Here is a 142,176-nt window from a genome sequence, read left to right as displayed (position 1 = left end):
ACTGACTGACTGAACAGCTGGCAGAGCAATGAAAGGTGCTTGCCACTTCTGCGGAAGCCAGTCTAAGCTAGTACTATTAGTGGTTGGCATTCTTCAATAGCCAATCAAGCTTGTCGATGGATCAGTAAGTTTTTTACAGCAAGAGCCGTAATAGCACGAGGCTATATGGGATGCCTGTATGGGAGTCCTCTGGCGCACACCCTTAGAGGACAGCTTACTCTTCACTTCTGTCTTTTTAGAGTGATTGCCCGTGATCTGCCTCTAAGGAGAGGCGTCAAGAGGGAGAAGAGCAGGTCACATGGCCAGGAATGACCTTGCACTGGCGAGTGGTGTGCCTGGCTGTGGGCCTGGCAGAGGAAAAAGCGGAGCTACGCCGCTGGTAACGAGACATCCCGGCCAGCATCCAAGTTGGTGCGCGCCTCTGTTGGACAATAAACTTCGTTCTCTCCCTCTCTGTGCACTGTGCGGGCCGCGAAGCTTTTGTTCCCAGCTTGCAGCCGGGACTGATTTCGTGTTGCGTGCGGCCGGCGACAGGATGCAATCTAGGAAGTGTTGTGCACGGTGAGAGACGCACGACTTATTCATAGCGTTCTGCATCACGGACTGCCCCTCTCACTGCGTCCTTCACGGCACAGCCTCTTTTTCAACAACCAAGCAAACGGCCGATGAGGTAAGAATGGAGCCTGACCGCGCACTTTTATAGGGGTTCAAGTTAAACGATGACGCCTTACGAAAATCCTCCAGGAAAAATCTATGTAATGTGTTTGGTAGCAGCGGAGGTTTGTGTAGTAATTATTTTGTATTTTATGGAGGCAAAACGCTAAGGTGCCCGTGTGCTGTGCGATGTCAGTGCACGTTAAAGATCCCCAGGTGGTCGAAATTATTCCGGAGCCCTCCACTACGGCACCTCTTTCTTCCTTTCTTTCACACTCTCATTTATCCCTTCCCTTACGGCGCGGTTCAGGTGTCCAACGATATATGAGACAGGTACTGCGCCATTTCCTTTCCCCAAAAAAACCAATTTTGTTTGTTTCTCCATTACGGCACCTCTTCTTTCACTCCCTCCTTTACCCCTTCCCTTACGACGCGGTTCAGGTGTCCAACGATATATAATACTGATACTGCGCCATTTCCTTTCCCCAAAAAACAATTATTTTGAATTTCGGCGCCTTTGCGCTTTTCTATCTCGTCAGTTTTTGTACGCACCAAGGTGGGCGCTCTTCCGCTGGCCCAGGACCACCGCCACGCTGCCGACGCGCGCGGCAGCTAAGCTGGAGGCGGAGTTTCCTGACGCGGCGGAGCAACGTGGCTGACTGACCGCGGCAGCTGTGTGACGTCTGAAAGCATCCGACCAATGGTCGCTTCTAAACCTAGATAACGTACACGCGCGACATAGAATTTTAAAGAGAGAGAGAGAAAACTTTTATTTCTTTCCAAGAGGTTCGCGGGGATGAAGACTTCCTGGTCGTCTTGCTTGGGTGCTGGCGACTTGAGTCTTCAAGCAAGAGTGGGCCCTCAGTCCAGGGCTCCACTGAGTTGTGCCGCTTCAGTTGCGTGCTTTACCAAGGCCCTCTGGACCTCAAGCTCGCTGCTGAAGAGACAGCTCTCCCATTGCTCCGCACTCGGTGTTTGTTGATTGTGGAATGCTATGTTTCTCTTGCATTCCCAGGTGATGTGATAGAGTGTGGGCGTACTGCCGCACCAGGGGCAGTCTGGTCTGAATTGCGTTGGTGATATCTTGTTGTATGTGTGTAGGTTAGGGAAGGTGTTCGTCTGTAGCCTACGCCATCCTACAGCCTCTTCCCTATTTAGTGCTTTGTGTGGTGATGGATATCTCTTTCTGATTCCCCTATATAGTTGTAGGGTCTCTGTGTAGCCCCCCTCGCATATGAGTAGCCGTGACTCCGAGACGATCGATAAGCCTGCTCGGTAAGTGAGCCCTCGAGCTAGACTGTCCGCCCTTTCGTTTCCTGCTACGCCTGCGTGGGCTGGCACCCAGATTATATGTTGTATGGGTATTCTTTCAGCTGAGGCTGCCGCCTCGCTGATTATTCTGAGGGCAGTGCCGCTGATATTGCCCTTCGTATAGTTTCTGCATGTTTCTTTCGAGTCCGTTAGGATATTTAGGGAGCGACCTTTTCTGTAGCCTTCGGCTATCGCTAGCGCGACGGCAATTTCTTCGGCCTCTGCTATCCCTGACACCCCTACTGAAGCGCAGGTGATAGTTTCCCCTGTACCGTTGACCACCGCTACCGCGGCTGTGCGTTTCTCTGCTCTTGCGTACATAGAAGCGTCTGTGTATAGTGTGCTTTCGGATTGGCCTAGCCTTCTGTTTATCTGTTCGGCCCTGGCTCTCCGCCTTTCTTCGTGTAGGTTGGGATCCATATTTTTAGGTAAGGGTCCCACGTTGAAAGTTCTTCTGAGGTCGTCTGGAACTTCTGTGTATCTGTCAGCCAGACCACTTGCGTTCCGACCTAGCCTTTTTAGGAGCGCCCTTCCTGTGGGGGAGCCCCTGAGCCTCGTCAATTGCGCACCCATTTGAGCCTCTGCTAGCTCGTCAAAGGTGTTGCTGACTCCGAGCTGGAGTAATTTTTCATTTGACGTGTTCCTGGGTAGGTGCAGAGCGATCTTGTAGGCCTTCCTTAGTATACAGTCGGCTTGCTCTCTTTCCGCTTTTGTTGTTGCGTGGTAGGGCAGCGAGTATGTGACCCTGCTGACGATTAGGCTGTTTACGAGTCTTAGGGTGTCGTCTTCCTTCATTCCGTATCTTCTTTGGGATACTCGGCTGATCATTCTTCCTACTTGTTCCGTGGCTTTCCTGAGCAGGGTGATGGTGTGGCTGCATTTGCGGCTACTCTGTAGCCACATGCCCAGAATGCGGATTATGTTTTTCTCCGGGATCGGTTGTCCCTCGAGGACGACGTCCAGTGGGGCTTGGGTAGGGTGTCTCCCTATTCTGATGAGCTCCGATTTTTCGGTCGAGCATTTCAGGCCCCTCTCCTTCACGTAGTCTTCTACGCAGGTGGCGGCTTCCTGTAGTCGGTCTTGTTTTTCTCCTAGCGATCCTTGGGTGATCCATACGGTTATGTCGTCGGCGTACATGGCGTGTTTGATACCCGGGATCTCTTTGAGCTTTCTTGCCAGTCTTAGCATTGACATGTTGAAGAGCACCGGCGATATGACTGAGCCTTGGGGTGTTCCTTTGCAGGGTGTGGCGAAGACGTCACTTCGCAGCTCGGCTAGCCCTACGGTCGCTGTTCGGTTGCTTAGGAAGGCCCTGATGTAGTTATGGGCTCTCCTTCCGCAGTTCGTGTCGTTTATGCCTTCCATGATGGCGGCGTGGCTTACGTTGTCAAAGGCTCCTTTGATGTCGAGGGCCATGACAACGTTTTCTCCGCTTCTCGGCATTTTTTCAAGTACTTCCTCCTTTAGATGGAGGAGTACGTCTTGCGTGGACAGGTGGGCTCGAAACCCGTACATGCTATCAGGGTAGAGTTGGTTTCTCTCCAGGTGTGACTGAATTCTCTTCGTTATTATTCGTTCGTACATCTTGCCTAGGCACGATGTGAGGGATATCGGCCTGAGGTTTTCCACTTGTAGTTTTTTACCGGGCTTCGGAATCATCACCACGACCGCGTGTTTCCATTCGGCGGGTACTGTTCCTTCCTGCCATAGTTTATTGAGGTACGCGGTGAGCTGGTCAATAGCTCCGTCGCTTAAGTTTCTGATCAGTGAATTGCGGATTCTGTCTGCTCCTGCTGCCGTGTTTCTTGTTGCCGACCTGATCGCATCGACCACCTCTTCCCTGGTTATGGGCCTGTCCATGACGGGGTTCTCTTCGCCTTGATATTCCTCTTTGTAACACTCGACCTGGTCGTTGCCGTAGCATTTGACCCGGACCTCCTCCAGTAGTTGTTTATCTGTACCGGTGTATTGGTGCACCAGCCTTCGTATTGCTTTGCCGCTCTCCGACTTGTTTTTGCTTGGGTCCATGAGGGACTTGAGGATCTGCCACGTTCTGGCCGTGCTCAGGGTGCCGTTCAGCGCGTTGCTAAACTGCTGCCATCCTTGTCTGGCCAGCTGCGTCGCGTACTCCTCCGCCTGCTTGGTGATTTCAGCTATCTTGGTCTTGAGCTTCCTGTTCAGCTTTTGTCTTTTCCACCGTGCGGTGAGTCCGCGTCTCGCCTCCCATAGCTTGAGGAGTCGCTTATCCACCTCCGGGGCGTGTTCGGTTCGGTCCACTTCTTTGGTGTAGAGTTCCTGGACCTCCTTGAGCTGTTGGCTCCACTCCCCCACAGATACAATGTCGCCTCCTTGCATCTGTCTACAGTGGGCCCTGAAGGCGTCCCAGTCGACGAGACGGGTCTTGCCTATTTTTCGTTTTGTGTCTTCGGCTGTGATGCTGGTTTTCAGTATATAGTGGTCGCTTCCTAGGTTTTCGAGTAGGTTTTCCCACTCGACCTGTCTGGCGCCCCTCACAAAAGTCAGGTCGGGGCAAGTGTCTGGGCTGACGCTGTTACCCTGTCTGGTTGGTTGGGTTTCGTCAGTTAGGAGATCGCAATCCGTTTGCTCTGCAGCGTCGCTGATTGTTCTTCCTTTTTTATCGTCTTTGCTGTAACCCCATTTTGGGTGCTTGGCGTTGAAATCGCCTGCTATTATTAGGGTGTTGTTGCCCGCTAGTTTTCTAGCCTCTGTAAAAAGCCTGCTAAAGTCCCCATCCTTCTGCTTAGGCGGGCTGTATAGGTTGATAATAAAGGTGCTCTTGGATTGTGCTTTCTTTTTAGGTATAATCTCTGTGATCGTGTGGTCGATCCGAGTGTCCGTTATTTCGTCGTGTGCTGTGGCTACCAATTTCTTGCTTACGAGGGTCGCCGTACGGCGAGCTTCCTGACACGTATAGCCCCTCAGCGAAGGTGTGCAGTTGGTTTCCTGTAATATAATTACGTCTGGCGGGGTTCCTTTGGCATAAATGTACTGCTGCAGGAGGCCTTGTTTTTGCCTGTACCCCCTGCAGTTCCATTGCCATATCTCTAATTGTTGGAGGCGTTCTGCCATGATGGTGTACTAGGGTTGGAGTTGAGGGTTTCTGCGCCGAACCTGCGTTCGTTATATAGGCGTTCTCTAGCGTCGTTAGTCGTTCTCTGCGCGTTCTGATTCTTAATGTGTGTTCTAACGTTTTGCTCTAGAAGGGCAAATTTCTGCTGCATAAATTGCATCTGCTCTTGCGTCTGTTTCTGCATGTTCATTATGAGAGCCTCGAGCTGCCCATCTTGTGGCTGTGTTGCTTCCACCATTGGGGGTGATGGGGTCTGAGTTTTGGGCTGTGTCTGCCCTGTCCTGATTTCGCGGAGTTCTTTAAGGACCTCGCTCAGCTGCTTTCTGAGTTGGCCTAGTTCCTGTCTGAGGGCTTTGTTCTCTTCCATTAACTGTTTCTCGCGAGTGGATTGTGTGTTTGTGTTTGAGTGCGGAGCAAAGAGCGTTTTGGGAGGGCCGTCTCCCCAGCTCACCTTGACACCGCCGGTCTTCTTTTTCTTCTGTTGCTCTTGTCCTTGCTTCTGCTCCTGTTGCTGTTGTCCCAGGGGCGGGAAGGACTCGTCCCGCTCGGATCCTCGACTCCGGCTCCGGTTGCGGCTGCGTCCGCGGCTGCCGCTGCGCCCGGATTCCTGGCTCTCGTCTCGGAACCACCGCGGCCTTCTTCTGCGGCTGCGGTCCCGGCTCTTGCGTTGCTGCTGCAGGGGGCCCCACCGCAGCTCGCACGCTGATTTGAGTCGTTGTTTGCAGTCCCTCGTGCCCGTGATGTGGTCGCCGTCACACACTAGGCACTTGGGTGTACACTGGTGGTCCGTCGTTGGGTTCTGAAGTCCGCATTGTCTGCAGACCTTGGCGTTCGGGTTTGGGCAGACGTCCATGCGATGCCCCTGTTGGCCGCAGGTGTAGCATACCTGCCTTGTTGGCCTGTACGGGTGGCACCGGTATTCGCTGCTGTGGTAGATGACAAACTTCGGAAGAGTAGGGCCGTCGAAAGTGATGAGGGCCGTGCTTGAATTTCCAAGCATTCTTGCCGTTATGACTCTGACGCCCTTGGTGCGAAGTCGTATGTGGGCCTTGAGTTCCTCGGATGTGGTTTTCGGTGCTGGGCCGTGAATAACTCCCCGTAGCGTTCCCTCCGGGGCCGCCGCGTGTGTGTTCACTGCAAAGCTTTTGCCTCCAAAGTTGATCTGCCTGATGTGCAGAACCTTCTTGGCTGCGTCTTCGTTAGCTGTGCTCACGATTATGATGTTCGAGCCGTGGCGAAGTCGGACGAGAAGATCTTCTTCCTTGCATCCTCTTCCGGTGGCCGCAACCACCGCTTCCACCACTTTGTATTGCGGTAGATCCTTGACTGCGAGTCCCCTCGGCCGGAGGACTATCTTGATGTCGTCTTTCGGGAGAGGAGGCAGTCGCAGCCTCGGCCCTCCCTCCCATTGTTTCTTCTCCGGTGCGCCAGCTGCGCTTCTTCCCGCTTCGTCGAAAGATGGCGACCTTCCTGCGCCGTTTCCCGCCAAAATTTGCGGTTTGTCGCCGCCATTTTGGCGTCTCTTCGATTTCTTTGACTGGACGACCGCCCAGCCTTCTGCTTTGTCTGCGTCCATTCCGTTAACTTGTGGTCGTTGTAGAGTCGATGGGGTGCTGCATCCCGGGGCTTGAGTCCCTGTAGCGACGAGGCCGTCGTGGCCTCGCGGTACGTGGGTCACGTCGATGTTGTCGTGGAAGTCTTCTTCCATGTTTTCGGGCGGTTCCGTAAAAAATCCTGGTTGTCTTGTGATTGTGGGTTGTTCCTGACTCGAAGTTTTCGTTCGGGACATCGCTCCGATGCGTCTTCACCGCGGGCCGAGGCCGGGAAGGCCGTGGAGCCCCGAGCTCGTGCTAAGCCTCGTTAGGCTTAACGCCTGGCCGACCACGTGGGAACTTCAAAGTCCGATAAAATCCTAAAAAATGGACCCACCGGCTTGGAAGTGGTATCCTCGTGGTCCGCTTCACTTTCGGCGTCGGTTCCAGCAAGAATTTTGGAGATCCGTAGGGATTAACCGGGTCAGAGGACCCAAAAATCGCGGAGCGCATGTGAGGCACGTCCGTGCTCTTCGACGATCGCAGCGCCCTCTCTAGAATTTTAAAAGTCGCCGGAAGGGGATCGCCAACTTTCGAACGCGGCTGTGGGCTCTGCTGAATGTAGAAGCGTATTTTTTGGTTCAGATATTCATGACAACACCTACAGCGACTGAGCGAGTATTATATGCTCAAACGGTGTTTAAGGGCGCCTTTAAAGGCGTCGCCTTAAAAACGAAACTTTGTTCAGCCGTGCGAAGAGTCTTGCCTTACAAACGTGAGCGACCATTCTCTGCAGCATTGAATGAGCCTGCATTCCAAGTGCAGAGGCATCTGAAGGGTTGGGTAACAGCACTCCCGATTTCGAAGCCGCCGAAAGGTGAAAGCGCTCCTTTGGTGAGTTTCGCTCGGAACCGCCATGCAGCTGCGCATACGCAGAACAATAACTACTACTCCTGTATATGTAGGCCGCCGCGGTGGCTCAGTGGTTATGGCGCCCGGCTGGTGGCCCGACAGACGCGGGTTGGATCCTGGCCGCGGCGGTCGAATTTCGATGGAGGCGAAATTCTAGATGCCCATGTGCTGTGCGATGTCAGTGCACGTTAAAAAACCCCAGGCGGTCGAAATTTCCGGAGCCCTTCACTACGGCGTCTCTCATAGCCTGAGTCGCTTTGGGACGTTAAACCCCCATAAACCAATCCTCTGGCACATGCGCACTCGCGCCCCGCTGTGCCCCTATAATTGATAGGGTCACCTTATACTAAAGGTCTCTATTATTGTACGTTGGCGGCTCAGCGCTTTCCACTGGTTGACCAAACTCGACATTTGAACACTTTTTATTTCGTTTGCAACATATATCTTGCACGTGACGTCACATTACGGGCTCGCTCATGGAAGAAAGAAAAATTGGTGTCAGTGGTTAGGGCGCTCGACTACTGATCCGGAGTTCCCGGGTTCGAACCCGACCGCGGCGGCTGCGTTTTTATGGAGGAAAAACGCTAAGGCGCCCGTGTGCTGTGCGATGTCAGTGCACGTTAAAGATCCCCAGGTGGTCGAAATTATTCCGGAGCCATCCACTACGGCACCTCTTTCTTCCTTTCTTCTCTCACTCCCTCCTTTATCCCTTCCTTTACGGTGCGGTTCAGGTGTCCAACGATATATGAGACAGATACTGCGCCATTTCCTTTCCCCAAAAAACCAATTATTATATCGCCGCTGCGCGTCGGCCATGTCTATGGACCATTAGCCTGCCGCGCGCTCTTCGAGAAGCGGTCATATACCAGGTGTGTTCTGGGCTGCAAGCGGCATATTTTCCGCTTTTTGCGTGGAAAAGCCTCCTCTTCCGTGTGCCCAACCCTTTCACTAGGGCCATTTGCATGGACCACGATTGAATCGCAGCTAAGCTCATCAGCGCTTCGAAGAAAACGTTCGGCAGCGCGAACACGTCGACCGAGAACAAAGAGCGCCGGCGTCAGCTTGTTATAATAATAATTGGTTTTTGGGGAAAGCAAATGACGCAGTATCTGTCTCGTATATCGTTGGGCACCTGAACCGCGCCATAAGGGAAGGGATAAAGAAGGGAGTGAAAGAAGAAAGCAAGAGAGAGGCGCCGTAGTGGAGGGCTCCGGAATAATTTCGACCACCTGGGGATCTTTAACGTGCACTGACATCGCACACCACACGTCAGCTTGTTTCCGAACATAACATGGTGACATTGTCAGCTACTTTGTGAGCCTCGAATGAAAGAATAGCTTGCCAAAAACAAAGCTCAAAGGCTAACTCCGGGTGTAGTGTTTTCGCTATTACGGTCGACTTTGAACAACGAGACCTTAACAACTACCAATTGAGTGCGCCTCAAATAAATTTTGCACAGTTCATGCCACAAATGTGATAAATATGCATATGTTTTGTCGGTTACATGAGAATCTACTAAGCCGCAAATGTGAGTCATTGTCATTTTTGATCTCTTTTTAGAGCGCCGGCTCTGAACAACTAGTCCTGGAGCCAAACACTGGTCTGCGTATGTCGAGATTAACATTTCATTAGAGCGCTGAAGAAATAGCCTTTTTTGGTGCAGTTCTGTTTCAGAAAACTGCACGCAAGCAGGCAGGTCGAACAAAAGTACTGTTTTATGCACTACGTATTTTACCCACTATCTTCACTCGTACCAACAATTATTGCCATTAACAACGCATACCGTTGAAACGTAAATGCATTTATCTTTCAAATGAGTTAAGCCTTGTCTTTCTATCATGAGCAGGAGGACTACGGCAATTGCGCAAACATTGTAAAAAAACGACCAGTCGCGTCGAAAGTGTGATGCCCCCTCTACCCCCTTTTTTAAGCAGGTTGTACTTATCTAAGTGTGTTAAAGTAGCACTCCCGCAAGTGTTGCCTCCTTTAGAGCTTTCTGATTGTTCACAGTTCACAGCAGCTGCGGCTGAAGATCGGCGCACAGCTGGATCGCTGTATACCCGCCACGGTGATGATGATAATAATAATAATTGGTTTTGGGGGGAAAGGAAATGACGCAGTATCTGTCTCATATATCGTTGGACACCTGAACCGCGCCGTAAGGGAAGGGATAAAGGAGGGATAATAATAATAATAATAATAATAATAATAATAATAATAATTGGTTTTTGGTGGAAAGGAAATGGCGCAGTATCTGTCTCATATATCGTTGGACACCTGAACCGCGCCGTAAGGGAAGGGATAAAGGAGGGATAATAATAATAATAATAATAATAATAATAATAATAATAATAATAATTGGTTTTTGGTGGAAAGGAAATGGCGCAGTATCTGTCTCATATATCGTTGGACACCTGAACCGCGCCGTAAGGGAAGGGATAAAGGAGGGAGTGAAAGAAGAGAGGAACAAATAGGTCCGTAGTGGAGGGCTCCGGAATAATTTCGACCACCTGGGGATCTTTAACGTGCACTGACATCGCACAGCACACGGACGCCTTAGCGTTTTTCCTCCATAAAAACGCTGCCGCCGCGGTCGGGTTCGAACCCGGCAACTCCGGATCAGTAGTCGAGCTCCCTAACCACTGAGCCACCGCGGCGGGGCATTGAAAGAAGAAAGGTGCCGTAGTGGAGGGCTCCGGAATGCCGTTTCTGAGATCACCGCAAACACGAATTCGCCTATATAGAAGTAAAAAGAGTGTAATTAAGCTGTCCTGTAGCGCACTCCCTGTTGTAGAGGACTGTTTACACTATTTTTACTCCTTTTTGTTTTTATTTGGGGTGTATAGTTTCTTCCGGGGCGTTGGAGGCGTACGGAATCCACCCGCGAATCAGAAGCTACGGGGCCTAGCCAAGATTCGTCTCCTCGAGGTACTATTCTAATAGATATTTTGATTTCAACGCAATAAGTTAGGTTAAACAGAGAATCTTTACATAAGAAAATTTTTGACAATAGACTGCTTATCTTTTTTTTTCCTTTTTGTAGTGGAGGGCAACTTAACTCTGTAGTGAAGCTCCGTGCACATTCAGGACCGCCACACGGAATTTATCAGTAACAAAAAAGTTGCCTATTTTTAGAGATTTTCTTGTTACCTAAAAAGAAGCTAAACACGAGGCGAAATTATAAACTTCAGGCCTCTCGAAATAAAATGCCTCTTTCTGGTATGATATAGACAAGCATTAAAAATCATGATTTCATTTACTGTTGTGATTTGAGAGCGGAGAATAATACAGGACGCATGGAGGAAAGAAAAGTTCCTCCTTTCCTCCATGTACAGGACGCCGCGGACCATGACTCATTGTTACCAACTACCTTTCTTCTTTAAAGATATACTATTATATAATTACTATCTCTATTTATATAGTCATTGAAAGGGCTGTTAGCGCAGCGATAAACACTTTTCTCATTGGCCTTCGCCTGTTTCTGCGTATTCTGCACAAAGTGGCTGGCTTACTGCATGTGTGCAGTTCCGCTCAATGCCACATAAAACGTACACTATCCAGCGGCAGCCACACTGTACAGACTACACGGAACCAACTGACCGTTTTCCGGTAACGTCCTGCAAATGCGCCAAGCCTCCAGGTCCGCTATTTTGCCGACTATGGCATCATAGAAATGGGGAAGGAGTTCACTGAGGCGCCCGTGTGCTGTGCGATGTCAGTGCACGTTGAAGATCCCCAGGTGGTCGAAATTATTCCGGAGCCATCCACTACGGCACCTCTTTCTTCCTTTCTTCTTTCACTCCCTCCTTTATCAATTCCCTTACGGTGCGGTTCAGGTGTCCAACGATATATGAGACATACTGCGCCATTTACTTTTCCCCCAAAACCAATTATTATTATTATTCACTGCACGTATTTGACCCGTAAAAGACGTTCCCTCAGTCAACAACTAGACGAACTGTGGAACGATTACAATGTGTTTTCGGCCGTTAAAAATTAACCTTATAAAGTTTTAGCTCCATTCTACTATAGACACGGTAGCTTCGTACGGAAATTGCTACCGTGCCGCAAATGTGTCTAGGCAATCTTAGCAACGGTAGCAACGGCAACGCGTTACCGTATTGTCCGGCTCGCTAAACGGTCTTTAATTTGTTATAGGGTGGGTCCACTAGTTAGTAATAGGGTGCGGGGGAGAACGTGTCCTCCCAAAGAGAAATTTTCTTTTAAAAGCCTCATTGGCTCGTTTTTTGTACGAAAAAGTTCGAGAAATACATTGTACATGGGGTGCGGTGGTCCGGTGTGTCTTCGGAGGGGATGCACCTGCAAGGGTGTGCACCGGCTCACCGTACTGGGTGGTGGGTGACGCTCAACCCAATAGAGCATCTGCCTAGAATGCTGTCCACCGGACCAGATTCACGCCCATTGGCCAATTAAACGGCGAATGTTCCTCGAGGTTATCTCTTTCTCTACCAATATGACGTCCATGACTTAGCCGCGGCTACACTACGCCGGCAGCTTTTCAGAGCTTGTCACTCCAGCTGACTCTGCCATCCTCGGTTATATACATTACTTTCCTTCGTATATATTTGACAAATCTCGGCCGGAGTGCCTACAACTATTCGTTCTTTCCAATAAGTATTTTCTTCAACTTAATCTGAGTCAAAATATCATACAGACTTCAATTTGCTCCCTCATACGAACTGGTTTCTTTGTGTCCTTTAACCTTACACCAATCTTTTTTCTGCTGTCTATGCGACTTTGTTATTAACAAAATGTTCTGTTTCCCAGTCCTATTTGAAGCTGCCGCCTTTTCCTTGCTATTCACGTATGTAAGCTCCGCATTAAAAATATATTATTATGCCTAATTTTATAATTTATATTAAATTAAAGCTTTTGTATAATAAACTATAGGTTTTAAAATTTATAAACATGCTAAAACAGTTAAATGTTGAAATTAACGTAGACAAATCTGCGATCCAGGTGTGCGCGGTGGGATTCACTTTCGGCTTTCGGGCGAAGGGCCGTAGTTCGCGGCTTTTGTGCTTCGTTGCTTTCGTGGTCTCGTCGATCCTCGATCCTCGAAGTGCTAGCAATTTCCGGAGGTAGTTTTTCGGCACGTTTATTGTCTTTTGGTGTGACGGGACTGTCCAGATTGCATTCGTGGCGTAAGCTTCGTTTAACGTGATGGTCATCATGCCTGAATTGAGGCTCCTGGTTCCTCCAGTAGAAGCCGGGATCTTCATATCTGGGTGGCAAGTTCAGTTTCGCGTAGGCATATGAAGTCTCTGTCGCACTGCTGCTCACACTCAAGTAACTAAAACTAACAAACTGCTGAGGCAACAGCCGTACTACGTACTGATCGGGGAGGTCGTAGTTATCCTGATACAATGGCACATGCCCACAGATGGGATCGGCCAAGAATTGGGATGTGCAGAGTTTTTCAGATAATTTTTTTGCATGGATGAAAATAAAATGATTGCTGGGGAAGCGAGAAGTGAAAAAAAAAAAGAAACACCGAAATAAAACGGGAAATGCATAACGCAGGCAGGAGTTGGGTAGCTGGGAGGTCTCATATACAGGAGGCATTATCAAGTTACGTCCTCGTGAGAGCCTGAAGCAAGTGGATAATTTTTTTATGTGGGCGCTACCTCTCGCTTCCCCTTGACGCAGTCACTGAGCAGAAGCTGGCAGAAGTGTTAGTGGTTGGCTCCTTCGCCTGTTCGAGATATTTCTCTGATTCTGCCCATCTTGCAAAGCACGTACTCAACTGTCTTTTTTTTTTTTTTTTACAGCGCAGCTGTTACGGGCCCACTCCGTGGGTTGAGCGCCGGGACAGAGCGAATTAACGACGGTGACAGAGCAGTTCGCATGCTCCTCGGGGTAGATCGTGTGAGGTGATTCCTTCTACACAATGAACGATGCGGCCGCTACAAGTGCATCGTTTGGTGCGGCTGCTGAACGCGCCACCCGCACAGAGGCACAGCGCCTCCGGCGTCAGGATCCAGCGGTGCGCGCTGCCCGAACAGAGGCCCAACGCCGCCGGCGCCAGGATCCAGCTGTGCGCGCCGCCCGAGCAGAGGCCCAGCGCCGCCGGCGCCAAAATCCAGCGGTACGCGCCGCCCGAACAGAGGCTCAACGCCGCCGGCGCCACGATCGCGTGAAATCTGCCGCTGGAGAACCGTGGCGCCAGTGCCGAGAGCACCCAGGAGAGCCCGCCTCAGTAGAAGCTTGGCCCAGCTGCCGAGAGGACCATGGGCATCCCGCCGCAGAAGCAGAAGCTCAGCACTGCCTCCGAGAAGAGCCGGCCGTTCGCGCGGCTGAGGCCGAACCGCAAAGCAGTTAAGGTTCTTAAAAAGTGTGTGTGCAGTGAAGACTTTCCAGCGCCAGCTGAGAGACGAAAGTGTGTGTTCAGTGTGTGGTGGTTGTGGTCTCAAATCACCTGGAATCGCTACCAAACCGACGTGCAGGGTGCATTTCCCAACTTGTACCGATCCAGAGCAATGATTACAATTCTGTCTCAAAGCCAGCCCACGTCTTGCCACAAAACGCAGTGTGTGAGAGACTCGTGTCTCCGTGAATCTCGTTCATGCAACTCCTATGGCTTATGCACATACCTGACGGCTTATGTCTCTGCGGTACCGACGGAATTCTTTATCACGTCGGATGAAGTTGGTGAACTGTGTGCTGCAAAGTTGGATAGTGGCTTGCTCGTGGTGGCTGTGCATCTCTTGCCTACTGCATTCACCAAAGATGTCGTGGATTTCCTGCACCTCACATTAACGACAAATGTTAGTAGAGGGGTACTCAGTATAGACAAAAAGGAAAACAAGAACTTCGTGCTAGTCAAGTACAAAGTCATACCGTTCCTGTGCTTTGTAACTCCTCTCACTGTTGTGACACCCTACCAAAAGACATGCAGACCTCAGGATCAGAACTTGGTCCAGCACCTCAAACACATCTCGTGCCACTTCTCAGTTCCCAAGGCTTCCAATCCATCATGACTGCCAAAAACTGGGAGAGAAGTGCTTGTAGAAGTGCGAGTATGTCTGGGAGATTAAAAGAGTGGTCTTTAAGTGCACCTATATACATGCCTTTCTCAAATTCTTTACCTCAGTCTATTGCAATATGAAATTACCTCGACAGCTGTGCCGAAAATTTGCATTATTGAGTATTCCAATTGTCCAGTAAGTATTTTTTTTTGACAATGTGTTTTATGCTGGCAGCCAGGAGAACTTCCAGGCTGAAATTCTGCCAGAATTCACTTCTGATTGGCTTCAGAAATCCACGCAATATTTTGCTATGGAAATAGGGACCAGTTTTGTTCTGACAAATAATATCTGTGGGTTGCAGTTTTTTATAGGATGTATATAAGGGGACCAAGATGTCGGGCGCCTCTTAGTCAGGTGCCGTGCCTACATATTTTGACTTGATCCCTTCATCTGCTTGTGCTTCCATATCTGCATGCTATTCAAATGGTTTTACATGACATTCTACCAGGTGTTCGGTTTTCTTATTCACAATTGTGTTTTGAGAAAAACGATAAATGAGAATATCGAAAACCCGCCGCGGTGGCTCAGTGGTTAGGGCGCTCGACTACTGATCCGGAGTTCCCGGGTTCGAACCCGACCGCGGCGGCTGCGTTCTTATGGAGGAAAAACGCTAAGGCACCCGTGTGCTGTGCGATGTCAGTGCACGTTAAAGATCCCCAGGTGGTCGAAATTATTCCGGAGCCCTCCACTACGGCACCTCTCTCTTCCTTTCTTCTTTCACTCCCTCCTTTACCCTTCCCTTAAGGCGCGGTTCAGGTGTCCAAAGATATATGAGACAGATACTGCGCCATTTCCTTTTCCCCCAAAAACCAATTATTAATTACTATTAATATCGAAAACAGTAATATTTGCACTGACTCCCTAAGTGTACCCGCATCAGTTTACTCAAGAAATGCAGTCACACCATTACTTGGAGATATCATACGCAATACAACAAGAGCCACAACGCAAGGACATCAATTTATGCTCGATTCCGAGTCTTGTCAAATTTGTAGCCATGAGATAGTGGATTAAAACGCCACACAGGTATCAAACGGAACATTAAGAAAGGAAACATGCTCTGGTATAAAGACTGCATGAAGTTCGTGCAGTGTGAACTGAGGGGTAAGTGGTAGGTTACGTGGAATAATAAACTACACCTGGGTTAAGCCCATCTTTGGAGAATAGAAATCACGCACACACCAAGATTGTTTCAACAAAATGTAATTTTTGCATTGGAAACTCACTTTACATCAAGGTGTATTGTTAGGAAAATTGATGAGACATTCTGTAAGAAAACATCTGTGTTTCCTGCACTGTTTTCCGACAAAACTCGCTTTACACACAGGTTTATTTGCATAAAACAAAGGAAACATACATGAGAACTGAGCAGAGAAGTGGTCAGCATAAATCACTTTATTGTCGTGCATGAAACTCAAGAAACTAAAGAAGCATCATCTCTCCATCTCTCACGATTTTGGGACATTCCTTTCTACCATACCTGGCTCCTGCGCAAAAATGCACTCATTGACTGTTCCCGTGTTTTTATGTTCTTGTGAGAAGCTGCTGTTGCTGCTGCTGTTGCTGACAGGAAAAATGAAAGGAAAGTGCACGGGCAAGCCTACTGGCTCAAGCCGACACACGCTCTCGCTGCCGCGTGCTGAGAGTAGGAGAGTTAAAGGATAGGAGAGGAAAGACAGAAAGAAAAGGTGCCGCGCGGTAATAGGCCCATAAGCCCCGGGCCGATCCCGGAGACAGTGCAATACCGGGTCGACCCATGTCAGAGTGCGTATAGCACTCCGCCATATTCCAAAAAAAAAGTTTAATATCTTGGGTCCAAGGACCAGCAGCAGATGTTAAATCAGTTATCGGAAAAGCTGCTGAACAAGGATTAACATTTCATAAAATTATTTCTTTTCCAGAAAAGCAGACATATTTAACCTTGTGTCTGCAAATGATAGTGTTAGTTGCTTATGTGCCATAAAACCTAACACAACACACACTGGGGCCTTTGCAGGGACTGCAGCCATCATGTTCTACCTGAGTACAGTGGAAGCGCAATGGATAACAATGAATCCAGGCTTTTCTTTGTCCTGAATGAGTGATAGCACTAGAGTATAGCCCAAATTGCAATTTTAATTAACTGCATCAGCTAGCTGGAACAGGACATGCCCCTGTTTCCCATCCATCTGGAACAGGACTAAGCCTGGTGTCAACATTTGACAGAATGGTGGGTAGTGTTTCTTGTTCCCATCCTTTCATCTGCTATCCTGGCAAGTTTCCTTGAGGCTGCTTTTTATCTTCTCCGCAATGACTGCAGGCCACCTCATAGCTGTGGCAACTTGTGCTCAAGCAAATTATAGCTACGTGGGTTAATTGGAGAGACATGGGAGAGGCCTTTGCCCTGCAGTGGGTGCAGTAAGGTTGATGATGATGACGGCCATGCTATCACACCCGTTCTATGTCTAGGTCCTGCTGGTGGTGTCCGTCCTGGCAGCTTCCATGAAGGATGTGACCGCCGGAGTGTGCCCTTGCTCTACGATGTGGGCCAGTACCTATCTCGGCAAGCTTCGACTGGGGTGTTGATGATAGTCTGGTGTTCCTGTTTCATCACTTCCCTGCATATCCACACTGGCAACCAAGTCTGGCTGCAGCAGTGAATCTAATCTGCGAACAAGGATCCACTGGCGGCATATTATCTGAGGGGTGGATACTTAAGCGGCCTCTGCAAGACGTCCGGGGCACAGCATTTTGGTCACGTGATCACACTTGTTCTACGCCCAGGTCAGTTTTCTACAACCTGCTAAATGTTACCATAGTTCTAATAATATTAAATGTGTAATAACGGTGCCATGCGCTCTAGTGACTTCTTCATGGAAAAGTATCTTGCCCACTTGACTTCTGTTACTACCCTGTCAAAGGTTTTGTTGATGCTATCCAGAGCACTTCCGGCTTTATAGAGAGTAACCTGCTTATCAGTAGCTGTGCCAATGCCCTGGATTAATTTGTTTTGCTGCTGTTGTGCTTTAGTTCACTCAACTGCCACTGCTGCCACTAGCTCTGGAAGTGAGTCATGAGTTGAGTTGAGTTGTTGTTTGCTACAGGTGGGATTAGACTTGTAGCTCCGGAACTTACTCCTACGCTGCTGTAGTGCATTCTGTTAACATCCCTTGGCGGCCATGTTTACCAGTGTTTAATCAATTATAGTTGGCTATGGGTGCATGCTTAGTATGTTTTAATGCTACGTGATGTGGTCACCATGTTCTGAACTCGTGATATTACTAACAATTTTGTCAGCTGCGTACAATCGCACGTATTTTTATACTGCTGTGTTATGTTTTGCAAATGAAGCACCCGCACTGTGATGGGAATTCCTTTTGATGAGTCTCATACAACTGTTGTGCGAAACTGGTCGCTCAGCAAGATCTGTCGGCAAACAGAAAGTAAGCTATAGTTACCAAATATAAATGTTATGAGGTGCGAGAGAAAAATGTGCCGAAAATGGCAGCACTTGATTCAAGTTGAAAAGTACTTCCTTTGTTGTTGCCTGCGGTTTTTCTGTGCGCTCAAAACACTTTACACAACCAAGAAAAATTTTGTTTATTCCGGGTGGTTGCAGTAAAGTTGGGAGTCTTGATTTCAAGGAAGACGACATTAAGGGCAAATCCAACACTTTCCTGACATTTGCAGAGATTTTCCAGACAATAATTTCCAGATATTTCTGATTTCAACAGGATGGAAAGAAACTTGCAAATGTCTGTAGACAGATATAGCTCTTGAACAAAGTGGCAAATGTTCCTCGGAGGAGACCCTCCAACCAGTGGTAGCTGCCTATTGTCGTGACATTGCTGTCAGCTGCGTTGACCCAGCTCACACCTTATCGCAGGTGGCTAGCAGGCACAAAGCTACTGACTGCAACTTTATGATGACAGTGAGTAGCTGTCAAGGATTGGAGGGTCTCCTTTGACAGGTTTTTGCTGCTTCATTCTTGAGATTTCTTTACTTTAAATATACTTTTCAGGAGTTTAAAACTGCATAAGAACAAAGAAAAAAATTTATGGTACATAAATAACATACCCACAGCAACAATAAGAAAATAGTCAAATCAAGGTATCAAGAGCTACAATGAAAAGAAAATACCTATACAAACAGCCTTTTTACATGCTTCAAATATGCCACAAACACTTCAGCACTGGAACTATCAACAATGTGCTTCGGTAATGTATTCCACTCGCTTATAGTATTAAGAAAAGATTAACATTTAAAAGTATTGTTTACTGTTCCATACTCTCAATTTTCCTGTTATCAAAGTATGAGTTTGTACTCAAGATATGAAGGGCAATTAGGTTGTGACTGGTAATTATATAATTTGTTACTCATTGGGAACAAGTTGCACTTGGCACATCTCACTTGAACTCAATCAAGACCAAGATGATAACTTTTGTCACTTTATCAGTTCATTTTTGCCTGTTAAACAAATCTAACTGCAATCTAACTGCACTGAGACACTAAGCACTTATCAGAGTTATAGAATGTGTTCCATTTCTTGCATACACTCGAAATTTCTGTACCCTTTTCGCAGTCATCTAGTGAAAAGCTTAATCCTAATATCAGTATCTGTGATATTTTCAATATCAATAACATAAATAAGGAATAAAGTCGACCCCTAAATTGAACTTTGTACTACCCCCGATGTACCCTGCAATCTCTATGAGCAGTACTCGTCAAATTGAACATACTGATAAAGGTTTTCTAGGCAGGCCATAATAAAGTAGATGAGTCCACTGTTTATTCCAATGGTGTGAAGTTTCGGTAATAATTTAATATGAGGCACTTTGTCAATACCTTTGGCATAGTCCAGTAAAATGCTTTTTGTTATTGTCGGTGAACAGTCATGACATGTGGTATGCAGCTGTGTTGCAGTTGACAAACCCGTGCCAAACCCATTCTCGGCCTCTGATAACAGTTTTCTTTCTTCCAGTAATATGGCGAAGTGCGGGCAGATTATCTGGTCTTAATGCTTTGCAGCTTATTATTGAGGTTAGGGAAATCAGATGGTAGTCGGAAACACATGAGTGATCAGTTGACCTGAATATAAGGCATGATGCAAGCAGTCCTCTAGTGTGATGGAACAGAACATCGTGTAAGCGAAGTGCTATAAATCACAAACAGGTAGTGCCATTCTGTATGACATCAGGAATGTTTTCTTAAGGCCACCGGCTTTTTTGGTGTCAAGGTGAAGCAGCAAGTTAAAAATACCTCCCTGGCACATGACTTCTGGCACAGAAGAAAACCCTTCCGGCTTAGTAACGAAGCAAGTATATTTTCCTGGATATGCACACTGGACATATTTTTAAATTCACAAGCAACTTCTTTAACATCTGCGACTGTTCAGCTGTCAGCTATTAACAGAATACTGTTAGATTTGCTTCTGCTTATGTACCTCCAAAATTTACCTGCTGCTTGTTTGAGGAAGTTGTCTAGGCATGCGCAAAAAGAAAACTCCAGTAACACCAGTTGCAGCCCAAGAAAACTTTATTGATGCATTTAGACAAGCACCAGTACTACGCGTTTAGAAATAGTGAAAGGCATGATACAATATACAACAATTGCACAATTAAAGAAGGGGAGCACCTGTGGAGTGACCACGTGGCCGCTGCCCGACACCGGATTGTGCTCGGCAAGCGCCGCAATTGTTCTCCTGAGGGCCGCTCGCCGCCACCGGGACCGGGGTCCGATCTTTCCACACTTCTTTTCGCCTCCTGCTTGTCGACGCTTCCCGTGTGGTGCTTGAAGTAAATCGCTACTTGGCCACTCGGCGCATCTAATGACGTCGGGCACCGGCAGGTGCACCCCTGCCGCCGCACTATGACTATATCGTCATAGATATCGATACCACGACGCAGCAAATGTCACCTGACGCGCAGCTGGGCCTGCCCCTGTCAGCGATATCCCCAGCCTACAACACGCCGACGACTCGCTCGCCTTGAGGCCGCTGCCACCTAGGAAGTACGTCCAGCTGGCCGCGGAGGCAGCTGGCCTAGCAGAAAGCGAAAAAGTTGTAAAGTTTCGGTTTCGTTTGTTTGATATTTTTCGAGATTTTTACTGCTGGTGTTTAGAGTTAGTCAGCTATTACTACTTCGCATTCCACTCATATTCATTGTCCGCTGTAGTGCACTTCATCGCTCTTTTTGTATTCAGGAGATATATGCAGTACTCTTGAGTCCGAAACATGCGCAACTTCTGCAGGACATGACAGCTGCTGGCATGGGTGATTTTATTTCGGTTTCCCTTTAGTTTTTTTTACTGTTCTTATATATAGTTATTATAAGCATTTATGCTGCGCTAAATTGTTTGGTTCATGTTTCTCTCTAAAGTTTGCTCTATAAAGATACTTTTAAATATATTGAAAACAAGAGGGCGTGCTAATGGTTAATACGTCTAGCAGTGTTAGCGCTAAATATGTCTAGTAGAAGATAACCTTATTAGCATCTTACCTTCCCGGCTTTAAATCGTTGCAATCGAAATTTGTTTTTGTTTGGTGCAAGATACGGAGAGAAAACGCGTTTTCCTGTGCGTGAACCAGGCAGGATGGACCACGCGGAGGGCGACCGTGAAGTGCGTATTGAGCGTCTCTCGCCATACATGTCCGTTACCATGGGCTTGCGCTGGCGCATGCCAGTTTGAAATGATTACCCATGGATAGCTCAACAGCTCATATTGCGGCATGTACTTGCGTCTTCTTGCCTGGTGTACCGTTGTATGCGAACGAACGCCCTGCTATACCGCTCATAGTGCGACATGTCCTATGCTGTAGTATGAACGGGATGTTCAAGGCCATTCGGCCGTTCAATTATTGTTCGTTACAGCTGGACGAGCTGGACGCCGGTGCAAAGATTTGATTATAACGTGTCGATCCGCCCATGTCATCGGTAGTTTAATTCTTTCTAGCTTCTGCTTTGCTTTCCTTCTTGTTAGCATGAGCTGCCGCGGGCTCTGGACCTTGGACGCTGTGGCTAGTTTCAAACGAATTGCGCATATGTGGCCGCTGCTGCAAATTCATGTTTTTCACCGCCCAGCTATAGCACAGCGGCTAGGCTGCTAACTATATTGTCTTCGGGAATTTAGGGAGTGGACTCCTCGCCCTTGCCTTGGCCAGTGGTGTTTTTGTTTATCCATCGAGCGTCCTGACCGACCTTTTCTCTATTATACTGTCCCGGGCCGATATAACATAATTCTAAAACTGATTCCATTCCATTTTTGAATTTCCCGCCCGTGATTACTGGCCGCAGCGGAGACTTTACGAGCGGCTCCACACCACCGCTATCGCTAGGCTTGAGCCAGTAATGAATAACGTATTCCCCATGACCTACAAATTTTGGGGCATGACCTTGCGTTTTCCCCTCCGCGGTGGCTCAGTGGTTAGGGCGCTCGGCTACTGATCCGGAGTTCTCGGGTTCGAACCCGACCGCGGCGGCTGCGTTTTTATGGAGGAAAAACGCTAAGGCGCCCGTGTGCTGTGCGATGTCAGTGCACGTTAAAGATCCCCAGGTGGTCGAAATCATTCCGGAGCCCTCCACTACGGCACCTCTTTGTTCCTTTCTTCTTTCACTCCCTCCTTTATCCCTTCCCTTACGGCGCGGTTCAGGTGTCCAAAGATATACGAGACAGATACTGCGCCATTTCCTTTCCCCCAAAACCAATTATTATTATTATTATTATTATTATGACCTTGCGAGATATTTTAAGTTATTCATATCAAATGTTTGCAGATTTATGCAAGGAAAGTGTTTTTTGGCAAGATTAGAAAAATAATAAACTTAAGAACTCGGCAAAAACAACTGCAGCAACTCCACGTCAAGTGTAAATTTTTTGTAAAAAAATTTCATGTGCCTTCTTAAAATATATTTCCATTTATTCGTGACCATATTTGTCAAAAACTGCTGCCTGTGCAATTAAGCACCGACCTCCTCATGATCAAGAATTTTTTGTGCTTTGAGGTATTTTTTCCATGGCAAAAATAATTGCAGATTCATTATTCCCAATCATTATACAACAGACACAAATATCCATGACCTCATGGCCATGATGATGATGATGATTACAAAAATATTTGGTCAATGAACGTGTTTAGCAGTCAACCACTGTGTTATCTAATCTGAAATAATTCAGGGGCAGATAGGGATGAGGAGATTCTTAATAAATTGAAATTTTTTGTCTAAAAACAATGGAATACCTCATTTATGTTTTTATATTCAATGTTACACAAGGTTGAGGCATTTAAGAAAATGAAAATCTGCATTTAATGCAAAATCTAGTTAAATAGCAGAGCCAGTATTTGAGTAGCAGAGCCAAAAGCAAAGAATAGAACTCTGACAAAGTTATACAAACTAATTAATGCAATGTAGCAAGGCATAGCAGATGGCATATTTGTTTATCGACACTTCATTTGCTTTCGAACTAAAGAATGGTCATTAGTTTCTTTAAAGATCAAAATTCAAAGAATTCTAGAACAATGGCAGTAAGCTAGCACACATTATTCATTGTAGTTGGTTCTTACCTTGGCCATTAGGAAGTTATTGACAAGAGGAGAAAACTTGCAACATTCATGGCTGCGTAAACATATCAGGAGAAACAATTTACGGTACTGGCCAATGAAGAATCTTGAATAGGATGCCAATATTTCAAATATAAAGGCACAGAGGTGTTTTACTTCAACATGCGATTCAAATGCTGCTTAGTTCAGCTTTTAAACATATGTTCCCAGGTTCGAGCAGTCCTTAAAGTGGAGCTTGAAGACACGCCTTCAAGGCTCCAGACCTTCAGCCTGAAGCAAGGTGACTATTTCTGCTTTGGGAACATCTTGGGCGCCATTCTGAATGGCACTGGCATATATGTTCGTGGCACTTTGGCTGTCTTCAGCTATAGTTTAATGAGCAATTGTGGCATGAACCCTCCAGTGCAATGTGGATAATGAAGTTTCTCATGAGTTCTTTCGAGCAATTTGCTTTGGTCATCAGGATGAAAGAATCACTGTTTTAGGCTTAGGTTCAGAAATGTTTCGCAGGAAAAAGTACAGCGTGAAAATATACAGGACTAAAGGAGTGGACAGACAAAAGAGCCTTTGTCTGTGTGCTGCTTTAGTCCTATTTTCGCGCTGTACCTTTTCCGGCGAATTGTACAGACTGGCGCAGACAATAAGTACCCTTTCTTCAGAAATGTTTACACACCACCGACCTGCGAGTGCCCTAGGCAAGCCACAAGGACTAGCTGCAGTGTCTGGTATGATTCTGATACGAAGCTTTCGCTGCGTCAGTGTACAGGTCGTGAGGTGCCGTGCGTGTTACTACTAAACCCTCCTGCTCCTTCCTGACTGACCAATGCTACAATCTAATCTGGCAGTGCACTTCAGCTCATGCTCTCACATTGTAGAATTACATGGGACGCAGGAGGAGGAAAACATGTCCTGAGGATATAGACATCGAATGTCGAGGAAGTATGAGGATACCTTTGTAGCTTTATTCCGTGTTCTTGCAGTACGTGCAGTGCCAATATGGAATACTCATCTCTTGAGGCATCGAATAAATCTACTGAGAGGAAAAATTATTCACCTTGCGGAAGTGAACCATTAAACGAATTGCACAAAATGTCCAAAATTTGTGCAAATTTTCGTGTCCACATTTGCAATTTATAGTAAGCAGGAGGTGGGGGAGGAAGCACGAAGCATGCAGTTTAAAAAAAAGAAAGAAAATTTCATAGTTTTGCTGCAGACATATTCTGGCAATAGTTTACTTTCACTAATCATCTGCTGAAAAAAAAAAATGTAAATGCTTAAATAAATCTGTCGAGCCACATTACAGCTAAGGCTTCAATTTACAATCATTGTTGTAGGGTAGCATACCGGGCGCTGCCTAGTTAACCTCCCTGCCTTTCCGTTCGTCTTTCTCTATCTCTCTCTACAACCATTGTATGGAGATATGCACTAATGTGGTGGTTATAAATGTTGTAAAGCACTAGGGCTTGTTTGATCATTATAAATGTTTTTTCAGGCATTCTTTGTGAAATACAAACAAATATTTCTTCTTATATTAAATGTGTTGAATTCATTACTCTACCATAACATATTAGTTTACAACAGGTCGTGTACACTAAATTCTATCAACAGTTTAGTTTCACACATTTGCCAAGTATGATATGCAAGCTAGGGAATACTGGTAAAGTCATGGAAACGTGAATTTTTTTTAATGCATAAAAAGAAAGGCTTGGCCGCTGCTTTTCGTGAAATATGTTCTTTTTGTTTTGTAGCATCCTGTCGTATATTCATGTTGTGGCCTCCTTTTTCAGGTGACAATGTTGTAGGTCGATCCTACTCTTGCGACATCAGGATCAAAAACTCTGTGAGGCACTATTTTCATAGCACGGTAGATCGTGGTGGTTAAGCTTTTGGCTCAGCTCTCACTGTGTCCATTTACAGCTTGTTTCCAGACAACATGCATTGATCAAGCTGAGCAAGTCTGGCATCGTAATCACAGACTTTGGCAGCCGGAACAAGGTCATGATTGGCAAAGTAAGCTTTGCAAGATGTGCTTTTGGTGTGTCAACATGTTTTGTATCGCAATCGTTTTGTTTCACGTCTTAATTTCTGCCAGCGATGCTTGAATAGCCTTTCTTGGGAGTGTGGAGGGGTTTAAAACTTATGTATGGTGCTGAAAACTTTCCTTGTGAGGGCACCGTACCCCAGTCAGCATGCACCAAGATTGATAGAACATAGCAAATTTTGCTAGACATTGTGCATTGGCCACTAACACACACTTCTTTGCACTTATTCGATTAGGCACCATTAGTTAAGTGACGTCCTACTAAAGTGTTTCCAAATAAATGCCGCAAGCATCCTTTCCCTTTGCTTTTGCAAAACAAAAAAGGGACGGGAAACAGTGAAACGTAGCCTAGGGAGTGTCGTTCACCTCCACTCTTTTCGTTCCTTTACTTTCTATGCAGAAAATTCTGAAGCCCCGTGTCACATACGGTCTCAACTACAATGAGGAGTTTTTTGTGGCTGGACTCAAGGCTTGGGTGGTGCAAGACAAAGAGAATGTGAGCAGTCCAACAGTCAGGTGTTCTTTCTTTATTTTTGCATAAAGCTCGAGTTTTCGGTATATAGGTAGGAAGTTAAGGATTCATGATAACTGATACCTTAAAGGCACCAAGAGGACAGCTGTCATGTGTAATACAGAAGAGCCACTTGAGAAGCAAGGAAGAGTTAAGCGTTAGAGTGTTAACATAATATTCGCCAGTCAATAATATATGCTCGGTTCTTTGGTTAGGCATGATCAACACTATTCTGCAGTGAGTACAGTGTTGCAGATTATCCTATGAATGTTACTGATTTCGGCAGTTGTGAAAGCACATTTTTTATTGTTGTGCCATTCTTCTCACACATACTTTGCATAGATTTCCGGTGCACTTGGTGCAGGTGGTGATACTGACTTGGAAACATGCTCAATGTCACTTTTGCCAGCAGTCGAGGTAGCCGAGTTGAGATTTTTTTTTTCTTTTTGTCTCTTCGTTCATGCGGTTTAGTAGTACTTTCCCCCGAGCATACCTTCTTTTGTGCTGCTTTGTGTTCACCATCTGATTTTTGTATAGGTGATGTAACAAGTGAGCCCAGTGGCTGCGTGGGTAAGATTTCTGAACACAATTGTTCAAAGAATTAAAGTTTCTGTTTTGGTATGCTGGCCTTTTTAAAAGGCCACAGGCACATGTCAGTAAGTAGGCGGTGGAGTTTAATAATAATTAGTTTAGTAATACTTAGTGCAGACAACAGTTACGAGCACAGAGCCAGTCTTATGAAATCGTGTCTGGTGTTGGTATGTGGGAAACAAGAGTGCAAATCAAGTGATGCAGACTGGGAATAACCCCTCCTCCCCTTTTCGTTGTTCTCAAGTGCATAGAGTGGCAAACCAGTTTCAAATCCAGTAAGTCTTCCGACCATGCTATTCTGTTTTCAATAGAATGGGGACTGGTCTAATTTCACCTGGCTTTTTTTATGTTGTTTGTTTGTTTTCTTTTTTTGATGTCTTGAAAGAACAATAAGCCTGTTTTCAGGGCAAGACTGTAAGAGCCTTGAAGTTATCCTAAAGTTGAATTGAGGATAACTTGATGCATTTTGCGGGGAAAGTAGGAAAATGGTGTCATTGTCCAGCAGTAAGAACCAAGTTAGGCAGTGCCGGATGCTTCGATGAGGACATTGTTTTTGCATACTTGGTCTACAGGAAGGTGAAATACACCCCCTCATTAACTGCCAACCTTGTTATATTCGAATGCTTTACATTTAGCTCTTAGTGATATTTCGCAGGTGCCTGAGGCTCGCCTTTTAGCAGCTGTTGTTGCTTTCGAATGAAAAAAAATATTTGTGCAACACAAGAAATGAAAATGAGGCACCCTGCAGCTTGTATGTGGACATTTTCAATCTTCTTTTAATGTCGATACATTTAGCTTTCAAATTAGTGCTGTACCACTCTTTATCCTGCTCTCAGTTTAGTTGCTACGCACCAGTATGGGTCACCACAACAAACACAAACTTGCAAGAACTAGCATGTACTAGGGAAAAAAAAAGGACGCTGCGATTAATCGATGGTTTACCTCATGGACATACAACCAGGTATTTATTTGCGACATTCAGTATTGTAAACGTGCTGAATCTTTATAGTCACAGGTTAATTAAATATTACAGAACTGAACAAAAAGCCCACCTAAACGCAGTTTCCCCTTTAGCCTCGCTCCAGCATTTCTGGACTCCATACCCACAACGTTACAAGCCACACTGGACTTTACCTGCTGCATGAACTAATTGTGGCCACCAAATGCTCAGTTACCAACACCCACTACTTTTAAATAGATTCACTGATTCAAATATTGATGTCCTTCATAATTCATTTTTGACCGTTCGAAATTTCATCATTGAAAGAGTCTGTTCCAGCCATCCTTGATCATGAGCAATGCCACCACCACTTGTGTATGAAGCCTTGCATTGTGTGTTATTCTTTGTTGTATTTCCTTCTTTAGTTTTTCCTACATGTGTGAAGATGGTGTTTGTACAGAATGGAAGTGCTTCTCGCTGTATGCCACTGCTTCAAAGGTGGCGAGAACCAAATCAGGCACCTTTGCTTTTTTTCTCACCACCTCCGTCATTTCTGTGCACTATGACGCGAATAAAGATTGATAAGGTGAAAGCCTTTCTTGGCTCATGAGTGTGAGTAGGGAACTTGTACAAGAAGTGTCCACTCCACCTGTCAATCAAATGAAGTGGAAAAAAAGAATAAAATAAAAAAGTAATAAATAAATAAACATAAATGAAAAAATGAAAGAAAATATATTTTAAAAAATAAAAAGAAACTTGGGGGGTGTAACAAAAGCTTATCTTCCGGGCCCATCCATGCCTCTTCACGCACGACCAATGACGTTTGTGCATGTGCGTGTCTCTTTGGTTATGTATAGAGGAATCTCCCGGCACCGTGGTTACACTCCAGATATAGCAATGCATGTGCGCCAAAAATTTGTCTACCAAACCTAGCTGATTTTGTCATGCTGTTCCTTTTCTATCCGTCACTTGTAGTAACAGCAAAAAATTAAACCACTGTTGAAGAGCATAATGAGCGAAAACCTTGGGGAGCAAGAGGAATGTCCAAACAGAAAGAAAGTGACAGATTAAAGAGCGAAAGCGTTCACGCGAACGTAAAATGCGTTCAAGAAGCAATTACTTCAGAAGCACAGGGGGCTAAGTTTGTGCTGACAGGGAAAGGATTTTTTTCCGCTCATAAGCAGACTTAATTGCAAATGAATTATCATCATCATTATTATTGTTGTTGTTGTTATTATAGTGCTTGCCGGCAGGGTTTTGTGAAGCCTTAGTTTTTGAGATCACAAGGGCATCATCATCTCACAGACCTGCCTGTTATGAGTGACGAATAGTGTCGAACACGCATTGTCTTCTCATGCAGAGGGTTGCTCAACAATGCAAGCATGGTAGCATTTTTTGGGAACCAGTAGTGATAATTACATTCCAACCTTGCGTCACACGTGAAGGGCTTCCTGTGATATCTCTTTTAAACTCTACTTCTTTCTGCAGTCATCGCAGGATGCAAACGGTGGTGACAGCATGTTTGACTGCAGCGGAAGCTTCAGCGCGCCCGAGTTGCCAAGCCTGGACTTTGAGTCTGATGAAGAGCATGAGCTCAGTGCACCGATGCAGGGGTTTGCTGGCACTAAGCCGGTCGTTACGAGCACTGAAGGTTGTCAGGTTGTAGCTACACTACCTTATGCTGACAGTACAGATAATGCAGAGGCCCATTGTTCACTGCGTGAAGAAGTGATCGATGTTGTGTCTGACGAAGTGGATCCACTCAGTGCACCAACGCAAGGATTCAGGAATGATTTCTTTGTAGCGCTCGGCGTCACAAATGAAGAAAACCGTCTGACTGCAGCCACACAGCCTTATGCTCATGATGCAACTTGCCCTGACTTTGTAGCGGAAAGTGACTCGGAAAATAGCAATGCAAGTAGGGTCACCACCAAGCACTTGCTGTCCGCTCTTGACGTTAGTGGTAGCACACTTTACGAAGAGGGCATCATTTCGGGCAGCAACACCAGCTCACCAGTTATCGGAATGGTTGGAAGGGTTTCCGGAAAGGAGCCGGAAAGGTGGATGGCAAGCAGTGAAGCTAGGAATGCCACTGCCGGTGCTGCTGGACCGTCAGCTCGAAGAAGTAGCACCCTTCGGAGTGCCTGTTTGAAGGTGAAGTCCCTTCTTCCAAGGAGAAAAAGAAGATCCAGGCAGTCTTGGACTCGGGAGAACTCGCTTGCCGATGATGCTGTAGCAGAGAGTGGATTGATTGATAGTTGCACTGAGGCTGACTCTCGGGCCTGGACGACATCTCGGCGCAAGCGGAAGGCAGTAGCTCCATTGCCAGACAAAGATGGCAAAGCTAGCTCGGGTAAAAATGTGACTAAAGAAAGCTGTGTGGAGCACCAGCCGGAAGAAAGTGCAGGATACAAGCGAAAGCGCACAAGGCTGTGTCCGAGTAAGCAAGGTCGCCCACAAGTTGCAGATATTCCGGCAGAGATTGCGTTGGAGAGTTGTAACGCAGAAGGGGACAGGACATTGCCCCTAACTAGAAGAAGGTCTGCGAGGTTGTCACAGAAGCACAAGGCACCAGTAAAAGAAACAGCTGTCAAGGAGAAAGTCGTTGAGGTAAGTTACATCACAGTTCCTCGTTTCTTTTTTTGTTTGTTTGCTTTAACCTTTTCAAAGAATACCGTGCTCCCTAGTTGAAGTCAAGACTTTTGGAGAAGAGGGTGATACTTTCCCGAAGCTGCACCGCAGGCTTCATCAATTGCTCGTCTTGCTAGTGGCAGTAGCCAGTTTATGGGCCTTCACTTGAAATGGAAGAGCCGGTCGTTATCCAGAGCGGGCATGGGTAGGTATGCTGCATTAACAAAAGCGGCACTGGTACCAAATGGAATCAACTAAAACCCTCTGCTCTTGACAAAGGAAATGGTACACACGATTCCTCTACTATGGGGAAGCGAGTTTGCTCACAGAAAGTGGAATCTGAGTTTAGTTGAACGTGCTGAGGCCAAGCACTGAATTCCGCCACCTGCTTTTGCGTATGTGAAGATTCGCTCAATAAATGTTTTATCTGATGCGTGCACATAAAACACACGTCAATAATCACAATGTCAAAATATGTTAGCCAGTTGTTGGCGGTACAAAACACACCTCAATAATCACAATGTCAAAATATATTATCCAGTTTGCGGTACATTAATTTGCAAGCAGTTTAAAGCCACTGCGGTGGCTCAGTGATTATGGTGCTTGGCTGCTGACTTGAAAGACGCGAGTTCGATCCGGTCGCGGCAGTTGCATTTCAATGCAGGCGAAATGCTAGAGGCTGGTGTACTGCGTGATGTCAGTGCACGTTAAGGGACCCCATCGAAATTATCCGCAGCCCTCCACTGCGGTGTCCCTCATATCCTGAGTTGCTTTGAGACATTAAACCCCATAAAATCAAAGCAAGAAGTTCGAGAATCCTCATAGTTTTTATTACTGCGTACTGGCACAGTTTTTTCTTCTGAGTGCAGGTACATTTGCACTTGGGCAATATAATGTAAGATTTCTTTTTTCCTCTCTCTGTCTCGCTCTCTCCGCAAGGGACCTGCCACTATGGCTAAATGGCTACAGCATTCAGCTGCTGAACCCAAGAGGGAAAGTTGAATCCTGACCACAGCATATGCATTTCGACGGAAGTGAAAAGCAAAAATGCCCATATGCTGTGCGATGCCACTGTACATAAAAGAAGCCCGGGTGGTTTAAATGGATCTGGAGCCCTCTACTGTCTCACTCTTAGTTCACGTACAGCTGTTGGCTGTTAAACCCTACATGCCAAACCTCTGTTTACACGGTTTCGCATGCCAGTATGCCTGTGTCGCATTTTCAGGAGGTGCCAACAAGGCGGAGAAAGCACAAGAGCTTACCAGGTGTTATTCCCATGGAGCCTCGCAGATCATCAAGATTCCAACAAAATGTATGTGCATCACCGCGTCGCATAGCACAGACCCAGGATTGCAGACCCAAGGTCCTTTTCACTGGCATTGACTGCACAAATGAACAAAAGGTACGGTTTGTAATTTGGACATCAGTTTGGGCTGAGGCCAAGCACTGAATTCCGCCACCTGCTTTTGCGTATGTGAAGATTCGCTCAATAAATGTTTTATCTGATGCGTGCACACAAAACACACGTCAATAATCACAATGTCAAAATATATTATCCAGTTTGCGGTACATTAATTTGCAAGCAGTTTAAAGCCACTGCGGTGGCTCAGTGGTTATGGTGCTTGGCTGCTGACTTGAAAGACGCGAGTTCGATCCGGTCGCGGCCGTCGCATTTCAATGGAGGCAAAATGCTAGAGGCTGGTGTACTGCGTGGTGTCGGTGCACGTTAAGGGACCCCATCGAAATTATCCGCAGCCCTCCACTGCGGTGTCCCTCATATCCTGAGTTGCTTTGAGACATTAAACCCCATAAAATCAAAGCAAGCAGTTCGAGAGTCCTCATAGTTTTTATTACTGCGCACAGGCACAGTTTTTTCTTCTGAGTGCAGGTACATTTGCACTTGGGCAATATAATGTAAGATTTCTTTTTTCCTCTCTCTGTCTCGCTCTCTCCACAAGGGACCTGCCACTATGGCTAAATGGCTACAGCATTCAGCTGCTGAACCCAAGAGGGAAAGTTGAATCCTGACCACAGCATATGCATTTCGACGGAAGTGAAAAGCAAAAATGCCCATATGCTGTGCGATGCCATTGTACATAAAAGAAGCCCGGGTGGTTTAAATGGATCTGGAGCCCTCTACTGTCTCACTCTTAGTTCACGTACAGCTGTTGGCTGTTAAACCCTACATGCCAAACCTCTGTTTACAGGGTTTTGCATGCCAGTATGCCTGTGTCGCATTTTCAGGAGGTGCCAACAAGGCGGAGAAAGCACAAGAGCTTACCAGGTGTTATTCCCATGGAGCCTCGCAGATCATCAAGATTCCAACAAAATGTATGTGCATCACCGCGTCGCATAGCACAGACCCTGGAGTGCAGACCCAAGGTCCTTTTCACTGGCATTGACTGCACAAATGAACAAAAGGTATGGTTTGTAATTTGGACTTCAGTTTGGGCAGTTTGTGTGCAGATGAACTTTACTGTGTTCAACACATCTTGGCTCTTTGTCAACGTGACAGGCGGCATATCGTAGTAGAAATAAAAATGATTACCATAATGGCAGACGTGTATTTATAATGTCTCGATTAGTTTGTCTGTCCTCCTTGCTCTTTGTCTTTAGTGTTGCTCATAAATGCTAAAGGGACCCAGAAAGCGGGTCTCAATCGATATGTCAGGGATGTTAAAAGACGGCGGTTCATAATTATCCCCCAGCAAGAATTATTTCAATGCGTTTTGTGGAAGCTGAGTCATATGCAGACAAAATTTGAACTTCCGCGTCTTCGCGCCGTTTCCTCTCTTGCACGCCAAAACGGCGGTGCTCCTCCGCCAGCCCCACTCACTCGGCCCCTCCCCTACCTCCGCCGGCTGCGGAGCGCGCGGAGTGGCCGCGGTAGCGCGTGACATCTGCAAGAATTTAGCTCTGTGAACCAATGATTACGCCCGGCCGCTGACGTCATTTGCAAGACGTGACGTCGTCTGCCAGGTTTTCGCGTAAAAGCCCGGCACCGCGTGTCGCCACGAGGTGCAAAAGCAGGAATTTTTTAAAATTTATTGTAAATTTTCTGCTCGCTTTTGAGGTCTCATACGCGGCATGAACGCTCGGTGCCCTGTAAGCATTTTAAAGTCAAGCTCAAACACCCCCTTTCTGAGGCCCTTTAACTGTGCCAAATGTGTCAAATAACCATTATTAATCTTATGCGAGCAATCTTATGCGAGCAATGCACATAGCAGGGGGGGTTATGCCACAGTAGGGAATTCATTAGTGGCAACTGAATGCAAGCCCTTGTTGCATGTGTTTTATATATATTGCTTTAAATTTGCATTTTCTAATTTTCCTGGGGAATAATTTGTGTGCCTACACAGTTCAGCATACCATATATAGCCATATGCATTCGTCCCTCCCCTCCCTTACTTTCTTTTTAATAAGTGAGTGTGAGGTGTTCATCTGACAAAACAAAAATACTGCACTTCAACATGGTTTAGCTCAACAGCTTCTCCTCGTCTTTACACAGTAAGCATTGAGATGGTGGGTTTAATGTTGCAAGAGTTAGAAGCTGCATTTCCAGAAGGGGTGATACGGACGCAAACAAAAGAAATGGCTTTTATCAGTGTGCCTTGTGGCACGTACCGTATTTACTCGCGTAATTCCTTTACCTGGATTTTTGTAAAAGAAACTTTTCTCGCATATTTCGCGCTCTCTGCTGGGCCAGACCACGAGCATGTACGCGGGTGTGCACAAGGCAGACTTGGGAAGATCGGCGCAGCCATGTCGCCATCTGCGATCGCGAAAGGAACGAGTGGCAAGGGCATGAACTGTGCGTCGTTACCCAGCTCGCTTGTGCTATCGGTTGTTTTTCCGGACGAGCTGTTGCGTGCTTGCCCGAATCCCAAACCACACAGTTCGGTTTGCTGCTATTCAGCCGAGCTGCACGCGAGGGCCCTGTTTTATCGCCCATTTTCCTCCCACTGCTGGCTTCACAATTGTATCATTGCACGTTTATCTTTGAGCTGTGCACACGACGTAATGCCATCCCGTGGGGAACTAGTTAATGTGGGGTGGGGCGGCAGTGGGTATTCGTCTTCTTGGGATTCAACGTTTTGTTGACAAGCGAGGGGTGCGAGATGGGGGGTCTATGTATAGGCAGCAATGCACAGTATATATTGTGCGTAATGACCTATGTAGAGTTTTTTAGGACATGTTAAGAAAAGTTTTGCATAATTTGCTCACCTCCTTTTGAAGCCCTTTTAAAGCAAAAATGTGTGCAGAATGGGCGAGTAAATACGGTAATTGTCGTAGCATTGAAGTTGTTGACCATGCCTATGGACATATCAGCACCAGTGCTTACACTTTTGGGACCTGACTCCTTCGGCCCGTTGCTTTTCATAAATATATGGCTACTGTTGATTGTGATGGAAATTGCTGCTTCAGTGTTTTGTTGCAGCAAATTGCTGCTCAGCTTATGAGATCAAACAAAAGTTTGTGTTTGCAGGCCTGATGCAGCCTATTAGAGCTTTTTTTTTTTCACGACCAGGTCGTAAAAGAACTGGGTGGTGCCGTGGTGACTACGGCATCGGCTTGCACACACCTCGTCACTGACAAGGTGGGGAACTGTGCAGATTTATGTATCAATCCTGCTTTGCCATATTCCGTGTGTTGCTGAAAGGCATGCACACACTCATGCTAAGGCCTTGTATTTTGGCCTGCACATGCCTGCAGCTCTCAGGGCAGCCTGCCAAATTATCTGTGGCCCTTATATTTGATTCTGATATCCTTTTCTTTCTTTTACTTTATTTCTTTATCCCAATTATCATCTGTGTGAACTGCTTGTCGCAACAGGTCAGCAGTTGCGGTGGTCTACTGCTGAAAGCAAGGTCACCGGCTTAGTGCATACTTACCCCACGCCTACCCATTAGCCTTAAGCACTAGCCACACCTACTAGCTTAATCAGTCTTCAGCACTCTTTTGGAAGGTCACCGGCTTAGTGCATACTTACCCCACGCCTACCCATTAGCCTAAGCACTAGCTACACCCACTAGCTTAACCAGTCTGCAGCACTCTTTTGGAAGGTCACCGGCTTAGTGCATACTTACCCCACGCCTACCCATTAGCCTAAGCACTAGCCACACCTACTAGCTTAATCAGTCTTCAGCACTCTTTTGGAAGGTCACCGGCTTAGTGCATACTTACCCCACGCCTACCCATTAGCCTAAGCACTAGCTACACCCACTAGCTTAACCAGTCTGCAGCACTCTTTTGGAAGGTCACCGGCTTAGTGCATACTTACCCCACGCCTACCCATTAGCCTTAAGCACTAGCCACACCTACTAGCTTAATCAGTCTTCAGCACTCTTTTGGAAGGTCACCGGCTTAGTGCATACTTACCCCACGCCTACCCATTAGCCTAAGCACTAGCTGCACCCACTAGCTTAACCAGTCTTCAGCACTCTTTTGGAAGGTCACCGGCTTAGTGCATACTTACCCCACGCCTACCCATTAGCCTTAAGCACTAGCCACACCTACTAGCTTAATCAGTCTTCAGCACTCTTTTGGAAGGTCACCGGCTTAGTGCATACTTACCCCACGCCTACCCATTAGCCTAAGCACTAGCCACACCTACTAGCTTAATCAGTCTTCAGCACTCTTTTGAGATTTTATTTATTCTTAATGTATACATGTAAACACTCGCTCTTTGATATAACAAAGCAATGGAGTAGACGCTGGCAATGCAAGGAATGATTGTTGGATTGAAATGTTGAAGCAGGCAGCAGGCAAGTTGAAGCTGTTCTGAAGGACTAACCTGCCTTCTAGCTTTTCCTAGCGTGATCATAGTATCGCACAGTGCACTTAATGTGATGCATTACATTGTTCCACATGTTTTGCACTGCTCATTATGGCACGTGACATTTTCTTGCCTTCTTTCTTTTGTGGTGGTACTGAATGCAGTTTAGGAGGACAGTGAAGTCATTGTGCTGCATCGGCAAAGGAATACCATTCATCGATGTGGCCTGGATAAAGAAGTGCCAGAAGGCCAGGGCTTTTGTTGGTCAGTTTCAGATTTTTTCCTGGTAATTGTTTCTTCCTGCCATTGTTTCGTTGTGTTCATTGCCTCCCTCTCAGCCATGGCATACTAGTAGCACCTCAAACGGCTATCATGTTTACATGACAGTCATGTTGGTTATGTACTGTTTTTAAAGTACTGAGCATAACTCAGTGTAATTCGGAGTGATATTCAAGCTGCTATATCTACCTACTCTAGCGGCCCGAACAAATGCTTTAGCAGCTTCATACTCTCGCATTTGAACACTTTTCATTACTCACTGCATAGCTGAAGTTTCGTAAATGCTGTTGAGCCATTTAAAAAAAAAACACAGTCATTGCACAGGGTGCATTCATTTCAGCCAGCTAGTTGGCCGTGGTGGCTTATCAGTTATGGAGCTTGACTGCTGACCAGAAAGGCACGGGTTTGATCCCGGCCGCAGTGGTCGAATTTCAATGGAGGCGAAATTCTAGAGGTCCGTGTACTGTGCGATGTCAGTGCACGCCAAAGAACCCCAGATGGTCGAAACTTCCAGAACCCTTCACTACGGCGTCGTTCATAGCCCGAGTCGTTTCATGACATTAAAACCCCCTTAAACCAATTTCATCCAGCTGCACTGTGCACAACTGCAGCAGCACTAGTTTGGTGGTCGTCTGGAGTTCAAGCCCCTCGCCGGAGGTGTCTTTTTTTTTTTTCTTGTCCATTGTTTAGGCTGCGTAAGTTCTTCACTCTGATGGAGTCACCATAGGGACATTCATATTGAAAGGGAAGCTAGCTGTTCTGGCTGTTTGAAAAGAAATGTGCAATGCGGTGTTCCATTCTTTTGTCAGTACACAAGATTTTGTGCTGTTTTATCAGTCACGTCAGTAGATGCACTCTGAAAGTGAAGTTTATGAAAATAATTGAGTAAGCAAGGGAAGGGAAATGAGGGGCTCGTTATGACATATGAAGGAAGCCAACAGCCTCCGAAGCCAAGGAGCATAGGGGATCGAATGTTTCTATATTTAAGTTTTTTTTTTTTCTCAGTTTGAGGCGTTGATCAATGGGACATTATTAATGTAATTATTTTATCGCCTGAAGATAATTGATTACAACGTTCAAGAAAAAACAACCACGTGCCGCCGATGGGATCCGAACCCACGACCTCCGAATTTCACGTTCACCACCGCCAGCAAGGGTGGCGCTGGTGAACACTCTCAAGGTTAGATTACACACATCATAAAATACCGTACCCCCGAAAGCAAAAGATTGGACAGCCGTTGCCATATCTCAGTTGGTAGAGCACCGGATGCGGAGTTCGGAGGTAATAGGTTCGGATCCCACCTGCTTCATGCGTTGTGTTTTTTTCTTCTGCTTTCTAATCAATTATCTTTAAGTGATAAAATGATTAAACTATTTAGCTCCCATTGATCAACTCTCATAAATTGAGAAAAAAATAAAGCTTAAAAATGGAAACATTCAATCCCGTATGATCCTTGCTTTCGGTGGCTGTTGGCTTCCTTCCCATGGCTTTGAAAACAGGTGCTCCAGACTGTGGCCCTTGGAGTTTTATAATTTCCTTCATATAACTGCTGTAGCTTTAAATCTAACGAAAAGTTCTGAAACCAGTTCGAGAACAGTGAAACGCAGTGGCCTCTAGAAAGGAAAATAATAGGTAGAGAGAGAGAGGCCAGTGTGGGGTAAGGAACAAATGATGAATTCCTAGCAGGAAGTGATGAAAAATGCGATGTTGAATGGTCATGTAATGAGGGCAGATGACTGATGGTCGGTCTGCTTGGCTTAGCAGAGAGGATGCCCAGAGACGGCAAACGTAGCGGTGCATGGCAGGGAGTCGGACTGTGAAACGAGAGTAGGAAATCTGCAAGGACAGGACTAATTAGGGACCAGAGGGAATTGAACCCCTTTTCCCACAGGGGGCAGAGCTTGCGTGACGATGGTGGTGGACTGCTATGGCCACTTTACTCCTTTTCTACAGATCCCACGCCCTATCTCCTGCGAGATAGGAAGGCTGAGAGATTACACAAGTTCAGCCTCTCAAAGACACTGCAGAAGGCATCGGAGTGTGGTGGCTTGCTGCGCGGCTGGCATATTCATTCCACTTCGCATGTCCAGCCTTCACCTCCGGACATGAAAGGTATTTTAGAACTTGGCAGCATGACCACATTGCAAGCAGATGCTGCATATATCTTTGTTTTGGTGGCTTGTCTCCTAATGGCTCACACTCTCTCTTGCTTCCAGAAATAGTGACATGCGCTGGCGGCAAGGTGAAGTACTTCTTCCTCCACCTGCATTTGCATGCTAGAGAGATGAGGAATGGGAACCACAGAGTTTCACTCTGACTATTCCCTCATTTACTTGCGTAACAAACGCACTCTTTTATGTGCATTGCTGTCGGGCATCATTTTGTCAGGCTGTGCCTGTGCTGCTGCCTGTCGCATGGCAATAAAATTCACCGAATATAGAGGCAGAAAAGTTTTAACTCTACTGCTATACTGTACCAGCATCTGCCTGAGGTTTCTTAGGCCTACACGACAAAACTGGGGGCATTACTTTTGAAGCGACCTTGTTAGCGTTTATATGGCAAGCACTTATGACTACTGATAACGGGACATGTGTCGGCAAAAATCAGTCATGTGGTGGGCTGTCGTAAATTCGAATTCACTTACTTTGAAGTGATGCTTGGGTGCTGCGTAGTGTATTAAAAGGCTCCTGTTAATTCAAACTCTGCACAATTCAAACACATATTTTCAGTTCTGTCGTGTTTGAATTATCGAGAGTCAACAGCGTGGAAGACGCAAAACAGCGGCTATGCATTTTTACTTAGGCATTGAGTGAGGAAAACGAATCCTATTTTTAAGCCTCTCTATTTGCCAGCTTAGCAGTTATTTGCACAGCTTCATTGTTCTTGTTTCCCCCCCTCTCCCCCCCCCCCCCCCCAAAAAAAAAAAAACACACTGTTATCAGAATGTACAACTCCCATTTGGTTTGGACAAGGTAATGACAGGCTACAAGAACACTGCACGCTGAAAAACTGCTGTGCTTATTGTGGAAACTCTTTTGGACTGAGGCTGCTCCTAAGCAGTCTTCTGTGTGTTAATAAATGCATTGCAGATTGCAAGGCAACCCATTATTGGTACTTGCAGTTGGAGTAAATAAAGCTCCTCAAGGACTGATAACATGTACCAAACCTCCAGCGTTTGGAACTTATCATAAAGAAAAAATGAAGTGGGCTTACTTTCCAAAAAAAAGAGAACTGATAATTGGTATATCAGCAGGCTTACCAAATTGTGACAGCACGAACAAACCTCTACTTAGACAATTTCACATTTGGACAAGAGGCAGACAGCCATTGGGCAAGGAAATACAGCGTTACATCAGTGCGTATCTTTTAGCCAAGCAAAACTATATAAAGTTCCCGCTAGTCCACTATTGCTTAGACGGGGCCGCTGCGGTGGCTGAATGGTCATGGCGCTCGACTGCTGGCCCGAAAGACGCGCGTTCAATCCTGGCCGCGGCGGTCGAATTTTGATGGAGGCGAAATGCTAGAGGTCTGTGTACTGTGCGATGTCAGTGCACGTTAAAGAACCCCAGGTGGTCAAAATTTCCGGAGCCCTTCACTACGGCGTCTCTCATAGCGTGAGTCACTTTGGGACATTAAACTGATATAAACCAAACTATTGCTTAGACGATGCAGGGAGAACTGAAGAAAAAGGAAAAAAAGACCGCGCTTGTCCTATTTAGTTCTGGAACTGTTCCTTGTGTTTCACATTGCACAGTACTAAGCATCTTGGTGTGCTTTTTCTCAAATCTTGTGCATTTTATAGTGTCTCAGACAGACCTTTCTTTCTTTTTTTCTTCTTTCCCCACTAGTACAAGGACTACATGCCAACCAGACCTGCAGTCTCTGGTACCACTGTAATCGTGTCATGCAAAGAGGACACCGAGGCCTGTGCACATTCGAAGAACAGGGGAGTGCCGATAGTCTCTGCGGAATTTTTGCTGTCAGGACTTGTACAATACAAGGTCGACATTGATGCCCACTGTTTGGGTTAAAAGAAAGCTGCGCTGTGAGCGCACGAATGGGGTTGGGGAGGGGTGGATGAAGTTTAAATTAATGAAGACATCACCACTCCTGTATGGGCTTTCATAGGTTGTGAAGCACAGAGCTTCGCTTCACACTCCAGATTTTAAATATTTTGTGTAATGATATTTTTTGTGCATTCATGTCTATGAAGGTTTCAAATAGGCATTCTTTACATTGATGTTTCTAGGATGTATGTAGAGAGCAACATGTGCTGGCATACATGCATATTGTTTTAATGGCAGGGCCCATTACATTGCAGTGTCATATCTTTGGTATACATGCATATTGTTTTAATGGCAGGGCCCATTACATTGCAGTGTCATATCTTTGGTATACATGCATATTGTTTTAATGGCAGGGCCCATTACATTGCAGTTTCATATCTTTGGTATACATGCATATTGTTTTAATGGCAGGACCCATCACGTTGCTGTGTCATATTTGTAGATTGTTGGATTTTACCACCTGTTCTTTTTTCACGAGCTTCACTTCATGAGTGTCATAAGTTTCACTTCATAAGTAAGATCATAAGTATTTTCTACATTAGTGTTTCTTCTTCACATTTATAAATTAAATGAGCATTTTTCATGTTGACGTTTCTCGTACATATGTATAGGCCAGCATTTGTACACGCATATTGTTTTAATACCAGGACCCATCACATTGTTGTGTCATAGCTATGGATTGTTCAGTGTTACCTGATTGTTCTACACCTTTTTTTATCCCTTAACCCGATTCTTCCTTTGGTGCGCCATGCATGAATAAATTTTCTTGGAAAAAAACTCATCCTTCTTGCGGACTTGTGTTGAAGAGGTGCTGCATGTGGTAAAGCCTTTCAGTGACTTGCACTTCTAGTCTGTTTTAGATGCTCCCATAGAACTGAAGGGAATAATTTTGACTAAAATATCACAGTGTCAGCAGTGCTTGGAGTTGTTTATGGATGCTGCAAAGCAATCATGCTTGGAAGAGGCAGCTGTGAGGAAAGAGGAAGTGCAATGCATGCAGATCTGTAATGTGCAACTTGCTTTATTTAGAAGCGTGAACATATATTTCTTATCCCTGAAATTTCGTTGAAGAATTTGTTTAATATTTTTTTCTCTTATAGAAGTTCATCGAAGATCCTTAGTACTCATTTTCCAACTTGCATTCTTTATAAAAATGTTATCCACTATAAGCACCAAGAAACATGCAGACAGGCAGATTCTTCTGTTATGAGCTACAGTGTGGGTATATTGGTCTTACTGGGTTCTTGCCTCAAGTATCCGCTCTTGTGCATTTGATTTGTGTGAAGAAAGAGATCAGGATTGACTTTCTTAAATGTGGGGACAAGCAGAAAACATCAGGAGACCTTTGGAGAGGAGAAATGGGGTTTGTGCCCTGCAAGCCATACCACCTTGGTATTGTGCTGTCTTCAAATGGATAAGTTCATTAGGAACGTTTGAATGAAATAAACTGACTTGCATCCTTCAAAATTAAAAGTTTTTGTGTGCAAATGTGTGGCATGCACATCTGCAGGCACCATCATGAAGCACAGGTCAGTGAATTAATGAAGCTCTACTATATTTCACTCCCAGACTCTCTTGATATTGATAATCAGTTTATTCAAGCTGACAGTTTTGTCCCCTTTATATCGTGTGTAATAAAAACGTTTGAAAAAAATCTTTATTCTTCAAGTTCAAATTATTGGCAGTTCAATATAGCACCACGACCTCACATGCTGTATTTGTTGATGGGCAATGCGACTGCAGCAGCTGACAGCCTGCTTACGGGTCACTGTTTTAGGTTGGGAAACGACCATGTGCGCGTTGATATCTGCAAGCCTGCCCATTTACTCCAACATCACAGCATGCATTTGTACCGGCTCTACAGGAAATTCAAGCGAGCATGCATCTCAGCCAGGGGACCCACTATACTTTTACCTTTGTATCTTTATACCACTTTTCCATAAAATATAAAAGCTTGAAATGCTTACTACATTGATATAACACATAAAAGCTTGAAATGCTTCTGAGTACATGGCACATTATCCAAATGTCATATATATGCAATTTATGGAAAAGAAAACGAACAGCTGCTGCCAGGATACAGCCCAGTAGAGCCTAAAGCAATGAACGACAGATTGTTGCGTTTTTGGTAAGGTGACATCGCTAACCAGAAGGATTTGAAGGCTTTTTTAAGATGCCCAAGTAATAAGTCAAGTGATCAATAGAATTCTGCACACTTCCACCGCTAGGAAAACAAAAAAAAACAAGGAAAGCCACGCTACATACACTAACAAACATAAAACAGGCCACACAACGAAACTATCTCCTAAGTCGTTAGAAGAAAAATAATTGCATACTTGTCCATGGAACAAAAACATGAAAACACATCCAGCAGGGACTCTTCAAGCTGCATGCTTGTACACAGAACAAGCTACACTTCATAGTGCTCACAGTCATCAGCACAAATTAAAGAACTTAAACTCAAAATTGTTCTGTAATGATGAAGGAATGTGCTAAATGCAGTCCCACACACATAAAATAGTTTTCCTTCTTTCACACGTGCACCTTGAAGTTGGGCATTTGCAGGTTTGCAGGAACAAAGCATTTCGTCTTGTCTGCATGCTTGCTCATGGGATGGATGGTATCACATTCAAGATGGACAGTTGGTCTTTGAATTTAGTGTTCCATGTGTGCATGAGTAGAAGTGGCCTTATTCGTGTGCTCTACTTATGATGTTGTGAACTCCTTGTTCACATTTGCAAAATGAAATTTCTAGAGTTACCGTCAAGCATCCAAGTAACTGTGAATGTGGTGGAAACCTTTGTCGGCCATGACAAGGTCACACTATAGACTCAAGCAACTCTGGCAGATCATAGTCGGCTGTATCGAACAAGCCACTTGACCGCACACGTATGAAACACACAAAGGAATTTGAAGGTGAAGTTACTTTTAAAACTTCTTCAGCCATTTGCCTTTCTGTTCGCTGCTGCTGGCATTGCAATTTGAAGTCTTTCACATAACCTGACAAGTCTGACAGTTCACTTGAAAGCAAAAGAGCATTGTCTAATGAATTATGCGCCTAGAAAAGCGCTAGGTCAATCAACTGTTGGCATTGTTTCACATGTCGAGATTAATATTTTTTTTTAAACGGCGCCGATTTCGCCGTGGGCTGCAGTTTGACCTTGAACGTCATTGCTGCGCCGCTGCCATAGCAACACATCACGTGACTTCACCGAGCCGAGTCTCCGCCGTCGCTGTGCCGGGGCTCCACAGCCGCGGAGCGAGCTGCTGCCTGACCACGTGATCTAGCCGAGCAGACGAGGCTTGGCGTCTGTAACATTGAGTGCGTTCCGCACGCTGAATAGGCAGCGCGCCCACCCTGATGCCGCCTTGGCAGGCGGCAGTTATGGTTGATCGCGAGAGGGTGGTCCCCCAATGAACGCTGCAGCCTATTGCTGCAGTGCCGCGTGTCTGCCACAACGTTGTCAGCGCTAATGCATGCAGCCCACATCTCTTTCATTCCACCTCCACGTGTACCTATAGCTCTAAGCGCAATTTAGGCGTCCACTGATCCAGGGAGCCAGTTATGCGTTCTTCCTTTCCTCAATATCATCGGCGTCTAGAAATCAAGTTGTCAACGGCAACGCCAATGAACGCCGGCAGCTTTCGATTTGTATATCCTGGATTAGCTGTGCTAATCCACATTTTTCTCCAGTATACAGCAGTCCAATGCACGCAGAATATGGTGTACCCGGTGCAGCAAATGTCAGTCCATATATGTTTCAGTTTCATGAGTATATATATAGGAGGCCTGGAGTCGCCTTCCAAGAGTGCGGTGTGCTGTTTGTGGAATTTGTGCTTTCTTTCGCTTTCATCTAAAAAGTCTTCACTTTTCTAACAATGCCTGTGGAATAACACGGCAGTTGCACATTATGATGAAACGTTTTTTTTTTTTTGTAAAAAGCTGATCAGTCTAAATATCCATCCAGAGCTCTACAATCAACAGTAATATAAGTTAAACCTGGATGAAACAAACCTCCATATAGCGAATTCCACGCCATTACGAAGGTTCTAATTCCCCAACGCCGTCCCCATTGAAGCTTCTGCATTTGTAAACTACATGAGTAATGATATCCGGTTGACCTTGATATAACGAACTAGCTGTCGCTCTACCGAGCTCATGCGACGGCTCTTTCTTGGCGTGCATGTGACGGCTAGCTATCAAGGCCATCACGTACGGCAATAAACATGTACCGAATAGGCTTTCTGTGGTTTTAGGGTGACCCGCCGCGGTGGCTCAGTGGTTAGGGCGCTCGACTACTGATCCGGAGTTCCCGGGTTCGAACCCGACCGCGGCGGCTGCGTTTTTATGGAGGAAAAACGCTAAGGCGCCCGTGTGCTGTGCGATGTCAGTGCACGTTAAAGATCCCCAGGTGGTCGAAATTATTCCGGAGCCCTCCACTACGGCACCTCTTTCTTCCTTTCTTCTTTCACTCCCTCCCTTATCCCTTCCCTTACGGCGCGGTTCAGGTGTCCAACGATATATGAGACAGATACTGCGCCATTTCCTTTCCCCAAAAAACCAATTATTATTATTATTATTTTAGGGTGCCTCAATGCCAGCGCCGCCGTTGAGGCATTCAGGCACCCTAAGCGGTTTCGCTTTGCAGTGCTCTCTCTTCTACGCACGCTGTCTCGAGTTCTACGCCAAGCCGCCAACCGCGAGGTCAGGAGCTCATTTTTATTTCTGTTTTTGTGATAAAGATAAGAGAGTTCCTGCTGCTGTAAGCATGATCATGTCCTGCACCTGGAAAGAAAACACTAGTTGTGCTCGCTACAGTGTACTAGAGTATCAAGAGTACACTCGCATCGATATGGACGGTTGACATCAGGATCGATGTAGACATCAGGCGTTTTTCAAGATGGCAGCGTTCTGGTGCTGCGCCGCGCTGGAGCAATGCCACTTTGCACTGATTCCTAGCTGTTGTTTCATGTAGCGATACGTTGTCGACGCTTTAGCGAGTGCCCGAAAGATAGCATGACGCCTGTCAAGATAAAGAAAATAGAGAAACCTCACGAACACCAACGACTGTACAAATTATAAGTACACGTTTCCCCCCTCTGAGCAACCAGCCTGTTGCCGTTGTCAAAATCGCGGAATATTTTTGTTTCACTGAATGACCACGATCTAGTGGCTCTTGATTGCAAGTTTAGACTGACGTGCGTGTTTTTATGTTCACGTCCCATCAGGTGCTCTGCATCACAAGCATAAACTTTCAGCGACAGTCGCTAATCGTGAGTGAAACTGCATTTCTTCTCTCGTTTGCCGTCTGCTCTCGCGAAGCGTGTTGTTGTGACGCCTTTTCCATAAACACGTATAAAATATAGCCTTTTATACACCGCGAATTTGTGCTTCCGGAAAACGATCTAGACATATCAAACCTCCAAGGTGTTGTTTTTCTTTTCTGCCCTCTGGGAATCGATCTTGAAGTATTCTTTATGAAACCCAACTACGGCGATCTCTTCAGGCACATACACCTCTCTCTCTATGTTTGTCCCGTTAATCGATGGGTACGATGTTCAGTAATCGCACATAACACTTCATATCTGCTTTGTACCTTTTTTTGACAGGGCTTTGTCGAGTTGACTCTGATACCCACCAAGTCCGACCTACGATGGATCAGGATCAACTGCAAACAGAGTCATATCCTTCCGATTGGTGCCTGGTGCCTCTCGTGATTTATTAATTCCTGAACTTTTCTGAAGGTCGCTATTCTTTCAGATGGCGGGCGCCGAACGGGAACCGAGTCTGCACATTGTATACGTTGGGGTTATGAGGTTTCGCAAGCAACGGTTCGCTTTGAAAATCTAGTAATGAAACGTAAGGACTTGGATCCAACTTGCTTGTTTGGTGCGGATGCTTTGCCTTGGCTGCATGCACCGAAGACGCTGTCACTCTTTTCTGTTGCGCTAGCGTTAGTGTAGAGCATGCTGTGGATCAGAGCATTATATAGAGTGACATGTTTACTCCTTAACTGCCAAATACGCGTCTACCGGATCCGGATCAACGATCAAGTAGAGTGTGCCTTCCAATACAACGACCCAACGTTGGACATATGTCCAGGGGAAAACAAGCAGTATGTGTGTTACCAGTCACCATCTCCTAGAAGCCCACTGTGAGAAAATGTTATGTAGCGAATGCGTTGGGCAGAATTTCTCACCATGTTGGCGTTCGGCATTGCATTGCGAAATGCCTGTGCTCTGATTGAATGCCACCTTGCTTTGCTTTTCTTCAATAGAAGGAACATCGACACCTTCTCAGCAGCTCACATGGCTGCTGTCAGGTCAGTCGACCCTGGTTATGGGAATGGAGAGTTGTCGGTCAGAATTCCATCCGAAGCATCTCACTTTGTCCAAGGTGAGCGAGGTCGCATTTTAGACTGCAGTGATTATGGGATACATCAAAGCCGCTTTTGATGTCTCTCCACTGCAGAAGGAAAACCCTTGCGGGTCAGTGTGGAATTCTCCTTGGAAAAACCACAGGGCGGAATTCATTTCGTGGTTCCTGAATGCGAGGGAACTCTTGCTGAGGTAGGGCTCAACCATATCTTTGTCAACGCTCTCTGATGCATTTGAATGTTTTGATTAAACAGCACAGTCAGTAGAGTTAGGGCTCATGATCATTGACAGCAATTGCTGACTTATCGATGTACACAACCTCCTAACTCAAAATGATGTATTAAACCCCAATGCACTTGCAACATTCAGAAGGCACACAGTGATGTAAATTAAGCTTTCCAATATTATGTTCATCACATTGATTTTCTGTATCAGTGGCAGCCAGTACGAGGTGAAATAAAGGTGCTTAAATAATAGGATCAAGTATAAAGAAATGTAAGGAGCCTTTCAGACTTTGAAGTGCCCATTAATAACTTGTCTCCTCCACCAGCAACAACAGCTCAAAATATGTGAGCCTTAGGCTATCATGGCGACATCTTTGTTCTTGAATTGTAAGGGATGAGGGTTGTCCTTTTCACTGTGTTATTCACTATAACTTTACTCCATGACATTTTTTGCAGCGTGGTGTTCACATGTTCACCTATGGGCATGAAAACTCTTCAAGGTAAGTTTTTGTTTTTTGCATCAATGCACTGTGCTTCATCTCATTTTATTTGGAAAAAATGTTCTTGTGCAGCACCACATAAGCAAGAATTAAAAGGTTTCGTCAACTTTGTTTACTGTTATGTAATATGCATGGCAGCATGAAAATGTGTTTCCTGACAAATGAATTTGCTGGTTTTCATGCTAGGACAGAAGTTTTTGTGACCAAAAAAAATGCTTTAGTGCCTTAAGTCTTCAAATGTTTTATTGATAGTCTATTCTTATCATAAAACAGGAATGTCTGGAAGAATTTTGCATATTAGATGCATTTAAGCAGAAATAATTTGAGCTAACTTTTAAGAAGTGTCGCAGCAATAAATTCTTAGCAACTTGAATTTTTCAAAACCCATTACCTGGTTCTACTGCAGCATTATCTTAAAACTCTGACAAAATTGAATTAATATATAGATGGAACTTAAAGAGAAGGTGAAATGGTTTTTTGAGAATTTGAGGTTCTTCAAGAATTCGAATCTATGAAGCTTCAAGTTTTATTTGATTCGATTTGATTTTATTTCCGTCATAACGGCAGGGGCTCGAACAAATGTGAAAGATAGTTTACTTGACGAGGTTCAAGTGCCTGTGTACAAGGCATTCAGCGCTTGTACAACATATTTGCATATATAGTGCTTAATTTTCAGGACAAACTTTATACAGAAAATGGATGTGCAAAGTCACTGCATGAACTGAAGATAACATAATAAAATAAAAATATTGCATTTTCATGTTGCAAGATTGCATAAGCACAATACATATACACAGGATAGAAAAAAAAAAAGAGATACATCATCATTGTACAATTCTTAGTGAAGGTACCATCTCTATTGTGACACAAAAAAAGTCTTCAACATTGACATGCTAATATTTTCTAAATTGATATTATGGCTGTGCGATGGAAGGCACATTCTAACATTTGACGGCTAAAATGTGTACGTAAAAAAGGAACCTTCCAAGTTTCTGGCGACCGAGATGTCAGCCTACCTTCTTTTAAACTTAAGGTTGCTAGGAGTGGAATAAGGGCTTCCTCGCTATGAAGATCTTGTTTATACCTTCTGGCTAAGGTAAAATAATAAAGGCTATGTAAGGAAAGTATTTGGAACTTCGTGAAAAGTCTTCTGGTGTGTGTATTTGGCTCAACACCTGCGATGAATCGAACGGCTTTCTTTTGTAGAGTGTGATTTTGATTTAAATTTGTAAATGTAGTGTTACCCCAAACAACAAAACAGTAATTCGCGTTAGACATAACGAATTAAACAAATGAAGTTTAACAGCAGGAGGTAAGAAATATTTGAATTTAGCCAGTATACCCACGGTCCTTGAAATTCGAGAAATGATGTTACGTATTTACATGGACATCCCAGAACATATGTTAGAGCATGCCAAGTATTTTTTTCACCAGCATTTAAAATAGTGACATAATCGCCAATTAAAACAGCAGCAATAGTCAGGCTTCTGCTCAGTACGGTAGAGAAGTGCGGAGAAACTCGTGGTGACGTCATTGTTGCCGAAATTTCAAATGTCCGCTACCTTCGCCCACGAGCTGCAGTTAGCCTTCCAACACTGCCACACAATGCTTCGTGGGCTTCACCCTTGGCGCTGTTGGCTTACTTCCTTGAAACAACCGTTTATAAGCTGGAAACACAGCGCCACCCTATGTGACGTCATCGTTGCGGCCTTTGCCCATCGCTGCGCACTGCAGAGAAGTTTAACGACCAATGCGGATTTATTCTGCGATTACGTCACAGTTTCAAATCCTGGCGCAAAAATACTTCGCAGGCGTTACCAACAAGTTTCACACGTTCTACCCCTTTAAGGTCGTCGAACTCTAAAACCTCTTCACCTGCCCTTTAAATGTGTGGATGAAGATGTACAGTAACATGGATTTTATTATGGAACATAGAGCTTTGAAACTGTGAGAGTTGTTTCTTGATGTCAGATGTTTCTGTGTTAAAAGCAGACTTATCAAAGCCCTTCATTTGGATTCAATGGTCATCCAGTACACTGCTGTCAGTTTGTGCTGGGGTTGTCAACACCCAGTGCAAACACAGAAAAACAGAAAAAGGTTTTGTTCTGCCGCATGCAGGCTGTGGTTCCCGTGCATAGACTCGTATGCAGACCCCTGCACCTGGAAGATGGAGTTTACGGTGGACTCGAACATGATTGCGGTGTCTTGCGGGGACCTTGTGGAGACTGTTTACACATCGGACATGCGGAAGAAGACCTTCCACTACAACCTCTCGACCCCTACGTCGGCTCCCAAAATAGCCCTGGCTGTTGGGTGAGCTACTACCGAACTCTAAGCTTCCACTTCTCCTTTCACTTTTGCATTGCATTTTCCAGCAGTGCTGCATATTAATTATCCTGAGCAGTCACTTGAAACACTAATGAAACATCGAGAATTAAGCTGAACCAAAAGATATTAAGCCTCAGTGTTTCATGCATGATAAATTCACACTTCTGTTAGCATTCTTGTCAGCAGGAGGTGCCAGCTGTACTACTGTGTGTACTGGCCTCTTTTATTTATCTTTTTTTTTGTTTTCCAGATTTTCTTCTCTGCTGTGCTTCTCTCTTTATTTCTGTCTTTTGATAGGCCCTATGATTTTGTATCTCTTGCTTTCAATTTTTTCTCTTCTATCCAGCCATAATGTCTCTACTCCACAACTGTTTCAAATGTTGCCGATGACAGATTACGGAACTCCTTGGCTGCCCCCTTTATGCGCATTCCTCCCCCATACATTTTCGCTCATTTGTACATGTCTGACACCCTTATATGCATACCTTGTTGCCCAGAGGTAGGAAGCATTCGCTGCATTCAGCCTATTTTCTTCACTGCCGTAATGCTGTGCGAAAACAGTGTGTCAGGTCAAGGCGACCAGTACGATGGATTCCACATGTGGTTCCCTCATTTGCAGACTTGAGATGGTGAACAGTGAGTGCGAAATACCCTGCACACATTTCTCTCTTTTTTTTTTTCTTGGCAGACCTTTTGAGATCTTTGTGGATCCTCAGATGCATGAGGTGACGCACTTTTGCCTTCCACACCTGTTGCCCCTCCTCAAGCAGTGCACCAATTTCCTCCATGAGGTATTTATATTCTCCATTAGTTATTATTTTTGTGCTCACATTTCATTAGCCCCATATAGCACATGCAGAGAAGGTCATGTCTGATTGATTGAATGAGCCCACACAAGGAAGGCCAGAACAACGATGACCCAGGTCTCGCTTGTCATAATGTTAAAGAAATATGTTGGCTTTTAAGTGAATGCTTAAGCTAGAGGAGGACAGGTTGGTATTATTAACATAACTACTAGGTTAATCCTTAAGAGAAATAGTGCCATGTCTTAATCGAAAGTTAGCTGCAGCTTTTTTGTGGCACATAGTCATTTGCCTCTTGTGGCACTCAGCATGCATAATCATTTGGAGTCGAATTTCTCCAACTTCACTTGAAAACTTCCTTAATTTGAAGTTGTGTTTTATCTGTCTTTGAAGGCTGGAATTTGCTTCATGTTTAACTGTTTTCTTTTTGTTCTTCCATTTTTAGCCATCTTCGTTGTTGTAGAGGTACTTAAGCAACCTGTGCACTATTTGTATTCACTTCAGTTAAAGGCACACAGGCCATGATAATGACGAAGAAAGCAATGATGGAGATACTTTACACACATTAAATGCTCTCGCAGGGCATTGAAAGAAGTTCACCTGTTCTATGTCTGAATTTTTTCTTTATTGATTTCTCGGCGTTCCCAATGCCTTAATTACTGTCTCGGGGGGTGAGATTTATGAGTGTTTGGTACATCACTTCTGCCAGCGTGCAATCGCCATCGCTTTCGTTGGTCGCGGTTTGCAGCTTTGTGATATATAAAACGGGCACACACACTGAGTGAAAAATTCTTGGTGAAAATTGTCTACTCTGTTTCTAACAAAACCATTGCAGAATTGAGCGCCTTAGGCAGGAAGCTTTCCGTTGCGGCGAAAAAAACAGGGCGGTTAAAATTCACTGTTCTGTCCCCTTAAGCAATGCGACCAAAATGCAAAGAAATTGAATTATTTCGGCAGAGTCTCATTCCCCGAGCTCTTCACAGCGGGTGTACTTACCTAATTCTGCGATCTCTCTTCCTTTGTATTCAAGGCTTTTGAGTTCTATGAGGAGCTGCTCTCCAGTCGGTATCCCTACTCATGCTACAAGCAAGTGTTTGTTGCCGAGGCCTACGTTGATGCGGACCCATACGCAACCATGACTATATTGAGGTAACTTTTCTCTTATTTGTGAGCCTGTGTGTTAGTGACTTATATTGCTTCCTTTTGTTGCTTTTTTGCCATCAACCTTTCTTGTGGCCTAGTAACACCTATTACTTGAGCGAGCAATGGTTGTTTTTGAAAAACCTGCCGAGTTTTGTTCGGCTGGTGCCTTTCATAGGCGAAAGAAAGGGGAGCCTGTGGAACTGTCTGTTCAGATTACTCTTAATGGTCGCTGCTGTGCATAGGAAATTACACTTTTCAGCTGATCTTATTCTGATGTCAGTAAAATTACAATTGCTATTGTTTGATTACAGCCACATCTGAGTTTCTTGAAAGCTGCGGTAGCTGTCTTTCTCTGAGCTCCCCTATGTCACCAGCCATTCGTGTAACTGGTGGTGTACCGTATTTACACAATTGTAAGTTGACCTAGTTTTTAAAATTTGAAAATCCGAAGTGGGGGGGATCGACTTACAACCGAAACAAAAACATCGCACTATAAGTAAAGGTGAGACAAACGAGATATCAGGCGTGCTACAGCGTGGTTGTATTTTTGCTGCGTGGCTCTGACACATCGCTCTTGGAGCTGACCTTGAGCAGCTGCTGTGTCAACGCGCAGAACTGGCATCCACCTCCCCGCGCACATGGGTGGCGGCCGATGGCGGCTATCGATAAACAGCAAACTGGCACCCCACACGTGGCTGCTGGCTGCGGTTGCTGATAAGCGGTGGCGTCCCAATAACGCAACCACGTTCTAAGGGAAGCTCAAGCGTCCAACAAGTTTTCTTTTTACTTTCAAATGCGCGCTCGGTGCTCAAGGGAGTGTTGATAGTTGATGGAAGGGCCGCTGTTTCAATCGAGGCGGCGCCCCCACTCGGAACGGCAACGTTGCCGGGGAGTGTCGGTAGCCGATGGAAGAGCCGACACCATTCATGCGTAGTTTTTATTTGGCTCTGACGCATTTGACTACTGCCGGCCGCGTTTCACAAGTTTTTAAGTAGTGCTTCGTCAGTCATCATTTGTGCTCCAGGTCCGGCAAGCGATTGGTGCTCGTTCACAGCTACATTCAAGATGGCTGCCATTTTTCACGCTGAAGAAACGAACAGCCGCACGCCGGGCCGCAAGTTTGACGTTCGCAGTGGGTGATACAGGTGCGGCAGTTGCTGCGAGGAAAATTTTCAGCTGTTCCAAGCAATGTCGTGATGTGGCTGATTGCGAAGTGCAGGATTTCGCTGGACGACAAGGTGAACGACGGGCTGAGTGACCGCAGCAGTGATCACGACGGCAGCGCTATTGAGGACGCTGGCGCAAGTGTGGACGAGTAGTCCAGTGACTAATACATTTTCGTTTTGCAATGTGCCCACGGGCACGCCCGCGCGCGGCAGTCAATAGCGGTTGGCGATAAATGGCAGCCACGTTCAACTATTCAAAGGCAAGCTTAAACAACCTCGGAAGCTTTTTTTATTTTTCGGAAATGTGATTGGGGGGGAGGGGTCAACTTACATTCGAGTCAACTTACAATCGCGTAAATACGGTATATGCTGAAGCTAAAAGTGGGGTATCACAGCAGACTGCACACTTTCACACTGACCTGCAAGCCAGAGCAGCAAATACTTTTACTCGATGTGACTTCTTCATGTTGCTTTGAACGATGCTTGTGAGCTTACTCAGTCAACAGGAATAACATTTTTGGACATCTTCGCAAAAGGCATACAGTGTTGTGATTATGTTTGTGTGCTTGTTGTCTCTTTATAGCGTCAACTTACTACACTCAAAGCATATTATTGACGAGGCGTACAATTCTCGCAAGATCATGGCCAAGGCTGTGGCTGAGCAGTTCTTTGGCTGCTTCATTGCTATGCACACCTGGTGGGTTTTAAAAAAAAATATTTATCTCTTTCATGTTTTGATTGCGTATTTCTGCCTGTTTCAGCAGCGTGTCATGTAGTAGATTGAATTCACCGCATTCATCGTAGCATATTCATATCATATCGTTTCTGGGGCTGTGGGGCCATGGCGTTGATGCAGTTTGTACCGCTCCACTGCTGTGCATATATGTATAAAAATTTCGAATGGGGTGTCATGGATGGCCGCACTGCGGTTTATACCGAGGATTGTTTCTTGCAATTATCAGGAGTGATTTATACGAAAAAGAAAGGAAGGAGCTGGAGTACAGTTCCATCATATTTTTTCTTCTTAGTATAAATTGATTGTTTCGCCCTTTGTGGATGTGCTGATGCCTCTTTGGCAGCAAAAGAATGCGAAAATGGCATTTATAGATAGAAATGTTTTTTTCCTACCACTTGATTCAAGCTCATGACATCAGTGATAAAAAAAAAAATTACTCCATGATCACTAGTTGGTAGTGAACAGCAGTGCTGCCTAGCCTCCTCCGAGACCCGCATTAAAAAATGCATTGACGTAATCGCAGTAATCGGCATTGACGTAATCGCAGAGAAGGAGGATCTTTGTGTGCTGGTGCTTGATACCTCATGTTGAATCCTTATATTGTTTGTACTGGCAATAATAATAATTGTTGTTGTAGTATAATGTGCACTCTGGGAAATTTTCCGCTGTGGTGAGTCAGTGGTTATGGTGCTCGGCTTACTGGCCTTAAAGACGCGGGTTGGATACCAGCCATGGCGGTTGCATTTTGATGGAGGCGAAATGCTAGAGGCCCCTGTACTGTGCGATGTCAGTGTTTGTTAAAGAACTGCAGGTGGTCAAAATTATCCGGAGCCCTCCACTATTGCGTCCCCATAGCCTTAGTTGTTGTGGGGCATTAGGCCCTATAAAACCAAAACCAAATTTGATATTTGATTCGCGCACTGCTTTTCATTCATTAAGTTTCTTTTTGATTTGCTTCTGTTTGAAGCGGTCGAAGTTATTGTTGCGTTTTTCAAGAAATGTCCCTTGCAGGGCCGACTCATGGTTGCCGAAAGGGATTTCAGCATACCTGGGTGGTCAGTACAACAAGAAAGCATTTGGGAACAATGAGTACAGGTTTTCAGTTCATAAGGTGAGCCAGTTTCATATAAGGCCTGAAGTAGTTGTTAGGAAATTTGTTTTCAGTGCCATTGTTATAAACTTGACCCTTCGGGGCAAGTACATTTCATGCATGGCATGCTTGTTGGCAGCAATGAGCAGGAGCTGACAAGCAGGCGTGATGAAATGAAATTGTATTTTATAGCAAAGCTCGGTATTGGGTCTGTTTCCAGGCCTGTCATGGGTGCGCTAAAAAACATCCTGAATATAGGTGTTGAGCCCATAGCCTTTAGTAGTAAAAATGGAATGACTGAGGTATATTTATTGAACATTGAATTGTAACATCAACATTGCACATAAAGGTGTTTTGTATATATCATGGGGAATAGGCTCCCCATGGTATTGTTTTTTTTTTTTTTACATTTAGCATCATCCTTTATTTCCAGTGACTCATGTGATCAGTTACGGATCATGAGACTTGTGTGACCAATAATTAATTATGTGACCCATTAAACTTCTTGCACAATACCCATGCCACATTGTGAATGCTCATTTTTTTCATTCTGTCTTTACTGTCTTGAATGGGCAACCTTTTTTTTCTGTTGCCAATTCAAGGCAGCAGTGTTTAATTGCTGGACAGGGTTTGCTGTAATATCGGATTGTATCCACACCTCCCCCCACATGACAGCAACTGAAGGAAGTGACAGCCTACGAGCAGGAAGCAGGTGGCATCATCCTGGACCCGAGCGCGTGCGACAACGTCCCGTTCCACTTTCCGGTCACCAATCTGCACACCGTGTCACCCAAGTACGCCGAGATGTTACGCGCCAAGTCTCACCTCGTGATTCGGATGCTGGAAGATCGCATCGGGAGAGAGCTGTTGCTGCAGGTACGTGTGACGGTCTTGGCGGTCTGTTAGACTCCAGTGTGTCTTGAAGTAAGGTTTGAGAATACGCTTGTGCATTGGAAAGCCACCTCTCCGAAAAACCCTTTCATGTTTCAAGGAAGCTTCAGTGGTAACACATAACCAGCGTGTTTACCTTGCACACAGATGCTTCAGCAGTGCGAGAGAAATGTTGCTCGGGGCCACCTTTATCACTTGCATTGTACGCGAACAAGGACTGTAGTAGTAAAAAGTTTTTAGCAAAAATCAATCAAAGAATCAGTAAGTTATGAAGTGAATCAAATAATGAACAAATGAATTGATTAATGAATACATTAATGAATCAATCTATACTGTTCGCCCTAGGGGGTCACTAGAGGGTGACTGACAGGCGGAATATGCAGATGAATATGGACTTGTTTTGCCTGTCATTTGCTAAGATTTTGTTGAGCGAGTTAAGTCATTTAAAGGGGCTCTGAAACACCTTCCGAAGGACAATGCATCAACTCGCTCAATCATTGCATTGGGTTGTCATGAACACCTGATCCAAGTATTACACTTCTACATGCAGCAGAAAACTCACAATCCTGTGCGAAAGTCTGCGAGTCCTTTCCGGCGACTTTTTATGCTTGCACCCTCCTCCGTCGCACTGCTTCTGAGTATACCAGTTCAGAGATGGCTATTGGTTAGATTCTTTCAGACGCCAGGCAGCTACCAAGGTCGCGGCCAATAGGTGGCGTATCTCCGGCGGGTCAGGAAGCTCCGCCCCCTGTGGTGGGGCCAGCCGAGGTGCGCCGACCTTTCAGCATGCAAAAAATAACGAGAGGAGAGGGAAAGGAGCTAAGACACTGAATTTCAAATTTTAACTGCAGATAATTTGGCTTCTACAAAACACGTCCAAAAAATTTGTGCTGGTGGATATTCGTGACGCTGACATCACAGGCAAACCGCAACTTTATTAGAGCCCCTTTCAGAGCTCCTTTCAGTGTTCCACTGTCACTTTTACTTTTCTTTTTGCTGCCTAAACCGATACATCACCTTAGAATACCACATTCTAGGTGCTCTGAGGCACTGTCAGCGCTATGAGTGGCACATGGAGCATAGTTTTTTAGCATGGCCCAGGGTTGTCAGTAAGCCTACAGCGTGTGCTTGTGCTATGCAACTGCTTACCTTGCAGGTGTTCAACAAGCTTCTCTCCCTGGCCAGTTCAGCAGCACAGCAAAAGGTCACCTCCAACATGTGGCACAACATGCTCCTTTCCACCAACAGTGTGAGTGCAGTTTTGGCACTACCGAGTTCTAGCACCGTCATGCAGTAAAAAGGCTAACTAAGTTACGACCAAATGGCAGCTAAGTAAGTATGACAACAATAGCAACGGCAGGATTTTACCATATTTGGTCGCCCGGCTGTCCAGCTATGCTAAAACTCTGCTTGTGCAGCTTTCCACTCTGTGCGAGGCCAGTGATGGTGATCATGCTGTCTTTGTGGAGAAGTGCGGTGTTAAGGTGTGTTTGAACATGAAGCAGTCGCGCTGGTAGAAAGGCATTTGAGAAGAATGGACTTTCCTTGAGTTTGTTAGATGTCAAAGGCCCACTACTTCGTGCTCTTTACTGGCACAAAATAAGGAACAGTCATTCTGTACAACCTTGGTTAAAATGCACTCTTATCCATTTAATGCAGGAGTTTTTCAGATTGGGTGCAGCTGAATGGACGGGTTCCTCGGAGTGCTTTTGGGATTTCCCAAGCACCTAAATCTGTGCATGCCTCAACTCTCACCTCTGCTGTGCTTCACCTGCTTTGTTTTGGGATTAATCTTAGCACTGTAATTACTGTGATGACAGGCTGTTTCACTGCACATCCAGGCATTGTTTGATTTTGGACACTTTCGTAGGGGCCGTGCATCTGTGTGCTATTATTTTGTGCGCATATTAGGCCTGAAGGGACAGAGAACAAGACACAAAGTGCTCCTCAGGTCCTTTTGAAAACCATTATGGTTACTATAGTTGAGGGCCCCTTGCTTAGTATTGCATTGAGTATGTTGTTTCTGGATCTATTTGTGTGTTTCATGTATTTGTTGTCTTTGCAGTTCCAGAAAGCCATCTTTATAGTCACCGGAAAAGACATCAAAACCTTCCTGGAGCAGTGGGTGTATCCTTTTACCTCATTGTGTCCTAGTAGCTTGGAGTTCCTGCCCACGGCTCATTTCTTTTTTATTGGTCCATCTCGTTAGCCGAGTCAGATGTCTGAATCAGTGGATTCTATCACTCGTTGCTCTTGCAGTAGCTGATGAGAAATGTTTTTGCATACTATAAGGTAATTAATCATCTGGTTTCGTTAACTATCATTGTGCACTTGCCATCTAGCACTGACTGGCAATGGCTTTCGGTTCTACAGAGCCTGCATACTAAGCGTTTTAACAGCTCTTATTGCTGCAAGGGTCTGGGGGAATATGTTTAGGTGCTACAAAAATACTGCAGCTTTTTTTGCTTTATTTAAGTTATTATTTCACATCGAGAAGGTTTTTATTCACCTAGCTGAAGTAACAAACTTTTTGAACATACAGTGCTGCTTTCTTAGCTCGGTGGATGCATGCAGAGTACGACCGTGTGGTGGTTTGTTTTGCCTTGACCCGCCACTTGTGAGCACAGACGGCAAGGAGGGCACGCCAAGTTCAACGGCACGTTTGTCTTCAACCGGAAACGCAATACGGTGGAGCTCGAGATCAAGCAGACAGACACACAATCTCTCGGCATCAAGAAATATGTGGTAGGTAGCGATTGTGGTTGTAGCCTCGGTATATTTAATATTATTACGGCATGTTGCTTTGTGCAGTTTTCATACTTACGATATGTAATTTTATCCTGTTGCTCGTTTCGTTTTCTTTCTTTTTTTTGCCTTCAACATGTAATCAGGAAGCTCTTACAAAGTATGTAAGCTTGCAGAGCTTCATGTTTTTAATTCGTGTATATTGGTTGTCCCATAGGCTACTCAGTCGAAGCTCGTGGTTGAGCATTGTGTTAATCTGCTGCCATGACATTGTGATCTAGCTGTTAAAAAAGAAAAATAGACTAGAGGACTCACTAAAACTCCAGCAGTTTTTACAGAACTTTTGAATGCAGTCTTGGGAATCCACCCAAGGGAGTATTGATGTCTTAATTTTTTTTTCTTTTCTGATCTTTCAGGGTCCCCTGACCGTCACCATACAGGAACTGGATGGAACTTTCAAGCACAATCTGCAGATTGAGGAGAACGCCACCAAGCATGACATCACTTGCCACTCGAAGAGCAGGAGGTGAGTGCGTTTGCTTTGGTAAACTCGAGCGTACGGTGACACAACTGTTCTTGCATTATATTTTCACAAATTGAGGCCTCTTGCACATCAGTGTTGTATACTAGCCAGCTAAGAGAACAAATCATTTTCCTCCTTTATCCTCCTGCTTCTTTTTTCATCTACTTCTCCAAACATAATTGTCGATACTCTTTTCACCCAAGGAACATGAACTAATATATACTACGTGCTTCCTGAAAAATTTGTGAGGAGGTGAATTCTGATTCGTGGTGTGCATGAAGCAGTGTGTTGGATTTGCAGAGCGCCGTACATTTTTCTTCTTCTTTCTCCTTCCTATTTGTCTGCAACAGGAACAAGAAAAAGAAAATCCCCCTGTGCACTGGCGAAGAAGTGGACATGGACCTTAGTGCCATGGAGTAAGTCGTCTTGTGATTTCAGCTACCTTTGCGTGTACAGTGCTTGATTTTGCTTCTAGATGCCCATGCACATATAAGGGATGGTCAACTTGCATGCCTCTGTGCTGTTTATGTGTGATCAGTGTTTCACTTGACATTGCAGTAAAGTGTGTTTCTAAAAGTCTTTGTCTGGCTGCAGATGTGTAGAGACAAAAGTTAGGGCGCTTGGCTACTGAGCCGGAGAGGCGAGGTTCAACCCCAGCCACGGCGGCCGCATTTTCATGGAGGCGCAATGCAATAAATGCCATGCCTATGTGCTGTCAGCGCACGTTAAAGCACCTAAAGTGGTCTAAATTATTCCGGAGTTTTTCACTATGGTTTCCCAATGCCTCATGTGCAGCTCTGGGACGTCAAATTCCACATACCATGCCATGCCATGCCAATTTTCATAGCAGTAAATGCATTTTTCGGTGCCAGAAAAATGCTAAAATATCAGGAAAGAGACATGGAATTGATTTTTTACTGGGAACAAGAATTGGACACAGGTCTCCTTTGTCTTCCGTTAAAGAAATTCCTGTTACTCGAATTCTAATGACTCCCATTGACAGAATGCCGGAGTTGTGGCACTCGTTCTCTCATTTCTACTCCTGCTCCAACCCTTATGACAAGACTAGGGAGTCAGACGTTACGATGTGTCATTGCCAACTTACCGCATCCTTCATGCAGTGCTGACTCTCCGGTGCTGTGGATACGGATAGACCCCGACATGCTGCTTCTGAGGCAGGTGGTGTTCCTCCAGCCCGACTACCAGTGGCAGTACCAGCTGCGCTATGAGCGGGATGTCACATCTCAAATCGAGGTCAGTGTTTAGTCATTTGGCGGAAAGACAAGCCTGTTCGTAAAAATGTTAGGGGCGGCATAATTAGGAGGCACTGTCTCCACTTTGCCAACTCCTGTTTGTTTTGCTCGCTGGAATATTGCAGCAAGGGGTGGTTGCAGTATTGTTTGGTCAGGTTCAGTTTTCTTTGAAAAGTATTTTGCCGAGGCAGTTCCTGGCAGTCTACCTCTGGTGCTGGTATAAGGGAAGGTTCAAACTCTTTCCTTTAGTTAAATTTACCCAGCAGCTCAACACTGTGTGCCCTCCTGAGTGCAACAGTTATTCAAGGGTCTGCCCCGTCGTTGTGTTGATACTGCGTCCAAGTCATTACATCCAGCTTCGGTCTCTTGATTTCCTTTGCTTCCTTAATGGAGGAAAGGCAGGTAAACGCACAACCAGTTTTCAAGGCCTTTCGATGTTCACAAGTTGTAATTATAAGAAGCGTCACTGGAGTGATTTTCATAGCTGTGGTATCTTGAACAAACTGGTGGCAGAGGTAAGTGTGATGGGTTGCTTGCTGAGAGCTCTGTTTGTCCTGATCCTGATGCTCTGGCACAGGCAACACCTTGCAGCGTTCTTGCATGATGACAAGACTTTGCTTGTCATTGGCCCCCCCCTGGAAATCGAGGCCATGCCAGTTCCGGGATTAGCTGTACAACTTAAACAGATCACTTCTAGTCCTTCCCATTATTTGCCCAGAAGTCGAGTTATGTGTGCACATTTATGATTCAAGTATGTTGCGTGGAACGTTCATCACTGGACTTCTTTGGCCACTTTTCTTTATGTGTAGTAATTTGTGTTTCAGATCCAAGTGCCAGCATCCTTACTCCGTGCTTAATTGCAATCTTTGAGTGCCATAATTAGATCCTATTTTATGAAGCGTTTGACGAGTGCTGTCCTCGGTACCAGGAAAGTGAAAACTGATTTGTTCTGCATTGCTCTAACTAGGCAATCGAAGCCCTGTCCAAGTTTCCCACACCGCCGACTCGACTTGCACTGACGGACACCATCGAGAACGAGCACTGCTTCTACAGGGTCCGGTGTGCTGCCGCATTCTGCCTCCGCCAGGTGCGCCTCTGCGTTCATTTCTGTTTTTGTTTGCTTGCCTGGCAAGTGCATGAGGTATTCCATACATGCCAAACTAACAGCTAAAGTTGTATCTGTCATGCTGAAGTTGCATCTGTTGCATTGTGCAATAGCTGCACTTTCCTGCTGCCAAGAACAGCCTCACTCGTTCTGTCTCAGGCTGAGGCTGTGAATAACGCAGAACAATTTCTGCGTTCGTAGGCAACACGAGCGCGCTCCAGTTTAGGGTGTACCACTGTATGTGAGCTGCCTTTCACGAAGAAGCCATAGATGTTATTGTGGCTTACGTATTTACCGCGAGCGTGGCAACCTCCCATTGCTCCCGAGTGTGGTGAGCTCCCATTGTGCAATGCTGCCATTGCGCCAACCGACAGATTCTTTCCCTTCCTCTGCGCCTCAGGGAGGAGAAAGGGGCCTGCGAACAAAGAACAAATCAGTTGGTACGAAGACTTCATGTCGCACGCTTCCCTGAGTCTACTCTCGGCACACGTGCCATCATAAGGAAGTGCACAAGTAACATTGGAAGTGGTGAAGAGTCCTACTGTAAGGCAAAAAGAAATATTGATGTGGCATTTTATTCTGTAAAAGTTGTATTGGTATGGGAATGTGCAGTACGTACTTTTAAGTGATTACCGAAATATCAACATACATGGCAATTTCCGGCTCAGTGATATTTAGGCGGGCATTCCGTAAGTGGAAAGCTAAATCTGTGTTCTGTAATGATTGAGGTTTGAGTCGCTTCGTGGGGAATCCTTGTGAACTAGTTTTTGATGAATCAAGCTTGCACTGAATGCAATTTGTGACTGACACGTAAGTGGCCAGCAGTCCCGTGAAGATAAAAGCACGCTTTAGAAATGTGCTTGTCATATCTTGTACAAGAGATGAAATCGTCTTTTCGTCAGTCTCGGTGGCTGGTAGTTTTCTCTTGGTGTAGTAACAGCTGACCATGTTTCAGGGAAGGCTTTTTGCTAAAGGGGGTGCCTCAAACCACAAAAAAAAAATATTCATTCATCTGCGTTTTAAGTTTTGTGGCCTCATTAAAATGCAGTCACATTGTTTTTGATGAAGCTAAATTTTTATGGTTTTCTTATTTAAGTGATCAAAACTGCTTTGGGGAGTTGAAAGCTTGGCTTTGGGTCGCTGAAATTCACCTTTGGTGCTTCTGCCATGGTTTTGCATCAGGCTTTTTTTTCCCTTAAAAGGCACTGAGGCCAAGAACAGCCAGTTTTTATTCTTTGTGAAAATTGACTCTCCGGTTCTTTCCGGTTATGTCGACATTTGTCTCAGAGCAAGAGATGCATTCATAGCCGAGAAAATTCAGTTTAAAAATCTTTCCCACACTCGATTAAAACTCGTGATGTCAACACCAAAAAGGGCGTAAAAGGACAGCTTAGTCCATTTTTACTCCTCTGTGTTTTAGAGTGTATAAGCTGGCTTTGTCGGCCGTGTAGTGATTTTGAAGAGCTGGCTTTGTTGGCCGTGTCGTGATGAACGGCGGGTTGTGACGTCGTCGTGAGCCTTGCATCCTCATTTGGCAGGTGGCCAACCACATGGTGTCAACATGGGCAGGGCCGCCAGCGATGATGACCATCTTCAGGAAGATGTTTGGCTCGCACTCGTGTCCGCACATCATCAGGCAGAACAACTTCTCCAACTTCCAGCATTACTTCCTGCAAAAGGTACGGTGATGAAACTTGCTGCTATGCAGTAATTTTTGTACATTTTTTTTTCTTCGCTCCTTTCACTTGACTCTTCAAATTAGAAAAAAAAAATATGTTTTCGATGCTTAGCAGTCGTAAGAGCAGTGATAGCCTTGCGCGTTTGATGCCACGGTATTGGTAATAGCCGGTATGGTAAGCGTAAGTCGACATCCTACTGCCATTGTAAACCTCAAGTTTTCTCTATTGTCCTTCTTTCTTTTTAACGGTGGCATGCATTTCATCCCAGGCTGTCCCAGTGGCCATGGCAGGCCTAAGAACTATCCATGGCATCTGTCCGCCCGAGGTCATGAAGTTTCTTTTTGATCTCTTCAAGTACAACGAGAATAGCAAGAATAAGGTCAGTGAATTGGGGCCAGAAGTGTTTGATTCAAGTACCAAATATTTTACTTAGTGCTCAATGAATGGCATGACTGAAGTTTACCTTAATCACACTTAACATGTGTGCATTGCAACATTTAATGTACCGTAAGATCTCGCGTATTATGCCAACCTGAATATAATGCAAGGGCTTGGCCTGTAACAGAAAATAAGGAAACATAAATTGTAATCCATGCGTAATGTGATGAAAAAAACATTGATTTCGCAGAAAATTACTTTTTGCTTTGTGCTGCGTGTTTATTCAGTGTCACTGGTTTTCCTTTCCTGTGAAACAAATCTTTCTCGGTTACTTCTCTTAGAGGTTGGCATCTTCTGAGCCATCCATAAAACTGGAAATTTTATGCAGAGTTGAAGACTGTTTGATCCCTGTTTCACATGAGGCCCTGATTTTAAGCACTGAAATCTTAGGAACAATGCATGTATTGTGTGCAGGCGTTTTTATGGTGTATTGAGTTAACACAGAGCAAGCATGATGGTTAGAATTGAAGCTATTTTTATTTAATCACAGACAGCAAAGTTTTCCAACAAGCTCTTTAGTTCCTAGTTCAAGGGTAATTAGTTCTAACAGTCATGGTGTACGGCACTACTGAGAGTAACTGTACAAGCATGCAGTTGAAGAATATGTGCCGGTTATGTTAATACACAGACGGAGCAGATGGGAGTCTGCGCCTTTAACGGGGTGAAAAATAGCATGTGGTCATTTTTGTTTGCGTGTATTTTTGTGTATAAAGAGAGCTTCAGTGGTCTTCTGATAAAGCATGTTGACACCTGGTATTACATAATTTATTCCTCAAGTGTATAGTGTTGGGCTCATGGGTTTGTCACCTCAGGATCTGCAGCGATACGAACTCATCGTTAAGAAAAAAGGAAAAAAGAGAAATGGTGCAGTGCCAGGGCCAAAGGATAGCTGGTGCCATTTGTGTAGATTTGTATAATTTAACAAGTTTATTTCACGCTTTGTCCTTCTTCTTCGTCATTTTTTTCTTCATCGTTATTTGCGCAGTTTCACTGGCTGTAAGCTGTTATCAGCTTATTATTTTCGTTGTTCATTGTTGGCATGCTTAATAGGAAAAATATTCCTACTGCTTATCTTTTCATCTTTACGGGATTGAAGTTCAGTCATCCGCTATTTATTCCAGCCTCAGCAGCTTTGTTAAGGTTGGTGATTTTTCTTTTGTGTATGCCAGTTTTCGGACAACTACTACCGGACTGCCCTCATTGAAGCCCTTGGTGAAACAGTCACACCAGTTGTGTCTGTTTTGGCACAAGGAGGGTATGTTGGACTCTTCGGTTTCCTTTTGGTTGAAAGTTCTTTGAATGGAGGAAATTTTAGAAGTGATGTTCAAGGAGCGCAGCTTTTAACAGCTTACCTTTTTGCTTGCAGCCAGCCGATCACTGTTGAGTCCTTGTCATCAGACACTAAGCTCATCCTGGAGGAAATCACCCGTTGTCTCAACCTGGAGAAGCTTCTGCCTTGCTATAAGTACACCATAACTGTCGGGTGAGTTCACTTTGTCAAAAAAAGGGGGGGGGGGGTTATCTTTAAAGCGTGTAGGCAATGCATGCCGTGGCATGTCAGAACGATCCAGACTCACAGTCAAGTACTCAAATGTTTTGCTTTTCATGTGGTGCATTTTATATGCCATACAGCTAGCTTACAAGTAGGGGATTGGACTTTTCGGTTTTTATCTTTCTAAAATTTCTCAGCGGACTTTTTTCGGTGTTTATTTCAGAATGCTGCTTCTGTTTTGTTTTTTTTCAGCGAATATTAATTTCTACATACGAATTTTCGGCTTTTACCGCTGAAATATATGATGTCCCTGTGCGATCAAGGGTGACGTACAGTTTACATTAAGATTTTTTTTAAACTAGCCGCTCATGTATCAGTATGTACCACAAGAATGGCCGTCTTAAATTTAGGTGCACTAAAGAAGAATCTGAACTCGTCTTTTTACCGCGGGAACTGTATCTACACGTTCCGGGCATTCTTAGAAGCTTCGAATTATGGTCCTGAGCGGCCGATTGCTCTAATTAAATCAGATTAAATGTCTCGGCTCCCGCCTTTTTTTTTTTTTAACTCGACGCGGTGGTAGGAGGAGTCAACCAACGCGTCAGCCAGTCCCGTGGCGGCTTGCCGCTCTGCCATCGGCGAAGTGATACGTAAATCAAGGAGTCCATGTGTATTTTTATTTCCGTGGGCCTAATTTGCAGCAATATTGTCTGTGACTGAAACTGTTTATTCACAGAAAACTAAAAAACAAAATAAAAGCCGCCACTGGACTGGCTGAAAGGCACTCCACGCGTTGGGTGACTCCGCCTACCTACCGCATTGAGTTAAAAAAAAAAGGCAGGAGCTGGGATGTTTAATGCGATTTAATTATGACAATCGGCCGCACAGGACAATAATTCGCAGTTTCTAAGAATTCTTGGAACGTGTAGATCGAGTTGCCTTAATAAAAAAGACGAGTTCAGATTCCTCTTTAGTGCACCGATAAGAGCTGTATTTGTGGAAGAAAGTCGTACAGTTGTAACAAAAAGCGAAAATGCCAAAGTTAAATGTTCGGGCCGTGAGACAAAAATGTAAGTAGAAGTTTAGTTCTAAAAACTTGACTGTCACATTCGTGTTGCACTCTGCACTTAATGAGAGGATTGCATACCCATTGCTTCAAGTGCAGAGGCAGCGATAGAACTGCTGCTGCTGTCGCGGAAGCCAGAACACGATACCTTCGAGCCATTTATGCGTGGTTTCGCATTGGCGGTTGCTTGTTACAGTTCCAAAAGTTTTCAATATACTTACTTGCATTGGGAAAACCTACTTAACGAAGCGACGGTCCCAAGTCAGTGATTAGCGAACAAATGGCACTACGCTAACCGTTAGCGCTTAGCTAAATGGTTAAGCCTTCGCATCTGCAGTGAAGTGTCTGAGTCTGTGGATCAAAGCTCATAACTCACAGCCACCGTACTAAGTTCCTGAGATACCTTTGTTTGACGGCGCTCCTGGTTCCAGCACATTCTTGATTTTCTGCTGTGACCTACCGTAACTGGCACTGAATAGCCAGTTAGATGTGAAATGCATGCGAGAAATACTGACCTCTTTCGGTTAAAACCGAATTTCAAAAAATGGATTCGGCGTAAAGTCCAACCTCCTTACAAGCTGCAGCAGCATGCTTTAATTTATAGTGCTGCTGAAGTGCCTGGGACACAGATTCTTGTGGTTGTGGAAACTTTGGAGTCTTTTACCAAAAGATGTGTGCAGGATAGGGTGGTAAAATTCGCAGTAAGGCACTGGAGTGGTATTGAAGAAGAACGGTATGACGATGGTTGCTGTGCTTTGTTCGCCCCTTCTGTAACTTTTAGATCACTGTTCTTCCTGGCATTGGTTTTCCTCTATTACTGCCTGACACTGCTGTGAGGGCTCTGTGTGGCTTCCTTTTCTGTGTCCATGCCAGGTGCCTGAAGGCCATTCGCAAGCTGCAGAAAATGGGCCACCTTCCCAACATATCTGCCCTGTTCCGCGAGTATGCCCAGTATGGACTCTTCCTCGATGTCCGCCTGGCTGCCCTCGAGGCACTGGTTGACTACACGACAGGTCAGTATGTCTTGTGTTTTCAAACCAGCCCACCAGTCATCTCAGGCCATGTGGTAATGTGTGTGTGTGTGTGGTAAATCAGAAGGAACCACTGAGAATACTTTTCTACTGTTGGATACAACCTAAGTCTGCAGTGAAGCTCCGCCCACTTTCAAGACCACTGCACAGAAATCCTCCACAACAAAAAAGTAATCTGTTGAAATTTTTCTTGTTACCTAAACAAAAAGCTAATCGCAAGAAAATATTATGAAGTGTAGAATTTTGATATCTGGCTTGTTTAATAAAGTCGGACATTAAAAAGATATTCAGGCATTAAAGTCAGACATTAAAAAGAAAGAAAAAAAAGACATTAAATTCTTCCGTGTGGAAGCCGAAACGTCAAGAACGAACTTTTTTTCACTGGTCGGCGTCTCTTATTTTTTCAAATTCATTACTCGCTTAGGTAGTGTGAATTCACGGCCGAACTGCCGCTTATTGTCATCATCTGTGTACGGGCTGTTGAACTCATCTGAGCGACTGCACAGTGTCCTGCTGGTCTGTTGTTTGCATTTCATTTTTGTATACTCTGGCTTAATTGTTATTATTTTTTTTTTCAGTTGATGGAAATGCGGATGACCTCAGTTTTCTACTGGACATTGTTGAAAATGATCCAGTGCCACGTGTTAGGTGAGTGTGGTTCTGCTCTGGCAAGCTCTCAGCGACGCTGATGCAGTCATGGATTAGGAAGATGCTGTAGCAGCAACATGCGAAATTTCTAGCTGGCTAGGCGGGTTTGTTTCGTTTAGTATTTTTGTTGCATTACTTTTTTTGTTTCTTTTTCTTATCATTGCCTACTGCTTGGCCAACATCATCATGGTTGCGCAGGTTGGCTCTACTGCTGATGCTGACTCAGAACCCCCCATTCTCTCGGCGCGACGACAGCCCCTTCAACACCGAGGAGCTTGCCGAGAGGCTCTGGAAACTGATGAGGTGAACCAGCTTCGGGTGTCTTTGCCTCTTGCCTCGTGTCTTTCATTTCCTTGTCACCGCAAGGAGCGCTTTTCCTTTTTAACGGAAACCGAGAACAACTTTATTCAGTTTTTGTTCTTAGTAAAAATTGATTGCATGGCTCTTTCGGGCTTCGTTATCGTTTGTTGACCAGCAATCGAGAAAAACCGACCGCCACATTGCCGATGTCGTGATCGCAGTGAGCTGTGGCCATACGGCCATATAAATCTTGTCAGCCGCAACCAAATCTGCGTGAATGCATTTTCCATGCTTCTGCATGTGGATTTAGTTCATTTTGGGTGCTAGAAAATTTCTTATGATGCAAATATTTTTCGCGACCCCGTGAGATTCGTATCATCGACATTTTACTTAGTGGAATCATGTTAATTCAAGCTCGCTTAATTCAAAATGCCAATTTATGCAAACAGATACCTTGGTCCCATCAGCATCAAGTGTATTAAAAAGGTTCCTGTTAGTTGAAACTTCGCTTAATTTGAGCAAGTTTTCAATTCCCGCTGAAGTTAAGATCAGAGAATTGACCAATAAGCCCGTGTGTTGATTTAATTGCAGCTCTGGACTCTCGCATGACTCGCGTCTGCGCTGCGCTGTGGTCGACCTGTACTACGTCCTGTATGGAAAGAGTCGGCCATCATGTCTGCCTGGTCCCGATGCCAACCGTTCATCGGTACGTGAGCTTTTAATGTCGAAGTCCGCTACATGCAAATGTGTTTTGCATGTGGAACGATTGAGGGGGCTGTTTTGCCCCGCCCACTTACAGTGTGGCCCTCGTGACATTGGATTGCTCGCTGCTTCCCAAGGTGGAAGAACACCCGATGCTGCTTTAAAAAATCAAGTCACCAGTTCTGTGCGCCGTTTCTATTGTCAACAGCTCCACTCATTCTTAAACAATGGCATGCAAAAAATGGTGCATCAGCGGCAAGTCCATAACCATTGGTAGGGACTGTGTCAAAAAAAGTGTTTTCCTGGTCAAAAATGGCATTCCAAGCTTAAATTTGGATGCAACACTTTTGGTTATTTCGATTACTGAATAAAAAACCGAGCAGCCCAGGGAAAAAAAAACTATTGCATTCTCATCTATCCACAGAGCATTATGGTGTGCATTCTCAATCACTCTGACAGTGATTACCTTACAGCTAACTTACTCGTATTAAGTGCTCCATGGCAGTTAATATTTGCGAGAAGACCAAACAGAATACATGTGGATGTCATGCTTCTTTGTCCTTAAACATTTATCGTTTTCGGAGGATAAGAAATTGTCACACCAGCAAAAATATTTATTTGTTTTAGTTGACCAGCATGAAAGCTATAGTAGGATACAACTTAAAAAAACAGCAGTTGTTAACACTGGGCCACGATCTGCGGTGTACTGTATTACTCCGCTAGCCAGTCCCAAAAGTAAACTAAATAAGCTTTTTAATGTTTTACTTTATTAAACAAGCCAGGTATAAACATTCTTGAGCTTTCAACTTTTTTCTCGTGATTAGCTTCTTGTTTAGGTGACAAGAGAAGTTTTGACAGCGGACTATGTTTTTGTCGAGGAGGAATTGTGTGTTGGTCCTAAATGTTGGCGGAGCTTCATTGCAGACTTAAGTTGTATGCGACGATATCAACTTCATATTGGCACTGCCTGTACAAAGCGAAAGTACAAAAGAAAAATGGGACATGGATGGATTAATAGAGTGTTGATGGGGTAGAAGCCAAGTAAGGTCTGCATGTATCCTCACAAGTGGATTTTTGAGCCGGGCCGCGGGCCTATTCAAGGAACATGGATGATTTGGTTAGGAGCTAAAGTGTAGCATGAGGTGCTTCTCCTTCTCGCAGTTGTCGATGGTGCTTAACCTAAAAGAAAAGAAGGCCAAGTTCCAAGCACCTGCAGTTCCTGAGGATGACTTCTTTTCGGTGAGCAGCAACATTTTGTTTTCTTGTGTATACTGTGCACCACTGCAAACTCCAGCCTCGCCAGCCAGCGTCATTAATTCCACAATATGGAGCTGAGACTTTTAATCACGTTTTCTTTCTATCTCTGTGTGCCCTTTTTAGTGAGTGAGCGAGGGAGGGAAAGATAGAGAGGGATGGCGGTCATGGAAAAGTGTCTCATTTAAAAAAAACTAATTATCGTTGTCAGTTGTCCTGTTTTTCTATTTTTACAATAAAAATATTCTTTGCAAGCTTGACCACCATCCCATAGAAATCTGCACAGCAGACGTTGTTTCAGAGTTCTTTAAATTTCACTCTTTGGCATTGGCTTCCACTGGCCTCCTTCGGTGCTGGCTGGGTGACCTTAGAATATATCAGGAAATAATTGCTAGAACGCGTTTCATTTATTTAGAGCGCGCACAAATTTCTAATGCTCATATGTGCTTTAAAAGCGGCAGACAGATCATGGAGATTTCGTCTGCTGCGGGTCTTTCTTCCTCCGTGCTGCTTTGTGCCGGCTGGCTTTGCTGGTTGGAAAGACTAGCTGAAGTTCGCTTTTAGTTATTTTTTTTTTCAAGTTCATAAACATCTTTGGCAATGCCTCTCTATGGTTAGCCGAAAGGGTCGACTCGGGATAATCAATCTGGATATGCGTGAAAAAAAAAGTTATGCTGGCCGCCGTCGAGTGACTTGGTGGCGCTGGCTGACACTCCGGAACGGGCGGGTGGAGGCGAATCGCGCTTACGGTGGATCCAGCTGTCGCCAACGCATTTTGTGGTCGCCGAGTGCCGGCTACGGCATTTTACGATTGCAGCGGTCGATCGGCGCGGCTGATAAGTGTGGAGTCTGCTTTTCCTGCTGTTTGTAAACTCGTCCCACTTGCTGCGACACCGGCGCAGTTTTGAGCGCCTAGGCCTCGTTTCGGCCGGAGTAGGGCTGTGAACGTCGCCTCGGCGAAGCCGAGTGGATTGTAACTGGCCATCCCCATGCGCCGGCTGCGCTGCGGTCGCGCTGCGCGAAGCAAACAGCTACGGTTTACTGCCGTCGGCACCGTTCTCGTGCGCAGTTGGATGCCTTCAGTCTCTTCGCCCAACACGGGCGGCCGCGAGGCGCACTTCGGATTTAAACCTCGGTGCAGGCTCCGTGGCGAGTGCCGTGAGTGAGTGCGTGTGGTGTGGTTAGTGCCGCAGGCGCTGCGCGCAGTAGCGTCGCGCAGACGTCGGCGCCCGACCGTTCGATTGGCCCTCTGCGCCCGATTCGGGGCGTTCTCTCATTCACCGGTGCGTCGCCGCGCGGTTCGCCGTCGCAATGAGCGCTCCGGGCCGCCGCCAGCAACCGCAGCCGCGTCGAAAGACGCTCTCCTTCCAGGAGAAGATCGCAGTCATCAACGCCGTGTCGAGCGGCAAGGAACGGAAGAAAGACGTGGCGGCGCGCTTCGGCGTCCGTCCCAGCACGCTCTCGACGATCCTTAAGCACAAGGAGCGCATCTTCACGGCGGTCAGCTCGGGCGCGAACGGGGCGCGCAAGAAGATGCGCGCCTCCAACTACATGGACGTCGAGAAGGCCGTGCTCCGCTGGATCCTGGACATGCGCACGCGCAACGTGCCCCTGACCGGCACCATGCTGCAGGAGAAGGCGCGCGACATCGCCTGCCGGCTCGGCTGCGGCGACTTCAAGGCGAGCCCCGGCTGGCTGACGCGCTTCAAGAACCGCCACGCCAGCCTGGCCGGCCTGCGTCGCGGCGAGTGGCTGCCGCTGCCCGACCTCAACGGGGTGCCCCTCGAGGACGTCGAAGACGTCAGGGACGCCCTGAGGGAGTACCGGGCCCGCGACGTGTACGCCGCCCAGGAGATGGCGCTCTTCTACCGCATGCTGCCGCACGAGACCCGGGCCCTCAAGGAGGACCCCTGCGCCGGCGGCTCGCGGAGCGGCCAGCGCCTGACCGTGTTCCTCTGCTCCAACATGGACGGGAGCGACAAGCGGGTGCCGCTAGTCATCGGCCGGAGCGACAGGCCCAGGTGCTTCCAGGGCTCCAAGTGCGTTCCCATCAAGTACGTGTCGCACCCGAAGGCGTGGATGACGCCGCTCGTGTTCTGCAACTGGTTGTGCGACTTCAACGCCCACATGGCGGAACAGAGCCGTTCGGTGTGCCTCTTGGTGAGCCGTTGTGCGGCCCACGTCACTGGCGACCTCGCCCTGTCCAATGTGAGGCTGTGCTACGTCAGCGCCGAAGGTCATTCCTCCCTGCCCTGTCCACTGAACTTGGGTGTCCTGTACAGGGTGAAGTGCGCCTACAGGCAGAGCCAGATTGAGAGGTTCTTGCTGAACATTCGGCACGGCAAAGACATGAACGTCGACCTGTTTGAGGCGTTGCAGATGCTTGTGGAGGCATGGAAATCTGTGAAGCCCGCAATTATAACGGCTTGCTTCCGCAAGGCTGGGGTTGACGTGAAAGTGGACATCTCCCTGCTTTCTGGGGAGAGTGAAGTCGACAACGTGGTGGCCCTCCCCTCTGCCATGGCAAAGTCGTGGCAGCTTCTTTGTATTAGTAGGTTTGTGCCGGGAGACGTCACCCTCTGTGACTTCTTGTACAGTGACTCTTGGGCTGTTACGACGGAGGAAGAAAATGATGAGGTTATTCTCGGTAGCGTCCAGGATGACTTCTTGTGCGAGGACCAGGAGAACTGCGACACAGCAGTGCTGCCAATTCCAACTTCAAGAGATGTTCTCGAGGCCATTAGTGTGTTGCGGACCTTTGCCGGTTCCCGGGAAGACCTTGATGTGGCCTTTGAAGCAATCGACTTGTATGAAAGCTGCGTCAGAGCAGTGCTTTGGAAGCAGACAAAAGCAGCGGTAATGGTGTTTATTTGATGCTGCTGTTTTTGTGGTTTTTGCCTTATCATAGGAGTTTCTCATTTTGTTATTTGCCTCATTCTTTATTTGAGAGAAGTTGTTCCTTGAAATTTGAAATAGAGGATGCTCTGATGATCTCTCTTGCCTGAGGGAAATATGGTTCAGGGGTGTATGATTTGTTATTGGTTATTCAGGAACTTCTGCTTCTATGTGGCTCTGAAGTAATAGCTAAGTGATTCATTTTATTTTTTGCAGTGTCAGTCATAGTTGCTTACTGTACACATTATGCTATTTTTATTGCAGATGTTTAGTTAGCCTTAGAAAGGAAACCCATGAGAGATTCGTTGTGAGGCGATGGCTGCTACTGGCCTACTGCCGTATCATGCACAAGTTGTGTTCTCTGCATTTCACAAATACTGGTTTTTGAGTGGAAAGAGTGTTGCGGTGATGTCCTTGGCTGCTATCACAATCAGGGACGATACCAGTAGAGCACTTCTGCTATGCATGCAGTTCTGAGGAAACGTTCAGGCATTGATGGATTTTTATGGGTCAGAATTGTGCGCATGCTGCTAGGCGTGCATAAGGATGGTATTTGGTGGCGTACTTATTTAGCTGCTAGAATTTCTTGCTTCTTTCTACACTAGAGTTGCAGATGACGTTGCCACACTAGGCACTGTGGTTTGTGTCAGTGGCTAGATATAGTACAGGGCCAGACATCAGTATCGAACTGTCAAAGCCAGCAAAAGGAAAAATCTGCCCGTGGGCCACAAATTTCTACATCTCTTCAGCAAAAAGAGCTTGTTGGATGTGTGTGGTTTTCCATTACCATTCCGTCTCTTTCGTTGTGCCTCTCTATTTGCATTACTTGCTGCACTAAGCTTTTCTCTGTTGCTTGTTTTATTTAGATGAAGCTGGACCAAGGCAGCATGGTGTCTGGCGTCGAACTGCTCGCTGAAGCTGCACTCACCGCGACGGAGCGGCTTGACACACAGGTCATTCTCTTGCAAGAGCCCGAGACCATCAAGGCAGAGGTGTTTATTTATATTTTCTAACAAAATACTGCAGCCCAAGAGCCAAGCAAAGTTGGCAAACGAGTGTCGAGCCCGGATATATCGAATTATTGATTATATCGAACGGTCAGAACAGCCCCTCGAAAATTCCACGCTAAAGCACAGAACTACAGTTCGCGTTTATCGAACTCGCGTTTAGTGGAAAATTCGATATATCGAACGCCTCGCCGCGCCGCGCCCCTGCAAGGGGCGCTTCTCCTAATGGCGCTCTTCGATCACTCTCCGTTCGCGGAGACGCGGCCTTGGGCGCCTGCTAGCAGCAATAATGCTGTGAAACCGCGTGACGAAGTAAACGTGAGGTGTGTGCGCCGGTGGCCTTTAGCCTTCCGTATGGATTTTCCACGCCACATCGCCGTCGTGCGGTGAAGCCAGCCTAACTAAAGACAATTGGCGGCCCGCGCCTGCCGTGCTTCGATCGCTTCGCTGCCGGTGGCGTTGCGGAAGCCAACCGTACCTTAATTTTAACGAGAGATTATTCTATTTACTGTGTAGTGGCAACATTGCTTGTCCTTTTATGATAGGTAGTGGCATGTTCGAAAGCACAGCATGCGGCTTGTCACAGCTAGAAGCGCGTCACTAGCCTGGGTGCACTCTATTCTTGCTTCTAGGTTGCAGATAGCTTATGCGTTGCCGTTTTTACATATATGTCGAGTTATAAATATGTTGAACCATTTCTAGATTCCCTTCGAGTTCGATATAGCCGGATTTAATTGTGGAATGAAGTAAACACTGCGGTATATTTGACTGTCGTCGTCACGCCTGCCGTTACGCGCAGGTCAGAGTCGTGGCCTACAACGTAGTGTGCAATAAGCAGAATTCTTGATCGATCGATTGCCCTGTCGGCGACATCTCGACTCTGTCCGACTACAGGAGCTCTCCACGCGCAATTCCGCAAGTGAGCTTTCCCGCGTAGCACAGTTGCGTGAAACGAGGTGGCTCAGCTCGAGCTGGAAAACAGTTGTGAAGGCGATAAGTGGCATGCATGGGTGTGGGCGGTAAATATGCAACACATTATGGAAGGATCAAACGCAACGGCTAGCTTTCACTTTGTGAATGTTCAAAGAGGGTGGTCGGCCATCTTGGTTGGCATCGCTTGTGTTATGTGGGAAAGCCCACTTGCGCAATTTTGCACAGGGTCCAAGCCTATCAGCGTCGAATGTGACCGATCCGCGCGATAAACAACGGAGACGAAAGCTAAGTGAACGAATTGGTACCGATTTTCCTTACAGTTTGTACTAGATATTAGGACAATTTTCTCAAATATTGTTTTGCAATGGTCGTATATATGAAAGTCTGCATAGTATTCGATTACTGCCGAATATTTGGAAAATTTCGATTATCAATTTATTGAATAAAATATGAACTGAATAACAAACATTCGACTCGTATTTGATATTTTGGTTATTCACACGCCTCTACATTTCTTTTTTTACATTCTCATGTGGCTGTTTAGAACTAAAACTAAATTTTCTTTTTCAAAGACTGCCTTTGAAGACTTCACCATGTCATAAAATTTGTGTGGGTTTCTTGTAAAGAGTAACTTTGTAAAAGGTCTTGTAGCTTGAGAACTATAAAAAAATCCTGTAAATGCATTTTTGTCCTGTGCCTATTGTTTTAATTACACATGTGCAATTTGAATTCTATGCTTCAATACCCATTATTATTTCAATTATCAGGTTGACTTTCCCCTATGGATTATGGACACCAAATTTTTGCTTTTATGGTTTTTCCTTTCAAGTGATGAATTACACATTATATACATGGATCAGCCCACGATATTCGTCTATGACTGCTAAGTAAATTATAATTGAATATCTTCTTTATGCTGTTTTGATTTCACGGACTAAACTATGGCTGTGATGTGTTGTTGGTGTTTTGGTCATGTGTAGCACGAAAAAAACTGCAGTATAACTGCTGATACATCATCTGTTGTCTTTTCAGTTCTTGAAGCAGGCAGGTCTAAGTGTCTTAGTCAATTAAAACTACATAATGGCATTTATGTTGCACTTTTCTTTATGCCTGATGTGACCTGGAGGCCAACTACTCATCACAGCCTAATCTGTTATAAACTATTTAGTGGTTGTGGGCAAATACCACGTTGCGATCCATCTAATTCTAATGTCTAACACATCATTTGAAAGAAGAAAACGCGCAACTAATATTAAATGTCTGTAGTTCCTTAAGCAAGGTATTTTTAATGCGAAAACATTATATGTCCCATTAACACAAAAGCCGGTGTCCGTCGCCGCCCATGGCATGAAATTCGGGTGATGTCAGAGTGCTGGTGTACAAGGTCACAACACATGTAAGCGAACATGTGTAGTTGTGAATGATGAAATGTAACATATGAAAGTTATGACTCATAGTCGTTCTGCAACATAGCATGCACTTTAATGCTTTCGCATTCTGACACATAAGCAATTGTAAGTGCCTGTGCTGAAATTTTTGCAGTAGATTATTTTCTTTGATGATTCTCTTAACGGCTTACCAGTGCTAACAAACGTATAGCCTTTGTCAACAGTACAAAATCTCTGAACCATGCTGGGTAGCTGGTTATGCGTCTCCATGCATTCAGAATCTCTCGAAGGTGAGGGGAAGTCCTCCTCACCCTGAATTTTTGGTGCATGTTGAAGAAACACAGGCTGTCGATATTGGTTGCAGCGTTCCCCAAGGCATGTTGCATTGTAGCCATTTTTTTTTAGCTGCGTGACGTACAAGTTTGCTAATTTCCTGGCGTGCAACCAATTTGTGCCTTCCTGCCAGGTGGAAGAGATTGCGGAGCCGTTGCCAGAGCCCCTGGAGCCCGCGGACACCGAGGTCCACATGGATCCAGAGCCTTGTGTTGCCGACGAACAGCCGCACCAGCTGCCGGAACCAGAGGAAGAGCTGGTCGAAGTACTCGAGCAGCACCCCGAGCCAGAGATTGCCGTCACGCAGCAGTCGGACAGCAGCCGGATGGAAGTTGAGCAAGCCGAGGTACTGCATTTATTCGAATCTAGGCCAATAGTTTTTTTCAAATAATCATATTCCAAACTTAGATTCGAGGATTTTATAAAACGCACCAGTTTTTCATTGAAACTGCTAAATATCGTGCATAGCTAGCGCCATGTAGAAATAGCAAAGTCAGTATTGCAGCCGCTACTAGCCGTGCCAGTAGCCAACCGTACACAAGCAAGGTCGCCATTTTGACCTGTGTCGTGTCGGCCGTATCGGTGTGCGGCGTGATGTTATCGCGATGGCACAAAGCAGGAGCGAAAAGTTGCGATAGCTGCAGAGGCATCGTCGAACCTTCGAGCCGGGCGGGACTTCGGCGTCGACGAGAAAAACGTCCGTTGTTAGAGCGGACAGCGACAGCAGCTTTTTGCGTGCGCCGCAACGAGGATGGCATTTAGCGGGCCAAAGAAAGGCCGTCGCCGCGAAGTGGAGACAGTTTTGGCCAACTTTGTTTGGACGCAGAGAGCAGCTGCCCTTCCAGTGACAACAGAAGTGCTCCAAGCGAAAGCTAGGGGAACTTTCGAGGGAGCGAGGCCCAACGCCGAAGGATTTCAAAACCAGTCGGGGCTGGCTTCAGAAATTCATGAAGTGCTTCGGCTTCAGCCTCCGACGTCGCACTTCAATCACCCAGAAGCTGCCAAGCGATTTCGAAGAAAAGCTGATAGCTTTTCAGCGCTACGTGCTGCGAAAGAGAGAAGCGGCAGGCTACAACCTTGGGCAAATCGGCAACGCCGGCCAGACTGCTGTGTATTTTGATATGCCAGTGGCGTACACCGGGAATGAAAAGGGTGCCAAGGAGGTGAAGGTGCGCTCTGCGAGCTACGAGAAGCAGCGCGCAACTGTGATGCTGTGCTGCACTGCTGATGGACATAAACTCCCTCCTTATACGATATTTAAAAGGAAGACGCTGCCTTCTCGAGAAACTCTCCCAAGAAATGTCATTGGGCAGGCAAATGAGAACGGGTGGATGACAGGTGCGACGGTGGAAGAGTGGGTTTAGATTGTGTGGCGAGGCGTCCAGGAGCCCTTTTGACAAAGAACTCGCTCCTTGTCGTCGACTCTTACCGTGGGCACTTGACCGACAACGTGAAGGCTGCACTCGCCCAAGCGAATACGGACCAAGGGAACACGGCAAGTTGCAGCATCAACAAACCTTTCAAGGATCGTCTGCGGAAATATTGCACGGACTGGTTGGCTGACGAAGACCACACGCTGACAGCAACGGGCCGCATCAAACGTGCATTACTGTCGCAGCTGGCGGGCTGGGTAGCTGCAGCGTGGGACGACATCTCAGGTACTTTGATCGTGCGTGCTTTTAAAAAGTGCAGCATATCTAATGCGCTTGATGGTACCGAAGGTAGTGCACTGTTTGAAGGTGACAGTGACAAGGAACACAGCAACGAGTCTACCAGCGACGACGACGCTGAATGAGCTCTGCACGTTCAGATTCAATAAATGCTGTTTGCATTTTGTGAATGCTGTCCTCGCTTTTTTTGGTAAATACGGTACTTACCAGATAGCTCACAGAATTCTAAAGATCAGAACAAACTGCACAAGTGAAGGTTCCTGCCGCTACCCTTTGGCTTTGCTTTTCACTATTTTGTGGGCAGGTTGCTTTGTAAACAATTTGTAACTGAAGAAGTGCAGGTTATGGGAAAATTCCCCCCAAAACTTTTTATTGCGTCCGTAGGGGTTGTTAGAGTTGTGCCGAAGATTGCTCCGGGTGGTGGCTAGGCAGTAAAAAAAAATTATAACGCTGATGTTGTTTACAGATTTTTTTTTTTTTTCAGTTGAGTAATGCATCACCCTGCCACCGGCTGCTGTGTTTTCTTTTAAAGCTGTAAACTGCATTTTTATACGTATGTAAATGCGAGCGGGGAGTTCCGAGACCTTCTGTATATATATATATATATATATATATATATATATATATATATATATATATATATATATATAAAGATAATGCTTTGACAATATGTTCAAGCCAACTACAGCGGAGCGCTCGGGGGGAAAAAAAAAGCGGAGACGACGTCCAAAAATACGAACGCTACGGATACGTGTATATTCTCCGAGAGGCATCAAAGAGTGCATCCACCGTCTCCTTTGCCCTAGCGCACCATGCGGCCAAGGAGGTTGAAAAGTCGGCTTCTCCTATCAGCTCGCGAATGCGGTGGCGAAGCTCGCCTTAGCTTTCGTGAGCAGCAACGAGGAAAACGCGATATATTCGTACCTTGGTTCCGAATACAACGCGAGGTGCGTTCTGAAACCGACGAACTAAGAAAAAGAAATCGCGTTATATTCGCGTAAACGCGGTACTTTGGCTTCTGCTGCTTCCCTCAACCTAAATCCACCTGCCCGCTGGTGAAGCAGCGGCAGGGAGGATGGCGAGTGAGGGCTGGGGAGTCGAGCCCGGATATATGGAACAGTCGGAACATATTCTTGAAAATCCTACGCAAAAGTACGGTACTATTGATCGCGTTTATCGAACTCCCGTTCCCGGAACATTCGATATATCGAACGGCACGCCGGGCCCCTGCAAATGGCGCTTCTCCGCCTAACGGCCGCTCTTCGATCACTTATCGCGCGCAGAGACTGGTCAGCTGTACGCGGCCTTGGGATCCTGCTAGCAGAGCAGGCGCTGTGAAACCGCGTGACAAGGCGAACATGGGTTGTGCCCGAAGGTGGCCTTCGGTCTCTAGAACTCGATTTCCACGCCGCATAGCTGTCGTGCAGTGAAGCCAACCTAACGCCTATCGGCGGCCCTCGCCTGCCGTGCTTCGATCGCTTCGCTGCCGAAGTGTTGTGTAAGGCAGCTGTACCTTAATTTTAACGGGAGCTTTTTTTATTTATAGTGTACTGGTAACAGGATTTGACCTCTTGTGATAGGCAGTGGCTAGTTCCAAAGTACCGTTCACTGCGACTTCGATGCGGAGCAAGTTAGGCCTATCAGCACCTAGCGAGCGGTGCGCTTCCAACATGATGGCGGGCGGCACTTCAGCAAGAAAAGCGCCACTAATGTGGGTGCAACATATCCTTGCTTCTACGTTTCCGATAAGGATATGCGTACCTGGCCGAGTTCGATACGTCCGGGTTCAACTGTATCAAGTAAGCGTTAGCACCGTGGCAGCTGCTTTCTACTGGAGGTGTGCATTTTGGAAAGAATCGCAAGGGTGTTCATTGCTCATTTCAACAAATTTTGTTTGGTAATGTGCGTATGATTAGGAGTTGTATTGGTTAGGAGTTAGAGATGATGAACGCAAGCCACCTTACAGTAGTACTAAGTTATAAAATTGAAACAAATTACCCCTGTAATGAAATGCCTGGTCTCTGACGTAGGATCCGGGCTGCAAAAATGTGAATAGTTCATTCATGCTTGCACAGTGACCGTGTTTACCAGCCTCTAATGTGCCTCTGCCCCCCCCCCCCCCCTTTTTTTTTCGCAAAAATCCGAGGCAAAACCAACCTACAAACTGCCCCACCGTCATTATTCTCTTAATATGCCCGTTAGGTAGGCCTTTCTGTGCCAACAGTTGGCATAGTTTTTTTTTTTTTGATGTTAAGCCAGGCCACATGCATTGCTTCGTATAAATTGACCTCTTTTTTTTTTTTTCAAATGTGATCGTCCAAAATGTGCCAAAGCCATAGGCTGCACGCACCTAGTGCTGGTGCCTGCTCCTGCCGAGGTACGCGGAGCACAGAGTGTAAAAGATTAAAAAATAGTGTCATAAATTTGTATACAAATTGATTCCAGCAATGAAAATTCAGTCTGTGCATTATTTACCGGCTCTCTCTCATGGTGGTAGAGTCCTCCCAGATGAACGGTAGGTAGTGAGAGAAAATAAAGGTTTTTGTTAGTGGTTTTACTTCCGATGATCTCCAGAGTGTGCGTTGTGCTAGAATCTGAAACTGCAGGATCGTTTGCAATTTGGTTTGCCACTTACCCGTCTAGTCAGCTGGACGTGTGCGAATGTGAAAGGTATGAGGAGGATGTACATACTCTGTCCATAGGTAACAATACCACGTGACGGCGTCACATGGCAGAGCTATGCAGGAATTTTTCCCCAGAGCCCATAAACTTTTTTACGACATTCCGTCTCGAGTGTGCGTGAGGCACGTTTAAAAAATAGGCTTGTGTATTTATTTTACATTTATTATGCTTCAACACAGTATTGCCAATTCTTTGTCCTGTATTTGTGGAAATAAAGATTTTCCATTGTGGAAAGTTTTAATTGCCAGTCATAGACATTCAAAAATGATCATACTTTACCAACTTTAATTACGCAGCGCTAGCAATAAAATGCTACAGGTTTATCACTTTTATGCGACGTTTCCGTTGCCTGGCCTTTAAAAAGCAACACCTTAACAGCGGCTCCAATGCAGGCTATGTGGCTGGAAAGGAAGAGTACGTCCTGCAGTCTTTTCCAAACCTGTTGCATTTAAGTCAGTGGAGGGCCTTTATACTGGAAGAGTCCACAAAGTGGACATGTCTGAATTGGTGTGCCTTAAACTGTGCGCATTCCTTTACTCCGAAGAAGGCAAACACCATCTCCAGCGCCTTGGAACACTTAAGTGTATAAGGTCGCAGTGACTTTAAATCAATTCCAGATGCCTGTTGCTGCTTTCAAACGCTTCAATGTAAACTGTTAGCGCATAGCGATTGTTGGAGCACTATATTCCCTTTTAGCATTGCACGCGTGGTTGCTATGGCGGGCACAGGTTCAGCCAAGATGAAATAAAAGGAAAGGTGCATCATCTGTTGTCATGTAGCCGTCATGTACAGATATGGGGCTCGAATGAATTGGTGCAGACTGAAATGGACACTCCCGGAGTACAGAATGCTGGTATCGTTCCGCTCAAGGTGTTATGTGCCTTCTCTTGTCTTGTTCCGCAGGAGCCGGCAGTTGTCGTGCCAGTCCAGCAGCAGCAGCAGCAGCCGCCGCCACCACCGCCACCAATGGTGGTGCAGCCGGTGGTGCAACCGGCGGTGCAGAGGGAGGCCTCTCACAGCAGTGGCGAGTTTGGCCTGGTCGCTGCACCCGTGGTACCCATCCAACCAGTTGACATCACTTACTCCGACGACTCGCAGTCCAAGTCCCTTCCGGGGCTCACAGGTGAGCGGACCTGTTACTCCCTGCCACCCGCTTTGCTTACCAGGTAACTCACAGAGAGGAAGACCTTAATGCAGTAAGTACTGCATGTTGCTTGTCAGGAATACTGAGGATCCAATTTTTGTTCTTGGGAAAGATGATTGCATGTTTTTTTTTCCTTTCTTGTTTGCCTGGCGGTGAAAAGTGCAATTACTGCTGAGAAAAATCAGATTTATAAATGGAGCACTTTTTCCTGCTGCTTCATTTCAATGGAGGCGAAATTCTACAGACCTGCCTACTGTGAGATGTCAGTGCACGTTAAAAGAACCCCAGGTGGTCGAAATTCCCGGAGCCCTTCACTACGGCGTCTCTCATAGCCCGAGTCGTTTTGGGACGTTAAACCCCCATGAACCATGAGCTTGGCTAAGCAAGACCAAATTGGGCAGCTGTTAAAACAATGGATTGGCACATAATGGGGCTTATGGCAGTAATCCAAGCAGTGCAGTTATGGTGTGCAACTCTGGACTTTACCTAATGTAGTTAGGAAGAGCTGCTTTTTATTTGTTTTCTTTTGGGGCAAATAAAAAACAACTAATGTAAACATGGCTGGGGAGAAGAATTGTAAAGTATTGCATTCTTTCTAAACACTGTTGACGAGCTAGAAGCTTGTGTGAACTGTAGTTCAGGTGGCTTGCTCCTTTCCCAACTTTATTCTGGAAACACTCAATTGAACGAAACTAAAGCAGAAGTTTCAACTGGAATGCTTCTTTCTTGCATTGTAATGCTATGCATGTTGCTCTCATGCCATAATTTTTGGAAAGGATGCGTAACATGTTCATTTCTAAGCAGATGCTTCCAAACTTGACACATTCTATAGTAGTTTGGTGCACAGGGATAGACATTTTGTGCTCGGAACTTTTGGCTTCAGATGTGCCAGTAAGCTAAAATGTTAAACTTGTTAACTTGTTCGTTTTTCTTCTCCTGATGCATCTACCAAAAAAAAATAATTCTTACTTTTACAGGAGCTTCGACTCATCACCAGCCAACCGGCTTCGACTCAAGCATGTTCAAAATGGGCACACCGGTTCCCGAAGCGACACCACTACAGCCACCAGCTGTACATGCAGACTTTATCCCCACACCAGTGCCACCATACCCATCCACCATGGTGCCGACTGGCACATTTCCGCTTGTCGCGACACCGTCGACGTCCCTCGGAGGGGTGTCTTCCACCGTGGTGGGAGGCGAAGCGGACGACATGGGCAGCAGCAGTGTCAGTTCCAAAGTGCATAAGGACAAGAAGAAGAAGAAAAAGAAAGACAAAAAGCACAAACACAAGCACAAACACCGCAGCCATGACCGGCTGCTGGAGAAGGAGCGCTTTTACAGCTCGGGAGGCAGCACCAACCAGTCACCAGCACCGTTTGGAGGTGGTGCTTCAGGGAGCCCCCAGCACGAGATCATCTGAGGGCAGATCCCACTTCTCTGTTTAGAGCTGAATTTTTTTTCCCCTGCGCCATCTTCCTTGTTCTGATTGTGCAATCGAGTGCATAGTTGAGTTTTTTGTTGGTGCATTCAACATGCAAAGTTAGGGTGTAGAGGTGGGGAACAGCCCTGCGGACTGAATGCTAGCAGCCAACCAGGAAAAAGGCTGTCGACGGATTAAATTTAATGGGAGGCATACATTTGGTGACACCTGGTGACAGGAAATGCAAGCTTCCCAGCAGCCATGGCAGCCCTAATAGAAGGTCCCTTCCGGCCTCAAGATGTCATCGGCGTGCAAGTGGTACCATGTCACTGTCTGTTTAGTGTGCGGAGTTTCCGCCATTGTATATAAGTTTTTGTTTCGCATGCGGTTTGCGGCAAGTTATTATGAATCTACCAACAAAGCATGTATTCTCAGACCAATGCACAAACTAGTGTGCACCCTCACCGTGGAGCAGAGGGCGGTCCAAGCCATTGTTTTTAGTTCAGTGTAAGTGCACATTGTGGACTGCTGTTGACATCTTCATTGTGTAGTGTATATACACTGGGGCTGTTTTTCAGTGCACATCCCTGAGCTTGGGGCAAGTGTTGTGAAAGTGTACAATAAATGAATTGCATATGCCTACTACATATGAGGTAAGCCTGGCTCTGTTTTTCTGGATCACCTTTCGAAAATATGATTGCCCGGACTAAAAAAGAGCTCAGCTTCTGCTTGGAGGGACAGTTGAGCATTAAAACATTGCACTGCAGCGAAGTTACCTAACCATGAAGGATGGTTTGGTTAGTATTGGTAATAGCAGTGTCTTGCATTGTTCCGGGAGTATGGCACGCGGGAAGGACCTATCTCCTTTATTGCAAAGTATACAAAAGGCTTCCAGATAAGTACTATTGGATTATCAGGGCAACTTCTGTGCAAAATTGCTGTGAAAGGCTTATTGCTTTCAGGTAAGTTGCGTTCATTCTTGCATATCTACAAGCCTAAGTTTGGGTGTTTGGATTAACGGGCCACTTTTTTGGTGCATGTTAGCCTCATGGTTAACATGCATATGTGCTTTTACTGATGCTACTGACAGTCGCATACTGTGTTTCTAGCGTAGCAACAAAATCTTTGCATGTGCATTTGGATGCCTCAAGCTATATTCTCCTGCTTGCAGCTTGCTACTGAAAATGGCCTCATTTTATTTATTGCATGGATTCATGCAAATTGGGGCTTGTCAGTTTTATTATACCGTGAATGGTGCAGATAATGCAGTGACATGTTAACGTTTAGGGATGGTTTCCGCATAGGGAGCCATTGTTTGGTTCTTGCCATCCACTTCCTGCGATTTATCAACTGTCTCATCAGTAGGCACAGTTTGGCTGGAATCAAACGCAAACACCAGCAATAAACGAAAAATCTTTTCGTTCACCTATAGTGAGCATTCAGGAGTGATTCACGTTTGCTTCAGATGCTAGATGCGATTTGCATCTGTTAATAGGTCACCTCACAAATGTCATGGTACTTTGGATGTCCTTAATAAGCTGTAAATCATTCCAGCACAGTCTGCTTGGGTGGTGTTTTGCTGTTGCACTAGTGCAGAAGTGGCTTTTGGCCAAAATTTAACTTCTGCTTGTGGTGGATGCCACCTTGACGAACTAACCATTGAAAAATTGAAACTGGTTTTTTAAGGAAAAGAAATGGCACAGTAATTGTCTGGCATCTCAGTGGACACCTGAACTGTGCTGTAAAGGAAGGTGGGAATGAAGGAAGAAAGAAGTAGGGAACAGTTTCGACCACCATCAAAATGCAGCCTAATCGGGCCAGTCGTAACTCTTGAAATTCTGCATACTGTTATGGGTGACTCTTGGAGGGTGGTTACAAGGGAAGGGTGGTACTTGCACAGTGCATTTTTTTTAAACTTTCTTGGTCCAGTTAATGGAAAATGGATTCCTCACTCTGAAAAATCTTGTCTGGTAGTTGGGGAGGGGGGTCACGCTTCCTAATATCTCTGCCTGTTAGTGGAATCACCACTGCATGCACTCTGCCCAGCCAACAGCAAATGTCCTGAGGATGTCCTCATCCCGGACAGGACATTCTGAGTACATTTTCAAGTGCATCAATGGCTAAATGTCCATGGGAATGTCAGTTAGTACTTAGCTGGACAGCTAGAGGACAAAAATTCCTTAGATATCCTATAATCGTCCTATTGCAGGGTAATACTGTGGAACCAAACAGGTCAATCTAGCTTTATCTCTCACTCTGCTCTCATTAATTGAAAACTGCAGGTTTTATTAAACGATATGTGCATACAAATGTGATCTAATGAAGGAAACCTTTTTGACCCCAAAAATTATGCCTTGGGGAGATATCTTAAAATATTGTTGCTTTTACACCTGCTGTTATCTCATGCTTCTGATGGGGTTGATTTCTGGACCACTCATCTGTTCCATTCAGGCAGCCTCTTCTTTTTGGTTATTCTGGTTACCTTCACTTGCAAGTTAGCTTCAAATACGGCACTCACACACAAAAAAAAAAGCTCTTGAACGAATTCTGTAGTACTGAAAACGTCCCCAAATATGATCAAGCCATCGTGAGTATTCGCAACGGATGGACAAATGCATCCCTGTTGGACAGCTTGAGAACCAGTAGGGAAAACCTGAGGACGTCTGAACGTCCTGACGCGGACATCCTGAGGTCATACTCCGGATGTCTTAGCGTTGTCTGGGCCATGCGTGGTGAACGATCATGGCGCTCTTGACGTCATGTGAAAGCCATCCAATCTGCTGAGAGTTCGAAAAGCATTGTGCCTTACACACCTAAAAGCGGTGCCCGATTGGTCAGTTCTAGCTTCTGCAGCTGTGCGCCGGTTCCTGACGCTAACGCATTTGTCGCCGTGAAGAAAATGTTAATCGCGGCTTTTTTTAATAGCATGCATCGGAACTCAAAATGAGCAGCAGCACGTAGGCGACTGGATTACTGTAAGCTTGCGCATAAAAGCGCGCAGCAACATTATTTCTTCTGCGCAATGTGTAACGCCATCAAATTAGCATGCACTTGATTTTTAGCACATTAAATGCAGGAAGGGGTCCTCGCACAATAATGCGCTGCAGCAGCACGATGTTTTAAACGCATATTTTTTAAACGGCGAGCGAGCATGAAAACTTAGCCAGTCCATATTACAGCCTGCCACAAAAAGCAGCTGTGAAGACCTAAAAATAAAGAAAATGAAATGAGAGAAAAGCCAACAGCGTGGCACTTTGGAATGGTCCAGTCACAAGAAGAATACACACGTAGCATAAATGTCGGCTCAGCCAGGCTTTACTTGCCTTTTGATCACGTTCGCTGCAAAGAAAGCACCGCTGCCCAAGGGGCGGCCGGCAGCTCGTTTTAGTAGCGATTCAACGTGGTACACCACGGTTCCTGGCGGCAGATTCGCACAAACGTTACATAGCCTTGCAGTGGAGCGCGCACAGAAGCATACACACAACAAAATTTGAGGCCTGGAGAGCAGCTAGTTCAGATGAAAAAGCACAGGCCTTAATTTCTAGGCTCTGCAACACTCACAGCTGGCCGCTTTAACGCACGCCACGCACGCTGATAGGTCAGTCCGTGGTTTCAACATAACCGAAGGATAAGAACGCTGCGGCAATACAAGCATTACAGTGCTGGCGCTCTGAAACGTACGTTTAAAATGATCTCGGCCAATATTTCGCTGTTGAGTGAGGTCAAACAGCTTCTCCGTGTTTCTATCGTACACTACCAAATGCACACGTTACGAACGACTACGCCCAACCACGAGTAGCAGAACGCAGCAGCCGACGCCAAGCGGTGCCTGAATCGGAACGTTCCCATGATGCCTGCTGATTAAATAACGCATGCGCACTCGGGTCATTGCAAATGGCGGATTGTGTTATTGTTCCATGGCGCACATCACGGGGATAAAATTATGCTCGAAAAAATATCTCAAGCAGGTGAGTTGACGTTCCTTTTGCTTCCACGCCGCACCGGTTATGAAGTAGGTTTTGCACAGACCACTTTTTCGTCCGCTACGACGCTGCTAAAGGGCTGATCACCGCCGAGATCAACGGGTGTTCAGACGATTTTTGCCATCGACCCATTTGAGCCTTTTGAAAATCGTCGCTCGCGTTGACGAAACAGTTTCGATACGTCATTGCCTTTGAGTCTGGTGCCAGCCGTACACCGTAGGCAGCGTTTCAGCCGCGGTTGACCTCTGTGCGGAGCGAGAGTGTTGTGTTCGGCAGGGCAACTTCGAATCAGTTCCACTCCCCCCCTCCTCCTGTTTGTTGCGTTGGCTGGACGGGGACCGCAGAAGCCTAGGCACTGTTAGGCTTAGCTGGAGCCCGATTTTTATCCCGTATCGCGAACGAAAACGCTTGCAAACTGCCGCCAACGCGTCGGGCACTGTCGACAGTGTTTCGGGGAATGCCAGTGTGGGGCGATCCCGGTCCCAGCATGGCATGAGGCCCAATGTCGTTCCGGCCGCGCGGAGCGATTCACAGCTCAGATGTGATGCACGGCTCATCTGTTCGGTAACCTTCAGCAACCAAAACCAGCAATCGCTGCGATATGCGCGCCGGACAGGAGGAACCCGACAGCGGAATCACGCGAGCAGCACCGCCACACTGGTTTTGCAACCTTTTTCGCGCAGAAAGTCGCATTTTTCGGCGTCCTTCACCACGAAACCGATAGCTCGGCGCTAGGCAAAACCCTGCGACGCTTGTTAACTCCTCAGCAGAGCCGCTCTGTTCCCGGCGCATTAAATACGTGCTGCGTGTCGCACGTTTTGTGCGTGTGCATTGGAACGTTTCTGGGTGCGTTGCCAGTTTGTCCGAGCGCGCTTGGTGCTGCGGGCAGCATACGTGCGCTGTCGGGCAGGCCCGCTCTTACGGGACCCCCATCGATTTTGAGCGACACGGGACGGCGTTAGGCCTACTTCCCTACTAGTCCTAGCGCTAGACGTGCGGCGGCCACTGCCGCTGGTCATCATTACTGCCGTCGATTCCGAGCGCCCGGCGTCGGCGCCCGGGCTCTCGCCGCGTGTGCGGACGCGTCGCTCGACTCGCGATGTCGCCCGATGGCGACCTGAGGCTGTCCTATCGGACGCGACCGGCGCCAGCCCGAACTCGGTTTCGGGGTCCGCAAATTGCGCGTCGCGCGGGGTTGCCTCTCCTCCGGGCGCTCACGGCTTTTCGCCGTCGCATCCCTCGCGCTCTGCTGGCGGTGCGCTCGCGTTGTTGGAAAGAAATGCGCCTGGGAGTGCCGATCTCTATTTCAAAGAGAGTTCTAATCCTTCGGAGCACCCCCCCCCCCTTTTTTTTTTTTTCACTCGCGACTGCGGAAATGCCCCTTCGGAGGACGTCGTGTGCATGGTTCCAGCGTGGCCGGGCGCCGCGCTTGTTGGTGGGGGGGGTGCCATTTGGCGGACGCTTAATGGGTCGGTGTGATTCGGAACAAGGTCCGGGCTGCGTCCGGGCGGACCTGGGGTCCGCTTCCGAGGAGGAAAAACAAGCGAGAAATACGCGTCAAAACAGTCGGGCGGAAACGCAGTGCGCCTTCCGTCGTGCTCTGCGTCGTGTTTCACTGCTGCGTGCTTGACATCCAGGCACGCCCACTTGGCCGAATTAATAACCCGGGCTGCGCCGCGTGCCGCGCCCGGGTATGATCGCCGCTTTGTCGAGGCGTGTGCAGACCCGTCTGTAATTTCGCTCCACTTGAGGTGCAAGTTGGACCTCGTCGGCGTTGTTCACGTGTGTGTCTGCAGGCCTTTTCCTCTACACCTCGCTGTCTGCTTAAATTTTTGTTTCTGTTGTTTGTCAAACGTTTGCTGCGATTTGTGGCGCTGTTCTCCGGGGTTAAACATTCGCAGGCGCTCACGTGAAATTCTAAGCGGGGCTGCTTTAGAAATGTATTGACATCAATTGATCGCTAAAGGCCCTCGATTCTGCCGAGGCTGTCTACAGCTATATACTCTCGTCATCTTCCTGTACTTCCAAACTAACTTGGATGAGACGAATAGCTTATCCTTCTATAGCTACATCGCCTTGTATAAATGTATGCATAAATGGGTTTGAAAATGCGAGCCCACTAGGGTGCTTTCCTGCGTTTAAATGAAAAAAATGCAGTGCTGGTGCCTTCAGTTGTCTTCACACGGCAGTGTTATCCTATCGTCACCTGAAAGCTGCACGCATGCAGATGAGGTTTTGGCACTTTTATGGCATTGGGCACACGCACCAGCCGAACAAATTTTCTTGCTGCACTTGCACAACGGGAAAGTTTTCTGCGGAAACATTTATGGGGGACTCACTCACTTTAATTGAGCGCGAGCAGGACAGGACAGTTGACATGCCAAAGCTTGTGACAAAAAACAAACTTCGTTACTTTTGCAAAAGCAAGTCTAATTAAGAAGCCATTGAAATGGTGTAGCCTGGTTGTAATTTTTTGACAGTTTTGCAACTGCAGAAGTGGTCAGTAGCAAGGGCAAGGCTTACCTTGTCATGTGTTTGGTTGCAGCCAAAAGGCACAGCTGTATTTTGGACTGCTAAGATCGAAGCTTGATTACTACACTGCCATTGCACAGGTTGATAGCAAATCTGCAAATATCAGAGTGACTTCCATACACATTTGGTGTGCAAAAATTCATCAGGTAGTGCAGCAGAATGGGCCATCGAGATGTCATGCCATGTGATTCTTCTATTTGTGAAATGAAAGCAATATGGCTTGAAGGGCTTGCATTGCTGTGGTGGTGGTTGCCCTGGGTGCTGTTCTTGGCAGAAAACATAGCTGCTGCATTGCAGTGGTGTCCTTGAAGGGGAAGCAATTTTTTTTCTTTGTGTTTTCTCCTCTATTTAATTTCATCTGTCTCTCGCATGCAGCGGCAGTAATGTGCGGAATAATGATGCCTATCTTGATGTCTTGCAAAGAACCAAAATAAAAGATTGCATCCTTACAGCTTTTTATCACGTGTAACTAGTATTCAGAGAGGGAGCCCAAAGTATGCTAAGGAGGGGATGTAGCAAAATTTGTCTCTTGGAATTTGTTGCAAAAGCCAGAATTGTTGCAAGTGGCATCATGCGCATATTATTGTCTGAGGTGGGGTGTCACGTAATTGAGCATGAGCAAGTATTGCTTAGCAGTGACAAGGTTTTCTAAATCTCAGTGGAAGACTCACGTGTACTGGGTGTCCCATTGTTAGCATCCTTAACGACCTCAAGGCTGGGAAAAATAAGCCCATTCTATTGATGGGATCTGGACATGAGCCAGGACGGTTTGTTTACATCTGCATCACAAAGCAGGAAGTAATAATGGCCCAAACGTTGTCTCCTGAATGGAGGTGCCGCCCGCATCTTATACATTTTTCCAGCTTGAGCCTCATTCTCTATATTCCTCTTGCATTGATGAGGAGTGCGGAGCATTCTTATTTTCACTAATAACTTCATTGCAAATGTATGACAGCCGGTATGTTGTTTTTCCTTTTTCGTTCCCTTTGTGCTTTTGTTTTCCAACCTCTCACAGTGAGGCATGTTCTAGCTTCCATATTTTAGTCGTTGCTCTTGTTCCTTTTAATGCACAGATTCATTCCATGGTTTGCATATCTGATTTTTAAAAGCCCACTCTTACGGCAGGAATTAATGGCAGCACTTATTGCATTTGCACTGTAGAGGCCACCGGGATAATCCAGATCCAAGATGTAGTGTAATCAGAGTCCCTAGATCACCTCAGTAACGATTAAGACCCTGAGTGTACTAAGGGGGACACTAAGTTCAGGCGCATCCATTTTTTATTCTTAGTGAAAATCGGTTGTATAGTTTTTTTCTCCGCGCTGATGCTTGTCTGGCAGTGAAAGATGTGTTCCTTGCCGAGAAGAAACTGGATTTCTAGCTGGAACATTTCCTTTCCCGCCACTTGCTTCAGACTCGTGGTGTCGAGAGCAAAAAGGGATCCTTGATCATCGCTTGAAAGTGAATAGCAGTATTTTCCTGCCTCGGTGATCCTGCATTCAAAAAAAAAAAAAAGTTGACACACCACAGTTTGCTTACGGAAGGGGGGATATGCATACCGAATTTTTTTTTTCTGTTTATAAAAGCGCCAGCCCAAAAGTGTTTACTTGCACGCTCTACTTCCCTGCGGGGTTTAATGGAAAAATTAAATGTCTAATGTTGCACTTGTTGGAGCACTGGACTAATTAAGGTTGTCCATTACTGCTGTTGAGCTGTGATTGCCATCAACGTATGTGTAATATGGAAAGGTTTTATTTTTGTTTTATGTTCATTTTTTTTGTTCAAATAGGCATTGGTTTATTCAGGCTTGACAAAAGGTGTGAAAAATTCAGCCTCCTTCAGGTTGCTGTGGTATGGGTTTGCCAGAGACAAAGAAATTGAAAGCATACGGCAGGTGTGTTTTTTGAGGCATTGTTTGCTTCAGAGGAGAATTGTTCCAATAGTGCCTAGAAAGGGGACAGAACCTGGCCTGGCTGGCATGCATGTGCAACTTTCTTTTGTGTCACTTGAATTATGTCCTTTGGTAGTTCTGAAGTTACATTTCCTGGAAACTTGCAGACTTGCTGCTTAGAAGCTTACCTCTGTAGTGCTGTTCTTTATTTGGGTGACATTAGTTTCTCCCAACACTTTTCTTGATTTGATCATTTGTTCGTGCACAAGAAGTGCAGATTGTATTTCATATGTGCAAAATAAGGCGTCATATGCTCAGGGGCTCCCATTAGTTCTAAATAAAGGTAAACTGTTGGCACCATGTACAGTGAGATGATTTGCAGTGACAGGGTTCAAAAAAGCATTCATAAACTTAGTAGCAGTTGTATTGAAATGGTCAGTGTTGCAGCAAATGCCCCCAAGGGTGCTATGCGGATCTCAACCGACGCTGCATTCGAAGGCTGCATTTTAATTTTGACCATCTGGTGTCCTTTGGCATGCGTGGCTGTTCTCATGCCTTAGTCTTTTTGCTTTGTGATGCCTTTGAAATCCAACTCCCTATCCCTGGCATTGAACCTGTGGTGACCGGCAGCCCTCTAGCAGTGAGAGGGCTGCAGCCTTGAGGTCAGTCTGGCTGTTGTATTGTCAACATTATTCTTGGCAATTTTCTTAATGGCAAAATGGGAAAGGTTTTTTTTTTTTTGTAAACGTGTCACTTAAGCTTCCAGTGCTGGACTTGCAGTGATGACTTATAGTTCATCTCACAAGTTGTTTGCAGCACTGTGAAAGGTAGAGCTCACTCATCCAGTCAGGGCCCAGGAAAGCAACAAATAGTAGTCCCTGAAGTATTTGTGGAGTGTTATGACTATTTCTCTAACAATTGGTGCAGTAATTGAAAAGGTAGTTCAAGATGCTGTATTGAAAGTACAGTGAGCATTTCATTGGCTGATTGCGCTCATGTCTCGTGGTGTTCCTATGTGGTGTTGTCCCCTTGTCTAGAATGTAGCGCTCCCCAGTCTCAGTACGATTAAATTAACAGAAAATCCGCACGAACACAGTGCTGCGGAGGTCCTGCTGTAAATGGGTGCGCCGCGATTTGAAAATATGGCGTCTGCCGACTCGGCCAAGTTGCCTGCGCAAAGCAGCTGGACACTGGTGCTTTTTCCTTCCCTGTGATGTAGCCACCAGTCATGGGGAGAGAAGTGTGCGGATGGAACATGTTTTTTTTTTTTTTTTGCAGCTCGTGCCATTCTGATTGGCTCAAATCGCTGCAGCCGTCACAGTGCTGAAAACAACTTGTGAGATGGAGTTATGGTGGCCATGCCATTTGGCTGCTGAGCTCAGTGGCACTGATTCTAAATCCTGGTCAATGCAGCAGCACTTTGATAGAGGCGAAATGCAAAAACAGCCTTGTGTTGTGCAATGTCAGCACGCATTGAGGAACACCAGGCGGACGAAGTAATTCTGGGCTGTTCCCTTCGGTGTCATGCCACTTAAGAACATTGAACTCTGCACATGCCAACTGCGGGTTAGGACAGCTCTGCATACAATGAATCTGGTCGTCCTTGTGGGGGGAACAGTGTGTGGTTGTGGTTTAGTAAACGTGTACACTTAAAATGTTTTTTCAAGAACCACATTGGGTGTGTTCTCTGGATGTGTTCTCTGCAGATATGGAGGAAGGGGAAGGCCAGGACCTAGCCACCACAGTACTGACCTGTGAGGGGGACCTGCGCGACCCCGGATTCCCGGGGCGTCTCCAGAGCCTCGTGCTGCGCCTCAGGGAGCTCATCTCCGATGGTGAGTGACAAAGGCCTGGTTGGTCTGGCCCATGATTGACTTGTGTCGTCATTTTTGAAGGATTTTTTTGTTTGTTTGTTTATGTGGGGTTTAAAGTCCCAAAGCGACTCAGGTTATGAGGGATGCCATAGTGAAGGGCTCCGGAAATTTCAACCACCTGGGGGTCTTTAACGGGCACTGACATCGCACAGTACAGGGGCCTCTAAAATTTCGCTTCCATTGAAATTCGACCGCCGAGGTCGGAATCGAACGCGTGTCTTTCGGGCCAGCAGCCGAGCACCATAACCACTGAGCCACCGCGGCGGCTCTTTGAAGGATTTTGTCGCGTCAAAGAGTGCTAGTTTCTTATAAAAGATGTATGCATGAGGAACTATAGTAAATGCTTGATAAGTTAGGTTATATGTTTGTGAATGTGATTGTTTTTCGGAGTTGATGTAAATGTCCAGCTTTAATGTCATTTCACATCACAGTGGTAGCGCATGCAAGCCAGTCAAAAATTTTACCGAATTTTAAGCTGTGCTCGTAACTACTGAATCTCGTCAATGTTGTCCAGCAGTAATATTAAAGACTTGCGAAAACTTCCTCTGTTCTTTGTTTACAAGTAAAAAAAACTAGCTATAAATTTGCATATCGGCACACATGCCGAGAGTGCCAGTTACAAGTCGCTGTAAAAAAGGGCATCATTGATAATGAAAATGTAGTGCAGGTGGCTCATATCACTGCATGTTATGATTGAAACATTTACTACTACTTGATAGGAGGTTGTCTTTAACGAACTTTCATGCTTTCCTGCCGCGGAATAGGGACGAGAGTAGGGATTTCGTGGGCAAATGAGTTGTGGCGAACTAAGTAGGTTTCGAATCGCAGTGTGGTTAATGCTATTAAATGCATGGGACTGTGTGAACGGCATTAAAACTCGGGGCATTGAGCACTTAATGGCATGAAATTTGCCCATGTGGCATAGATATTAGTTCTGTGGCTAAGTGCTGTATGCTATAACAATTTTTGTACCTTTAAATGGGGAAATTTTTCAGATTAAGCTTCGTTAACAAGACTTTAGCAGCACACACTAGTCTAGCTAGGGCTTGTGCTTTTTAGCATAGAAAATAATGAGATGGTTGCTTGACACAAGATTTGGTGTTGTCTTGCTATCTTGTGACACACTTCATCACATTCTGCATTATATGCACTTGAGCACACACATATATGGAAACCGCGACCACCTATGAGTGGTTCGTCTCATTTATTTGAACGCCTTTATTTTCGGTACCATATACAGTATTTGATGCGCATACTGCCAAGCATGCCATTTTCTGACATTGTCACTGTCGCCTGTAGTCTAAGGCTCCTGTTCACGCACAGGTGCAGGTATATTGGGACATTCCTGTCAGAAATGATTGCGCAACTGTCAGTGGTGTGGGAAAAGCCACATTAATACCCGTCACACGGCCAGTTACAATGGCGACCGAGTCGAGGGTCTTCGAAATTCTCAATCGTCATCGAACTCGAAGGAGTTGTGTCGCTTCTACACGGCAAATCTCAATGGCCATTGAAATGGTTCTCGTGTCTTAGGCCAAGCTTGTGTGGTGCCACAATTGCTACTTTGGATTTTGCAAAAATAACAAAAATATTTGATAAATGTATACTAAATGCTGAAATACATGCATACGAGCATGTCGTTTAAAACCCTTTTAATTGCACGTACGCAACGGACAGATGCAGACACTGCTGTAGCCACTCGAATACAAGATGAGCCAAAACCAAGCCAGTCCAACTGCGTCGGAACGCTGTTTCGTCAGGCTTAACTCCTGGGAAATCGCCTTGATATAAAACAAAAGCTAAAAATCGAAGGCGAATACAACAGTTTGGAACACGAGATTGCTTTGAGGGATTAGCGACGAAGCTATTATCGCTGTGAAGCGGGCGGGCAGGGCGCTGCCATGTTGTCACCGCTAAGTACGCAAGGAGCGCAAAAACCGCAACGCAAAATTAATGCGCTTAATGTACTTAAAACCACTCTGATACAGTTTTAAAATTATTGTACAGACTGCTTGCATGAAGGTTTAGGCGAATAATGTTTGTTCATGCTTTTGTACCGTGAATGTATTATGTACGAAAGTGTGCTTGGCGCCACTCGAAGCAACGCTTGCAACCTTGGGCAGCACTTGAAGGCCCTCGAAATCACAATGGCGTTCTGCGCTGCTCCGTTGACTCGATTGCCATTGAAACTGCCCGTGTAGCAGCGCTCGATTGCCTTTGAGTCAATAGACTATCGGTTTGAGGGATATTGAAATGGCTGTGTAACAGGGGTATAACATTAGGTGACCTCCTAGCCAGTTGTATAGCTGCAAAGATGGTGTGCAGGTTGTGTTTGTGATACGCACGTTCTTGCGGAATTGAAACATAGCCTTGACTAGATGGTTAAAACAAAAACACCATCTTGCTCTTTCAGCTATTTCTTTAACTCTTCTTGTTTTCAGCAACCCGGTGTTTAGGTATCCCTTAGGCGTTCCAGTACAGGCGAAATGTGAAAGGCACCTATGCACTGTTCAATGTCAATACATATTAAATAGCCTCAGGTACTTGAAATTCGGAGCCCTCCACTACAGCGCCCTTCTCTTTCCCTTCTCTCTCTCTCTTTCCTTCATCCCTTCCCCCTTGGCATGGTTAAGGCATCCACTGAAATAGTTAACTGCATCTTTCCTTTCCTTACAAGAAATCTTCCATTTTTTTTTCCCCTTTCAGTATGAGTGAAGGCACAACCTGGCATAAAAGTATTGCACTGACAAAAGGATAGGCTCTGGAGGTGACAACTGGTAGCTGTGAACAGATTAATCCAAGAAATATGGGCCATTTAATTTTCCAATTTTATTTTATGTCTATTTGTTGTGTTGCTTCATTAACATTAGGGCTTTTAAGCAGTTGCAGTTTAATTTGCGGTTTAGGAATTGTTTAATTTGTACTTCGTATCAGAAGAGACATGCACAGTTGCATTTGTTCCCTGTCATTTGGCCAGGAAATGTCAGGAGCAGCTTTGAAGATGAGAAGCTTCTTTGTGGGCCTTACCTAGTAGTGATAGTAATCTTCTTTGCGGGCCTTACCTTGTAGTGATAGTAATTTTTATGTTAGCATTCGAGATAGCCCAACAACCAAAAAGGTTCCTGGAGCACCCCTGGCAGAGATTCAGTGAGGTAGATGATCTGATACCTCAGGTTGACATTTATGAAAGGAAGTCTGGTTGAGGTATTATCTCCAGGCTTCTTTGTGCCTTGTGTGAACAGTAACCAGCATTTATTATAAAGATGCCTCCTTTGTATGTGGCATGATCTGTAAGTTATCGCTGGTGCTGTTAGGCAGTTTTCCCTGAAATCTTGGCGACTTCATTGTAGTGATGCAACATATCGGGTGTCTAAGACCTATTCTTTCCACCAACTTGATACACATGCGTGATGCCTCATTGGTTATCTAAATGCATTTTGCCGTCACAAAAATTAACCACAGCGGTGGCCAAGTGGTTGAGCATCCGCCTCGCATGCGGGAGGTGCGGGGTTCGATCCCCAGTGCCGCCGGGTACCCACCAGTGATAGAATGGGTAAAAGCCTTCCCCTGGTCTGGTGCTCGGCTTCTTTAGGGTGAAATGCTTGGGAAATGGGTCTTTGACCCCACCTTGAGAAATGAAAAATACCTTGTGTCATGGCGCTCTTTGGCCGTAGATGCCCTTGCGCCATAAAAATCCATAATCGTTATCATCACAAAAATTTCATTTTCAATAACTAGTGATTGGGTGAGAAAATTGTGTTGTCAGTAAGTTAAATATTAGCAGCGTGTATGGGTGTGTGCATTTCAAGTTTTTTTTTTCCTCCTTTGCAAGTATCCTGAACGATTCTGTAATAAAAAGAATATACATATTTATTTTCTCTTGGCAAGAAATTTTGATCATAAATGCTTAGTAAATTCGAAAATATGACAGATACTGGGTCATTAGAGAGCACGGTTTCTACAGAGAAGAGAAATATACGATAACCGAGATGAAAATTAAGTCTGGCAACCTTTGTTCGCATTGGTGGTTGTTTTCGGTCGGGTGTAAAGTGTTTCCAGTATATATTTCAGGCAGAGAGTTCGAACACCAGCTCAACTCCCTTCATTTCCTCTTCTGAAGATAATTTTCTTTGTTGCGCAAGGTGGGGATGCTGAGTACTTTTTGAAATGTCTGAACACTGGTTTAAACTTCTCTGCGGCTGTTGGTGTTCAGGCCTCTTTGACCTTCCTTGCAACTGGAAAGCTAGTGTGTGCTTAGGAGGCAGGAAAATTGCGCAGGAAAGGCATTTACTGCTGCGTGCTGCTAGAAACGACCTGATCTTGTGCTAGTTCCTTCGACGTTTTCTTGTAGCCCAGTTGTGCTTTCTTTAATTGGAAGCTTATTGAGGCCATAACAGACACCCTCTCTTGTTTAGTGTTGTGTTGCGGTGTTCAACTCGCGGTTGAGCATTTGAGGTTTCGAACTTGCTTGGCACTTGAGGTTCAGTCTTAACGGGACACGGAGGACAGCTCCATCCAATTGTTGTTCTCTGTAAGAATTGATCCTCCGGCCCTTTCTTGCTATGCTGACGTTTGTTCGGCAGCAGGTGACGGATTAACCACTGAGAAAGTTGTGCTTGAAAACCTTTCCGTCATTTGATTCAAACTTGTGAGGTCTTTACCGAATAAGGCGGATTGCCTTCGCTTTGAAGTGAATGGAGTTTTGTAATGTAGCCTCTGGGATCCGCTTGCAAAAACAGGTGTCGACGCACACAGTTTACTTACGAAATTAGCCAGTGGTGGCGACACCCGTGTTTCGTTTTTTTTTTTTTCAGCTCTCAGGTTAATTTATTGAATAAACGGACGTATGAAATAAATAAAAATTATTGATACAGGTGGCAGTCCCAAAGTAAAAACTGTCTGAGGGGCCCCCTGTTATTTTTTTTCTAGCTTATAAAAACTCTGCTTTTGGTCAGAGTGGCCTATTTATGATTAAAACGCGGTGTCCTGTTAGTCCAGACCAGCTTCTGTTTGCCTTAGTTTTCCTTCAAAGGTAAAAAAAAAAAGATCGCATGTCGGAGCTACACTCTGGCTATAAGGCAAACCATAAAAGATGGTTTAAAACCACCTTTGGCCATTTAGCATGCGCTTAAATCTTGGTATATGAATGCTTTTGCATTCCATCTTGCATCATAATGTGATTTTAAGAGGTGGGAAGCAAACTTGCAAGCTCGTGTGCAGAACAGAATGGCATACCTTGAAAGCAGGCTTATGTAACAAGTAACAGACAAGACTACATGGGACATAGTAGTGGAGGGCTCTGCACGATATTTAGACCACCCGGGGTTTTTTTAAGGGCCCCGCAAGAGGGTGTTTGAGCTTGGATTTAAAATGCTTGCACTAGTAGAGTACAGGCCACCAAGCATTCATGCGGCATGCGAGACCTCAAAAGTTAACGGGAAATTTTCTATAGATTTTTAAAAATTCCTGCTTTCGCACCTCGCGGCGACGCGCAGTGCCGGGCTTTGAGCAAAACCTGTCATACGACATCATGCCGTGCTAGTAGCGTCAGCAGCCAGGGGTTATCATTGGTTCACGGCGCCAAATTCTGCCAGACATCACGCGGCTACCATGGCTGTGGCCACTCCATGCGCGTCGGCAGCCGGTGGAGGTAGGGGAGGAGCCGGGTGGATTGGGCCGGCTGAGGAGCATCTATGTTCTGGCATGCGAAAATTTACGAGAGGAGAGGGAAAGGCACGAAGATTCAGAAGTTCAAATCTTGACTGCATATAACTCATCTTCCACAAGACGCATTAAAAAAATTTCTTGCTATTTGTGAAGCTGCATCCTTTAACATCCCAGACATACCGCAACTTTACTGAGAGCCCCTTTCTAAGGCCCTTCAACGTGCGCTGACATCGCCCAGTGTGTGGGCATTTTCGCACTTTGCCTTCGTTGAAATGTGGTCACCATGGCCAGTCTTTGATCTCGTGACCTTGTGACCAGCAGCCAAATGTGAAAGCCGCTGAGCCACCACGGGGGCTATAATGGAATGAAATGGTCATATCATTAATCATGAAGGATGTTGCCATGCCTGGCTTTGTAGAAATCCCAAAGTGGAATATGACTGAAATAATGTGTTGGAACCATCTGTTTATGAGATTAGGATGCCAAGTTCTTGACAGTTGAGGCATCTTGGGTACCACTTTGGTATCTGTGTCAGTACAATCTTTTTGACGTCATCCAGGTAGCCAGCTCTTGGAACACTTGGAACTATCTCTGGTGTCACACTGATTCCAGTTTCAGTACTGTCTTTATTACCCTTCTTGGAACCTTGCTTACCGACTGAGTAACGAATGTTGAATGGAACTTTTCGTTGACGCTTTAGGTAACAAGGTTGCCAAGAACGAGTTGGTCACCTTCCTTGGCTTGTGCTGTCAGCATCTTCAACCCCTGCAGTTTGGATCAGCTGCGGTTCTTGGCAGTTCCTCTTCTGTTTAGGGGGGGGGGGGGGGGGGGGGGGGTATTGTCAAAAGCATGGGGTTGGCTGAAATCTGAAAGGGTCTGCCGTGGTCAGTGTGCTTTCACAACAGTGTCCCGAGATCTCTTGCGCCGAGGTTGCTGTTTGCTTTGCCACCTGTCAGTGGCAGTGTTGCTGACAGTGAACCTCTGGTGTTGGATGCAGAGGAGCAGCCGTTGTGGGTGAAGAAGGTGGAGCCGTGGAACAGCGTGCGGGTGACGTTCACACTCCCCCGTGATGCGGCGCTGCGGCTACGGCAGCTGGCCCAGCGTGGTGACCGGGCGCTCCGCGATCTCGGCATTCTCTCGGTCCAGGTCGAGGGAGACCAGGTGGGTTTGTGTGTTGGGCCCCGAGCGGTCTTTGGTACCTGACATCTCTGAACGTTTTTTTTTTTTCGACGGAGCTGTCCTAATTCCCTTGTTTTGCTGGCAGATTCATCATCTGCCACATTTGTTTCTTCTAGCACTGCACACTGGTGCAAGTACTCGTTCAGGAGTGGCGCAACAATGCAGGTGCAGTGTTTGGATAAAAAGCAAGGGCCATAATAGGTGCTGCTGAACAACTGAAGTTAATTATAGTCATTATCAAAGTCACCCTCGAGCGAGCAGGTTAGGAACTGAATGGCAGGTGTGCAATTAGCTTGTCACTGTTAACTGACAAACCTGTCAAAATGATTTAAACCATCCCGAGGCACACCGCTTTAGCTAAATATAAATAGGAGGGGCAGGGCAGCAGCAGCAGCAGCACCACCACCACCACCACCACCACCACCACCACCACCACCACCACCACCACCACCACCACCACCACCACCACCACCACCACCATCTGACGAACAAGATCCTGGTCATCATCAGTAAACTGGTCTTGCTGCAGTTTACAGCACTGAGTGGCTATTGCAGAGCACTCTGTCAGCTCCTTAGCAAAGAACTGTCTGGCTGAAAGGGTGCTCTGTTTCTTTGTATAGAGTGGCACTCTCTTCACATTTATGAGAGCGAATAAAGGGTGAATATGCTAATATGTTTCGTGCAAAAAAAAGCAAAAAAAAACTGGTAGAATGCTGGCAGGAGTGACATGGCCTCTGACACGAGGTAGTGGTAATACTGCATCATGGCCTCCACAGAAACTTGCACTCAAGCATGATGCAGCAATAGCAGTCATGTCTATCGTAGGGGATACCTATGGCTCGTGTTAGAAACTGGAGCTCAAGTTGTAACTGCAACTGCGAGACTCTCTGCACTTTCTGAAATGTTAAGTGTACAATTTCTGAGGCCTCCCTCTTTTAGAGCACATAGGTGCACAATTTCTGGGGCCTCCCTATTTTAGTTGCTGTTTACAGTTTCTTTAAACGTTGAGTGGAACAGTTGGAAGACTGCAAGGAAGAGCAAAGTGAAACCAACTCTATGTTCTGTAGAGGTGCACACATCGACTGGCTAAACTAACGACAGCAAGCAGTTAACCATTCTGTTCAAAGTGACCAGAAGCAGTCTTGACGTTTTTGTTCTGTAAGAATAATGCAGGTGTCGGCCGAAAAGCAATGTTTCCAACATAGCACATGCGGGGTTTCCCTTCGGTACCATCTAAAGTGCATGAAGCAGGTATCAGCTAACAGACATTTGCAGCACAGCAAATGAAGGGTTGTCCAAAGAGAACATTCAAACTAAGGTTACAATATTTGCAACTTTAAATTAATTTAAATGCAACTAAAAAGCTGCATGGTTATGTAAATTATTGCAGCAGAAAGGAAAACCCACAGTTGCGTTTTATAATAAATGTGAACACAGAAGAGCTCCCGATGTTGCCATTTAAAGGCCAGCATGGCCACGCATAGCTTGGTGGGGTGCTACACGGGATAAGTTCTGACACGCTCGTTTCTTTTTGGGTGCAGATCATCAGCCTCACCCTCGCTGGCCGCTATGGAGAACCGCCGAAGGAGATCATCATCCAGAAGGCAGCTGAAGAGGGCGAGCAGGAGTCTCCGGCCTCTCCGCACGTGTCTGGGGTGCCGGCCTCTGCGGCTCACGCCAGCACTGCGCCCAGCCGTGCGGGCAGCACCTCCACCGTGCCCGCAGAGCCCAACTCCATCCCGAGGAGCCCCGCCTTCGCAGCGGCCACTTCAACCGGTGGCGGCAGTGCCTTTCGTTCTCCCAACGTAGTCGCCCCGCCACCCCGGGAGCCGCTGCCCTTCCTCTCGAGCGGCTCATCGCGGCTTGTGCGCCCCAGCACTAAGACCCGGCCTCCATTCCCCTTTGCGAGCATGACTCACTCGATGAAGCAGAACAGTGCTGCGGCAGCTGCTACGACCACAAGCGGCAGCAGGTTTCCATTCTCACCGTCTCCTCCACTGGCTGCCGCACTCGGGGCTGCTCAGCGCCTGGGCGGCAGCACCTCCCGCGGCAACGTGGCACTCTCTAGTCCGCTGCTGGTGAACCTCCTCCAGAGCGAGACTGGCTCCGGACCGCAGAAGCTGATGATGCCGCCGCCCCTGGACACTGGCCAGTCAACGAAGCGGAAGAGAAGGCCGCCCAAGGGGAACAGGGGTAAAGAAGGAGCGTCCCCTCCCAACTCTCCATCGCCCCCACCCCCAACAAGCCCGAGCTGCGATGCTGCCAGTGTCCTTGGCGGCCGTGGCTTTCCCCTGTCCTCCCACCACATTCCTCTGTCGCCACCCCGCACGCCTCAGCCGACGTCTACGGTCTCCGTGGCCCCTCCCTCACCCCCACCAGCCACTGCGGCCGAAAGCCGCGCCACCACGCACCTCATCAACCCTTTTACCGGCCACTTGGAGCCCATGCCTTCCGACGAAGAGGATGACGAACCAGTTGTTCGAGATCTCGAGACATCTGAGTCGTCGGAGAACGGGGGCCACTCTGAGCGCAGCCTGTCGGACGGCGGCAGCGGTAAGGATCCTGGCAACCCGTCCTCCGACACGGATTCAGGCATCGGCAAGTCATCATCGTCGCAATCCTCCAACGACCCTGAGCCGCCTCCTCGCGATGAGGTGCCTCGCGTCTCCTTGCCGCCCACTGAGGGTGAGCTCAAGCTGCGGTTGAAGCTCGATTCAAAGAGGAGCATCAAGCCGGACGTGGAAGCATCACCGCCGCCTTCACCTCAGGGCGAACCCCCTCGTGTTCCGCCATTACACATATCCTTGCGGGGCCCAAACGTGGCAGTAGTGGTGAGCCCGCGGAAGCCAGATGCCCCCAAGAAGCGCTCCCCACGTTCCCCGCGGTCTAGCAATGCAGAAGGCAGCGATGCTCGCAGGGGCTGCCGCAGCGCCAGGGCCCGCGGAGGAGACAAGGCGGCCGAGCGGATGCGGGAACTGAGCCTGTTGTCGGGCGGTGGCATCGTCCGGGTGCCTGTGTCCATGTCGCCGACGGTGGTTTTGACACCGCTACAGCTGCAGCACCCACTGGGCACCCGACGAACCCTGCCCTCGCCCTCTTCCTCATCTTCGTCCTCTTCGCCCTCCTCTTCGTCGCCCTCGTCTGCCTCCTCATGTGCACAGAGTACAAAACCTGCCTGGTCTGCCAACACCACCTCACTGGGGCCAGAGGCCGACTCTTCCGTCAGCGGTGAGTGCCTGCCGCAAGCCTGCCTCAATGCCTGCTCTCAGAGTGGCAGGTGTAGTGCCACTGTAACACAGTGTACTGTCACTGTCACTCAGTGTAGTGCCAGTGCAGGTGGAGGTGTAGTGCCGCTATTGCCTCGGCAGGTACCACTTCGGGCATTGCGGTGAAATTCAGCAAGAAAAGGTGTCTTTCAAAACTGACAATGATGACAGTTATAGTGACATAAGTGCTGTGTTTTCTGTACATAGTCGGCATTTTGAAGAGAAAAAGAGTGCCAAACCTTGCACCAAGCAAGCATTACTTTGGCAGCCACAGCGCACAAATCAAAAGATACTGGCACGTGGCATTGATGTCAGTGACAGAAGGTAAAGCAAATGCAAGTTTCTGAACAGTGTACTTATTTTTTTTTCTTACTGAAGTGCTCTTAGGAACTTTTTTTTTTGCCTATAAGAGACCATTTTCTACTAGTCAGTACACATGAAGCACATCCGGTACTTGGACAGGCAGTATTATAGAAATATTTGACGTCTGCCGTGTTTATTGCAAACTTTTTAATGCTTTTTAGCTAAAGAGTAAAATTCATAGTACGTTTAAAAAAATAGAAGCATTGTTATTTACGAAAATTTCTATTTCTCCTCTCGGTGCGCTGGTAATTGAGCCTGCACATGTAGATATTGTGGTGCATCATGTAATACCCCGGTCAAACACACAAGTTAAGTGCTCATACAGGGAGTGTCACTTGCTCTAAGTGGAGTGTCACTTGCAGAAGATGTACTCTGGTTAGTGTGGTCAGAGTGCGTTCACAGAACAGACTTCACTGGCTGTGTGTGCAGCCTTGCCAGCAGCGATTCCAAACGCACAAAAATGTAATGTATAAGTAAAGCACTCACAAGTTTAATTGACTTGTTGTAAAGCTGTTTTTTAAAATTTTTTGTTATGACATGCGAAACAACGCAATAAAGAAATGAGATCAGATGCAGCTTCTCTTTATGCTGCCATGTTATTTGTTGTCAGAATTCTGGATGGGCTAAGTCGTCTCCTTGGCTGGTCTTGCCTCTCAGTACCTTAATATAAAAACATCTATTCGTTTCATCTACTACTTCAAAACTCTCACTTGTTGTCTGTCGCCATTTTTGTTACTGTGAGTGACACTGCTTGCCCGTTAAGTGCCACATTACCTAAAGTGTCTTTCAAGGGTCTGAAGCGCACTCCCTTAGTGCACATAACTTGCACGCTTGACAAGGGTACGAGCTATCCCGCTGAAGTAAGTTATCTCACTTAAGTGCACTTCGTAGCTAGTGTCACCGTAAAGTTCCATGCCACTTTTTGCAAAAATGACACCAAGCTGGCTGTTGGCCTTGTGCAAAACAACCACTTTAGCACTGTGTTTGAGACAGACGAGGTATCGGTAGTACATTTGAACCCCGCTACAATGAAATTCAGGGAACCCGTGAAAAATTTCGTTGATGAAACTTGGTTGTTACGAAACCAGACCAGAACATTAATCATGAAACCAGACCAGAAAGTTGACAGATTGTATTGCTCATAAACAACCTTTCTTTCCAAAAATCAGTCAACTTTGGTCTTTTGCCATTTTTAATTTGCACGATTTTCGTGTACTCTTGAAATCTCGAAAAATGGCCACATTCGCATAATAAAGCACCTGCTACACCTGGCCGTCAGAATTATTTTTTTTCCTTACGCATTATAAAAGCGCTTAAATTATCAACATGCAAAATTTTACTCCAAGACCGTGCTGCCTTGAGGCGTATTGGCATTGTCGAGATGCGTGTGTGCACTCGCGTCAATGTGCATTAAATAGGGGTCACGTGCTCCCTGAAATGATGCTTTGGACGACAGGGCAGAAACTCGATTGCTCCGATTCTTTGAAGACGTTTTGGGATATGCGGTATGAACTTAATGGCTGTTTGTTGTTTTATTGAGACCGCGATAACTTTACCATTTTGCCATTTAAAGGAGTATAGACACCAAATTTGGGTTGCTTGTTTTCTTTGTAGGGAAATAATATACAACGCATTTTCTGCCCATGCTGTTTCCGTTCCAGTTTCAGCAGCTTTGTGACATCAAAGTTTAGTGCAGTTCAAGTGAGGCGTGAAAATAGTGATATAATTGCAGTTTCTTCATTTGTTGTCGTTCTGGTCGGCTGGCTTTAGCGTTGCAGTGACATAAAATGGTGAAGCTGTGGCGGCTCAATGGTTATGGTGCTCGGCTGCCGACGCGAAAGACGTGGGTTTGATCGGGGCCGCGGCTGTTGGATTTCGATGGAGCTGAAATGCTAGAGGCTCGTGTACTGTGCGGTGTCAGTGTACGTCATTGCATGTTAGTTAAGGAACCCCTAGGTGGTTGAAATTATCTGGAGCCCTCCACTACGGTGTTCCTCATAGCCTGAGTCGCTTTAATGTTAATCCCCATTACCCATTTCTTTCGTGCCTCACACGACCTACTTCACAGCCATTGTTTGGCCGTTGAAACTGAAATAACATGAGAAAAAATTCAGTTATAAATTATGTAGCGATAATATCGTTCATGTCTTTCACATTACTGCAAAGAAGAAGCATACAGCCAAAATTTGATGACCATACTCCTTTAAGTGAGCAGTGCCTGTGTCGGCATTTGCTCCAAAAAGAAAATAAAAAAAACTCGTGATGCTTGCTTGTGGCACGAAAGCACTTGCCTCTTGGTTACTTGCCACTTGCTCGGAGTCGCTAGGCTTAATGTGCTTTGCTCTGAAACTGCAGTGAAAGTGCTTTGTAGCAAGCCATCTCTTGTCATGAAAGTCTGGCATTCTCACCTGTAACCTCTTATACAGTAATTTAACATTGAAATGAAAGTGCATCTGGTTTCTGCCTTCGTCAGCGAGACAAGGGAAAAGGGGGGCCAACAGAAAGCTGCCTTGCACTGGCAGCATTGAATCGCACGTGCGAGAGTCCGAGCCATCAGCAAAACCGTCACAGGCAATCGTGCACCAGATCACATCCTTATGTTCAGAGGTGTGAGCATCAGTTCCGATCCTGTAGTGAATATCAGTGGCATCGTTAAAAGTGTGAGCTGACTTTGGCGACCGTTTTCAGTGAAACCGAACGAGATACAGAGCTATATATAGACGCATGAAAAAAAATTAAAAAATTGGTGCCTTACTCGCAAAAACCTCGCAGCAGCAGAACTTCGCTTTGAAAATTGTTTGTGGTGGGATGAAATAATTGCATTGCCTTGTATGGTTTGCTGACACGGAATCGGGAATACTTAGTTGTGGCGAAAATTTTGTTGTAGCTGGGTTGGACTGTATCCTCTCCACTGTCATTTCTGCTGATAAATTCTACCAATCACTGTGTGCACTGTCATTGATTGTAAAAGGCCTGCAGACCTGCGGCCCCCTATATGTTGGAAGTTCCAAAAAGAGGTATTGCAAAGAATGAATTGAAAATCAGTCTTCAGTTGGGAGTTCTGTGGTTTCGCTGGTGCCATCGATTCTTCGTTGCTGAATGGCTGTTCAGGTTCAGTTGTCCATTTACACAAGAGCTCTGCCATCAGAAATGACATCACTCCTTTGAAGTGCTGCAGCTTGGAAGCCGTTTTGAGGACAAGGAAGTAAAATATTTTTATGCTTGTCATATTGGGGGTAAGCAGCATAGTTAGTCGTTCCTTTACTTGATTTCCCCCCCCCTCACTGGCACGTATGGCATTCATCAAGAAGCACATTAAAAAGCAGCTGACCCTGTTAGAATTAAGAATGTTGTTAGGGCTTTATGTCTCCCAAGAAGATATGGGATGAGTGGTTTTCATCCCAGCATGCACATATTTGACAGTCGGCATTGTATGCCTTGCTGCTTGCTGTCAGCTGGGCTAGCTGTCTCTGCTCTTAGATCTGTTTGGTCAACCATCTGAATATTGGTGTAACCTCATCCACATCATCCTTCAACCTAATTTGCTAGATAGATGATACCTGCACTTCTTCACATTGAGTGACCCACTTAAGGGGGGAGTTGGTCTTGAAGAACATCTTTTGTGCGCTAGCACTTGTAGTGGCCATTCCCCGCATTTAGCCATTGTCTTTGAAGTCTGCTACTGGCAGGTGGAAATCTACCTACTGGGTTGTGGGCAACGTGCTTAGGTGCACACACACACACATATATATGGTGACCTAGGTGGCGATTGAGCCACCCCTTTTTTCGCTCACACACAATATTAGCGCATATATTTGCATTTGTCTGAACTACGCTAATCGGCTGCCATTTTTTTAGTCCGAAAGCACCATTAGCCTCCTGCCCTGCAAAGTCCGCCTGTTTGCATGAAGCCTCTGAGAGTCGGGAAAGGAAAGGCGCATATGAGGTCCCTCTGGGTCAGTGGACACCTCAATCGCGCTTTGAGCCATGTGGGGGTAGTGACAGAGAAATGTGCGCTGCATGCGTTGGCATTGACAATGTTGTGGCAGAGACGTGCCACTGGAGCAATAGGCTGTCAACATTCATTGAGTTCATCGACGTTGACAGTGTTGTAGACTTCGGTGATATTGAAGAAGGGAAAGGCGCATAGAGGGGGTGGGGAGGGGGGGGGGGGGGGGGGGGGGGGGCTCCCTGATTCAGTGGACACCTCATTTGTGCTTTGAGGTACGTGGCACTGGTGTCCACCTTTTAAAAATCATACTTTTGCACAATATTCTATGATTAGCAGTGCTAAACTGCCAGCTAGTTTTTGTAGCGATAGCTACATTACAATAGCATTTCGAGTCTTCAGCGTGGCGGCGCTGCCACACTGTCACATGGTTCGTCACGTGGATCGGAGCAGCTGCCGGCGGCGTGGCGCCGTGGCTAATCACGTGGTTCGTCACGTTGTTGGTCACGTGACCAAGTTCCACTCAGCCAGCTGTAGCTATCGCGTCACTCCTGGTTTAACGAGAGCTAAACCATCGCCAATTTTTTATTAATGCAGTCATAGTTATTAAATCTTTAAGAAATGTATATTTTTATGTGCCGATTCTAAATGTAATTTAATTTTATCTAAAACATTTCCTTGAGCATCTACTTATACTCCATTTCATACATCAAGTGCAACGCTGTGAAAGGTACGGAAGTAGTCTGGACGGGAAAATAAAGGGAGGCGTGTTACTCCGCACTTGTTCTGTGCCCGAGCGGTCTGTGACACGAGAAGGTGACAGCGTGTTATCAGCAATAACAGTGCATTTAATCATGATCATGACAAATGTGTCGCATGGTAAGCCTACAGGCAAAGTATTTACCATGTTTCGCTCACCACAAATAACGCACTACTTTTTGGTCATGGATGTAGGCAGCGTAAACAAGAACACTAGCTTTGACAGCGTTGCACATGATTTTTGAAACTGAGTATAGTATACAAATTTTTTTGTGAAGAGCTTTTAAGACATTTTGCCGCAGGAAACTTGCTAAAATGCAAGCCTTGGGTTTCTCTTGACATCAGGAAAGGCAGTGAGGGTAAAATTATCATCCTCCGTATTGAGTTACAGGTATCGAAGCTGCCACTTCAGAAACGGAAATATAGATTTTTCTTCCCGCTGCTGAAGTGTTTCCATTACTGAAGTGGCAACTTCAGAACCCTACAACTCTACTCCTATGATAGGCAGGATGACAATTTTACCTTTATTGTATTCTTTGATGTCAAGAGAAACCAGTGGCATATATTTTAGCAAGTTGCCTGGAGCAAAACTTGTTAAAAACTCTTCACAAAAGCTTTCATAACATTACAGAAGTCCTCAAGAAATTGTTTTGCATAAAATAAAGTGGCATATTTAGAATCAGTACTCAAAAATGCGCGTTTCCTGAAGGTTTCTTAACTGCGACTACATTTATAAAAACTTTTTTTTAAATATCCATCTTCCCCCGTAATGGTGGGTCGTCACTATAGTCTTACAAATCCATTGCAGCGCAGCTTCTTCCACTACCAGCGCTCACGTTTGTGTTTGGGCCACTTTTTTTTTGACAGGCTACTGAGGTCTCTTTGTAGGCAACTATTCCATGTACATCTGTCTTCATGCTTGTGTGGGCCTGGTCTCTGGGATTTGTCGACGCAATCTTCCATCCAAAATTGCAGCAGGGGCTTCTCTTGCATTGCTCGTGCATCTGTCTTAAACTTCCCTTTCTCTCTGCGTGAAAGGAATGAGTGTATGAAAGATAAGAGTTTGGCCACGGCTCTCCTTCTGCCCCGCTATTGTCATGCCGGAGACTGCCGCTGCCGCCACAAGTGCAGTAAGTCGAGGAGCAGTGCAGGCCTGCAGATCACTTCATGCGAAATCATTTGAAGGGAGCCGTTCTTAGAATTGTGACATAAGCCATGGCCTGCGGAAATGCATGTTAGCTGGGTGGGACCTTTGGACAGGATTGAATCAAAGCAAACGAAAGAATAACTGAAATTGAATTGGCTAATGCCTGCTGTAATTAGCAGCACTTGTTGCTACTTTTCAGTAGGATTCACCCTTAGGCTTGCTACGGCCGTCTTCATATGGCACAGGCAGTGCATTCTAAGAGTGATGAGTGACACGTAGCACGAGGGTGGCATCTTTAAGCACGTTGAAAAATATTGCCCCCATGTTTGGGCACACAGTCTAAGAGCAGGGTTTAAGTTTTTTGCTTCAGCATTTTACATAGTCGAACAGCACACAATGTTAGAGGCTTTCGTTTTGTGTGTTCACGGATCCGTGCAGCAAATGGCAGAACTTCCTGACTTGTCCCATGGCCACTGCTCTACTGCTTTAGTTGCTAGATGGAGTTCTTGCTTGCGATGGCTACCATCGCACGCTTTTAATGCTTTACTGTGTGTACAGCTACACCCAGATCCTTTTTTCGAAGCGTGGAAGCCTCAAAAACCTTAATTTCTTTGCGTTCTTGGCATGCAGTTAAGAGCTGAAGCGTAGGATCTGCAGTTTCCTGTGCAACCTGCACAATTGAACCATACCTTCGGACAGCAAGGAAATCATTTTTTTTTTCATTCCGCAAACTTCTATGGGCACCATTGCATGCATTGTAGAGATTTGATTGATGAATATTCAGTATTTTACATACCATTAGCATGTGGACAGGTCGGGCTTCTTTTGGTTAAGAAAAGTTAAGGATTGTAAGTTTAAGTGAAAGTTGCTGTGTGGCTGCACATTTATGTTTTATCTCCATTTTTCTTTTGTGGAATGGTGTTTATACTGTAAGCATTGCAGTTTTAGTTTTTATCAGTTCCATCTGTGCCAGTAATTACTAATCAAGACAAAAATAAAAGCAAATATGTCATCAGCTTTTTTTAATTACTCAGCGTCTTATCGAAGTGCTGGCAAAAAAATGAAAAACGTTGCACAAGAAATAGACTAAGCCACATAGACATGGTGATGACTGACATCTTAATAAATATTGTCTTGCTACATGTTTATATTTGTGGGAGGACAACAAAAATAAAAGTCTAGCACCACAAAACTCTTGCATGACCCACTGCTGCTGCTTGATAAGGATCATCGAATTCTTGCGATAGAAATGGCTCTTACTGGCATGCACGTGAAACCAGGTAGCCTCATGGTCCCATGGTTTATTTTTACTTTCTCCACACAGATACGCTACAACTATTTGTTGAAATTTTCTGTCAATGCTGTGTCTGTGGGCCTCTGCCTTTCCACTTTCCTTGTGTCCTTCAGGCTTTTTTTTTTCTCCGTTGCCTTACTGATGCACTCATAAGTTCATCCTTGTTGCTGACAAACATGCAGGATGATCTCTGTAGCGTCTTGTGTAGGGCGAATTTCTAAAAGCTTTTGGTACCAGATATCCTAAAGCATGTTGCATTCCCACTTTCACAGATGGCTCCAGCCCGCTGCGAGACCGTCAAAATCTACCTCATGCCCTGCGGTCCGCGGACCATGACTCTGGCGCTGCCACTTCTGCAACGACGACAGCGACAACAACCGCAGCAGCACCACTCCAGGTTGGCAATGGTGAGCCTGCTGCGAACAGTGCCTTGGGAGCCCTTGAGTGCCACACGACGCCACACCGAACCGTGCGGCCTGGCAATGTGCCAACACCAGAGACCAACGGTGTGCTGCACACGGATGAGGAAGAGCAGCGGTCACCCAGCCCGTGTCGTGCCTCCCCTTCCCTGGCAAAGACGACCAGTGCAATAGAGAAGAAAAATCCTGGCCTCTCTGGCTGCCTTGAGGGAGGTGGAGGAGGCACCAACCACATTGGCTCAACAAAGGGTGACGATGGGGTCAGCGACCTCCGTGAGGCGGCAGAGCGGCGGTTATCCCCACCCGTGGCACGGATCATCTCACTGGACACGGTCACTGCCAAGAAGAATGCTTTTGGTGGCCCCGTCTTCGAGGTGTCTGAGATGGATGTGCCTGCGGCGCTCAAGATCGGGGGCTTGGTGGGTGGCAACCACCGAATGCCCCTGCTGATACCCACCGGCGGCGGCAGTGGAGCGTCGTTTCGTGGCGATGTGGTGCTTCGCCAGGAGTACGCCGCCGCACACCACTCACCACTCCACCACTTCCACTGCACCACAACCAATTCCGTCCTCAAGCCAGGCATTGTGCGCATGAACCGGCTAAGGTTCGGTACGGGCTTTGCTGCCACCGCAGCGGCGACACAGGCACGGGTGGAGGCAACGGCTAGTGTGGCGGTGAAGACCAATGGCATTGTGTCGTCACCACCGCAGAACGAGTGCGACTCAACGATAGACGCCGAATCGAGCCTAGACTCTGATGACGTCGTCTCAAACGGGCCGTCCTCGACAACGCAAGTGTCGGTTGTTGCGGCATCGAGGTCTGCAAGTGTGACATCACAGACGCTCTCAGCGGCAAGTGCAATTGTGTCCAGGTCGGACGGGTTTTCAGGACTGCCTGTGTCTCGCAGTGCATGCGATTCTTCTGCCACCAACGGCATCGCAGAGTTTGCAGTGGTCGGCAACGAGAACAGTGTGACAACGACAGGGAGGGCGGAAGAGAATGGGAATGGTGTGTCACCAGACTCGCACCATGAACTGCTACCACGGGATCGCTTAGGCCCCAGTGACACAGATGGTGACAGGAGCGGTGATGACGAAGAAGCGAGCTCGGCTCTCTCTGAGAGGGGTGAGAGGACTGTTTTGTTGCATTAATGGTGTTGCCCAGGGCTGAGATCAAAAGGGGTGTGCTTTCCTTTTGGGGACGATGGCGAGGGGTGGTATTAAGGTTTCACTCAGATTATTTTTGCACTTAAATTACCCATGCCTTTGGTTGTTCCTGGAAAGAGTCAGGCGAGCTGATGGCTAAACTAGAACAGAATCAGGCGGAAAGAACTGTGTCATAGCGGTCATCCACTGCTTACAAGCAAACTGAGAGCATGAGGCATGATTAACTGCTATGAGATGACCAATGCATGACAAAATACAACCTTATTGTTTTCACTTTCAACCTGTACATACAATTTTAAATCTATATTAATATTCGCTGTAGTGGATGGTTAAAAAAATTTCTGCGCATGGAAAGGGTTAAATGGCGCAGCTTAAATTTAACACTGGAGCAAGTGACTGGCAAGCTTCTGTAACTTGTTTTCTGTAAAGCAGTATTACAAAGTGACAATCACTGGGTCAGACCTTCTGGTTTTGTCATTTGCTCGTTATACAAGAGTCTTCATCGTCTATGCTATGAATTTTTAATTCTTGCCGAAACCTCCATCAACTGCCTATTGCTCAGCACGCTTTCATGCAGGTCGCTTTCAAATGAGAGAGCAAATTTGTTTTATGCCCTCGAGAAAAGAGACTGCTTGGCTTGCACAAGGTAGCCAACCACTGACAAAATTTTAAAACAAGCACGATTCTATACCCCAGGAGTAGTCGTCCGTAATGTTGCCATATGGGATCAATTTGGGCGCCCCGTTTAGGTTGCGAAAATCACCAATAGCTCCATCTGGTTATGATAAATGCAAGTGTATCAGCTGCTTACAAAACACTGCTCAGAATGTACAACTGCACTAGATAATCCAACAATTCTGCCGTTTCACTGTACTGCTGGCTTCTGCGCTTTAATTCTCGCTCGTGACCAGTTGCAACTAGTACACAACAGCCCTCAGGCTGTAGTACACATCTGAAGGATACTGACCTTTTTCGCCTAAAACCGAATTGCAAAAAATGGATTCGGCGTAGGTTATTTTTTATGTATTTATTTAAACCGAGAACTCCAACCTCTAATGTATGACACCTGTCGGCAGTGTTGGCTAATGTGGTGAGATGCATATCTTGTGGCCGCAGTTTGAAGGTGAAGTTTCCTTGTCTCAAAAGTACCATTTTTACAGGTCTTGCTTTGTGCACAGAGCTTCTGGCATGTTCGTTCAGCCAGTTTTGAAATTGGAAAGAGAGGCAAGGAATTGGTAACAAATGTTTTAAGAATGGACGGCTACTTTAAAATTGTGTAAGTTGCATCTGATGCAACAACCACTTTCAAATTCAGTGTTGAAAAAATGGCCAAAGCACTGTAAACCATATTTGGTTTGCGGATGGGTGCTAGATGTTTTCTCTCTTTTTCTCACTAGTTTAGTGTGAAGTTATTTCACACTGCAGCAGCTGAATTCATCACAACTTTATGACATGAATGTGCATTTTTTTTTTCTGGTTTTCATGCATCTTATGCTTTGCATTTTATTTTTTTGTGTCACATGTCTGGAAAAACTGTAAAAGAAAAGTCTAGTTTGAGCTCTTTCATGGTGTTGTCTCTTATGAGTAAAGAGTTGACGATATGCTACTAACCTTACTCTTACCACAATTACTATTTCCAGTTCTGCAGAAAAGAGTGTGATGGGTTGCCAGGGGTACTTGATGTTCCAGTTATTTTATGTTCGAACACATTATCTGCACAGCAGGACACTGGTGGGTCATGTTACCAAGTCCCGCTACACTGCAGTGCATGCCTAGACCTTTGTGTAGTTCACTAGGGGTATAAATGCATGGAAAGGTCATTTTTCTTTGCCAGCCTCAAGGCTAGGTCTACTGGTATGGCCCACCAGTTACTGACAACACTTAAGAATGCAGAACTATTCTGCTGCCATGTGTGTCATGGGTGCTTAGGGACCTGGTTCAGACTACCACGGTGCTACCATCTTTTAAAAGCACCATTGGGAGCATGTTTGCTCTGGTAGTCAATAGGTGCCACTACTGACATGTACAGAGTGGACTCTCTCTAGTTTGTGATTATTGGTTAGGTTAGTTTGTGGTTAGTTGTCTTTGCAGATTTACTAGAGCCATTAAATGTTCAGGCTTAACCCACTTGTGTTTGGGCTGTGAAAGTTGCGATGACCTGTCAGCCCTTTATTGATAAAGAAACGGTCCAACTGAAAATGGCATAAAGGACACAATCACAGTGCTGATGAAACAATAATAATAAGAAAAACTAACCACCCATTACTACGCTTGTGTAGTACAGCTCTTAGAAGTGACTCAATCATGGGTTTGGCAGGGTTTGGCAGGCTTTGGCGTGCCTTGTTGGTGTAGCAGGTGGCTGACCAGTTGGTTGTGGCTTGCATCGGTTGATGCTTTAGAACTAGCTGTTGAGAATGGCCTGTATCCAAAGAGAATTGTCACAGTAGTCGTGTAAGGAGCTGGAGGGAAAGAGCCCTAACTTTTCCTTGAAGTGGCCTTGCATTTTTGTCAGTTTAGTTTGTAAGGAACATGTAGCACACCACTTGTTGAGTTTTTTTTTTTACGGTAATCAGAAGGTGACGGGTGCTGCTCAAGCACGCTCCAGTCTTGTGGGGCTTAAAAAATGCTTTGATAAGACTTGCAGCTTGCCTCGTGCACACGTGCTCAGGTGAAAGGAAAAAAACAGTCAAAACAAAACTTAAGCCTGGCAGCCGCCTGAGGTACCTGCCTTCTTTTTCCTGCTTCAGCTGCAGTCTGAGAGGGTCTGGAATGGAGTGCATAGTGGCGTAAGCATAGTGGCGTACATGTCACACATGTAGAATGGGCTTTGCCTTCTCGTTTTCTACCAGGGAGCTCCATCTCGCCGCCGAGTGAAGACCACCCCAGCAGCAACATTCCGCCCGACCGGCCATCGTCGGCACCGCCACCCGCCGCCATGCCTTCTCATTCTCCCCCACCTACGTCGTCCACCACCCCGGAACCCTCCACGGTGGCCTCTAGTCAGCCGACGACGACGCCCTCTCGGCCCGAGACAGCGGCACCTTGCTCGTTTTCGGCTCCTGTTGCAAGCTCCTCGTCCTCTTCTTCCTGCGCCATGCCTTCTTCCCCCACAATGTGGGACTCCACGCAACCAGCGGCTGATGTGGCAGCGGCAACGCCAAGAATGCAGCCGTCCACTTCTCAGCCTGCCGGTGGCGCGGCCGATGTGCCTTCGAGCACACAGCAGGTGAGTGGCGTGCTGCTCAACACTGCCTTTGTTTCGGCGAAAACCGGCACAGTGGGAAACAACAGTTACTTGGACGTGACACACACGGTGTGCCAAGCGTCTTGCGGAGTGTCAGCTTCATTTCCCTGTCATTTTTTGGTGCACCAGTTTTCATTGAAGCATACTGAACAACTTTCTCAAACGGTTACACTTCTTGTTCTTGTGCTTTCAGATATTTCACGATTTTTTTTTTTTTCAATATGAACCTGTGAGAAAGCGGTGAACCATGCCACATGCTTAGCAGCACTTTCTGAAAGCATAGACAAGTTGAAACTCCAGCATTCCTGCCACGAGGCAGTTCACTGCAAAGAACCTCGTTTATTGGTTGTGACAAGGAGATAGAGTTCTCTGTCATTGAATGCTCGATGGGTTCCCATGATTTTGTCCGGCATGTGGCATCTGCATTCTATTGAAACTACCTGTCTACAGGCGAGGAAAGGTGTTATCTCCTTTTGACAGTGGCAGAGGAAGTGTGAGAACCTTGACTGCCCTGGCTGCACTATGAATTGCATCTGTATTCTGCAGTCTTCTTATTACTGTACATTGTCCATGCTCATAGATTTGTGATTGAGCTATCTGAACCTTTTTTGCCATCCCTGTGGGGGGCATTGTTTGAGGCTGTCCTGTTTTTTGCTTTTTGCATGTGCAAACACTTCTATTTCATCTTGAAGGATGTTGCATTGGAGCGTAGAATTCCAGGAGTTTGGTTATTCACTGCTGCAATCCTGGAAATGCTGTGATGAGTGAGCATAGCATAAATTCATTAATTATACAAACATGAGTTATCTTAAACTGCTGCACACATAACTCTGTTAAGTGTACCTTGAGGAGGACGCACCCACGCTGCCTTAAGGTGAGTAGTTGGCAACTTCCTCGAGCCTGGTTCTTGCAGGTCCCTGGGGGCCGAATGATCTCGCCTTCCAAGTGGAGCACAGCAGGCAGCGACCCACAGCAGCGGCTCACGTTCATCTTCAAGGGAAACCTGACAGCAGGCGCCCCTTCGACGTCCGCCTCCAGCTGCCACACCACGACACATCCGGTGCTGGCTCTCCCAGGTGGCCCTCCCAGGGGGTCGGCCAAGACGGTCCCCATCAAAGTCCTGACCCTTCCACCGGGTGCCTCTGGCCTCGCCCTCAAGTCGTCCCTTGCTGAGTTGATCTCGCCATCCGGCCAGAGCAGCAGCGGGCCAAGGTCGTCGGCAGCCAGTGGGTCTGTGTCACCGCCGATTCGATTAGTTGTCTCCAAGATGGCGTCTGTCAAGGCTGCCAGCCTCAGCGGTCCCACCAGCGGGAGTAGTGCCAAGAGAGCACTGTCACCTTCTGTCTCACCTTCGCCTTCTGCCGCTCTTGTGAACATGGTCATGAAGTCAGTGATGGTTGCTGGTGCGACGACATCATTAAAGGTTCGTTCGCCAGTGCCCAGCACTGAAGCTCCCAGTTCAGTGGTGCCGTCAAGTACGGCATCGTCAACCGACATGCTGTCGTCAGCGAGGGTGCCTGTGCTCGGCTTGCCCGAGCAGCAGCAGCCAATTGTGAGTGGTGCCTGTGAAATGCCGGTGGGAACGCCACCCGTCACACCTGACGACTCGAGGGAAGCGATGTGTGCAATGGCAGCTGCGCCATCTGTGGTTGTGACTGAGGCAGACACGCACGGGGCGTCGTCGTCTTCTTCCGTGGGGGTAGTGGTTTCTGCAACGGACGACAATGGTGGGGAGTGTGGTGCAGATGACGCCTGTTCCGCGGAAGAGCGCCTCGCGTTGCCGGCGACCTGTGTGGACGTTGCGGAAAGCGGCGAGGATGAGCTGGCGGTGTTGAGCCCCACAGTGATAGCCAACCATGTGGGATCACCCCAGCTTCCGGATTCACTGTCTACTTTGCTGGACATGGCGATAGACCCGCCTGATGACGATGACGACAGTGAGTCGGCCAGTGGCCAGGCATCGCCAGCAGCGCCGGTGTCGCTCCTGCTCGCAAACCACAAGGATTCGGAAGAGGAAGAGGCAGCAGTGGCAGAGCACGATGTTGACTTAGAATTGCTTCGGACATGTCCTGAGGCCTCTGTGTGTGCACCAGGAGACGAACTGGGGGACCCTGATGGGCTGCTCCGGAATCAAAGGCGGCGGGCAGCACAAGGTAGCCTAGCCCGCTATTCCATTCACTCTGCCTGCTCCATCAGTAGAGGCCAATTCATGGTGTGATTAATTACTGTACATGAATCGTTTGCTAGTTGATTATCATATCTAGCATGGCTGGGATAGTAGCTGACGTCCGTTTCTGCTGCACATGCGGCAGTAGCAGAGTGTTAGCTTTGGAGGTGTTCACTGTGACGTTGGATGCTTGTTTAAGACGGTAATTTGGATCTGGCAGAAAAATTGCTTTGTGTGAAACCTGGGTGGTAATTTCAAACAGTGAGAGCAGTGGGCTGTAAATGTGCTTTATGTTTAACAGGTAGCTGCAATATCCACTCGTTTTTAAAAAACTCCACAAGGGCCGTGTCATATGTTGTCATACCAGTTAAAAAAGAAGACGTGCGCTTCATGCTGATATTGGCAGTTTTTGTACTCTCGAATGGCATGAGAAGTGCAAAATGGCAATTTTTGCGAAAACCATTGCCTACATGGCCAGATTGCCTTTTTTAGATGTTTAAGACAGTAGCGGTAGGAGTGTTAATTTACCGTTGCCCTTGTCTGGCATCTTCTTTAGCTTCAATTCTGAGTTTGAAGAGATCCGTAAACCCGTTGTGCCTAATGCTGATATAAGCCAGTGCTTTGTGAGCACAAAGCGGTCCAGAAGAATAAGGCGATAGTCATAACTTCCGGTTGTGTAGCGCTGCTTGCTATAAAGGATGTCGGAAGCTAAGAGCAGTATCTTTTTTTTTTTTTTTTACTACTCAGTGCCAAAAATAAGCTGCGCTGCAGCGCCTAAATCAGATCTGGTTTATTTTAATCTGGCTTTGCTTGCGTGCATACTGGCCTAATTGGGATCCCACTTAAGGCTTAATTTGTGTTCAATCAAGAAGGGGAAGCAGACACGGTAGGTGATACTTGCACTGGTCGTATGGCTTTGGTAGAGTGAGGAAGTCTGTAGCATTAGCATGTTTTGCGGTGTGTTAGCTGCACTGCACTTGTTCTTTTGCGAATGATTGCTGCCGTACTTCATAGTGTCTCATATTACTTAGAAGTACTTGCCACATGCTTTGCAATGAACAGGAATAAAAGAATGACATGGAAACATTGTAAGAAATCAGTGAATGAGAACGCAGGTGCTGCTAGCAAGGCAGAATGCAACCATTTGGTTGGACGTTGTAACAGTTAGAGCACGTCAAACATTAGCATTTATAGAGGGCTGTTCTTGGGTCTGGTCGCAGTGATAGCAGACCCGTCAGGCATTGATTGTGTAGCACTCCCTAATGCTGTCGTGACTCGTGTAAATGATGCTGCCTTTCTCCTGCGGGTAAATTTAGTTGCTGTGCATCTGTCACTCAGAATTGGTGCATTTTATAGCCAGTCATGTGGAAAGCTATATCAGTGCCTGCAGTAGAACACTCTACAGACATTATGTGTACGTTGGGAGAGTTTGTGGCATTTGATCAAAATGCCTAGCTTCAGTGGTTGGCACCTCCCCAGGTGTAGGAGAAAAAGGGAGTGTGTTTGTGTCCAAAGAGAAGCAATATTACAGTTGGAGTAATATATTTTGTTTGTCAAGAGACCTTTCTGGGAAGCATTCTCTGTGTAGGAAATATTCCTTGGAAACTTGGAAAAGCAATAAAAAATTTGCACTGCCTGTTTTCCTTGGAAATCACTCATGCCATCGGTACAAAAGGCAGTTTCATTTGCCGCTTCCATGCAAACCAGAGTAATAACCGTGTCACACGAGCAGGCTCAGTTTTGTAATAGAGTCGAGGGCCTTGAGATTCTTAATTTGTAGCGAATGTGAAGAAGTTGTATCACTGCTGTGCGACAAACTCTCCCGCCATTGAGAGGATGCACCTGTGGTGCTGCCGTCCCCACTGGTATTGTATGTATGTGAACAGTGTGGCCACAAGTTTAACCTGAAAAATGTTTGCTTCTTAAAAGCAGCCTTAATCGCCGTAACATCTACTATTCTTTCGACATGCTTTAGCAGCACTTGCACATTTTTCAGCGAGCAGCTTTGTGGGTTTTTTAAAACTGAAATCGCAATTAATTCTGCTTGTAAAAGGGGGGGGGGATTTTTTTGGGTGTATTTCCAAGTTCAGTAATTTCTCAGAGATTTTGGTGCTCTAATTTTTTTCCCAGTGCATATATCCATGCGTGCACACTGCCATAGAGTGGACGCTACCACCACAACGGCCCCTGAAACCTTGGTAGGGTTCCATGGTGTGCCATTCACTTGATAGACTGCTGACTTGATGGCCATTGAAGCCGCGGGCAGCTCTTAATTCACCATTGGGTCGATAGAATGTTTTTTCGAGCGCTTACGAAATGCTTGTGCAATATCAGTATATCACACAAGAAAGCAAAGGCACTTAGCAAAAGAAGCAGCCCATTTAACCATCCAAGAGGGGTGCAGTTTTGCCACAGATCACTGTGTGAACTCTCGCTGTTCAATGTGCCTCGCAGTGCCCTCTCCCGCTGTCGTGGCCGAGGCCGGAGAGTCGGACCACTCGAGCGAGGAGGAGATGTCTCTGAGTGAACTCGCGCACAAATCGCGGGTGCGGCAACCTCGGCTGCCACCGCCGCCACGGCAAGGCAAGGAGAACGAAGGGCTTGTCGTGACGGCAGCAGACTCCCCCGCTCCGACGACTCGTCGTGAGGATGGTGGCCCAGGCCGGCCAAGGCGGCTGACGGCAGCGGTGGCGGCGGGAGAGTCCAAGGCAGTGCGGTCTAGGCTGGGCCAGCAGCAAATGCAAGGCGGCCAGCAGCAGCCACAGGCGTTGGCAAACCAGTCACCAATGGCCATCGTGGCTTCCCTCCCCGCCGAGCGGGGCTCAAGGCGGTCCCCAGCCACAAGTGAGCTTGCCCTTCTTAACACAAAGGTCACTCTCACTTGCCGTCCTTGGAGAGATTATCGCTGCTTTCTGATGTTTACCAAATGCTGAGTCTACAAGAACATCATCAGGATGACTTTGCATGAAGCAGTTTGAAATAGAAAAAATCGCTGGTATCAGTTGTGTTTTCATGTTTTCTGCAGGTAAAAATACCTTTATACAGCAAGTGGCAAAGCCTAGCGAACCTACTATAGTACAGTAAAAGCTCTATCATTCGGCATCAGTTGATTTGAAATCCTGGATACTTCATAGAATTTCTGTGGCTCCATAATTTCTAATGTAAATTTTTTTCGCCAACTCGAGAATGCCCATGTTCGACCAATAAAGCAGTGTGGTGCCACTTATATACGAGGCAGAAAGTAGGTTTTTGTGCCAACTTGAGAATATCCAAGTTCATCCAATATTGAACTTAATGCTTTACATGCCATCACGCAGAAAGCGGTGACACTCCGACCTAGGGCGCAGCTCAATGACAACCAGCTGTACAAAGTGACCTTGGGCAGTTCATCAGCACCAACATCTAGTTTCTACTTCGTGCATGCTGTGCGCTGCATGCAACTCTCCAATACAGCCCCAGTTTACCTGATAGTTGGGTCGGTTTTCTGCATTAGTACAAAAATTATTTTGGGACCAAGAAGAAAATTCAATAAAAAAGAGTTCCGTCGGAGCCCTCTCTATAACGATTCTCACTGTTGCACAGACTGCATTTGTTGTATCTGGAGTTGTAGCAAGGGGGCTTCTCTCAGCCATGCACACCTGCGGATCCTGTCACGGCTTTTTCCAAGTGCTCCATCACAGCCATGTGCTTCTTGTCAAGACCTTCACTGGCCGTGAACCGCTGTGGACTAATCCCGATTGAAGTGCCCACAGTAACTGGTGCTAGTTCAGCCTCCCTATCATCTTCACTACTATATTCCTGGCATTCAGGAAGAGCTCATAGTTCAAATGCAACGGCTATGTTAGTTCATGGCTCTGCGGTGTCAGTGTCATCATCTGCAGCAACGTAGTCATCCCAGGAGACATCGGGTCTGGCCAGCTGTGCATCAACAATATGTTGCCGCTAATCCACATGCTTCGTGGTGTCCGACCATGTTGTCTATCATTCCTGGGCCCATAAGCCTCTCCTTAAAGCAATTCATGGTGCACTGTGCAGTCTGTTCCATTCAGTGGCCTTGATAATCATTTACACAGCGGCTAAGCAGAGAGATCCGAACAGGGGTGTCAGCACCTGATCGGTCAGTTGCTGTCAGCATGCGCTGGATGGTGCACACAGCTATTAGGCCACCTTGAGCATGTGAGTGGTGCCCATGCCCAGTGGCTCCATGGATCTTGCATCTACTGTTTGGTGGCAAGAAGAGTATGGTCACCACAGTTGGGGAAGGCAGCTCGTGATGCATTGTGTAGTTGTTGAGCATGAGCTCAGCTTTGCTGTTCTTTCTTGCCATGTCATGGTCGAACTCGACAAATAACTTGGTGAACAAGTTGTGCGTCATCCAGGCCTTTATATTGTCTCCGTAGCATGTGGGAGCATAGCTTCCAAACAACAGTGGCCTGTGAGTCTTGCCAGTGGTGGTAGCAGCACAGAATATGGAGGGCCGATTGGGCAGGCGATGCATGCCACTTGACTGGCTAGGCCAGTTAGGTATACCTTGTAGCTGGTATTCAAACTTTTCAAATCGCTGTTGCTGGTTGATCACCGATCATGGGCAGTACTCACTTTCAGCGCTGCCAGTCTCGCAGTTACCGTGGTTCTCTCACTGTGGGCGCTTTGCCCAGCCAGCGTACATACTTGCACTGACTGACCGTATAGGCTGTTGGTGTGTGCTAGCCAGCACTTGTTTAAACTTTCAATGCTACCTTTTGCATTGCTTTCTTGGGTTGCCATTCTTTCAGAAGGAGCAGTTCAGGGGCAGTTCATGTGGGCTAAGAGAGATGCACTTTTGACCGCGGGTGGAGTTTACGGGGGCCTCCTCATTTGGTCTGCCTGACTGGTGCAGTGTTCACCTCAAGTTTTATCCGAAACACAGTGCCATTGTTCTAATACACGTCTTGATGGTAGCATCACCCTTGTAACATGCGAGCATGTGATACAACTGGGGTCATTATAAGTGGACTCAACCCTATTCCCAACTCTACAGTAACAAGCGAGTTGTTGCACAGCCTGACAGTGGTGTCAGTTTATAGTTTCCTTTGTTATTGTGATTTTATTTTCACTCCTCATGCACAGCCATTACTGAGAGCGAGATACGTCAGCCTGAATGTGCAGTGTACGTGTGTGCTGATGGCTTTCACAATGTGTGTTTTCGATGCAGTGCCCTCTGGCCGCGATCACAGGGCGTCTCCCCCACGACTGCCGAACCAGCGCAACTTCCGGCGGGACTCTGAGGTTAGGGACGAGGACGCTGTGGTCGTCATGAAGAGGAAAACCAGGGCGTCAGGCCCTTCCACGGGTGAGACATCTTTTGTAGGTTATAACTGTTGGTGTGCGGTTCAAGGAGTGAGGCGACTGAAGCAAGTCAAAGTTTCCAGTGAAAATTGATCTCTGCTCCCAGGGCTGTGAAAAGTTGAGCTGAAAAACTGAGAGATAGTTGTGCTGCTAAGTAATAAACTCGTGTGAGGGCCAAACCTTTTTTTTTAAAATTCGGGTGTGAATTTTAAGTTGCGGCGGCCCATACAAAAACTTACCATATTTACCTGAATCTAGGCCCATCACGATTCTACGCTGACACCCGAAAGTTGAAGGCCAAAAAAAAAAAAAAAAGCTTTCCTCGAGTGTAAGCCAGCCAAAAAAAAAAAATGAAAATGATAGCAGGGACAGCATGCAAACGGCGTTTATTTCCTGGAACCTCCTCCTACTCACTCATCATCACTGACCTTTTTATCACTGTACTCTTCTTACAATGCACAATTTTCTGTGCCATCGAGTGCATTAGAGATGCTGCACTTTCAGAATGAGCGTGCAACCAATCTTACCAGAATGTCCTCCCAGGCTGCAGCGATCCAGCTAGCTACAACTCCTAGCGATTTCATGAACTCTACCAATGCTGATTTGAGTCCACTTTGGGTAGCGGCCTTCGGGACCATGAAGGCCCTTCTCGTTGCGCGCAAGCAAAACATTCATCACCTCCCCCCCTCCAACGGTGAACATTCTTTTTGACCATACCGAAGTCCCGACTGGCTTGCAGGTTTGAAGATTCACTTGAAGGTGGCGCATGATAACACCGGTGTCAGTAAAAACCACGTTTGAAAACATTGCACTGCTACCGAAGGTGCCCACGCCACCACACGAAGAGAAAACAAGGTCAAAATAGGAGCCAATGCTGGCGTGTGCTTTTGTTGACATCGGCTAAGTATAGTAATGGCTACAGTGCTGTCTGCTGTTGGTGTTTTTTTTGGGGGGGGGTGCCACCTACATGCTGCTTTCTTTCATTTTTGTGCGTTGTCGTCCTACTTTATAAATACAACGATGAAATTTTCAAAGCTAAGCTGACCTAGAAGGGTTTCATACCTTGTGTTTATGAAAAAATTATTGGCCTAAATTCGAATAAATGCGGTAAGCTGTATGTTTTTTCTCAGTTATCGAGTCCAAAACTGGGTGCCGCCCATACACAGATGCAGCCCTTACGCGAAGTTATATGCTAGGTTGTTTGACAGCAGTTACTATGGGTATGGTCTCAGAAATGGTCATTGTGCTTCTCAGGCATCCGAAACTGACCACATTCCTCCTCTCCCCTCCCCTCCCACAGCAGCAGTAGGCTCCTTATGATACAAATTTTATCGGGACCAGAAGACTGCACAGAGGTTGAACTAAGGGCAGCATCTTGTCAGAATAACAGGCAGCATTTAAGACGGAAAACGGGAAGCCCCTGGTCCCGTTGTTGTGTCTTCTTTGTTATTGTTGATCTTGTCATGTTGGTTATATGGTTCGCCGCAAACCAACTGGCCCAAATAGCACTGGTGCTGTAGTTTGTGCGTCACTGTTGGTTGCACCTTCTTCGTTATACCTTGCACCATGAGCCTAACACTAGCCCAAACAAGAGTAATATCGTACAATCCTGTGCAATGGCCATACTCGTGTACGGACCGCACTCAGTGTTTTGGACTAGATAGCTGAGGAAAAAAATACTGATGTTTTTTTTTTTTTTAATTTGAGTATGGGCTGCACCTTCAAAATTCACACCCGGATTTTGAAAAAAAAAAAAAAAAAGTGCCGGCCCTCGCATGAGTTTATGCAGCACTCTTTAATATGCTTGATGTTGGCTGCAGTGCCTCATTGTCAGTCAGTTAAAGGGAAAGTTAGAATTAAGCGGGCTCAAATGGACAAGAGTCTATTGTATGAGAGAACTCCCCCCCCCCCCCCTCTTTTCAGAAAAGATTGAAACTGAAATGCACAGAAAGTGCTGCCAGAGTCCATCAGTACTTTTACCGATCATGGCGCTTTGCTGTCGAGATACTAAGGGGGAGCTTTGCACACTGCGAGAGGCGACTGCGATGTGGCGCTAAGTGTCGTTGGAGGGCACTAAGCGGACTGTATGGAAGGTGGCTGCCATTCTCAGTGAGTGATATTGTGCTAGTTTGGCATGTAGTTCTTGCGATTCATTTCACGTGTTGCGACTGGCGGGCTGCGTGTGACTGCCGCAGAGGGTGCTGAACAACGGCAGTGTACGCTTGCTGTTGTTACAGCTGAAGAAGAACTCAGAAAAGGGGTTTGCCATGCCTCATTTGTGGCACCGAACAGCGTGGAAAGTGAAAGCAGGCCATGCAGTCTCAGTTTATTTAAAACACTTCGGCATGAGTGACACCATCTGTGTCAAATGTTGTGTCAAGCTCATAGTACCAGTGGTTACTCAAGCTGGTCGCCGCGCCAGAAATTAGCAAAGTTTCACCTGGGAGTTAATTCAAGGAAATGGGTTCAGTGTGCAGTACACCTTTCGTCACGTCATGACCTAAAGGCAAGGCCCAAATTTTTGCTTTGTAACTTGCATGAAGATAAATTTCTTGCGGCAATTAGTTAGATAAACTGGTTACTGTTTGGCCATTTAGAAACCAAATGGCCAAACCAAAGAACACCAGCCATTACATGAAAGCTTGTACGTTTCAGGTCAGTTGATAATGTCCTTTCTAAGAGCCCATAAAATGCGGCATGTACGAGGGACAAAATGCGAAGTGTGGTCAACGCTTTTGCTGTGTCGTCGTCTTCCGTGCATCTTCGTCTTTTTTGCGCTTGTTAACCATGAATACGCACTAACTAGCCCAACTTGTCATATTAATGCAATGGTCAGAAAGTCCTGCGTTACTTAAGACTGGAAGATTGTGTACGACCACTTAGAAATGTCGCGTTTTGAGATAAGAAGCATGATATGTACGTTCAGGAGTGGTGACTGCTGCACTGCAGTGTTGCATGCTGGTTGCATGCGTAATTACTCTCTGCATCAGCAGACTGGAGTGAAATTCTCTCCAGCAACATTCTCATAGCAGCTGCACTTGTAGGCTATTCTTCCAGAACGCATCCCCTTCCCATTCTAAACAAAGGGCACGCATGTGAAGGAGCCACGATACAGCTGTTCGATGCGAGTGTGACTGCTGCCGCTTTGAGTGTAATTCGGGTGTATGGTGATCACTAGAGTGGCCCTTACACAAGTATATACCATATTGGTTCCCCGCAAAGGAAATAACCTGAATGTTGCACAAAAACATTGTAAACAGCGTTGGCTCTGACATGAGACCACCAGTGCCGCGTCTATGCCCTTGGGTGGTTAGTGGCGTCCCTAGTGGTGGCACCTTCTCTCCCTGTTTCAAACTTGCAGCCAAAGCTTCATGACCTGTAAAAATATCGAAGGGGATCTCGTATATATTGAACTCGAAGGGGATTGCAAGTATTTTGATATATCGATATAGTAGTTGACCGATTTTTCAGACTCCAATAATTTGGACATGTGCAATGTTTTGGACTTCGCTGAGGAACTGTCACACACCTGATAGGAACTTGTACATTTTCATGACCGCTATTACGGACTCTATGGAGTCCAATAGTTCGTTTGTTTGTTTTTTTTCAGACTAATATAGACGCAAACAATACTGTGGAGATTTATTTTCAACCAAAGGTCCATTTTTTAAAAATCTAAGATGGACGCGAGCTGGTGTCGCTGTCGCATCCAACCGGCTCTGCGCTGCCTTGATAGGCGCAACAGAGTCAGTCCTACGGACTCGCTTGGCTTTGTGTTTGTCATTGTTACGATTCGAGTCACTGGCACGCTTTTTTGTTGGTATCGAGGTGGCTTATGTTGAAAACGGGCAGCGACACCATCCGCTTCACAGGGCAGGTGGGGAGGGCGTAAGGGTGCAGTGGATGCTTTCACTTCCATTCGCTTCTTCTCGTGAGCTCCCACTTTATATTGAATGTTCCTCTCTAGAGTAGTTCGGTAGACAAGAACTACAGCAATAAGCATTTGCACGGGATTTCCAAGGGGATGGTTAGACTGTTTGATATAAACAGTAATTTCACATACGCAGGTTTGATATGGCCAGGGTTGACCATATTTATATGTACAGTAGAACCCCGCTGTTACGTTCCTCACTGCTGTGTTTTCCCGGCTGCTACGTCGTTTTCATCCGGTCCCGGCATAGCTTCCATAGGATCCAATGTATAAGGAACCCCGCTGTTACGTAGTAGCTATGAAAACGTTCCCGCATGATACGTCGCAACTTAGCACCCCGAACACGCCTGGGCTGAAGTAGGCAACGCACTCCAACCGCCATTTTGACTTTTGGCGAGTTTTGGCCGGGCTTGACCGGGCTTGGCTATGGAACTGGCTGCAAGAAGCCGCACGCTAGTTCGAGAGGCTGCCACTAGGTGGCCATTCGTGAAAAATGCTCTCACTATAAATTTTCCTTCCCTAATGGCTCTCACTTTTACGGTCGCCGCATGGTTGTTGGGCGGGTCGACTCCTCTTCTTCATTGTGCATTAAGCCTTGTGAACGTCGAACTTGTGCTTAGATGGCGTCGCGCAAGTGGAAGGCGCTTTCCCTTGAGGAAAAGCTGGACGCATTAAACGCTGTCGACAGGCAGCCAGCGCGGAAGAGAGTCGACATTGCCAAGGACCTTGGTCTCCCACCCTCGACGCTTAACAGCATCGTCTCGAAGAGTGCCAAGATAGAGGGGAATGCCGCACTCTTCGGCCCGAAGGCAAAGCAGGCTCGTGGCACCAAGTATGGAAACCTAGACGAGGCTGTTTTTACCTGGTACAAGCAAGCTCGTGCTGCCGGTGTCAACTTTGACGGCAGCATTTTGCGCGAGAAGGCGATGGACATAGCCGACAAACTGGGCATCACCGACTTTGCGGCATCCAATGGCTGGATTGACCGTTTCCGGAAGAGGCACGGCATTGCTTATAAGACGGTAAGCGGAGAAGCAGCGAGTGTCAACATGGAAGCAGTGGATGATTGGGAGGCCACCCTATCTGGAATAATTGAGGGGTATGAGCCTCGTGACATTTACAACGCCGACGAAACGGGCCTCTTCTTTCGGGTGCAGCCGTCGCATGTACGTCGCACCTCACAGCGACGCTGACAGCAGTGCAGCCTTCCAGGCTATTGAGAAACGTGTGGTGATTTTTAGCGAGTGAAAGAAACAGCAAGCCACCATTCTGGACTTTTTTAAGTCCTAAGCGCACTATGTGTAAATAAATTGTCTATAGTTGAAACCGCACTTTTCATTCATTTTCGGAGCTTTTCTCACTGTTGCGTTTTCCCGGCTGTTACGTTTTTTTTCCCTGGTCCGGTGAAAACGTATGAACGAGGTTCCACTGTATACTATATTCAGGTAATTCAGGTGCATCTCATACCTCTCTTGGTAATGTATAGTATATGGGGTTTGTCCCAGAGCAACACATGAGCTCTGAGGAACGCTGTAGTGATGGGCTCTGGAATAATTTCAACCACCTGGGGTTGTTTAACGTGCCCTGACGTTGCACATTATATGGGCGTCTTGCATTTCACTTCCATTAGAATGCGGCCACCATGGCCAAAATTGAACCCATGTCCTCGGGCTCAGCAGCCGAGTGCCTCAACTGCTGAGCCACTGCAGTGGGCTGGGTACCTGTCTTGGCTTGCTTTGTTGTTGTGTACACTAAAGAAACTGCACTGAAGTTTCATGTTATTGCAGCATGTTTGAAGGGGCCTTTGTTTAAAACTTTGCTGCTTTCTGTTTCCCCAACTTCTTTGCAGACCCGCAGCAGGAGGCGGCAGCCCCAAACAAGCGGCGGCGCTACTCCAAAGACAGCCATAGGTAGCAACCACCCACGGGGCCTTAGGAATGCAAAGAACACGCGTGCACTTGTACACACATATACACATTACCGAGTTCATACACACAGACACCCGGAAGTACACACTGTTGCCATGTGCTACCACTGCTACTCTTGTGCTACCTGCTCTGTACCACCCGTTGCTGCCGCCGTCACTGCTGCCGCCGCTCTGCGTTCCGCGGTGGCGACCTCGCATATTTTCCACCGAGGAGCTGCTGCCTGGAGAGGATGCCTCACTTGTTAGACTTTGCTCTCTTTCTCTATTTTCCCGCCCCTTTCTCTTTTTTTCTTTCTATTTTTCCAAGCCCACCCTTTTCCTGGTCTCTTCCCGGTCGACCCTGTGGCACCGGCTTCTCCTTGCAACCTTCTGGCGAGTATGCCCAAGCCAAGCTGGAGGCTGTGTGCGAGACTGTCTCCGTTAGACAAGCGACTTTCGTTGTCAGACAACTGTTTGTGGTGTTATTGGTGTGGGACGCAGCTGAGGAGTCGGGCAAACTGGATGTCTGGACACTGCTGCTTTTGTTGCACAAGCAAAAAATGCAAAAATGGCTCTCAGTTGTGTCTATCTGTTGATTTGTCAAGTTGAAGTGATGGCAAAGACAAAAATTGCTTGGAATAATCTTGAGAGCTGAGACAAGGGAAGGCCATTGGATTTTTTTTTTTTTTTCAGGGCAATCCGTCTCCCTGTCAGAAGTGCGATTTTACAAGTGTTTCATATGTTTATTACGTTGGCATTTAGTGAATGGCTATATGAGTGAGCGCAATACTCATGCTATGGTCTCATCCATCGTTGCGCTCGTATTTCAGTTACGTCAACAGCTTCTTAAATTGGAACAGGAAGTGCCTGTGAATGTGTGGGGGCCCCCGTGATTATCTAGCTCCGGTAGTGGGCTGAAGTAGTGCCCTATTGTGGACCCTTACAACAGGCCTGTAGCCTTGAGAACTCTAGACCATGCTTAGCAAAATGCCCACTGAAATGTCATTGCATTTCAGTGGCTTAGGGGGAGATGGACTGATGGTAGACAGCTCGTGCCCATGCTCAGGTGTGAGGTGGTTAGCGAGGCCTCAGAGACATCCACGTTTTTTTTTTTCTTTTTCCAATACTGCAATTTCCTTTAACACTACCAAAAAGCCGCGCATCTGCATGAAATGCAGTTTCTAGGTTTCTTTTTTCTCATTTTCTGCCTCTCCCTTATGGCTGTCGTTTCTACTTTGTGCTTCTTTTTTTTTTCCTTCCGGGTTAGTGCAGGGAGGCGGCTTGCAGTAGTGGTGCATGCAGGCGGTCGATTCGCTTTCCCTGCTGGCAGCGTTAGCCGTATTCCTCCCCCTGGCTTTGTGGCAAGGAACTCCGTAAAGCTGCGAAGCAGTCCTTGGGGTTCATGGCTGCAACTCCTGCATAGACAGAGGTGGCAAAGAGTGTTGGTGACCAAGGGATGAGCACTAGTGACTATAAGGCAATGCTGAGGCCGGTTCCAATGCAATGCTTTGTATTTCTTTTTTTATTCTTTTTCCCCCTCTCCCCGTCATCCTGTTTCTGTTCTCCATCTCGCCTTTTCCTAGTGAGATGTCTGCTGTGAGACACAAAATGAAAAAAAAAAGAGAGAGGTTAGAAGAATTTATACATAGACCACTTGGATGATGTACTATAATTGTGTACAGAAATGTGAATGACGCTAAGAGAACGGTAGACGCGCGTTGTTTCTTTATGTACGATTCTTTTGTCTGCCTGTATCTCTGTTCTTGGTTTCCGTTACAATATGTCATTCACCTTCGTTTTTTTTTGCCACTTAGTGTTTTTCATCATTTTGTCTGCATAGGTGTGTGTGTGTGGATAAGGGCGTAGAAACGTTTTGTTTGTTTTTCCTTAGTCTCTACACGCTTCTGCTGCCATCGCATTGTAAATACATCATGCCATAGACACACACATGCGTGATGCATTGTACAGAGTGTGCAGAAAGTTGCTTTTTTATTATCTTTTCCCCTCGTTTCATTTTGCAGGCAACAGGGCCTTGTGGGGGGGAAAAGTACTGTTCTGTGTTGTCTGGGTTCGTCGTTACATGCCTACTCCCTCCCTTTTTTTTAATTTTAAAAAAATTTGAGACACAAATGTTTGCCACCGCCTCGCAAACCTGCTTACATGATTACTTTTGCCCTGTACATTGCCGTTGAGTCGCCTGTGTTGTTCCCGTTTTTTTTTTTTTCCCTCCCTCTGCCTCGAGTGAGGGAGTTGTGACGGAAGTTTCATCCCATACACATGAGGCACGTGGGCCTATGAGTTTTGCGTTGCTTGTAAATACAGATCCAGCGTTTATTATGTTAGTGCCTGTGTATTTCTCTGGCCACCCTTTTATGTTTTTTGTGCTGTTGCAGAGTCAAAGATCGCTACTACTTTATATAATTTTTTTCTCACCCTTCTTATCAGGCAGGTTCTGTGGGAGTCTGCATGTTGTGCATTTCACACCTTTCCCTCCTCTTTTCCCCTCACCTTTGCCGCCTGCTGTTTGCATCGCTCTCTTCCCCGCTCATCAGCGTGCGCAGTGGTCATTGTGCCTTCTGCCCAATCATCAGACCTGCTCCATTTTAAAAGCGAGAAGTCATTTGAAGTCCCTCCCTTCGTCATGCCACACCTTTTTTTTTTTTTTTTTTACACACGGGGGAAAGGGCTGAGTCTCGGCCGTGGTGTACTGGTGTCCGTGCCAAGGAAAGTTGAGTGCAGTAGGCAGCGGATTGGTGTCCTAAGTGAGCGTGCGAATTCTCATCTACTTCACCACTCTGTCGAGTAATCGTCACTCACGTCGCCTTTTATGTTTTTTTTTCCTCCTCCGTTGTTGATGGCCGACGACACTATTTAACTGTATTGTGTTGCACAAAGAACAAATTCATGAACGCTCATGGCAGTGCTTGGGTTCATTTTTTTTCCTCCGTCTCCTTCGACACTAAGCAGTGGCTGCAGTGTGCTGTCCTACCTAGCGTAATAGCAGCAGCTGTTAGAGAACAAAATCTGCTACGCCCTGTGTAGCCATACCAAAGCCTTGAGGTGAGAGACAAGTGCGGAAAGGTGTTCTCAACAGACGGGATGGAGGGAGGTTTTTCGAAATGGGTGCAGTGCAAGATAGACGGCATTGACAGGCGCTCTTTTGCGGTCATCGGTGTGTTTCCTCATGACATGGTCCCACTGTTCTTAACCCACTCCCCTTTTTAAAAATTTTTTTTTCTCCGCTGCACATTTCTTTAGCAGCACCTGCGCTATTGTACATAGACTCTAGATTTTCCTTCTGCCACCACACATTCTCTCTGGCTGCCCGCTGTACAAATGATTTCAGGGCAAATATATTTTGTTTGGGGCTCCGTGAGAGCGGGTAACTAGAAGCAAAAGGGCCTTACGACGATGCAAAAGAAGAAACAAAGAAAGTTGCCTCCTGTCAGTACTGTAACGAAGTAATGCCTCTGTGTGGTATATGCACTACTGCTCCTGTTGATTCATTTCCCCCTCCTGTTTGAATGGAAGCCTTTGGCAGTGGTTTGAAGGGACGTCTCTGGAGGCTGCTTTGTCCTCAGTGCAGTTCGTTGCAATGCCACCCCCCCCCCCCCCCATTCCTTTCCTCCCCCTCTTGCCACTGTTCACATTTATTTATTGGAACCCCGGTCGTTATTTAGCACAGCCTGGTGTGGACGAGGTGCCCAGCAGTTATCTCTTCCCCATGTTGAAAGCCTTTCGGCTGTGGCTAGTGGTTAGGCAAAGATACTAGCAATGTACAGACAGAATTGGGTCACTGATAGTTAACTTGTGTCCATGTGACCATAGCAGGCTTTCTTTTTCTCCTGCCATTTTCATGTTGTCATCGGTGACAGCACCTCTGGATGACGGGCTTAGTTGTGGAATAACCAGGTGCATTGATTAAAAATACATGCCTTGTTGCCTAGCAACGAGGGAGCAACTTTTTGGGTATTTTTGCATGGCCGTCATTCTTCTCAACTTTGGCTTGTTGGCTTCCTGCGGTTAGCAGGAGCAAATGCGAGTTGCGCAATTTTTAAGCCTAGTGGAAGCGAAAATGCAACTGTGGGGAGCTGATAACACTGGGTGATAGCACCTACCAAGCAAGAGCAGCGAAAGCAGAGAGCGCTCAGCAATGAACACTTGCTTCTCTGCCTACTTTCCCTTCCCGCCCTCCTCCCTTTCCTGCCTATTTTTATGGAACTCGTCGTCCTGTTTGTTCTTACCTTCCTTTGCTATTTGTGGTTGTTGCATCATGTTTTTTCACAATTTTTTTTTTCGTCAGAATCTTGTAACTGCCTTGTGAATATATTTGTACATTTGCTGCAACATCTCTGTATAGAAGAAAAAAAAAAAAACCACAGACACTATGCCTGCAGATTGTAATGAAGAAAAAACTTTTTATGGTTTGTTGTGAGTTTTCATACCGGTATTAAAAACTGTCACTTGAACACATTGCGTCAAGCGTGGTAATTTTTCACCCCCACTCCATACATCCTCTTTGTGTAGAGGCTGCTAAATGTAAGAACTGTGCTTTCTGGACAGCGCACACCATGTAAAGGTTAGTAGTAATGCAAACTGCTACTGAAGCAAGCGTGTTTTGCAGCCAGGCAGAAGTTGCAATAAACCACGAGGGTGCGGGAAAAACTGCTAATCCAAATGGTTGCAAAGAATGGGAGCAACAAAACATTCTCGGAGGTGGCGGGGGCATAGACTAGTCCGACAGAGTTTTCTCTCTAGCAAAACTCGATGAAAGGCCCTTCACCACAATTCATTACGTCTTGCAATCTGATATTGGTTTCTAGAGGTAGTGGAAGAGATGACGTTATGTCGGACGGCAATATGTACTGCTTCTGCGAACGCTGCTTAACCTAGACTCATTACTGTTGATGTACGTCAACAAAAGTAATAGCAAATCATCTGGAACTACACGGTACAGGAACCTTGGAAATTTTCAACTTTTGAGCACCATGCGGGTGTGGATATCGATGCCATTTCCATAGTTAAATGCTGTCATGCTTTCTTGAGTAATACGGTGCGAATTGAAACAAGGACGAAGGAAGACTCGCAAGCATAAGCGCTGTATTAATGGATTACCAAGTTGGCCAAGGCTCAGGTTTAGTGCTGTCTTGGTAGTTTTTGGATGGTGCCATTTTTGGCTTCATTGCCAAAATGCTGTGTTTTTGTGTAAGCCTTATTTCGAGCAATAATTACCCGCAGTGTTCGATAGAAGAAATGAGGTACGTCTGGAGCGTGTAAAGAGTGCGGCAAAAAGATTATGCAGCTCCATGAATTTGGATAATCTTTTTAAGTCCATAGACAAGGCGGAAAAGCTCGGCTTGGAACTTTTCTTCGCTGCAAAAACTCGTAAAGTGGACTGCCCACTGCGGGTAATTATTTCTGAGAATGGGACATGGCAGAAGTCGCTTGCAAGGTTTCTGCAGCAAAACTTAAATGTTCTTACGATTGATGACCCTTTTAAGGTGAAGAACTCTGATGAGGTGATCAGATTTCTTAAGGGCAGGCCCAAGGCGAACCTGTCGGCTTTCTTAGTCGACATTAAAGACCTTTATTATTCTATTCCTCAGGACAACCTGTTGATCAGTGTCAGGAACTGCATTGACAGACACGGAGTGATTCTGTTTCAGAACAGTTGTGGTCTGTCCGTAAATAACTTAATAGAATTGCTTTCAACGTACCTCAAGTCTACATTCGCTGTTTGGGAAGGTAACATCGTCACTCAAAAAAACGGAATATGCATTGGCTCCTGCGTTGCTCCTGTTTTGAGCGACATTTTTCTAGCGGAGTGGGACCGAGAGTTGAAACGCAGAAGTGAAGGTTCCAGTGTTGCGGGCATTTTCAGATATGTTGATGATTTTCTCGTTTTTACCAACTCACAGGATATGTCCAATCAGGCTAGCATGTTCAGTATCTTTTATATATTTTCCGAATGCCTTCATCCACTAATCCTGACGCATGAAAAGGCTGTGAACGAATTCATCAGATTTCTTGATCTGGGCATTTATTTTTCTGCTGACCATGTGTGTTGGGCTTATGAACCGCGAGGAAACAAACCTGTCCTTCCTTTTGGTTCAGCTCACTCAAAACTAGTCGAACGGGCAATTGTAAAATCTTGCTTTTGCAGTGCTCTTACGAAATCATGCGAGCATCGACTGGATTATGCGTTTTCTAGCCAGGTGACCCGGTTGAGCGGCTCTGGCTACCCGTGTTCACTCTTGTTATCGGTTGCCGAGAACATGCTCAAAGAAAGCAGGGAAGTAGTGCCGGACACCGTTGGGACTGACACAAATTGGAAGAAAAATGTGGCGGTACTACCGTACATGCACACCGTCGCCCACCAGCTCAAAAAAATAGGGAAAAGAGCAGGTGTGCATGTGGTGTTTTCCGCACCAGAGAAGCTGTCGAAACTGTGCAAGAGGGTAAATTCCACCATTACTGTCAGCGATTCCTGCACTGCTAGGCACAGGCAACCTTTTGTAGAGTGCGCAAAAAACGTAGTGTACTCTATACCTTTGCCCTGTGGCCGAGCCTACGTTGGCCAAACTGGCAGATGTCTGAACGAGAGGCTCATGGAACACAGCAATAGTGTCATCGGGGCATCCCGTCATCTAGGCACACACTGCCGTGATTGCCAACAGTGTAAGGAACGTGGTCCTTTTTTGGGAAAAACAACAGTTCTTCATAAGTATGTCAGCAAAATTGCCAGAGAGATAGCAGAGGCTGGTGAGATTGCAGAAAAAGGAGATTATTGTGTCAGCACCCCTTTCGTGTTGTTAGGTGATAAAGAACGTCGGGTCTTAGGAATTTCCAACTAGGGTATCATGGTTTTGTTCTTGTTTGCGTCCCGACATTTAGGTTTTAGCTTTATGTTGTCTTCCTTGTACCTGTGATGATGTGTTTCCTTTGCGGGTTGGCGCTGCTACCAGTCTCACATGACTTTCCTTTTCGTTGCTGCGCATGCCCGCTGTATGCTATATGTAGTTGCTGCGCGCAGCAATAAACGTTGAAGTCGGCGCTTTGTGGTGTCTCCCCTCAAGTCCATGTTTGTCTTTGCGCTGTGATTGTAAGCATGAAGTACCAACACGCCCAGCAACTGATTTTAAGTAACCTAACCTAAAACCACAGTTAATGTACCAGGTCATTTGTCAAGCCATAAAAGCCAATGCCAACCACCGCGGCGTGGTTTCTATTGTTGAAAAAATCTGATACAAATCAGCAAATGCACCTGAAAAAAGGTCTCCAAACAACAAATTGTGTTGAGCTAGTGCCATGACATCGCTGGCAGTCGCCTTGCATGTGCTAGCATGGCATCACAAGGTGACCGACCGTGACACCATAGCCTGTAGGTTGACACCATTGGTTGGAGGGCTTCCTTCAAAGGAGTTTACTGTTTTTGCTTTTTGTATTTGACTACAGCCACTACCACACTTCAGACTGAATTTGTAAGGTAGTAAAGTTAATTAAAAACCTCTCGGCATACATGGCAGGCTTGAGAGATCAAAAATCTCGAGACACGAGCAGAAGTCCGGCAAGAACATGGATTTATTATCTACACCGCCCCGTGGCACACGCAGGAATTAAAGACAGCAGTTTGCGGGGACCCTGCAAGTGAAAACAAAACAGTGATACAATCATATCATTGGCAGGCTTCTTTCACAGTTCCAAGTCATTTTCTGGACGTGTCAGTGTGTCGCAACATGTTATAATTTTTTTTTCTCTTCCAGAGCAGGATGGATATTCATGATTTCATTCTTCAAGGTCATTTATTACAATCTGCACATGACCCTTTCCTGCTCAGATAGTCACAGCCAGATATTAGTAAACTTTTTGTGTTTATACTCTGTCACTGATTGCGTACGAGAGTGGAGAGAGCGAAAAATCTTTTTCCTTCAGCTGAAACTGACCTACGCGAGCATTAGATGAAAAACCATAACCAGGAAATTGCAGTAACAGACGTCAAAAGGCTAGTATAACTGTGAAGAATCTGTTCAGAAGGATAGATCTTCACAAAAGAGAGTTGGTCTTTCGATTCTTGGATTGACGCATCAAACAAACCTGGCTGTCTGCAGCCAAGTCAAGACCACATGCAACACTGACCGAAGCAATGAAGCCATAACCCCGGAGATACTATGACGAAGTAGGCAAGGTAGCCAGCAAGCACAATGGGAGCGGTGGAAAAAGAAAAAAGAACGGACGTCTGATGTGTTAGCTCTAAATAATGAGGACTCATCTCGGAGGTAAAGCCCAGCATGTGGATTGCAAAATTGCAATAGAACTGCCCTTCAGGCTATTTTGGGCACACATCTACACACTTTCTAATCAACCAATGAGGATATGGCGATTTACAAGATATGTTTGCTGAAACACAAGTGTTCACAGCTATCAAGTGGTTTGTACTCATCACCGAGGAGATGAAAACGAGTTGTAGAAATTTGCTTGCATGGAAAATAAAAATGAAAGTTGCGATGGGCACTTAAGGTCCTTACGCGCTATGAATGCGAAAGCATCCTTTGACCTAAAGGCCTTTACCCCGAAGGCCTTCATCATTGTCACTGTCAATAATGGTCCTCATCATTATTTAGCCATGTCCTTTGTGGCTCCAAAACTACCACTATCACTAACTACTGCTGTCTCGTCTAATGTTGTCGCTTCATTGCCTATGATCACCCATTACTATCTTATGTCAACAGCTGACTTCATGCGAGACCATGCATTGCTTAACCGCTGCACCACTATGCCATTAGGGGTCTGAAAACTCCGTGATCTATGAATCTATGAAAGAAAAGGAGTACTTGGAGTAAAGTAAAGGAGTGCCATGGCAGGGCCACGTTTCATTGACGATTAGCCATTTAATGCATTTGCATTAAAAGATGGGAACTTGCAGCAGTACCCACTGTTCAGTTGAATGCTGACATCAGGCTGATGATGCTACCTTAGTCCAATTCCTGCTAAGTGGAACAGCAATTTAAAATTGTAATTTGCCCACCAAGGCAGATTCAAATAAATTCAATGCAATGGCCACCTGCCCATCAAAGCACTTCGCATCAGCTTATTGGTAGAGAGATAGACAGCCTCCCGAAGAACTATCTGTGCAAAAATTATCCTTACGGGAGCTCAGGAAGAGCAACTTGTGTCTCACAAGCGCCACTGGTGGGTGTTTGAAACAGCCACCTGCCGGGGCAGCGGTGCATTGCTTAACCGCTGCACCACTACGACAGTAGCGGTTTGAGGACTCGGTGTGATCTATGAATCTATGGAAGAAAAGGGGTACTTGGAGTAAAGCAAAGGAGTACCATGGCAGGGCCACCTGTTTTTTTTTTTTTTGTGACCCAGACAGTCGGACGGACGCCAGCTTTTCTTGAAGACTGGACCTCTAATGCTACTGCATTAATAAGAAGACCAAACACTCCGCAGTTTGTTACATTAAACAAATTTCAACAGCATGCTGACGTGGAAACACAAGAATGTGAAGGCATCTAGTCAAAATCTGTAGGCACAGCACGTGGCAAAGGGTCTCCAATGAGTGAACGCTGCTCAATGTATACACCACATTCAAGACTGCAACCTAATTTACAGTCTAAAATAAGGCACGCATATCTAAAGGGGGATAAGGAAGCTGTAGGGAAGTGTGTAAGCTTACCATTAATCCGCAGGCTTAAGAACTCCAGCCTTGACCATTTTCTCATACTCAGCCTCAGGATCATAGTTCCTGCGAACACAAGTGAGAATGTTGCATTTCTTGCAAGTGGACTGCCGCAAAGCACTGCTGCACAGGCATGAAAGTGCAGGGAAGGCAGGAAGATGGGATTCTTGAGACCATAAAAAATGAACAAGGGTCACGGGGGAGCCTTTACTTCATGAAAGTAGGCTATACAGACAAAGTTTTCCAGGTGAAATGTTCACAATGTATGAAACCGAATTTGTGAAGCAACACAGTGGCTTACACTAAATGAAAGATGATAGTATGGATGGTGTGGTATATGGAGCTTATTGTCCCAAAGTGACGTGGACTATGGGGGATACCACTGTGGAGGGCTCTGGAATAATTTCGGCAACCTGGGGTTCTTGAAACCAACATCGCACAGTACACAGGCGCCTTGCATTTTGCTTCCATTGGAACACGGCCGCTGTGGCCAGGATCGAATCAGTGTCATAGGGCTCAGTGCCTAAACACTGGACCGCTGTGGCAGGAGATATGTGATCACAAGCACCTGTGGTCATACTGCCTTACACATTCTAGCTGTATTTTTTGTTTAAACAGAAAAATTGATTTGGTTCAGTTGACTGCCTTGCTGATTACCTCTTAACAACCAGCCTAGCATCTTGAAATTGGTCAAAAGCACAGACAAACACGCTAAGAGTTACGCTAGTCTGTTGTACATGGGCTCGGGTTGTTTTACTTGTACAAAACATGCTCACAAACGTACCAGCAGACAGCGTTTGTATTTGCCATTCCCCTTCTGAGCTGTTACTGTGTTTCTGGGCTACGGTACGCATTCAGCACTGGAAAAGTGTGTTCTTGTTTATGACCTCTTGCCTTTGTAATGTTTGGGTATGCGGATTGCTGCCCACAAGCAGAGGAAAGGAGTGCGTACTTGTAGAAGTCTGCGTAGCGCTGCTTTCGGGGGTTGGCGTAGAGGTATCGCCACGCAGCTCCTCCGATGACGCCCAGAGTCAAGCAGATGGCAATGTGCTTCCGCAGGTGGCTCTTCAGAAGCCCATGGAACTGTGGTCGTGCCACTTGAGACATGGTGCCAGGTGCTCCTGAAAAAAAAAATGCAAATAAGCACGCTTCGAAGTGCAACTGCTGCATTAACGCATTCCCTTACTGGCCACAGAAGCCCCTGTATTCTGTTAAAAGATATCTTTTACGTTCACAACTCCTTTCCCTACATCTATCTTCCCAAACTCAGCTGGGTAACGTGGTTAAATCCTTTTTCCTGCCTGTGCGGCCATGTCATGCGCACAGTGTACGGTTTTAAAGACAAAGGTGATCGTTACTATTATCCAGGTGACCTCTGCAATGCGAATGCTTTTCGATGCTACAAAAAAAGTAAAAACGGCGGGCAGGCAAAACGACTTCTTCACACTCCGTTAAATTTACCGCTGCCGAAGTGGAAACACGGAGTTTAGATAACGGCGTCCGGTGCTCGCAGGCTCGACATTCATTGAACCAGAGGCGGCGGCGGCGGTTGCAGTCAAAATCGCTCACGTGCTAAGCTCGGCGCATGTTGCTGCAGCTAAGGCAACACGAAATCTCGGATCCAAAGGCACGAACTGTGGTGGTGCAGCAGGACTAAACGAAACAAGTCGTAATTCCCCAAAAGAGACAAATGCGGCAGTAGAGACCATGCTATGCAGGCTACGATGGGTGCTGCCCGTTGGAGTACGTGCGAATCGAGATTGATCAGAAACGCACAGCCAATGCCCACCACTAACTCTTCTACAGGTGTTCAAAAGTGATTCAACCTCCACAGTGAACGCAGCACCCATTCTCAATTCATGCATGATACCCGTGACAACAATTTACTTTTTACTAACCGATCTAGCCGTTTCACCAACGAAAGCAAGCTCAACAAACCGATTATTGACCTTCAAAGAGTCACCCCCCAAAGATCTGCCTGGTGGTGTTTTATGCTAAATGAAGCCTAAGCCAGCAAGCGTAACAGAAGAATAAACTTAGGGCAGACCCGTCAGGCTAGCACACAATAACCGCGGTGAAGAACTACCTTAGAAGATGACTTCCTAAACACGATAAGTGCCGGCAACACGACGAAAGTGCTCCAGCAAATGGCTTCCCACCACGGACATCTGGATCGCAGATTTGTGTACGTTATTTTCAGCTTTGAGCCCATTCAAATTCTTTATAATTTTTTTATTTTAAAAGTCTTGTTATAATAAATTAGAAACATACGCGTAATAACGTTTTTTTATTTTCTTCATGTGCGGGCTTGCATTGAGGCCGAAGCCGGAGAAAGGCGCCACATTCAAATAGGACTATGAAGCAGAACAATAATATGCCGCATAGCAAATCAAAGAAAAGGGGTGAAGGAAAGAGATTTATGCCGACGAGTGCAAGCCGTTGCTCTAAGCAGGATACTCTGCCACCCCTTATCTGAAATTTGAGAACGCAGAAAAGGACAAAAGGGCAAATTGATAGACTCGCCGCGGTGGCTAAGTGGTTAAGGCGCTCGTCTACTGAGCCGGAGTACTTGGGGTCGAACCCGACCGCGGCGGCAGCGTTTCGATGGAGGCAGAACGCAAAAGGCGCCCGTGTGCTGTGCAATGTCAGTGCACTTTAAAGATGATCCCCAGGTGGTCGAAATTATTCCGGAGCCTTACACTACGGCTCCTCTTCTTTCAATCTCTCCTTTATCCCTTCCCTTACAGCGCGGTTCGGGTGTCTACCGAGATATGTGAGAGAGTTAGTGCGTCATTTTCTTTCCTCAAAAAACAATTTCTACATGTGCTTCCTCCCGGAGATATCTATGGGCTAGCGTCCATATTACAGATACCGCTCCGACCGTTCGTTTTTGTCCTAAAAGGCAGGAGGTAACGTGGCGCCGGCTTCAGACGCGAGCCTTCTCTAACCCGTCAAAACCAGCTCACATGCACCCAACACAATACAATCCAACTTGCAAAGAATGCGGCGAGATAGCCGGATACGATCACATTCTATGGGGCTGCAAAAAGGCGCCGCCACCGGCGGACCTACTACCAGTCCCTTCTCTAGAGCGGTGGGAGGCTATACTGGCCAACTCAGACCCGTTGACAGAAGTCCGGGCCACTGAGTGGGCTCACAAGATCGCAGAGAACCACGGGCTCGAGGCCATATAGTATAGCGCCCATATAGGGCTCAATGCTGACAATAAATGTTTTCCAATCCAATCCGCCTCCTCTGAGCTTTCGTTTGTACAGTAGCGCTCCTTCGGGTTAAAGTGACATGCAGCTTAAATTTAAAGCCAGTGAACGCCATTTATGAAAGAAAAGAAGGGCCACACTTGTTCGTCGTACTTCCGAAAAAGAGAACAATGACGCTTGACGAAGGTGACGTCCGCCACGTACACGTCACGCCACGTGCCTCGCCCCCGTGTCTACTACACGAGCAAACACTTCGAAACGTGTGCTTGTTCGAGCGCTAGCGCTACTTCCAGGTAGCAGCTGCCGTTTTTTTTAATCA

The 142,176-nt window shown here is 46.3% G+C and overlaps 4 protein-coding genes and 2 long non-coding RNA genes across 7 annotated transcripts; 4 read left to right on the top strand and 2 right to left on the bottom strand.

The window, feature by feature from the left end:
• Positions 1-12,484: 12,484 nt before the first annotated feature.
• Positions 12,485-14,584, top strand: LOC144106455 (uncharacterized). Its single transcript, XR_013309000.1, has 2 exons — positions 12,485-12,602; positions 13,293-14,584. It is a non-coding gene; the product is annotated as an uncharacterized LOC144106455 (long non-coding RNA).
• Positions 14,585-20,842: 6,258 nt separating this feature from the next.
• LOC144106384 (uncharacterized) lies at positions 20,843-41,579 on the top strand. 2 transcript variants are annotated; one of them, XM_077639175.1, is made up of 13 exons: positions 20,843-21,146; positions 23,296-23,365; positions 24,873-24,925; positions 25,003-25,095; positions 25,527-25,622; positions 28,657-29,778; positions 31,025-31,201; positions 32,044-32,220; positions 34,328-34,396; positions 35,740-35,839; positions 37,809-37,967; positions 38,072-38,097; positions 39,704-41,579. In XM_077639175.1, exons 1-13 carry the CDS (start codon positions 21,120-21,122, stop codon positions 39,884-39,886), a joined length of 2,352 nt encoding a protein of 783 aa, XP_077495301.1. In that variant the 5' UTR covers positions 20,843-21,119; the 3' UTR covers positions 39,887-41,579. The 2 variants fall into 2 exon arrangements, with proteins under 2 accessions (XP_077495301.1, XP_077495303.1); XM_077639177.1 differs by lacking the exons at positions 38,072-38,097; positions 39,704-41,579 and having other exon boundaries at positions 35,740-35,861; positions 37,809-37,932.
• A 3,240-nt stretch (positions 41,580-44,819) lies between these two features.
• Positions 44,820-83,537, top strand: Taf2 (TATA-box binding protein associated factor 2). The gene is made up of 33 exons (XM_077641988.1): positions 44,820-45,001; positions 45,142-45,196; positions 45,533-45,605; positions 45,948-46,038; positions 46,201-46,319; positions 46,395-46,492; positions 46,981-47,024; positions 49,143-49,337; positions 50,041-50,143; positions 51,186-51,304; positions 53,048-53,161; positions 54,212-54,311; positions 54,966-55,166; positions 56,338-56,430; positions 57,247-57,308; positions 57,809-57,926; positions 58,343-58,452; positions 58,800-58,865; positions 59,571-59,703; positions 60,670-60,789; positions 62,346-62,486; positions 62,755-62,865; positions 64,094-64,179; positions 64,291-64,407; positions 66,356-66,495; positions 67,092-67,161; positions 67,360-67,464; positions 68,053-68,167; positions 69,325-69,402; positions 73,179-73,304; positions 76,107-76,319; positions 81,229-81,448; positions 82,447-83,537. The coding sequence occupies exons 1-33, from the start codon at positions 44,940-44,942 to the stop codon at positions 82,890-82,892; spliced, it is 4,044 nt and encodes a 1,347-aa protein (XP_077498114.1). The 5' UTR covers positions 44,820-44,939; the 3' UTR covers positions 82,893-83,537.
• Positions 83,538-84,064: 527 nt separating this feature from the next.
• On the bottom strand, positions 84,065-86,355 carry LOC144108808 (uncharacterized). Its single transcript, XR_013309511.1, has 2 exons — positions 86,216-86,355; positions 84,065-84,268 (listed from the first exon to the last, which is right to left on the bottom strand). It is a non-coding gene; the product is annotated as an uncharacterized LOC144108808 (long non-coding RNA).
• Positions 86,356-86,750: 395 nt separating this feature from the next.
• LOC144108806 (uncharacterized) lies at positions 86,751-133,426 on the top strand. Its single transcript, XM_077641987.1, has 10 exons — positions 86,751-86,860; positions 93,005-93,133; positions 99,837-100,000; positions 101,560-103,246; positions 111,069-112,340; positions 115,231-115,607; positions 116,539-117,778; positions 120,247-120,636; positions 122,987-123,124; positions 128,901-133,426. The coding sequence occupies exons 1-10, from the start codon at positions 86,836-86,838 to the stop codon at positions 128,963-128,965; spliced, it is 5,487 nt and encodes a 1,828-aa protein (XP_077498113.1). The 5' UTR covers positions 86,751-86,835; the 3' UTR covers positions 128,966-133,426.
• A 3,094-nt stretch (positions 133,427-136,520) lies between these two features.
• Positions 136,521-140,818, bottom strand: LOC144106409 (cytochrome c oxidase subunit 6C-like). The gene is made up of 3 exons (XM_077639214.1): positions 140,726-140,818; positions 139,592-139,760; positions 136,521-138,705 (listed from the first exon to the last, which is right to left on the bottom strand). Exons 2-3 carry the CDS (start codon positions 139,744-139,746, stop codon positions 138,639-138,641), a joined length of 222 nt encoding a protein of 73 aa, XP_077495340.1. The 5' UTR covers positions 139,747-139,760; positions 140,726-140,818; the 3' UTR covers positions 136,521-138,638.
• Between the last annotated feature and the right edge of the window lie 1,358 nt (positions 140,819-142,176).

Source organism: Amblyomma americanum, chromosome 10 (genome assembly GCF_052857255.1).
Source record: "Amblyomma americanum isolate KBUSLIRL-KWMA chromosome 10, ASM5285725v1, whole genome shotgun sequence".
NCBI lineage: Eukaryota > Metazoa > Arthropoda > Arachnida > Ixodida > Ixodidae > Amblyomma > Amblyomma americanum.
The sequence above is the reverse complement of the archived record's forward strand: the minus strand, read 5'-3'. Positions and strand labels throughout refer to the sequence as shown.

Coding starts and splice junctions, on each gene's coding strand:
- Taf2 (XM_077641988.1), top strand. CDS start 44,940: ATGACGCCTGTCAAGATAAAGAAAATAGAGAAACCTCACGAACACCAA. Junction 45,197..45,532: donor TTCAGCGACAGTCGCTAATC/GTGAGTGAAACT, acceptor TTTTTTTGACAG/GGCTTTGTCGAGTTGACTCT. Junction 66,496..67,091: donor ACTGGTTGACTACACGACAG/GTCAGTATGTCT, acceptor TTTTTTTTTCAG/TTGATGGAAATGCGGATGAC.
- LOC144106384 (XM_077639175.1), top strand. CDS start 21,120: ATGGACCACGCGGAGGGCGACCGTGAA. Junction 29,779..31,024: donor TCAAGGAGAAAGTCGTTGAG/GTAAGTTACATC, acceptor TCGCATTTTCAG/GAGGTGCCAACAAGGCGGAG. Junction 38,098..39,703: donor TGACATGCGCTGGCGGCAAG/GTGAAGTACTTC, acceptor TTTCCCCACTAG/TACAAGGACTACATGCCAAC.
- LOC144106409 (XM_077639214.1), bottom strand. CDS start 139,746: ATGTCTCAAGTGGCACGACCACAGTTCCATGGGCTTCTGAAGAGCCAC. Junction 138,706..139,591: donor CGCTACGCAGACTTCTACAA/GTACGCACTCCT, acceptor TTGTGTTCGCAG/GAACTATGATCCTGAGGCTG.
- LOC144108806 (XM_077641987.1), top strand. CDS start 86,836: ATGCTCGAAAAAATATCTCAAGCAG. Junction 100,001..101,559: donor TCCAGGTCGAGGGAGACCAG/GTGGGTTTGTGT, acceptor TTTTGGGTGCAG/ATCATCAGCCTCACCCTCGC. Junction 115,608..116,538: donor TGCCTTCGAGCACACAGCAG/GTGAGTGGCGTG, acceptor TGGTTCTTGCAG/GTCCCTGGGGGCCGAATGAT.